Raw genomic sequence first — 144,179 nt, forward strand, 5'->3', positions numbered from 1 at the left:
TAGATTGATAAAATGGGATTATTATGAACAGAGCTATTATGTAGAACACTGCAGTCTATTGAGTAAATAGCTTGCTTGTTTGACCAAGGGGTTGTTTTTAACTACAGGAAAAACTCAAGGGAACAGCCAGTTGGCATTCAATTTTTTTTCGCTAAAAAGGGGGACAGCATTCACTGGCTAAAATTAGCATAATAAAGACAGTATGTCGATATTGTGTTCATATGATATGATAGTACTCAGCTCTAACATTGTTTTAATGGAGGTGGTGTGTCATGGAGAATATAAAGGATGTGAGAGCAAATACCCTACAACATGCTAAGTATGGCTCATTGTCACTAGCATTATCATGACCAACCTTGATTGTTGCTATGGGAACCTCTGCTTCAAGGTCACGCCCGTTCTTTAACTTTTAGAAAGAGAATGCCAGTGACCAAGGAGAGGTTCCATAGCACTGACGGAGGCTGCTGAATCACAGGGGCTTTGGCTGAATGTATCATTAATTTATATTTATATATATATATGAGTTACATATGCATTGTTGTTATTGGAACTTAAAATAATGCACTGTCATATATGTTGTGATGATGGATTGATGTATATTCATTTGCATATACATCTGGAAATATTATTCATACATATCAAAAAAACTAATAACTGTGAGACAGCAAATGTTATTGAGAGACGTCAACTGTTCAAATTGTTCATCATAACATCTTGAAATAGTTTTGAAACAGGACCAAAATGTAAAAGAGAGAGGGAGAAAGACAGCACAAGTGTAATCTAGGGACTTTCAATCTTTATTACATGTTACACATGTGTACGCTTTACATATAAAATAATGACTAAATCCTGCAGCGGCAAAAAAAAAAAACTACATAAAAATGATATTCTGTGCCTTGGAGTTCTTCCGATATTACCTCACGTGCATGTTTTCATGCTATAAATAGAGCGTGCTGTAATATTATTATTATGTGATTGCTGGACTGTTATCTATTTCAGTCTGGGTCTCTTGTTAACTAAACTATGAATATCTAGTTTGTCGAGATTGTATAAAATTGCATACGTTGTCTTTTAGAAACATAAGTAATATAGGACAGTCAACCCCAGCCTCTTTGCACGGGGGCAATATGTCACAAGTACAGGGCTACATTCTATTACGCAGTGAATTTTAGTATGACCATTTCACTTGCATTTTCTCCCAACTTTGATAAAAAGAGATAGCACTAGCTTTGAGCTTAACAAGTAGTGCTTCAAACAAATATTCACCAAACAGGAATACAAGTCCTGCATTATCTAGCATGCATTATCTAGCATGATATCTCCCGGTCCTTCCAGTCTCCTCGTATCTCTGAAACCCAAGTGAAGGAAAAGATTTACAATTCTCTGGCCCCTTTTATGTGATTATGCATGAGCCCTTGTTAAACGATTGCAGCTGACTCTATTGCCTGCAGCTGCTAACTCGTTTACCTTCCAGGTCAATACGTTCCTGCACCGGAGTCTTGCCTTTTTCCAGGCTGATTGACTTCCCGACCCAGGGAATGAACTGTCAGGACAACCTGTCCAAAGCCTTTCCCTTTCGCTACTTAGTGCCCTCACAGGTCGAGAGGGAGCTTTACAATCAGAACTCATTATATTTCCATCACAGTCATCCACATGATCTTGGGGGGAAAATTGTTGAAAACAATGAAAATTAGGTATTTTTTATTCACTGGTACCGTGAGTGTTCGTGTTGTTTATCTGTCTATTAACTATTGTGTTTGTCATTGTTAGATGGCTAAACTATCCGGGAGCTGTCACTACAAAGCCAGCATCAAAGCACGGACTACACTGCACTACTGTTGTCACCATTATTGTGTCAAATCACCACTTGCACTAGGAGCACTCACTGTTGGACTGGTGATTGTGTGGGTGTATAAAGTGTGTGTTATTATTAATATTATTTCGGGACTAAACCCAGTGGGTTTTGACTGGGCATTACACATTACAAAGTATGTATTGCCAGTCTTATTTAAAGGACAAATAAAAGCCTCCTTTCACCATGGAACTGTGTTGGATCATTATTCTACTGCACTGCATTATCACTACACCTGCACACTGCAAACCACTTTGCCAGAGACACAGCACTTGTAAAGTCTTAAAGCTGTTGGGAGATGGCGTTCTTCCAGAAAACATTGAAAGCAATCTACAGTGACTCCCCTGTACTTCCATGTGGTCATCAATCAAGAGCTGACATTAAAATAATTCACAGCTGAATAATGAACCTTGCATTCAGAATGGAACAGGGTGAGTGATAACAGGAGAAAAGGAAAGACCACCAGAACTCATCTTTCATTGGATTATGGATTTTGACATTATACATTAACACAAGTCTACCTGTATATGCCATTCTATTGGAAAGGTAGCTCACGCTTTAAAAACAGTGACCTTCATGTGTTAGCCCGTTTTATAACTTTGATATCAAATGCCAGCAATGTCAGAGTATCATACACCAGCCAAAGATTCCTCCATATCTTAATATAGAAATTGCAGACTGTCGGTGCTTAGTCACTAATCTTGTATCACATCTATCAACATATTTAGGCCATGGCCTTTCCACAAGCATTGCATTTCTGACAAAGGCAGCAGGAGAATATGCTTTAAAGACCTTTCCACTGTGACTACTGTGACTTGCTCTCTGTCGGGTAGTGAAGAATGTCTAAGAAAAGCTTAGAAACTACAGTTATTTTTTTTTTCTCTGGAGAAAACTTAAAACAATGAAGCCTGTCTAATTATATGCTTTTATTACATTTGTGAAAAAAAACAAACCCTGTACTGTTTAATTCACTGACCCATACAACAAATGTCCATTCACCGTGTTGTAGAACTGATTTTGATTTTGATAGTTTATTGTAGTGCAGAGCAACCTGGCTGTTGTAAATGTGTCTGGGCTGACCCAATCTAGAAGCAATGTTTGAAAGAATGAGGTTGGGATTGGACATGTTATTTAATACAGTAGAATGAGGTAGGAGTTAAACTCCATTACTGCACGGGACGGGATTGTGGTTTTTGTTTCCTATTTAGTTATTTTCCTTCCTTACTTTTAGATATTAAGAATGCATTAACTACTTTCATGATTTGTTTTAGTCACTGCCTGATGTATACATTTAAAGAGCAAATAGCTAAGTCATAACTCCAAACCCTTAAAATGTAACACTGAATTCTTTGCCCCAAACTCTTTGGATCCTACCAACTCCCAATGGCAAACCCAGATTTCCTAGAATCAATCTGCATACAAATTGAATTCTCTGATATTGTGCTATCTCTCTTTGAAACTGATTTTGAATTTTATTTTAAACCAAAGGAACTGAACTGAGACTGTTTATAATGAACCCAATGTGAACACAACCTAAGTTTCAATGTTTTACATACACAATTCTACATCAAAATATATGCATTTATTGTATAAAAAGTGCAACCCTCTCCTCTCTTGACCTAATGCCAGAATTGCAATCGTTCTGAAATAGTACAGACTTGCAGGTTGCTGAGATACATCATGTGTTTCATAATACCTGGCTTGGGGATTTACAGGCTGGCAAGAAAAGTGAGCAAACATAAAGGCCTGATCCAAGACACGCATTATTCATCAGTTTTATGCTCTTGGATATTGAACATTTTGTCAGTTTGGTCAAATCAACAGGAATCATTTCACAGAATAATCTTATTAAATACTGAATCCTTGTGATAAAGAATTCTGTTTGTGCACTGTGCAGATTTCGCTCTTTTTGGAGTTCTTAGTCTTTTTTTTACTTCTCTATGATCAGAGCCACATATGTTGACGGTATTTTAGCTTACACAATATTATAAAAAGTTAAGGACACCAGCAGAGATAGAATACATATTTCAGTAGCTTGTGTTTCAATACTGATTATAGTTGATTAACAGCATGAAAGGGAAATAGGCTGTTGTCCTTGTGTGCCCCTTCAATGTGTGTCATGGACAAAGAGACAGTTAAGCAAACCACGAATGGATTCTGAGACAACCGAACAAGACACCATTCTCCTGATACCATAATTATAAATGCTGACTCACCAAAATGTCAGCATTCTGTACCCCTATCCCTTCCAGAATTCATCAGTTCACCATTAATCTTTTTTTTTCCTTACCGGTTCTTTAGAAATCATGTGATATAGTGACATTTTGACCTGACGTCACTTGCACCATGGCATAGAATAAAGCAAGATTGTAACTTGTAAGATTGAGAAAACAAAATCTTAATATTGGAGCAAAATAACCATTTAGAATAGTTACACACATCATTAAAAGCAGGTCTAAAAATGGCTATTATGCCCTCCATTTTGATTGAATATGTGAAACCTGTTCCTGCCACAATAAAATGTAAGTTTATATACGGATGACATTTTAGTTACGAGTAATAGTTCCAATGCAGTATTGTTTTCCAGAGAATAAGTTGCAATGGGTTTGCTACATTACTGTACTAGATTTCCTAACTACCACATCCAATGCAGATGCCAGTATTAGCATGCTGTATAACAGAGCAGAAGTTTCATCTGCTCATTTATTTATAACTGACAAACAGCAGTGGTGCCAAGTTCAGGATGAAATATCTCTGGCAGGAAAGACATGGATAAATATACGTTTGCAAAATCAAGTCTGAGATATTATAGTTATTGCACACTTTTAAAACCAAACAAACCAAAACGTACAGATCCAACTTTTTTTTTTTCTTTTCTTTTAGCAAGAGTGTCTAGTTTAGGCATGAAACTTTTATTTTTTTTTGTAAAAACTTTCAACCAGAATGTATTAGTATTTATGTCATTTTCTAAATAAATATAACACATTCTGATTCAAAATATGTGGTAAATCTTTTTAAAGGAACTGACAGGGTGATGTCATTATTACAAGTAGAGCTACTGTATACAGTAGAGTATATTTGTTTGTACCAGATAGAAACTCATACCTGTGAATGAGTGTGAGTGGTGTGGTAACAAAGACAATGTCCAGACAGTAGTTCTTCCAAAAATGTCTGTGTTTTTATTAAATAATAAAAAAAATGGCCATCCCTCTACCAGCGATGGTATTGAGGGGTACACGGCGAGCATTCAAGCTCAAAAACAAAAACAATAAACAACTGTAATCCTACGTCCCGTGCACGAAAGTGTGCTCTTCAAAGTCGGGTCTCTGGTGAGTGCTGGTGTTGTGCGGTGAGGGAAGTGCTCAGTGTGGTGTGGACTGGCTCCATGGCTGCAGCCCCTGGCTCTTAATCCTCCTCTGCAATAACAAAACAAACACGTAATAAAACAACAAACACCTCTCCGGCCGTCAGTTACATTTTCAGCGCAAGGGGGCCGTACTCACGCAACTGCATACCCTTTGTACCACCAAACTCCTCCCTGCAATCAGCCTGTTGCCATGATTTATCCAATCGCTGCCTTACCCGTATCTGATCGCAGTGGAGTTGTTTAAAGTACTTGCAGTTACGCACTTTCCCCAAGATGGCCGACTTCCAGTTTCCGCCCACCATCAAGTTGACCCGTCTATGGGGAAGTGTACTACCAACCTTACCCAGCGTCCTTTCTGATCGGGAGGGAGATTTACAGCATCGATTCTTTCTCTCTTTATCACAACACCCCATTCACAAGATCCCAACTATCTAAAATATAGTATAGTCTTTAAATTATCACAATAAATCACCACATTCAATTTGAAGTGTTTTATTTAAGCACAAAAATATCAACAAACACAGTAGCAGTTTCTTAACAAAAAACTTGCTGTCGCTTTCTTGAGGTGAACAGAGTAACTCTTGTGGTGCCCAAGACAGCCTGTTTATCAGCACATTCCAAGTCTGACCCAGTAAGCAAATTTAAATTGCTGTTTCATCTTAATTAGTTGCAGATGCATTACAAAATGTCCAGTAAATCAGGCCAGGTACCTTTACTGGTAGTTATGGTTCAAGGCCACCACAGGGGTTTACTATCAGTAGGTAGCTTTATGGCAGTTTTTGTGCAGTAGTATGACAAAATAGGAAAACAAAATGTCTTCTGTTTCATGATCCTATTTCATGTTGCTCACACAAGAACATGGCAATACATATTTACAGCTAAATTAAGACTTGAATACCAAAATATACAAAACAAGCTTACACACTAAATACTCAGACAAGACAGCAAACAATGTGCTCTCAATATGCTATTTATATAACCCATTTCAAAATCAACATTTGTTTCACGGGTGGGAGCAGGGCTGCGTGAAGAATATGGGTTAGTATTTAGAGCAGGGGTGTTCCTGGAGGGCCGCAGTGTCTTCTGGCTTTCGCTCCACCCAAGCTCTCAATTACTTAATTGGTCTAATTATTTGATTAACTGGACATTTAAATGTTATTGAGCGTTAATAAGTGGTTCAATAAATCACCCCTGAGTAAAACACCAGCAGAGAGAGAGTTAAATCTGCCTCTATTAAATCATTAAAAAAGACCCTCTTCAACAATATACCCCATATGGAGCATTACCAATATTGTCTTGTGAAAAATAACAATAACCCCAAAAACATTTTCAGATTTTTTACAAATATTTTAAAAAGCTTACAGTAGGGCTGTAATGAGAAGAATATCTTCTTTGCTTGGCAATTTGTGTCTTTGTATATACAAAAACGTATTTTACAGTTATTGTAACTTCATGCTATTTCATTACAAAGCAAAGTTGTGTGGTTTAATTCAATCTATCTATCAGTATATCCATCAGTGAAGACAGCAGAATACAAATAACAAGGCCAAACAAGCTATAATGTATCCAGCACTAAAACCAGTTTAGCTAAAAGCCACATCAAACTATTTTGAACTGGTTTTCTGCTATTTGGTTGGTTGAAGGAACTGATATTACATCTGGATAATGCAAGAAATGCAAAATGTAAAGTGAATCACCTGGCCTCCTGCCCATGCTAGTCTTCTGCTATAACTTTTTCACACAAATTTTCCTGTTGTCATTCTTACCCAAAAATGACTTGCATTGCTTAATGTTTGATATCTGCTAAAGCCATGCTATAACCCCTTATTAAAACAGAAAATATACAACACAATCGTACCACTAATCCTGAGAGGAGGCTGCCATTATAAACCTGCCTTTTTAAACAGTTTCCTTGATCAAAAGCCTTATTTTGGTCATCAAGGACCTTCGTGATGTTTTCATTACAACCCTATATTCATAAAGAGCATTTACAATACAAGTGGGTGACCCCGTAAAAACAAAGTAAATCAGTTTACATTTTAATATTTCATTTTGTGCCTCTACTCCATACCAAACCCTTCTGCATTTGAAATGGCAATAGTTAACTTTTGCTTAAGTTCTTTCTTGCTCTTGTACAGAGGTAGGCAAAGCTGGTTGAAACAGGTGTGGGATATTGGCAACCTGCAAAAAAGTAGAAAGAACGAGAGTTTATGCATTACAGTTTAAATCCATCACAATTATTATTATTATTTATTTCTTAGCAGACGTCCTTATCCAGGGGAACTTACAATTGTTACAAGATATCACATTATTTCACATACAATTACCCATTTTTATATTTGGGTTTTTAACTGGAGCAATCTAGGTAAAGTACCTTGCTCAAGGGTACAACAGCAGTGTCCTCCACCAGGGATTGAACCCACGACCCTCAGGTCAAGAGTCCGAAGCCCTAACCACTACTCCACACTGACGAGGCTAGAAGAGACACCTGCAATATGACAGTAGCACTGGGCAGCCCCTCAGATACAGATTCATTTGTGGAAATTGCAACTATGTAGTGTCCCAAACCCCTTAACTCCCCTGCAGTCTCCACTCAAGATGTCATGTATAAGCAAGTTATAGATGCTTGATAGATTATGTATTGATAAGGCATTTTATAACAAGTTATAAACCACAGATTTTCTTTTTACCTTTAAAGGTTCCCACTGTAATGAGTGATTCTATTATATATTTATACAATCAGCAGCTAATCAAATACAAGCTATCTAGTCGTTTCTAAATATAGTACTTTGTCAAGAACTGGGAACCAAGCAATATGTGCTTTATTGCGGTTTAAATATTACACACCAGATGAACATTAATGAGAGAAAATAACAATCATTTTTAAATACTGTATCCCAATTAAACGAAGTGACATCCCAAATAAACAACATAAATAGCATTGGGAAGAACCGTCACCCAGAGTTATATCCCATTTAAGCAGCAATCCCGATTATCAGTATCCCGATTAAGTGGCGGCAACTGTATTAAAGGATTACATTTACAAAAATACACTCAACTCATGTACAGTATGCAGACCCCGTCACAGATTACATTTCCTACATGTTTGTACGCTTTTACATATAACATTTGATGTCTGTATGCTTCTGTAGGAGTTTTTAAAATGATTGTAAGGGGCCTATTGTATAAAACAACATACCAATCAGTCGAGACGTCATGCTTTGCAATTTTAAAGTTCAGGTCTACCATTCCCCCAACTGGTACCCTGTCACTTCCTGTGGTAAAATGTAACAACTTCTTCTGAAGTTCTAGAGGGAATCCTAAAACCACATCCCAGAAATATCTGAAAGAAAATGAAAAATGTATATATTAGTTTTCCTCTATACATCTTAAATCTTTAGAATGACTATCTAACTGGAAATGACTAGCCATATATAACAAATAGAATCACCTGCCATAACACTGTCAATACTGTAGGGTGTAGTGCCACCATGGGAAGCTGGGATAGGCTAGATTCTAATTGATGAGAGGCTCCATCTGCAGCACTATACTCTTGTGTGCTTTTGGGGCTTGAATACAGTACATTTACTGACAGTTAACGAGAGCCTATTAGGCGGGAGTTGGGAGGTCAGGGGAGTACAGTACCAGCGAATCAGGAGTGTGTATTGGTTGCTATGGGGCGGGACAAGAAGAGGAGAGAGAATGGTAGTTGAGTGTGATGCAATTGTTTTTCTTAGTGAAAAATATTACCGCTGAATATCGGTTTGATTTCTGTTAAAACTGAAATATATCCTACTCGGTTATTTTTTTTTTCTCACTGTAATTTACCTGCTTGTTTGTCATTTCTCTGTAAGAGAAACCAAAACTAAATCTTCTCATAGATAGCAAGCAAGTTTGTTTTTTATATAATTGTACAGGACTGAGTAAAATTCCAATTGAATAAAAAACAAAACAACTAAACCCCCTAAGAAGGTATCTTCAGCCAGCTTTCGGATAGCGCTTAGAGTGACTGGCAAAGCTCTAAGTTCCTCTGAGTTTAAGTTTTCACCATCCGATCTGATGACAAGGTAAACAGACAGCCCTTGTTTTATCCTCTGCTGTATTGGCACTGAACTCTGCTGGAAAAAAAGGGACGTGAAGGACTGCTGTGCTGTAAGTAGTTCATATTGGGTTGTCTGTCGGAACTGTACTATAAATTAACATTTGCTTACTAAGGTGGGTGTACATTAGTTTGTATTACATGCTGGATTGAGGTTGCAGTCTCTTCGGGGGTGTCATGTACATAGGCAGAGTTGCACGTTTTTTTATTTATTTTTTGAGCAGGGGTAGAAAAAAAATACCTTTATGTTTCTTTTATTGAGAGCAGCGTTTATTCGAGGGTGGCGTTAATTCGATGTAATACAGTACTTGTCTTAACACCTGTTTTTTTATTGGTTATTACTGTTTTTTCCCACCGCATATTACAATCTTTTTAACCCAATGTGCTACCTAGTTCCCTTATATAAAGTACTACATACAGCATAAAGTTCAACCTGAATTAAACATTTGTGGCTACTTAAAAGAGGGGGTCTTGATTATTACACATTCTTTTTGTGGGTTTACTGGCTGGGGTTTTGGGCCCCTCCATGAATACTGATGAAAGCATGCTTACCGGATGGTTGGGTCTGTCTTGGTGTATCCTTCATACTGGGCTACTTTCTGTAAAGTATGCATGTCAAGTTCAGGACAGCCACACACCAGGATCTCAACCTCCTCTGGCCGGAGAAGCTGTGAGGAAAACGACAATGCTTTTGTACAAAATGAACACTATCAAGCTGTTAAGGGACAATTATCAGCAGTGAAAACACATTGGTTTTGGAACAATAATGAAAATGGCTTGGTAGAGATGTGTTTCCCATAACCCATGTAACCTGCATTTTGCCTTTATTGGGAAAATCTATAAATTCCCCTAATGTCCCCTTTTACTTTGGTAACATTTTACCTCTCTGAGTTATCTATACCTTTAAGAAATGTACCTCTGTGTTGCCACCTTTTTCCTTATGGAGTTATACCTCACACAGTGTACCGTTGTACAGTGCTTCCAGTAAACAATGGTACTGCAATGGTTTGTCATTGTGTAATACTACTAAATATTATTTAACTGCTGTCGTGCTATCACTGAATTGCAGTGCAGAAAGATCAATCGGTAAAGGGTGTGTTTGTCTGCCATTTTTTTGTTGTGTTGTCTGCTAAGTTTTAATAATCTTTAATTACCAGGTTGTATTTGTTTATCCCTCATCAAACAAATGCTATAATACAATTTAGACACTAGTAGCTGTAGGTTGCTGTTAAATATAAGAGATTCTCTCAAAATCACACAGCTGAAAACTATAAGTAGCATGCATTTACAATGAGGACTCTTCCTCAGTTCCCCATAAACAAAACAAACAAGAAACATTAAGTTGGTTCTTAATGAGCAATGCTTCTTTCCTGAAATACCAGATTCTGTATCTAACTCTTGCAGTATTTTATTTTCAGAAGACACAATTTCTCAAGCCTTAAATACATATTTACTGGGAACGTAATCCCTGTTAGTACATTTATCCCCAGCAGAATAGTTACAGCCTGTCAAAGTAGCATCCCATTTACCCAGAGTTTATCCTTCTAAAGCATGTGACTTGGGCCTTAAAAATCCCAGCCCACGTGAAGCAGTTCAATGAACACTAAGTTACTTCAATAAAGATGTGTTGCTATTTCAGAGACTCAGCTCCCCTCTGTTACTGTTGCCTGCCAAAACCCTGTAAAGACTGAACAAACAGTTCAACAGCTGCTGCCTTATGGTTTAACCATCCAAAATTCTTTTGGTTTGGACATGCAAACATCTTTTACAAACTTCTTAATGTCCATATATCTTTAGTCCTTTTTGATATTTTCCCGTGTTTCCAATCATTTAAATGAATTTTGAAAGAGAGACAAGATCTGAAGCGAGCCATTATACAGAATGCCTAAGTCATTGATTAACCCAGTTAAGTGTTCTGAAACCCATTAATGACCATATAAAAATGCCATTTGACACTGAGAGTAACTGCAATATGAAGCAAGCTTCCACAGTACAAATTAAAGCAGCAAATGTTTTCTTTTTAAATGCATATGTAAAAACAAATCTGCAATAAAATGTAGATACATTTAAAACAGAACAAAACACTACTGTAACTTGAAATCAGTATGTGTTAATGATCCGAGACTGCATCAGAGGCCTGATCCATAAGGGTTTTTTTTTTTGCCATGATCTGTTTCCATGGACAAAAAGCAGGCAACAGACCATGATTTGTTACGGCTAAAGAATGACTGAGAACTACCAAGTGACTGAGGAAGCAGAATTATCATTATTGAGCGAGGTAGAAAAAATGCTACAAAAACAAAGCAAAACAAAAAAAAAAAACAGTAATCTGGCAAATCCAATCACAAAATAGATCGATATGCACACTGAAATATTTTTGTGAAGGCTGCTTAAAGTTCAGGAGGGGTTCTGCCTAAGTATTTCCTTGGAATGAAGCCTACTATTTCTAGGAGTTTAAAACTAATTCAGGTCTCCAACCTAGATGTTTAGATGAAACATGGCCAAAAGCAAGCTGCAGTAAGCATACAAACCTGTACTGAAGTTAGGTGTACACAGAGAAACATCTCTTCAGTGCTCATAGTCACAGAGCTTCCAAACGTACAGCACAGAAACGTTTCTTCAGCCTCACTGTTTACTTTTCATACATACTTTAGATAGTCTCTCTACTGACTATTTGCCTTAACTATCTTGAACTTCCTGCAATCTAATCTGTAATTTTAACAGAGCAATTAACCCTTAGTGGCCTTTGCACACAATTTAATATATATATTTTCAGCAATTTCAATTTTATTTTAATTGAATTTGATTATCAAACTCTCCTTTCTGCCTTCCATTGGCCACTACAACATTAATTGAATGCAATCAAGTCATTTATCAGTGCTTTATATATTCTTATTTATATGTATGTCTTACTTACCTGAACTAGATAACTATACAGTATGTGCATTTTGTAACATCACTATACGTTGAAAAACTATTCAGATTTACTGAACAGGATTAAGGGATATTTAAGGATTTGTGTTATAACTGTGAGTGTTCAAAAGATGAAGCACAATTGTTTGCTTTTGTCGAGATGTACAGCAGCTAGTTAGGAGAGCACGTCTTTGAAAAGTGCAATGGGATCATTTAAGTCAACAAAGAGAACACACAGGATGCTGGTTTAATGTGTTACCCATTTTGATTAGAAAAACTGGATTAATGATATAATATCCCTGTTGCTTTCTGTTTAAAATGCTGACGATGCTTACCATCAGTGCGTTTGAGGCACAGACACTATGGAATCCATAATAGAAAGCTGCAAACTGTTTGTACATGGATTTGTTGAGAAGGAAGTCTACATAGAGTTGAACATATTCTGCAAAGAAAGATGAGACCATAACAATTCTTGTGCAGAAAATTACTAGTTTTTAAATAACATTTATTAAAACATATTTTAAGTTCAGAAACTTAACTCCTCTTTTGACTTGGAAGCATTATTATACTATAAAAGTAATAAATAAAAAACAAGAAAAAACAAACACTTTTATTACTATTATAAAAGGGTGTCAATCTGTTCCCTATTTGTCCTGCATAAACACCCATTGGTTCAAGACCAAGGATACTACTCTATCTGTAGTTCTGACTGAATCTTTCATTGAAGTGAAACTACAAGGGAAAAACAACCACACAACCAAACAAACTGGTATTCTAAAGGAACTATTCTACGTAAGAAGTATATCCATGATAAGAGCATTGAAGCAGCTCTTTGCCAAGCTGACTGGCTGCATTCGTACCAGCCGGTAACACACTTACCTTTTCTGTTCTGATTGGTAACAGGGATTCTGTCACCACCTGGTTTGAGGTTATAAGATTTTAGGATTCCAAATTCCTCCTGGAAAACCTGAAATGAGGACAGAATTGTAGGGGTTGCTTTGTGATTTTGAGATAAGTCAAGATGAAGTTAGGCACAGCTATAGGAGCCCCTGAATAGTTCAAAACTGTGACAGCATTCTGTCTGTGAACCATAGTGCTAAATATGGAATACAGGCTAACACAGGGTGCAGCCAAGTGAAAATGATGTCTGTGGCAATGTGCCCCGCCCCTGTGTGCTTATTATGTGTTGTATGTTGCGTGCGTGTGTTAATGTTGGTGTATAGATTGGTACACGGGATATAAACGGGTCTGTGTTTCACGTGTGATTTAAAAAGGTAGATTTGTATTTAGGCACGAGGAGGGCACAAATCACTTCACGTGCTGGTTAAATGTAATATGTGAGCACGGTGTTGCACAGAATTAATTCACGTGCTGGGATTCAAGTGAATAATTAATTAGTAATTGAATCCCAGCACAATAGTATATATAGACGCACATTTCTTTCAGTCGGGGTTGGGTGTTCGGTGAGTGGAGAACGGGAGAGAGAGAAGGAGTAAAGTAAATATAAAAGAACGTAAATATTGCCTCAAGTGCCGTGTGCTGTGTTTTGTTGTTTCAAACCTTTTATTTTCTGTTCTGTTATTAAATGCTGAGCGAAAGCATTCGCTCAGCTTCACCAAACCCCAAATCTCTGTCTGTTTATTTCCTGCATCTGGTCTGACGCCACCCACTCCGGCCGTCTTTGTGACATGTCCTAACTCCTTTTTCATATATATGACAATTAACACTGTGTGGCACTGGCCTGTTCAATAGTTTTTTTTAAATGGTTGGTGGAACATGCGAATCACAGTGATGAAGAATGAATTAATGGACATAAGTACAGAAGGTAGACTTCCAACAACACTGTTGTATCATTATTCAGTACCTCCCACATTACACACACACACTTTAATTCAACACCTGTTTACATTCAAAAACTTTCTTTTTTCATATTAAATAGTTGTTGCACATTTGTGATAGAGTCACGAAGATGGGAACAACGACTGCCTACAGTATGTCTGTTATTTTTATTTACATTTTGTAAAAATTAAAGTCTCCGATAATTATGCGTGTTGTTCAATAAAATGTTCTTTTTTTCTCACCTGAAAAGTTGAACAAAAGTCTTCTTCCACATTGCCTTCATAAGCTAAGAGTTCATTAAGCCCATGTGCCAGTTCCTGTAGATTCAAGAACACAACAGGTGGAACTTAAGAGCAGTTCAGGGGGGCTTTTTAGGAAAATGACTACAGTGTCAGTCACAGTACTGAAATGGGCACTGTGGTGTGGGCTCAAATTCCACATTTACATACATTTTACAACAACTGGTCTGCTATCCCATTATTTTCTATGGAGGTCAGCCATTATGTTATTACTCAATAATGGCATTGCTGTAGCTTGCTATGAGGTAATAATGGAACTCCCTTAATTAACTTGTGAGTTAACTTAAAGAATAGCAATATATTTTTTCTACACTTGAATTATCTGTCTGTAAATTCTCCCTTTCAGTCATTGAGATACTTTGATACTCAGCTAGAATATTTCCCTGACAGAAATAGCCTGAGTTCTCATATCTGCTCTGTAAAGAATGCACAGTATTTAACTACTGTATGAAGAGATGTTCTACTAAAATATGAGTTCTCATCATTCTTATGAATGGGCATGTGGTTTATAAACCGTTTTAAGCTTGATTCTAGATTTCAAGTTTGATAACCTACTTCTCAACCTTGGACACCTGCTGAAACAGCATTTACTAAAGAAATAACTTTGCAAAGAAATTGATTTTCTGAACATGAGTGTTTTATTGGGATACTGCAGACCATACTATAAGACTCAGCATAATTGCCATCTGAACATAATTGATTTATGACGCACTCATAATTTCTACAGATAACCTAATGGCTTTGAATGTAACTTTATAGCATGGTATTACCTGAAGTACTGTCTCAACTACAGTAATAGCTCTGTATGACGATGTTGGTGTCAAAATATAAGCAACATTTCACAATTTTCTTGTATAGTTGCAAATACGGATGCCAAAATAATAACTGCAAGTTAATAGTGTCCATGAGTAGGCAGCTTTGCCAACATCCGCTGTCCCACCACAATCTGATTTCTTTTCACTAAAATACAGTATGCCTGCCAAGAAAAAGAGTAAACCAGGTAGACCCCTGGTGGTTCAATATGATACTGCTTTAAATGACTAAGCAACAAATTAGATTTATATTAAATGTGTGAAGATGTATGTAAAAGACACATTTTACTAGAAGTGGCTGCATTTTGAAATACAATTATTCTAATGGGATGTCAGTATAAAATATGGTGTTTAATATCTGTTAACTTTCAGGAAAAAAAGCATTGAAACAAATACAGTAAAGAGCATCATACGTCTAAAGGCTAACGTTGCATTGTGATTGGTTGACTCCTGCATTGACAAAGACTTCCGATATGATGGGAAAAGGTTGGTATACAGAGTGTGTGGTGAAAGGCTTGAGTTTTTGTTTCTGTACTTACAGGCATGACTAGCTGCAAGTCATCCAGGCTGACAGCTGCGCTTCCCACAGGAGTGTTCTGGTCACATGGAACTATGGGAGGACTCAACAGCTTCTTATAGCAGCAAGGTGGAAACCGAATGTCCAGAGTGATGCCATTATACACAGCCAGGCCCATCAGCTACAGTTAGTTAAGTACAGTGCAAGGTGAAGATTGGCATAACCCTTTTAATGTTAAATGTGGTATACCATGGTAAACAAGCATAGCAGAGTGTAGTAAGAACATGTGGAATCATGGTAAGCACATGAAAGCAGCACACGAATGCGAAACAATTACTGGGGAAATGTACTGTGGTAAACTTTTATAAGAGTAACTTCAGCAGCATGCAGTTCATTGTTAAGCAATCAATAATTGGCAACCCTACTTCTTATACACAACTCACCATCCTGGTAAAATAAACAGAGGTTACATTTCTCATACGAAAACAAATATAAGAGTAAGACAAAATCTCCCTTCCTGTGTCTAGCAGATTTGAGCTGCAGTGCTGCATGGGAGTAGCCTCATTGTGCAGTGTTGTTGCCTTCACATTGCAAACATACATCATATTGCATTCTCAGCATTATTAACCAACAGATGTGGCATGAGGCTCAGCCAATGAATGTGCTTGGTTTGTCCAGGGTATTTTATAAATAAAGTCTATGGATGTATCTACATATTAAAGGGCAACTTGGAATAGTAAGGAAAATATCTAATTTATTTTAAGTAATGTATTGTTGTTTAGATTCACATTGTATCATTTTTTGTTTCACTCATAACATCCTGGGGAACTTTTAAAAGCAAGACATACCACATTTACACTAGAACTAAGACAACCCAAGTCAAGCAAATGTGGTATTTCTTACATCCACTAGGGGCAGCATGTTGAAGGGGGACAGGTTAATGGTTACACTCTGGTGTGTCCGATATACTTAGTGTTTGGACATGATTCTGAGAACTCTATTGATGCAATAAGGGTGCTTTAAACATCTTTTTAAAAGGTTACCTGGATGTGATGACTAAAACTGAAAATTATACCAAGTGAATCTTAAACAATAAGAAAAGTTGAAATAACTCTGATGTTCCCTACTGTATACAAACCTTTGAGACATTTGCTTTAGATTAGGTTACACAAAGCAATGTATTTTGTTTAATAAACACTGCCGTGGTGACAGTATTAATCTTATTTCTTATTGGGCTTGATCTGGATTATAAAAATGAAAAGGCACCTTGCACGCAGCAGGTGTAGAGTTATTATGCTTGGTAACACAACTACTTACATTCTTCCCCTCCTGATGTGGACCCTCTGTAAATGCAAACAGCCGCTGTGACCGACATACAGTTCCATATGGAACAATTCATAATCTAATAGGCTAATGCTTCAGGTGTGCAGCTACTTCAACTGTTTATTAGAGCCCTTTTTTAAAACAGTGGGGTACTGTGATGGTGCACTCAGTGGGGACAACAGGAGCAAGTATAAAGAGAAAGACCTACTAATAACACATGGCAATAATCATTTTTAAAAAATCTGTCGGAATTTGCTAAGTAAGAAGTCGTTAACAGCAGTGTGTCTTTGATATTATGTGACACCTAATAGACAGACTGTCAGATTTATTTTTTAAGTGGCTCTCGTGATTTGACTGGAGGGTGAAATAAACTGCAGTGACTTGCAAAGCAATTACTATGGGGCATTGAAGGACACTCATTGACATCCTGCCCAAAATGATGCATTGCTGTCTCATCACTCACCACAATGTACAGTATGTCAGTAACATACCCTGCCATGGCTTTAAAATGAGAGGTAAAAAATTGAAAGCAGCTTCCTTAAACAACTGTCATGAAAAGGGTTAATTTTTCTTACACACAGCCATACTTGACTGAGAAAACCACAGAACACAGTTGTGTACTGAGTATGATGTCAATGTGCCCTGTTTACAAAATGTAGAGGCTGTTTTAAGAAATGTTTTGCTAAGGACTGGTTTTTTTAAGCTTATTTTGATTAATTAAATCAAGTTCGTAGTTCAATAATCCTTTTGTATACGGTTTTGGAGAAGCTTAGCCTTTAGGGTTATAAATAGTTTGAAATATTACAAATTGTGGAATTGCAAATTCATACAGGCTCCCCTCATTAAGTTGCTGCTTTTGTTAGTCATGGTCTATTTAGTTGTGTCAAGCCCTGTTTATGCACTCTGTAGGACTGGCAGTGTATTGGAAAGTGTAGTCAAAACTGTTCCACATTTCTCCCTGTTGCCAAGCTTAATTTGCGCTGACTTGCCTTATTTGACTCCTGTTCAAATCATCTTTGCCTTTGGCATTGTGTATATCTGTTCCCCTGAAGAAGTTTAGAGAGTGAATGTGCATTGCTTCACACTGTCGCAGTTCTGTCTCTCATTCTCTGCCATCATTATAACAAAGATTTAACAAATGTTATTATTATTATTATTATTATTATTATTATTATTATTATTATTATTATAGTTGTTATTTTCAAGAGTTGGCAAACATGCCTGAATAACAGATTTACAAAATGACTACTAAGTGTGTGAGTCTGACAATGCTCATAACACTGTGCTTTTATAATAGAATATACAAGAGAAAGATAATTTACTTTATACCAAAAAAGCTGCATTTTGTGGAAGCGGCCGTAGAGTTCTTGTCATCAAAGACCCACCCACATAACTTCAGCCAGCCAATGAAAACAATTGTCAGCTACTCTCTTTTTTTTCAAGTTCAACAACATCAAGCCACTGATTTTGTATTAAAAAGGATACAGTTCCAACCAATCGAAATTCAGAGTAATTGTCACATTTCAAGCTACTAAACCAATGGCAATGTGAATCCATCTGATATGCAAACATACCTGCAAAGTGACAAATTAGGAAACAAACATTTATTTCTACAGTGAGAAACAAACTTAAACTTAAATAATAATAACACAGAAATGGCTGGTGAAAAAGATACCAAAAGAGAAAAGTAGGTATACTCATTCATTAATGTTTCTCTATTATGAAGTTTTATTCGTGTGTTCTTTGTGCTGATAGCACTGGAGACTGCAGTGCAATGGATCTGGTGTTCCAGCTGTCAGACCAATGTACTTTGTTCCAATAATGTACTATATGGATCAATTCAACTGATCTGAATGGCAGTGGATCTAAATAGTGTTGTTGTTTAAATCATGGGTTAATAACTATTTACTCAGATGCCTCACCGTAGTCAGCGTGAAAAATCTGTCGAATCAGGAGTAGAAACCACTCCTTTGTCAGGCCGCCCATGTCTAACCCTGCTTCCCCAACAAAGGTGACCTTCAGTTTCTTCTTTAGATCTGCTCTCTTTCTTGTCAGCTGCAAATGGACAATGCAGAATTGTAATAGCATCAGTGAGATAGCTGTTCTGTTTACTATAACAGCATCAGTGTGGCTCCCCCTGCTGTATGATGTGAGACCACACTCTGATTTTAGTACTAACAGCACAGACACACGGGCCCAGAATATCAAGTGTCTTCCGACAGTCCGAAACTCGCTGTCTCCGTCTGTTTTAACCTGACTCTTATCCTGAACGTTGTTTCCATCATAAAATGAAACACTTTTCTGCTGTTTTCCGACAGGTGGAATGACTGCAACCTACAAAAAGGTGGTGGAATAACTATTCAGGGTTTAAATGAGAAACCTATATGCTAATGATGCAAACGACAGTTTTCACATAATTTCAGGATTTCAATCAATGGACAGCTGGGATTGAAAGGTAGTAAAGGTGGAGAAAAAGGTGTTTCAGGAGATATGGAGAAAGAAGAGAAGATACAATAGAACATATAAAGTAAGTACATAAGGACAAAGAGAAAGGAAGAAAAAAACTAAAGTTAGAGAGATACATTTTAATGTTATTTTTTAAATGTATGTTCTGTATTAATTAAATGATAGTTTCATGAACCTGTTTGCACTTTATGAAAATGAATAACACTTGAGTGTATGATAGGATATCATATAAACAACCGGTGGCAAAGAATTTCAAGGCTGTGTTACTGGCAATACATGACCTAAACCCTCCTTAAGTTTGTCACATAAATAAAATAACATAGCCTTATGCGTTCAATATCTTTGTAGCACTTGCTCTTCAGTAAGGTCCAAACCCACAGGGTATGTAGCTAAATTATCCCTTTCATCCTCTAAAACCACAGCAATCTCTGGCAGCACATTGGGCTTCATCACCAGTCAAAGTCACTGCACCAACATCATCAGTTCCCCTTTTTTTTTTTTTTTTTTTAGCACAGAGCCTCTTTGAAATAGGATCCCATCTCCATTAGGACTCTTCGAAACAGGTGATACAATTTTAGACAGAAAATACTAAATCCGACCACATCAACTCTTTTGATTGTTGCACGGGAGGTATGTTAATTAGGTACCCACTTAATTTGTATAACATTCCTCACACTGTCAGAACTGAGGTTTTGCAACTATTCTCATCCTTCCTGGCCATTTTTTGATGTTTGCTCGGAACATGAAAAACAGTCCGAAAATGAAAACCCTGCCACAAAAGCCCTCCCCAACGGTCGGAAAAGCTTTGATATTCAGGGCCACTGTTCAAAACCAGAAGTTACCTCATCCAGAGAGTCGCTAACAAGATGCATCCTTCTTACTTTAATGTTGAGGAACAGCAGGGTCATGTCCGGCCTCTGTCTGCGAGACACTTTGTCCACAAGGCTTTGCTAAAATAGAGTGAAAATGTCTTAATAGCATGTTTATGTTGTTTATTCATTTAATAGTGTATGCAGCAGCAATCTAAGACTTTTTTTTTACCTCATAGTACCTGGGTTCCAATTCTTTACTCTTAATGAGCCACTTACTGTAGCAGAATCTGTAGGACATGCATATTATATATACAAGGAGCTCTTACTGTTCAGTTCATTACCACCAGCTCAAAGCATTCGTAATTCTTAGCCCTTTCATGCATGAAATATTAAAAAAACCTGGGGGAAAAAAGCAGTTTTGGACAGATAATAAATATATTTTTCAATGGATTTTTTTTTTTCCATTGCTTTATATGGGGAAAAAATAGCATCCCCATATGAGGTCGTCATGCAGACTAGAAGAGAGTTTTTTTTTTTTTTTTTAAATCTGTTCCCATATGAGGTCACCATGCATAAAAGAGTTCATCTTTTTGTTGCCAGGCAAAATTACAGTTCTGTAAAAATGGCAATAGTACATTGTTCTATTCAAATCTTTGTTTAAGCATTCAAGACCAACAAGATGAACAAGATCAAAATGTGACCCCACGTGACCATAAGAGCCAGTGTTTTTAGGGAGACAACACTGTTATATCTTGCCATTGACACATGAAGAGAGCACACTCACTCTGGCAATACTGATCATCTGCTGCTCAGAGTCTCTTTGGGTTATGGTTTTCTTTGCTGCAATTGAAAGAATAAAAGGGAACTGGCAGAAAGAGAACCTGAAAACAATAAGAGAAAGTCATTAGCTAAAACTAGGCGACAAACATATTTAAAAAAAAAAATCTTAAATTGCCTGAGTTTGAGAATCAACAACACAGAGCTATCTTATTACATTGCACTTCACTAGAAAGCCAAACATTGTGGTTTCATGAAGTGTTTTGAACATAAATACCTCATTACATGGTGCAGGCAAACTTCATGAATTGTATCCATTTCAATTTAGAACAACAACACTATTCACAAATAGTCAAACAAGGCTTAATATTATTGTTCTGTGTCCACAGCGATTCATTTCTTTTCTTATATTGTATCGCCCTCTTGGGGTCATTTGAGGGATCAGCGTAAATTGTATCTGTTTCTACAGCTTTTGACTAGGAGTTGGGCAGTCATGTGACTATCAAAGAGGAGAGTTCAATAGTCAATTCTCCACTGCTGTAATAAGAAGGAACTCACAGTTACGTTCTTAAATCATTCCGTTTCTATCTGCTCACGTTGTAGCCCTAGAATGCAATATCTGTAAGTACGATTAATGTGATTACTGTAGACTGCATAGACATAATTATTAACACTGTAAGCTTGTATATTACGGCAGTATTGTAAATATTTATTGTGAACGTGTGCTAGTCACTGTAACTTTATCTTAACACCACTCGATATCACTGTAATACAGTTTTTTAAAGCCAGCAACGTTTCCACAATGAAAAACATCAGGTGTAAGCAGCATGAACCCCAGAGCTAATGCACATGCAGTAGGAGGAGAATCCCATAATACAATTTAATAAACCTGATGGAACACAAGCTACTTGTTTCTCTTGGTTTTGAAGTGGTAATTAACTACTGAAAATGGTCTGTTTCCAGCTAACTAACTAACTGGCATAATTATCTACATACCACGGTTCTCATCCGGTTCCTCAAAATACTTTCAAACGTGTCTGTTTAAATATAGAACAAACTCAGAAAAAACACTTGTCATTAATGTTATAACCCTGCCATGGAATTAATACCATACCATGCCTACTACATGCATGAACACACACACAGTGCACCAATGAAGCGCTATATCGACTGAGAATAAAACCCACCCCAGTGTCAATCTTTCTGTTGCACCAATTAGAAAAAGCTACTTGGAGGCAATTGCCAAACCCCTTCCTTTTTATAATATTTGCCCTTACTGTGGCACAGTCGGATACGCGACGGACTACTGATGATAAATTACTGAAATTAATGCATATGCGTTTAGTGACATCTCTCACGCGACCGGTTATACGTATATATTATTAAGCGTTTAACCACTTCTTTAGAGTTTATACATTTAAAAGTCCCATCCCTAGTATTAAGTAAAACAGAAAGGAAAGCTGTTTATTGACAGAGTGTACATTACCGACTGGGGAAGGACTGCAGTTTTGTAATTACTTGGGCAGCAGTGTGGAGTAGTGGTTAGGGCTCTGGACTCTTGACCGGAGGGTCGTAGGTTCAATCCCCGGTGTGGACACTGCTGCTGTACCCTTGAGCAAGGTACTTTACCTAGATTGCTCCAGTAAAAACCCAACTGTATAAATGGGTAACTGTATGTAAAAATAATGTGATATCTTGTAACAATTGTTAGTCGCCCTGGATAAGGGCGTCAGCTAAGAAATAAATAATAATAAATACTTAAAAGTACAAATAAATAACAAACTCACAAAACTTAATGCAAAACAACAACTTCAGTAAATTCATCTTTTCTTTTTAGGATGAGAGTCTGTGATACACCTGCTCTCTGTCCCTTACCTGTGTGAATTCCCATAGGAATGCCAGGTGTTATACTCTTCCATGATGTCAATGTGATCCAGTGTTAAGTTATAGAAATCCGTGAAAGGGATAATTGGAGGATTTGAAATGCTATTGGCTGCATCTGCAAAAAAAAACAAAAAAACAAAAAAACAATTGACAATTGAGGTGTGCCTGTTATCCAGATTTAGTGTTTTGGGGCTTCTAATAAAAACAAATTTTAAAAACTGTTAATTTGCTGATTTCATTACACACAATTTTTTTTTTTTTTAATGTAATCTGTGTTACTCTATGCACTTCTGGCAGAGTGGTTTGTAATAAAATCCATTGGTACCTATGTTGTGTTTCTGAAAGGAGGATCCTCCCTCCATTCATACGTAATCAAACTGTTACTATAGATAGCCTTTCGCCTATGCCTCCTTCTTTGTTTGGTCCTCATCCACCCCTGCCTCCACCTTGCAGAGTGCCTTGTCCAGGAGGAAGGTGGCCCAGAGTGCCACTTGTCCAGCCTGCTGGCTATAACTGTTATCAATCAATGGTCATTGATTAAAGTTCAGCCAGGTCATGGGGAGGAGGAACATGGCCAAGAGTGCCACTTGTCCTGCCCGCTGACTATAGTTGTCATCAATCAATTTTCATTGCATCACAGTTCATCCAGCACATGGAGTGGCTATAGAGCTCCAATGGACAAGGCCATGGGCCAAAATATATATTACATTCCTTTATGTGCATGGATCTGTCAAACACAATTAAGAATTGTCAATTCAAATCATTGGTGGATATCTCCTAACTGAATTACTTGTCAAGTACTTTATCTGTGTGATTAATTATATCACCTTTCTTTCAGAATCTCAGCATAATATTCTGTATTCCGTACGATACAGAAGAAATGCATAATGTTTAGTAAGGAAATGTATGGTGAGTTAAATCTCTATTAAAAGAATAAGATGAAGGCTCCAAAACTGTTTGCAGATGTCTTAAATGCGTTACCCGTCATCGTATTGATCAGCTGTAAGGCGTTCACATTTCCAGTTCTCTTCCCAATACTGATATACAGAAAGGTGTTAGAGTGCCATTTTTACTGAGAACAGCAGGCGCACAAATGTTTTTTTTTGCACGGCAGTCACAATGTTAAGGGCCATATTCACAAAGCATTTATCAATGTGATAACCTACTACCATTTCTTTGTGAAAAGAACATGCTGATGTTTTTTTATTTAACAAAAAAGGGATGCTGCAGTAAAAGAGTTCCACATTTGTCGGAGCTGATAGGTGAAACATAGGTGCGAACACTTGGGACTGTAAATGACTAAATACTTTATAAATATGGCCCTAAATGTTACTTACAGCTAAATGTAAACTGTAAAAGACATCTGTAAATGAATGTGGTTACTTTCTAAATTGAAAATGCAATAAAAACCATTTCAAAGTATTAATAAGGTAAACACTCACTGAGTAAAGCAAGGACTTTGGTTGCTGAAGGATTCCACCAGGTGCATTTCCCCATTGGTGGAAGCTCCTCAGATTTTGCTGGAAAGAGTCGCAGGGATATGAACTGAAGCAATCTGTCAACCAGCTGTTTGAACCTCCGCTGAGAAAGCCTAGGAAACAAAGCAGTCAACAATGCAATTACTCAGTCCATCTGGCAAACAGGCAAGATATGCTGTATTATAAATGTTCTCCTTTCTTTTTTTATATACAAAAGACATTTTGAGCACCAGTGGAAACAAACCATTACTGTGCACAAAAAAAAACATATCAGAATGTTGAGGAATGAATAAAACATCAATTTCCTGGTGCCTAGCTAGCAGGACTGCGAAAAAAAAGAAACCAAATGCAAAAGAAATTGTTACATATATTACTAAAAAGTATGGGAATACTGGTATATTTTAATTAACATTGGAGGCGTTTACATGCACAAGTCACGACAGTTTTCCTCACGACGTGTTTGACGTACTTTTCAGGAAATGCGTTGCTATGCAGTTCTGATTTAGGAAAAAAAAATCGGTCGTACCAATGCAGATTACTCAATTCATAGTCATTTAGGGGAGGGGATATTTAAATGTCCGTGTCTGCTTACTACGTAGGAAATTAACGAATCTAAATATCGTGAGGGGAGCTTCATGCGTTGCCATGAAGACAAAAACTTAACAAGAGAAATGAATTCCCGTGTTGTTCCGCACATTCTGAATTACTACTTGTTTGTCTGGTTACCTTTCCAACACACAAAACAATGTGTATGTGTATGTTTTGTACAGCCTTTCTGCTGGAGATTATGTGAGATAAAGTCAGAAGAACTGGATCTTGACTGCTGAAATCTCGTGAGCCACAAGCACGACTCCTGCTCCGGTTTACATGGGTTTTTACAGCTATTTATACCGTGAGAAAGTGATTGACCCTGCCCTTAAAGTCACGCTGCCAAAAGGACATCCTTTTGCTGTTTCACGATGTATTCGCGTGACAACGTCACACAGTCATGACTGTAGAGTCAATTTTCACGTGCATGTTAACCCAGCCATTGTCAAGCGCATATAAGTTTAGGTATTCATGATCTAAGACAAAACAGTATTCATAAAAACATTCTCTTGCGTTAAGCAGTGCTTTGAATAAAATGAGAATACAATTCAGACCCTCTGTAAAACAACTGAAAGAGGTTTTATGAACTGCAAACTTGACTGAATGAATTGAACTGGGCTTTAAAAAGTCATTGAACATTTTTTGTGAACTGGTTCATATCATGAGATGATAGGGCCCTATTCAAAAAACATAAGGAATGTTTTTTTTTTAGGTTTGTTTTTTAGTAAACAGTGCATTGAAAAATTGACAATAAACCGATTATTCCTCTCTGTTAAAGGTGAAAGGGGTTTTGTGTACTACAAACATTGGGACCTATTCAAAAGAGGGTTTCAGAGAGGATTGTTTTAATTTTGAAGCACTTCAACATAGGATGTTTATAAACAATCTTCAAAAAACATTCTTAAACAAGCAGTCCTTCGAAGTTTTTTTTTTTTTAATAGGGCCATTAGTTTAGTTTGACAATGAGTATGATACAGACATTACTGTAGTACTGGAGATGCGAACAGTGTAAAAACAACTTACTTTGTAAACCAGTGAACTAAAAAATGGTGGTCAGCTTCAGCCAAGGTAGCTATTTGTCTCAGCAAGTGTGCGAAGATGACATACGTTGGCGTGCTTGTGTACTGAGGATTCTACAAAGTGAATGCACAGCGTTTAGTTAAAAAACTCAGTCTGGACAGTCCCAAGTGAAACGTGAAGCAATGTCAAGCACAGTCCAGACATACAGATGTATTTAAAACTGCTTGTCTCGAGCATTTTATTTCACTTATACAATTTGTATTTGTTTCATTTCTTGGAAAATGCCCTCTATATACTGTATATGCTAAAGCTCTTTTTTTTCACAGAATGATTGCCTGTTGTTTACTGTTAATGACTGTTTGTGTGTAATTCACAACATGTTATATGGAAAGTATTTTTTTTTTTTTTTTGTAAAGCAACCAAAACTACACATGTCCTTTTATTACACTACTTCCTGCTTTTGAAGCTGATAAAAACCATTTGTTTTTACAGTACTGCATTTGTGTCTGAGACAATAACATTGAAACCACCAGGTGGGATTATAAACCCCTGGACCTTTTGGATAGGACTATAATAAATCACTATGCTGTTCTACTAAATTATTGTCACTTGTAATAACAACCCTGGAGGTTTTTAAACTAGAAACTCACATACATAATTTCCTTAAATTAAGGCTTTACATTAGTCTATATTTACTTTAGTTTATATAATCATATGACTACTGCTGAAAGTTATCACATATTAGATACAGATTTATGCTTTGTGAACTTTAAATGCCTTGTGTATACAGATATGCGTAGCGCTATGCTAACAGGGTCAGCCTATAATTCCATACTAGGCACTTGATGAATTGATTTAACCTAATACAGAAGAACTGAGTTACCAAGCTGACGCAGAAAATAATCAGCAGAGCTTGGCTAGTTAAGAATTGCTACAAAAATTCCACTGCTGTCATCATTCACCAGGGATTAAAAAACATCAGTATGCTGTTTGATCCTGTTTTAATTTTAATATCTTTGGATGTTTTTTAAAAATAGAATGTATGTATTACCACAAAAGATACATCATAACAATAACAACAACAACAATAATAATAATAATAATAATAATAATAATAATAATAATAATAATAATAATAATAATAAATCTAGTATTTTTTTTAATATGAAATATATTTTGCTCACATTGGAGCTGTCTGACATGTGTCTTCTGGTTATTAGAGGCTTATAGAAGTAGAATGTATCTCTTTTTAGCAACGGTACACAGAAATAACATTCCAATGTTAATTACTTAGCATTAAAGCTGTGATTTGAAAAGCAAGGTTTTCTGGCTGACATGACTTTAAAGTAAGAGGCAGTCAGCCAACTGGCATCCATTTTACCAGCCACCGCCAACGTACCTCAGGTACTATCTCCACATAACATTTTATTTTTAAGCTGTTACTCATTACCTGTACCAGTGTAAAGTAAGCTCTAAGGTCATCTTTAGTCCGAGCCCTGAAAAAAATACATTGTGGTAAAATTAGACAACAAACGATGACCTAAAATCAATGTGGACCTCCCCTAATGAAAGCTTAGCTTTGTAGTTTTCTTTGATCCCCATTTTATTCCGTGCAGTGGGCATGGTTTAACTGGATTCACCGTGTCTGTTACAATGCTTGTAATACACAGGGAAGACACCAGTGGGATTCTGCATGTATAGAGTTAAAGACTGGCAGTATTACTGTTTATATTATCAAACCAGGGTCTGACATCATTCCTCCAACCTTGTGCCAAGCTGTTAAGCTGTATAGGCCTTTTAAATCCTCAATATGGTGGTTAATAAGTAAGGAATTCTTTACACTTTCCAAAACACATACATTTAAATAAAATATGAAGGTCACTGAGAACCCTTGATCTTTTAAAGTGACAACATGCATTTGAAAAGAAAAACAATAAAGATTATAATTGAGTTAAATTAAATGGCACGTTTGCTCTGTGATTATGCAGAGCTCTCCCCAGCTACTGTAATATAACTTGTTGCCAGATTTGAACCCATGTTTCTAGTGGCATAAAATCAGCTGAATTTACCCATTACAGCACCTAGCTTCTGTCACAGCTATTCCTTTTTTGACTTCCCTCCTGTCTGCTCTGACAGACTGGAAACAGGGAAGGTTACTCATTAAAGGACCGTCAGGGCTGAGTCATGCCCCTCAGACATTACTTATTTGCTATTTTAGTCTCAGTAAACCACAAAAGCCTGAGTGTCAAGCTTTTGCTTTTTATTACATGCTGGGTCTTAGATATATTGTACACACAGTGCCTGTACGGGGACACATCCACAGAAAACATCAAGACAATTGTATTTCAATAACTTATAGCTTAAAAACAGAATACAGAACATCACAATGCTTGTCTAATTTATTTATCGCACACAACATAATGCTATATTTTGAAAGGCTTAAGCATGAGCCAGACTTATTCGGTTCCCTTTCCTGTACAGTGTAGTTGAATATAAGAAAATGGTTGGTGCTGTTATTGTTGCTGAATCTTTCCTATTTTCTATTTTATACCTGAGCACTAACTTAACAACAGCAGGTACAGATTCAAAAGGTTTAACACATACCCTTTCCATTCTCTTAACAAACTGTTAATGATGCCCTTCAGCACAGCTTTTTGTGTGTCCGGTGGCTACAAATGAAAAAAAAAAAAAAAAGTATACATCATTTTAAACTAAGAGATTCATATTTCAAAGGACAGCAATGTAAGGGCAACATTTCTGAGAGGAATAAAACCAAGAAAGTGTTTAGTTGCAGGTGGCTAAATTATTTTATTCTCTTGCTAGTTTTATGTTATTTTATAAAATAATTGTATTCCTCTATGGAATTTCACCTTTGCATGTAGTGTTAATTACATTGTTTGGTATAGCTTCATAAAATATACTATTTAAATACATATGACTGTTTCCCTGTTCCATTACACATTTATTTAAATACACATGGAAATATCTCCCAATTTACTTTAGTTACCGATTTTAAATACCTTCCTGTAAAGAGAAAACCTCATTAATACATTATAATTAAAAATACAACCCATACAACAATAATGAAGCAATACAATATCACTCTCTACATACAAACATAGCACATTGCCGTAAGTTTGCATGAAATATATGGCATACATTGATTTTTTATCTTTACTTACGGTACTGAGTAAGGAATCATAAACAGCATTTAGATATTTGATATTAATCCCTGAATCTTCAATGGTGTTAAATGGAGCATTTGCATCTTTCTGAAAGAAAAACAAGTTTTTTTTATTTTTAATACATGTTGTGATGAATGACAAAAGCAATTTTCTCTAGGCTTACTTTCGACCTATTTGATTTTTTTTAAACTGGAGCAGACTGTGGAATTAACAGTAAATCATTGCCAGTGATTAGGTCATATTCTGTGGGCAGCTATTCAGCCTCTAGATTTAGCTGCTTATATGGCTTTGTTTAGATTTTAAAGCAAGTTGGCTTTAAATATGCCTGACATTGGTTTTAAATGGAATGTAGTACACATCATATCTAACCCACGAAAGCTCAGAGTAGCTCAAATGTGTAATTATTTGTAAATTATCAGCTGATCAAATGTAACTATTCAATCAAGAAGAAGACCACAATAAAGACTAGAAAACAAAAAATCAGTTGGATGCTGAAAACACCTACTGTAACTCTGATTCTCCATACCTTAAAAGCTGCGTTCAATTCCAGAAAAGAGTTGAATGTAGTGAGGTAGAAATCATGTACAGATGTCCAGTCCCCTGATGTCTTTGCTTTTTCCATATCCTCCCTGGAACATAGAATATATTGAATTGAATATTTAGATTATTATAGCTTAAAAAACAAGCCTTGTTTTTAGTTTACAATTACACTACTTAAGTCTATCACATCTGTTGTGGTGACATCATCATCATCACTATTCACAGAAGCAAATTACTTCAAAGGATTTGTTGTTATACAACTACAGTGAATCTAGTGCCCCCCAAACAAAATAGCATTTTTTTTTTAATATATTGTCTGTTTAGTATATATAAAAAAATAACAAAAATGCTACTTCCTGTCTGTTCAGCAGTTACGCCATTATAATTACATTGTACTAAAACTCTTCAGGGAATTCTCCTAAACAAAATGTGACATGCAGATGGTAGAAAGTGTTAGATAGCAGTAAGTGTTGGGAAACTTGTTTTTATCAGTGACTGATGTTAGGACCTAAGTTAAAAAAATGATGTTGTCTAAGAAGTTAATATTACAACAAACCCAGTTCAGACTTATATACCAACTTTCATGCAAAAGAAGCTCTGCACACACAATCTCAACACTGTTAGTCACAGGTATGAATAAATAGGTTTTAAGATAAAAACGTAAACAACAAAAGTAAGTAAGTGTTTCTTATGTCTTTGGGTAGTATGTTTCAAAGCCTGGGCATAGCTGTTTGTGTTCGGAGATTGCGCTTCAGTGCAGAGAGTCCAGCGGTGACCAGTGTGTCAAGATGGTGCTTGTCAAAGAATGTGAGAGGCAGTAAAATAAACAGCACACCATGTCAGAGATTACAAAATCTATGGTAATAATTTTAAAAAAAAGTAATATTAGAAAATCCAGGCTACTAGAATTAACAATATACTGTAAACTGACACTTATGATAAGAGTTATTGCTTCAAGTTGCATGACTCTAAGTTGTACAATTGTACACAACCTGCAATACTTTATTAGTGAAAGAGGTATTGAGCATAGCTGGGCTTACTGAAACTCTTTGGCTGTCTTTGTGCAGATTGGAATGACTCTGGAGGGCTCTGGGGGGAAAGGAGCCTTCATCTCTGGGGGGATAGGAGCCTTCATCTCTGGGGGGATAGGAGCCTTCATCTCTGGGGGGATAGGCGCCTTCATCTCTGGGGGGATGGGAGCCTTCATCTCTGGGGGGATAGGCGCCTTCATCTCTGGGGGGATAGGAGCCTTCATCTCTGGGGGGATAGGAGCCTTCATCTCTGGGTGGAGAGTCTCGATGGAGAGGCGTTGTTTTTGTCGGACACCAGGACAGATGGGAGGCAGCTCTCTCACTGGCACAAGAAAAAATAAAACAAAAAGCACAACATGAAAAATAATCTGCTATATCACCAGAAGTCTACAATAAGCATCATATATATTTTTTTAAAATATATTTTTAAAATATATTTCTTTGTTAGGGATGTCTTTGCCAGATTATATTTAATAATAAAGCAGTGTTTGTATTTTGCCATACAAATGTATGGCAAAAACAAATACAAACATATGACATGCTTTTCAAATTACAGTTCCTATAAGAATGACATACATACGTTGCCATGGAAACTCCAGCTCTTCAGTGCAGTCTGGAACATCTGCGTCCAACATAAACTAAACCACCTGATTAAAACCCTTCAGAAAACAATCCTTTAAATACACTTAGCAAATATCGCAGAACAATTAAGACTAGCTTGAAAGAACCCCAGTGACCTCTCAGTACTATACAAGTTGATACTAGTAATGCATAACGCACTGGGGGTTTTAAAATGAGTAAATACTAAAGATCCGAGGGGTCCTTTGAAAAGGTTTGAAGCCTGTGACCCAAACAACCTTATGCCAGTTTTATTAAAGTATGTACATGATAGGTGTTTCCTTTTGTCTGCAGAGAAAAGCAAAACACGTTGGTGCACAAAGGGAGCCTAATGAATTCAAAGAAGCTGAATGGTGAAATTCAAATAAGTTGCTAAAAAGTCTTGCTTTGAAGTTCTTGAAAGGGAAGTCTTTTTTTAAGAGCTGAGCATTTACATTTTTTTTACTGCTTCATATAATTCTGTATACTAGTGGCTTTTGTACATGTGTGGGCAGGCTGTTTTTCAATGTTTAAAACATTTCTGTGATGTCACCCTGTGATCTTTTTATTGATGAAATCTATGAATCTTCTAACTAAAAGTGGCTGTGTGGCATTGAAGAGAAGTGGAGTGCGGGGCAGATATACTGTTGATTAATAAATCCACAGTTTGTGCCACAAATTCACAGTCAGATAAATTCAACAGAAAAGTGAATACCATTTTTGCTATGCAACAATCGTTTCAACAATTATAGTATTACACATTTCAAATGTAACACCTAGTAAAGGGCTTGCGATTTCAGTTCAGCACTTCATATTGTTTGCTAAAAGTAATACAATTATACATTAACATAATGTTAAAAAAAATGTCATAATTACAAATTAATTTTCACATAAACACATTTTTATTTCACATATCTTCTGGACAAGTTCAAGAACAGTAATTTCATTATTTCTTAGTAAATCTCCATCAATTACATGGACGTTAGATTTAAACCAAGCTTTTGCATTTCTTTCGTTCATCCACTGTTCAAACAAGCTTACAGCCCACTTACATTTTGCCTGTGTACTTCTTGAAAACCAATCACTGGCAATGATATTTAGGTCTTCATCTGTTTTAGGTTTGCCAAAATGATCAATAACTTTACTCTCCGTTCCTGGTTCACATTCCTTTGTTTTTTTGCATTTTTATTTTTCTAATGCCACTTTCATGTTCTTCATCTAAAACATAGTACTCAGAGGAATTCATGACAATGTTCTCTCAATATGAGAGACAAACATTGTAACAAAAGAGCAAAAAACAAATCCAATTACCAAATTAAGAATTCATTCAATCTCATTATCGAACAAGTATCAATTAGGAAGAAATGTTTTAAGTGGCACAAATAACAAGTGTTGAATCGGTAAGAAAATAATCCAGTTTCTCAGGCCCTCATGGCAAGTGGCAAGCTCACTACTTTCCTTACATGTGTCTCAAAAGAGAAGAGCCTTTCCCAACAGAAACCTTTAAGGTAAAGAAACACACATAAAGAGCTTGTTACAGCCTCCTCACAAAACAACCAGACAATCTGGCACAACTACTGTAGCAATGCGGACCATGGCAATCTAAAATGATGGACCCTAGTTTAGGCATGGAGACTGAACGGCTCTTTCACCCTCAAGAAGGGGGTGACCTCCAGCTTAATTATGCTAACGACATCAGCTGAAATGTTTGTTATAAGTTTTATGTTAAACAGACTTCAGTTTCCAGTGTTGCCAATCCAACACAATAAGATTAACAAACACACTGTATACAAAGCATCAGTAGTTGACCCTGGTTTCATCGGAATAAGAATCAGCACCCATCCAATAAATGTAAAACAATAAGGTATATTTTCTTACCACTTTTGCCATTTTGTTTGACAAGCTGTGCTGCCAGATTCCGCCTGCTAGCTGCTTCTTTCTTCTGGTTGATGGTTGAGATGAAACTACTGAAGGTGAAGTGGCTTTTTGTCGCTCTGTCTGTACCCTGCCGTGCAAAGATAATTTTATTTCAAACATGCACATTTTATTGTTTTTGTAAATGCAGTAGGGAATAGCTTTATCCAACACAAAAAAAGATTACCTAAAAACCCCTTTGAACAAACATTCTTTGATCACACGCATCAGATATTGCAGGATATTGAGGTTGGCTTTTAATTAAAAAAATACAAAAAAACTGTTCAACTCTGGTCATGCAGTGTATAATATGTGATGATTAAATGTTAGCATTTCACCTAGTTAAATATTACTGTTAATGCACCTTGTGCATTTGGATAGCTTTTTTCATGAGTGAAAAATACTACTTAAACTGTATATTAAATATAGTTTATATTTATGCTACTTTTCTCTACACACAGAAGTCATTAACCTCAAGTGCTCTTCCCCAGGCTCTTTCTTAACAAATACAATCACCAGGTCACTGGGGTCCACAACAATAAAACCAATTTAAGCTTCTATCATTGTTCCAGAGTGTTAATGATGTATTAGTCTATAACAAAAGTATCTGGCTACTTCAGTCTTCTCTGGGTACACAAATATGAATTACAATTTTGTTTCTAGTGTATTTGCTCAGATATTTTCGCCTGAGAAAGCCTGTGTTAAAAACCATCAGCAGTCTATTGTCAATAAAGATCATCCTACTAAAGTTTACATTTCAGGTTATTAGATATTTCATATTGTTCTTCTAATACGCACCTACATCAGAAACATGTCATGTGAATTAAGTAAATATATACATTATATTCTAGTACACCCAGTGTAGCTACAGTAAACAGCTATGTCATTGTTTTGTTGTGATAGTTGTTATACAGCACAGTAATGATGCAGAAAGCTTCCATGGCAGGTAAGGTACACATTGGAATATCTCTGATTCACTTTAGTAATGTTTGATCAACAATGCCATAGGGCAGTGATTCTCAAACTTTTTTTGTTTGCAGACCACCTGAATTTTTTTTTTTTCTCGACGGACCACACAATAAACAGTATAATAGCTTTCTGAAAAATAAGCACATAAAAAAATCACTATAATATTAAGAATAAACTTTCTTTGGTTTAATGCGATGAGTGGGCCTGTTTATGTGAGCAAAGTTATTTTAAACTTGGAGTTTTAAGAGTGATTCTTTTCATAACACGAATTTACCGAGACGAAAAAAAAAATGGTTTCTATGCTTCAGTGCGTAATTCGGTTGGTCAAGACTTGGCTAGTCATTTATGTTAGCCTCTATGCTGGTCTCAATCGCTAAACAGTGGGGACATAAACTGCAATGATAGTCTTTTAGTCCAAGTATTTAAAAATGCCAATAATGTATTTTTGTAATGTGTGGATAGTGAACTTTGTCTTGGCCTCCTTTTCTGTATCTTTTCATTATCACAAAAATACATGATTGGCATTTTTAAATGCTTGGTCATTAACAAGACAAACATTGCGGGTTATGTCAGCTCTGTTTATGGAGTGATTGAGAGCAGCACGGAGGCTTCATTCATTGTAATTAATTACAATAAATGGAAATGTTGAACACCTCCAGTTTAATCTTTACAACAAATAGAACCTTGTTTGAGGGACTACTTTTTTGAAGAATATATAAAAAAAATGTGTTTTAATTGTATCCATTTTGTATCCACTTTGTTCGTTGAAGGCACTCAGCAAACTACAGCCGTATGTTAATGCAACACAACGCATGCCCTGTCGTGTTTTACTTTACAAGCTGCCGTGTTGAGTGTACGTGAGCGCAACACACAAAAACTCCCTAGTAACGAATACATTTTAGACTCCAAAACTATACATGACGGAGAGTTTAGACCTTTTTTTAACTTGGAGATATTCTCCATGAATGCATTTTTTTCCTGCTTCTTAGCTGAGTTTTTAAGGTCTCAAATTTTGGGTTTGCAATGGGATCTATAAACTATGTAACCTTTCCATGGACCACCTGAAGGGAGCCGGCGGACCACCAGTGGTCCGTGGACCACAGATTGAGAACCACTGCCATAGGGTTTAAAGCTATAGTGGTACTTAATTTGGGGTGTCCCAGACTCAGTTATTAATATTACTCAACTATTATAGCCAATGATTTTATAGTGATACAAGTAAGTTTACCACAGCATATGTACAGTACTTGCTTGACCAAGTAACTCCTTGCTTGCCTATACTTGACCACACTTTTACTATATTTTGCTGTAAGCCTTCAACCTAGTATTGCACAGTCTTTTAAGAGTCAGAATGTGCCAAATGTTTTTTTTTTATTATTATTATTTATTTACAGCCTATAAATCCTTCAATTTCCAACCCTGCAATTTTCCAAAATTGCTCTCAAAGATTACTTTCTTTGATGGCTTCTTGGTGCAGTAATTCATTATTCAAGATCTATAAAACTGCTAAATAATAGTATTTTACAATACAGTACAATATATATGAAGGCTAAGATACGTCAGCACAAAGGGCTTAAAAGTGTGAGTGACAGGTTACTGGGATATAGGACATTGGCCAATTACAAGAATGCCAAACAAAGAACTGCATCTTGAAGGCTTTCCGATATTGCCGTGGTGTGCATTCGATGAAAACAATGTAATTTTTTTTCAAATATCATCAACCTGCAGGCAAACAGAACAGACAAGCATAGATTGTTAATTTACAGAATGTAAGGTATATTCTAAAATAATAGGCAATAATATTTTACATTGCCTAGAGGTTTTCAAAGAAATTCAGCCTCATCTGCCACAAGTCAGTTATCAGCCTTTACAAAGTAAACAACATTCCATTAAGAGTCAGAAAAGGCTTAAATATTTAGAGTGTTAATATTTATAGCCGAATGATTAGCAGCTGATAACTGTTATTACTGTACTATAAGCAAAGGATTTGTTTAGAGATAACAGCAAACTGGAAATTAGTGATGCTTTTATCCTTGGGTTTTCATTTTAATTAGATGGTAAATTAAAGTACAAAACAAAGATAATTAGTTCATAAAAGGCATAAACCAGTTTTTTTTTTAAAAAAACTCTTTCATCATTGAAAGAGGTTTGAGAAAAAAAGCTTCACTCAACACAACAGATCAGTGAATCAGTCCAGTTCAAGGGTATGTTTTTTTAAAACAATACACTGAAACGATAAACTGGTTACTTCAGCAGGTCTATCGAATAATGGTGACCAACCCATGTACAAAGAAGCTGAGAAACTGGAGGTGTCTACCACCTTATATTTTTCACATAACATGTACTTGAAACAAAATAAATAGGAACAACATGATAGCAAAAAAAAAAACTTTAAGTAATGCAATTTGTTTCTAAACATGTTTTTATTATTATTATTATTATTATTATTATTATTATTTATTTCTTAGCAGACGCCCTTATCCAGGGTGACTTACAATCGCAAGCAAATACAAATACGTTCAAGTGTTACAATACAAGTCATACAATAAGAGCAAGAAATACAATAATTTTTTTTTTTTTTCAAGTGTGACAAACCACAATTCAATAATACAGCAGATAATAGTGAAAGTTACATCAGGATATGATTAAATAGTGATAGTTACATCAGGATATGATTAAGTACAAAATACTACAGGTTAAACACTTGGCAGATTACAATATTCTGAAGTACAGGATTAAATGCAGTAAAATAGGGGGCAGATAAGAGCAAAATAAAGCATATTTAAATGAAGGGTGATAGTGTCCCAGGATACAACAGAGCAGTTCTACAGGTGCTGTTTGAAGAGGTGAGTCTTAAGGAGGCGCCGGAATGTGGTCAGGGACTGGGCAGTCCTGACATCTGTAGGAAGGTTGTTCCACCACTGCGGAGCAAGGGTGGAGAAGGAGCGGGCTCGGGAGGCAGGGGAGCGTAGCGGAGGTAGAGCCAGTCTTCTAGTGCAGGCGGAGCGGAGAGGTCGAGTGGGGGTGTAGGGAGATGAGGGTCTGGAGGTAGCTGGGTGCAGTCTGGTCAAGGCATCTGTAGGCTAGTACAAGAGTCTTGAACTGGATGCGAGCGGTGATCGGGAGCCAGTGGAGTGAGCGGAGTAGTGGAGTAGCGTGGGCGAAGCGAGGCAGAGAGAACACCAGGCGGGCAGCAGAGTTCTGGATGAGCTGGAGCGGACGGGTGGCAGACGCAGGGAGGCCAGCCAGGAGTGAGTTGCAGTAGTCTAGGCGGGAGAGTACCAGGGCCTGGACCAGGAGCTGGGGAGCATAGTTGGTGAGGAAGGGTCGGATTCTTCGGATGTTGCTCAGGAAGAAACGGCAAGTGCGTGCCAGAGTGGAGATGTGCTTTTATGCCCTTAGAAACCAAGGCAACCAAAGGGGAGGCTCCGAAGAAAAAACATATGTTTGCAACTGAATTATCTTTGCAGGCTTCTGTGAAAACCTTTGAGAATCTGAATTGCATAATACAGACAGTATTGGTAAAAATGCAAGAAACCTGGACATTGCAGCTAGCTACACATAATGGTTCATATGTAGTAAACAGGTTGCTGTCTGGGCTAAAATTGTTTTAAATATCCTTTGCACATTCAACATCTGACAAAGAAGAATGCTATAAATATTGAACCATTATTGGTTTGTAGAAATCTTAAAAAGGCTTTTAAATACAAAAAAGTTAGACATCCCTACTGTGTTTGTTTTTATTTAACCTCATACTTCGGGGGCAGAGTCTGTTTTCAGATCCCCCTGGTTCAGACACTCCTGCCAGTGATACATCTGTTTTTTTAAGCGTGCGTGCGGGTGTGAGCGCACAGAACTTGCCCAATTCAAACTGATTTTCTCAGCTGAAGCAGTGGCAGTTCTTTGTGTGATGTGATAAACTGCTGTAGGACAAAATGGGGCTGGTGGAAAAGGGGCTTTCTGACAATGGTGAACGTGAAAAACAATTCATGCTGTAAATAGATCTAAAGAAAAGATCTGGTGGTTCAATAAAATGTTTCCAAGTGTCCGCTTTCAGTTCAGAATTTGAAAAGCATACTGAATATACGCATGGCATTGGCAGTGACATTCTTCACAGTTCGAAACAACTACTTTGCAATTTGTACATTTTACATCCTGTTTGTCCCCTCCAGACAACGGCATGATATATTAACATTTCCCCCCTGTTAATCACCTTTTAAATAAATAAATAAATAAATGTTTACAAATAGCAAAGTATAATATTATGAAATTACTTAACTACAATTTGCTAATCTGCAAACAAACAAAAACACACAAAAAGCTCTATGATTCTTCTTTTTTAATTCCTCATAAATTAACATGGGTTGTACGCTGTACCCTTCCAAATATTACACAAACGTAACTTACATTTAATACATTGTTAAGTTACTTAAACTAGTAGGAAAAAAAACAAAAACAATACAGAAATACGTTTTTTTTTTTTCACTTACCCCAGATGCAGAAGAAGTCAATATTGGAGGAAGTTTTTCTCTTTCTTTCACTTCTTGAGGATGGTAAGAAAAATTGTCTTCATTCATTTTGGAACTTATTTCTCAATAATAAATTAGATATCTTGCTTTATGTGTCCCCGAGGACATGCGTTATTTGAAACTATGCCTAATGGTAATGCACATTTTGTTCTCCATAGCATTTGTTGTATCTGGAGTTCTTTTCCTCTCTAGACATCAAGTTGTTATCTCTTTTCCCTAGAGTCACTTCAGACAGCTCTATCATCAGAATAACTTCCTCGTCATAACAGGTGAGCAGCCTACACACAACCTGTCATCGCAAGTCTGGTAACACTAAAGATTTGACTGCACCACCGCGGTACACATTCTGCTTGCAGAAAAATGCTGTGCAGAATGCCCGGTTATCTCTTGCAGTCTGAAAAAGTAAATAAATAAATAAATAATAATAAAGAAAATATTACTCTGCTTTATATTTTTCTAGTCTCTATCCCCCTACAGCTGCAAACCGTAGCGCCATGTTGTTTAGAAGAGGTAGAAACGATCTAAGTTGCATACGGCAAGATGTTTGTGCGCATAGGGTAACTGGGTTGTTTCTGTGGAGTGAATTTTAACCACTTTGCCTACCAGTGTTTCGTGAATATCAGTAGACATCGTTGCGCCACCAGTGAGGATGAGATTTATTATTAGAGTACACTGGACTTCTTTGGCACATGCATTACGTTTGCAGCAGTGTTTGCTTTGTTGTTGCCGTTGCTTTCATGTCTTTGTTCATGAGAAGAGAACATCATTTATATCTGAATAGTTTTCACCAACATTACAAACATGAAACAAATGATATATATATGCCTAACGAACAAAACTAAAATATAATGCTCTCTCTGTGCCGTTTTGTATAGGCTTTATACATATGCTTCGTTTAGCTTTAGTATTAAAACGTCCAAAATAAAAGAAGCTTGAAAAAAATACGTAAAAAAAAAGGTACAGTTGGCTCGCTACTGAGAACCGAACACTCAGTACATAGAAACAGGCCCGGCGGCAGCCATGAACGCTGTCGGGGGGCATCCACTTATTTCGGGCGGGATCATTTTTTAAAAGACAAATCAATTTGCTCGTGTTCTCTACTTCACTGTGAAGACAATAAACAAATAAATAAATACATCACATGCCAGCACAATATTATGAACTGTCCAGACAGCACGAATTACCACAGCTCTTTCCGGAAGAGGTTTTTTTTTTTTTTTTTAATTATTATTACCGCATTAGCAACAACGTGGTGTCTATAATAGTACTTGAAACGAATACAGTCATACAGTAGCAGACCCAGGGCTGCCAACACACACGCACTGGCCGTGAGACTCACACATTTGAGCATATTCTCACGCTCACACGCATTGGTAAAAAAGTGTCACGCAATTTTTGGGGTCAGTTTCTAACACTCTTCTTGGAAGACACTGTAACTGAATGGCTGCACGTGTAATGTTTTTATTTATTACTGCTGAAAAGTCAGAGTGTCGTACTTCATCTGCCGGAATGAACCACCTTGCTAACCAGTCAGGGGTTCGCGGGAAGAATTGTAACAGTCCATCACAAGTCCTCCGCGAGCTTAAGCAGCGGCGAGCGGGAAATGCGACAGAGACAGCAGTGAGAGGTGCAGATACAAACCCCGGTACAGCTTGAGAGGTAGGAAAACGGTTACACACAATTTTTTTTTTAATCTTCTTAAGATTTGTGCTTATCTGATCATCCGTGATTATTTATGATGCTAATAATTATGCGTTGCTTTGAAGTTCATAGATATAGCTAGTATCCTTCGCTGCTATTATAAAATCAGATTAATGACATCAATTGTAATTTTAACAAAAAACTTTATTATAGTTTATTTATATTATTCGTGGTTAAGTTCAAATTGCTTTGATGATGGTTTGTCTGCTTTGAGTTCTTTTTGACAGATAAACTGTTATATATAAATATATATGTAAAAGCATTCTAGAGCTCGATGTTGAATGATTTATAAATATGCAAATATCCGTTACTGAAATTATAGACCAGGAGTATTATTATTAATACGATTGTTGTTGTTATTATTTATTAATTTGTCAGACACCATTTTCAAATAGAAACTAAATAACTGTCTAAATAAAAACTGTCTAAATGAATAACTTTGAACTGTCTAAATAACGAATTGCCACACTCCAGTGTTTGATCTCTTAACTGAGCACTAGACACCGATACAAAAAAAGTGTTTATTTTTTTTATTTTTTTTTTACAGATGAGTAAATCAAACAAGCCAAACCATGCAAAGGGCTCTAGAAGACAGCAACAACCCAAAGTGTGTCTACCAGGATCAAAGCGAAAAGTACCAGAGAGCCAAAAACTGACAGCCTTCTTTGGCCTAGGAAGGCTTGACACACCACTGTCACCAGAACCTGGTCATGCTGATGTACCTGCTGAAAAGGCAGCCAGGATAGAGTGTGTAGGGGAAGATTCAGCTGATGGGACAGAACCAGATGACTCTACAAAAAAGTCTGTGCCAGCCAAGAAGTCAAATTCTTCTGGAAAATCAAGAACCAAATGTGGGGCAGCCACTTATAAATCCAAATTCCAGCCCGGGTGGACAACAGAATGGCCCTTTATTAAGAAGGGACTCACGCAGCATCATTTTTGGTGCGAGATTTGCAGAACTGAGAATGCTTGTTACCATATGGGCCATGCAGATGTGGAGCGTCACATAGAGAGCGAGTCACACCAGAGGAAGGTCAAGGCAGTGGAGCAATCGCAGCAAATTACCAAATTTACAGTGAACACAGCTCCAAAGGTGGATAACATGACACAACTTGAGGCGAAGGTATGAATGAATAACTTCTTTAACATTTTGTTTTTTCCAAAATTATTTTCTTCTTGTACAGAAGATATTGGCAAACGCATTTGACTGGTACTTTTCCCATTTGTTACACTGGAAGACTAACCACAGAAACAGCTTTTTGTTCTGACTGTAAAAGTATTCTTTTTTTATACTTTGTTTTCAGGCACGACGAGCTGAGATCAAAGTTGCTGTGACGATGGTAAATCACAATGTCCCCCTTGCAGTTGCTGACCACTTCAGCCCACTGATGAAAGAGTGTTTTAAGGATTCAGATGTGGCACAAAGATATGGTGCTGCAAGGACCAAGACTACTTGTATTATCAACAGGGCGATAGCACCATACCTTCATGATGAGCTGGTCAAAAAGATGAGAAACAGGCCATACACCTTGTCAACTGATGGATCAAATGATACAGGTACATCTCATTTTAGAGAAAAGAAGGACTTTTAATGATTTTCATTAATCCTAGTTTTTGATTAAATGAAGCACAATAACTGTGATGTTTGTATTTATCCACAGTTTATTTTTTTTATCAATTCATTTTTTTTAGGAAGGGAAAAGATGAACCCATTGACTGTGAAGCTGTTTGATGTAGACAGGGTGGAACACATGTTCCTAGATATGTGCATCACAACTGGCACTAATGCTGCCACAGCAGAGACCATTTTTGAAAAAATGGACAGTATCCTCAAGAAGGATAACATCCCATGGCAAAACTGTGTAGGTCTGTCAGTGGACAATGCCAATGTGAACATGGGTGTCTGTAACTCTATCAAATCAAGGATATTAAGCATAAATCCGACTGTTTATGTCCATGGTTGTCCTTGCCACATAGTTCACAACAATGCCAGTGCTGCTGGGACTCATTATATTGAGGTTTGTACCGACACTTTATACTGATGATATGCATTAAGTTTCAATTCCTTCAAGTTTCACTGTATCATTTAGAGGATTCAAATTAGTGTAAACAATCTAGTTAGAACCTGATAATTATAGAGTGATAATTTTCTGATAAAACAAAAATAATTATGCACAAGAAAAAACAATAATTTAAAAAGATATGTAGATAGAAAACTTTGGCTTAAATTATAAATGTTGAAATTAAATTTCCTATTTCAGTTGTCAGACTTTGATGTGGAGGATGTGGTTGTAGATATTGGATACTGGTTCAAAGCAAGCACAAAGAGAAAATGTAGACTGGATGGTAAGAGTTTTTCATAATATAATAAGCCTTTTTGAAATGATAACAATAAATCATGAAAAGCCAGTCTTTACCAGCACACAGTTTCAGGCAATAGAAAAAAGTTTTTTCCTAGTTGTATAAAATGCCACTATCACAGCATTTTAAATTTTTTTTTTTTTTTCAGAATTCTGTGTGTTTTGTGATACTGAGTACATGGCTGTCATAGACCATGTTTCCACACGGTGGCTGAGTCTGGAGACGGCAGTAGTCCGCATTCTACAGCTGTATCGAGCACTTGTCAGCTACTTCAAGTCTAACAGTGAGTACTAATTAGGCTTGCCACCCGTTCTGGTTTTGCCTGGATTGTTCTCTTTTTAAGGCTGCTGTCCCGGGAAATCTCTGACTTCCCGGGACATTAAATATTAAATATACTTAAAAGTATACTTTTTTTTTTGTACAAAATGACTCTGGTGGCAGGTGACAACCCTAGCTCATCCACCTAGATATTTAAAATGCCAGTTGCATCTTGCTATAATGCTTGATATATCTTTGTCTCTGTCATTTACAGTTGAGAAACAAGCCCGCTTTAAGAGGCTTAGGAAGCATTTTGAGGATCCAATGACAGAGGTACACCTCTTATTCTACCAGGCCACACTGCCTGTCTTCACAGAGTTTAATTTACTCTTTCAGCGCCAAGAGCCATCTGTGTATCTTCTCCATGGACAGGTAAATATATAATATTCTTCACTTCTTTCCACAACATTATAATTAAAGTTGTATAATTAAATAATGATTTGTTTTGAACATTTTACCATTGTATTATTATTAATATAATTTGTGATTTTTTTTTTTCAGATGAGGTCTTATGTTAAGAAACTCATGTCCAAGTTTGTTACCACAACTGCAATAAAAAATGCTGATGTGTGTGAAGTTGAGTATAAGGACAAACAGAACCAGGTGGCAGGTATGTGCTAAAAATAGAAATCTATGTAAAAATAATTTTAAAGATGTGGAATTCAAAGGCAGGTATTAAAAATATTTGAAAAGATTAATTTCTAGGAATGTTTACTGTTGATGTTAATTACTCTTTTGGGTAATCTTAAACTTTGTAAAACAATGTCAAACTGAATCTGACTAACAAAATAAAAACTTGCATAAAGCAATAAACACTAAAGGGAACAATATATTTATTCTAAGTTTTGTTATTAACTAGATCACAAGCTTAATGTTGGCTGGACAACAAGAACAACCCTCAACCGTCTGCATGAAGCTGGTGAGATCAGTCAGTACCAGGTAGACAACTTCCACAAGGCTGTGAGGGCATTCTTTGTTGCAGCTGTTGACTATGCCTTTAAGAAGCTGCCCTTCAAGGAGCCAGTCCTTGAACATTCACAATTCATTGACTTTCAACAGAAGATGGACTGTGATGTGAATGATGCCCTATACTTTGTGTACAGGTATGCTTCTTAGATTCATGGTAATGTATTTACTAAAGATAGCAACACAGGAAACAGATACAATGTTTTAAAAAAATGATAAAACATGTGAAAGAAACAGAAAAGTAAAGGGTTTTTAATTATATAATGTCTTTCAATCTAAATATTTCAGGTTTAGTCATCTGCTTCCATATGGAGATCCCAAAGAACAGGACAAGTTGAGTGAGGAGTTCCTGGACTATCAACTTATGGAGGAAAAGGACATTCCCAGAAGCATTTGGGAGCAGGCGGTGAGCAGAGTCAGTGAGCAGGAGGTGTACCACAGGATGGATAAAGTGTGGGCACACATGGCCACAATCAAGAGTCCAGTAACAGGAATGCCTAAGCTACCCATGCTGAGCAAGGTGGCACAACTAATTCTAACCCTGCCACACTCTAATGCTGATGCAGAAAGAGTTTTTTCAATGATTGGACTAAACAAGACTGACACACGGAATGCTCTGGCCTTGGAAGGCACACTGTCTTCTATAATGACAATAAAGATGTCCGGTATGGAGCCCAACTGCTTCAAGTATGAGCCCCCAGCAGAAGTAATCAAGGCCTCCAAGTCAGCTGCTTCCAGTTACAACCGTGAACATGCAGCAGCTTCAAATGCTGGCTCAGAATGCACCTAAGGTAATGATTTTCCATCTTTTAAAAAAAAATGTCTATTTGTTTTGCAACTAAGTCACTCACAGCACTTCACCGCGCGCTAAAATTGTACTTGTTCAAAAGTCTCACTCAAACAGTTTCCTAAAAGTTGGCAGCCCTGCAGACCCACTACAAAGATTGCATTAAACAGATTCCCACAAGCACGCCAAATTACTGTAAAGTAACAAATGTACATATAATGCTTACTTTCAACCGACTATTCTAGCATAGCCTACATTCTCGTAAACAATCAAGGCGACCCTACGAAGGGGTTTCCAAACACTAGAATCAACTAGACATTTTTAAATAATTATTATTATTATTATTATTATTATTATTATTATTATTATTATTATTATTATTATTATTGTGCTTTAATTTGATTTGATTAATGATTTCTCATAGATCAATTTAGAATCTGAAACTGGGGGGGCACTGGATACAGAGCTGGGCCTGGAACTGTACCATTACATACAGCAGCATATACGTATCATTCCATTTAAACTGACATATTTTACCTAAAAAAACGAAACCACATTTTTCTCTTAAATACATCTTTGTAACAAATACACAACAATCTTCCTCAATGTCTTTAAAAATGTTTAATCACAATTTGATAAGCGATTCTCCAGATACATATAAAAATGTGTAACAGACAGACAGACAGACATCTCTATATACCTGAATCTGAAGCTCTCAGTAACTTAACCTAAGTTTCATGACAATTGGGTAAGCTGTTCTCCAGATATACGCACAGCTGTGTGAAGTGTGACATGCGTACATTATAATAAGAGCAGGTGTACATGTATACCAATTGTTCTACACAAGCTAATGAGTGAACAATACATATGTTTTTCAATGTTATATAAATACTTTTTTTTTATTTTTTTTTTGTACTAACAAGTCTTTGGCATAATAAAGAACTCTGTTCAAGCCCCAACATACCAGACACTACACCCATCCGCTGTAGACCTCATAACTGCCTGGCTTAAAACCTGCAGCCACAAATGATGTGCTTTGTGGTTGAGATTGGGAAAGACATAGGGCCAAGAAAAATGTTAATAATTTTGTCATCTGTAGGCTAAATTAATTTCAATACCAGTTGAATATGAGTTCAACACAAAAATGCTTCACAGCATTCGCAAAGAGGACTTCAAATAGAAAAACCTTTTTACTCAAGTGTCATTTTTACAAGAAGCAGAAAATCACCCTTTAACTAGAACATTACCCAGTTGTTTATTTCAAGTTTTGTAACTTCAGTGGGTGCTCAGGACACTTTGAAGGAAATGGCTCTGTGAATCTCCCCCAGTGTGTATTAATGGCACACACCACATATGGCTTTTGCAGATTAAAGTGATGAATATGTGTTGTTTTACAATGTGTATGACACAGGCTATAGCTCAGGGGAGCTACACCTGCCTTTAGGGAGAACCACTGTGTTTAATAATCATTTTTTTAATACACATGATTCCTAAAATTGACTTAAAGTCCTAGGCCCATCATTGTGTTCAGTTTTACACAAAATATGTGATTAATTGGGATCTATTAACAATAGTTTGTTTAACCTCGTTTCACTGCTCTACTTTAATTCTAGCCAGGGCACTAACAACTGTGTGGTGTTAAAAGGCACAATTACTGCTTTTAGCGCTAGGAGGTTTAGATGGAGCCTGGAGTCAGATAATAATTATTATTAATTTCTTAGCAGACACCCTTATCCAGGGCGACTTACAATTGTTACAAGATATCACATTATACACATTATTTATTTATTTAATGTTTTTTACATGCAATTACCCATTTATACAGTTGGGTTTTTACAGGAGCAATCTAGATAAAGTACCTTGCTCAAGGGTACAGCAGCAGTGTCCCCCACCTGGGATTGAACCCATGACCCTCCGGTCAAGAGTCCAGAGCCCTAACCACTACTCCACACTGCTGCCATGTTTTTTACCTGTGAATTCATAGGATAACAGCCTGCTATTACACACAGCTTTGAAACAGAGTTTAAAGTTATAAGTGTAAAAAGTCAGATGTTAATAATGAAAATAAAAATTACAGGTAAGTTATTTCAACAATTGTACTAGCAGCACTGTAGTAGTTGTAGTATAACGCTATCTGTTTCTGAACCCCACTACTTACTCTTTAAGAGTTCAATAGGGTTGACACCTGTTGCATATTTAACTGTTCCTTATTTGATAGCAAAATGCAACGTTCTGTTTCCAGGTAATATAGAATCTTGCTTGGCTGTATTGCTGTTTTTAATTGAACCTTTAGTCCTGTGCTGTCGCACCAGCCTGAGCAGGGCTGTCACACCCAGTCCAGACTCCATTTCACTCTTCTGAGAGAAGGCAGTTTTCCGATTTTCAGATTCAGTGTTTTTGATTAATTAAAAATAGATAAAATGCCTCTACGTCTACTCCTAGAAAAGAGGAGATGTATGCAAGAACATCTTGAACAATGCTGTTCCTTATTTTAAAGTTCTTCACATGGCATGCAGTTAAACTCATTGTATGGTCCTTTCTCTAGAACCTAGAGTCCAAACAGCGGCAGCGTGGACAGGCAGCATGGGAGAAGTGCTTCGTGGAAAAGTGCAGAGCAGTTTAGAAGCAGTTTGAAAGCAGGCTGACAGCTGCAGAAAATAAACTTAAACTTAAAAATTAACGTGGCCATCAAGCCAGTAATCTGTGACACCTGTATGATGTGGGAAATCCGAGAAAACCCAGTGTAAAGTGCTGCAAGATCCAGGACTTACTTCAACGAGTAAGTATGCTAGAAATGGAGCTGCACAAAATGACAGAGCAACAAGAGTTTAAGGAGCTGGCACACCCGGAATTCTTGGAAGTTTGCACCCCTAACAGACAGAAAGACACCAGGGAAATAGAAGAAAAAAAGAAACGTAGTCAAACACAACCACCAGAAATCAAAATGTCAAAAAAATTTGACCCACTTCAAAATTTAGATGATCAAAACCAGCATCAAGAGAACAAAAGGAACAACGGTGCTGGCCAGACAGCAAAAAAAAGGTAGGTCATGATTGTTGAGGACTCCATATTGAGAAACACAGCAAGTTCACTGCGCAGTCTGGAACCCCTTACAACAACAGTGTGCTGCCGTCCAGGAGCCTTTGTCACGCAGACCACTGAGAACATAGAAAGGCCTAGAACGACCTGGTATTATTATTATTATTTTGTTTATTTAGCAGACGCCTTTATCCAAGGCGACTTACAGAGACTAGGGTGTGTGAACTATACATCAGCTACAGAGTCACTTACAATTACGTCTCACCCGAAAGACGGAGCACAAGGAGCTTAAGTGCCTTGCTCAGGGTCACACAATGAGTCAATGGCTGAGGTGGGATTTGAACCAGGGACCTCCTCGTTACAAGCACTTTTCTTTAACCACTGGATCATACAGCCTCCTATTCATTCACATCGACACAAACAACATTGGAAGAGACAGACCAAGATCTCTGCAAAACAAATTCAGAAAGCTAGGAAGAAAATTAAAAGACAAGACCAGAACTGTTGTATTTTCTGGGATACTGCTGGCAGTACCATACAGACAGCTGGAAATAAATAATCTAAATGCATGGCTGAAATTGTGGTGCACACAGGAAGGCTTCACCTTCCTTGAACATTGGACCACATTCTACAACAAGAACTATCTATATAGGCGGGACGGACTGCACTTAAATAAAAAGGGAACCAATCTACTCAGAGAAAGGATCCTCGAGGAGGTTCAGAAACATTTAAACTAGAAAGGAAGACTACATCAAAACAAGGGCAACAACTCAGGTGAGATAGCCATTAAGTGTATTTATCCAAATGCTAGAAGTCTCAAAAACTAAATGTTAGAACTTGAAGCTACTCACCCGATACGCATGCCAGCGTCAGTGACACACTGTCCCTGGAGGTGAAAAGCGGCTTGATGAGATTCTGGAATCAATAAGCTACAAACAACCAAACAAGCAAGATGGGCCGAGTGGCCTCCTCTCGTTTGTAACCTTTCTTATGTTCCTTGCAAATAGTTCTAGGGATGTGTTCTGTACTGTAATGTATGTCCTTATCTTGCTTTGCCCCCTCTGCAATTGCAGGCTGCTGCTTTAATTATTATTATTATTATTATTTGTTTATTTAGCAGACACCTTTATCCAAGGCGTCTTACAGAGACTAGGGTGTGTGAACGATGCATCAGCTGCAGAGTCACTTACAATTACGTCTCACCCGAAAGACGGAGCACAAGGAGGTTAAGTGACTTGCTCAGGGTCACACAATGAGTCAGTGGCTGAGGCGGGATTTGAACCGGGGACCTCCTGGTTACAAGCCCTTCTCTTTAACCACTGGACCACACAGCCTCCTAATTAAGAGACAGTTAAAGTACAGTATGTGAAAGTGGTGGTTCAGTGCATCTCCCAATACTGCACCCACGGTTTTAGCCTCTATGGGAAAAGTATTTTTGTGTGGGTACACCAAATTTCCATCTTCATAAGTGCATGACCTGAAACATTTGTCTATTTACCTCAAAACATATTTACCCCTATTTGTACTCATTAAAAAAAATGTCTGTGTTTACATCAACCTTTTCCATAGCCATTTCTACTTCCTTTCCTTTATTGCTCTCTACCATGACTAATTTTAATATCCCCATAATCCTCTCCTCTCGTTCCTGTCCACTGGCATCTCCCTGCCTCTCCCCCTTTCCTCTGCTCATCTACCACCGCCCCCCCCCCCCCCCCCCGCATTCGCTGTCTCTGGCGCCCTCTGGAACTGTCGCTCGGCTTCCAATGAAGTTGACTTCTTCTCTGCCTTCGCCTCTCACCTCTCGCTTGACTTCCTAATTCTCACTGAAACCCGGATTTCCCCTGATACCACTACCATTCTGGCTGCCCTTCTTCTCCTCCAAAATCAGACATCCACAAACTCTTCACTACCTTGCCTCCTTCCCCATCCACCACCTGTCCTCTGCTCACCCACTCCCCATCACCCTCTGCAACCCCTACTATTCTGCCCAGTCGACCACTCTATTCTCCTGTCCTCTCTGGCTGACCTGGGACTCTCCAGCACTGCTCTTGCCTGGTTCTCCTCCTACCTCACTGATCGCACGTACCGGGTGTCTTGGCATGGCTCAACCTCAACCTCTTGCTATCTTTCGACAGGTATCCCCCAAGGGTCAGTCCTGGGACCCCTCCTGTTTTCTCTCTATACCCGCTTCCTGGGTCCCCTCATCTCCTCCCATGGCTTTGTGTATCATCTCTATGCTATTGATGCCCAGATCTTTTCCTTTTCACCTCTGACCCCGACGTTTCCTCCCGTATCTCGACCTGCCTCTCGGCCATCTCCTGCTGGATGCACCAGCATCATCTCAAACTCAACCTCTCCAAGTCTGACCTCCTTTTCATTTTATGCAGAATTCTCCTCCTCCTCACTTACTACTCCACGCAGCTCCTAGTTCAGGCCCTGGTACTGTCCCTCCTTCACTACTGCAACTCCCTCCTGAACGGCCTCCTTGCCTTTGCCATCCATCCGCTCCAGCTCATCCAAAACTCTGCTGCTCGCCTTGTCTTTTCCCTTCCTCATTTCGCTCATGCTACACCGCTGCTCCACTCTTTGCACTGGCTCCCTATCACTGCTTGCATCCAATTCAAAACTCTTGTACTTGCCTATCGCTGTCTTGACCAGACTCTTGCCCCCTCTGCTCCTCCACCACCGGCAGATTAGCTGTACCTCCCCTCCGCTCCCCCACTTCCAGAGCAGCTTCTTCTCCACCCTTGCCCCTCAGTGGTAGAACAACCTACCCATGGATATCAGGACTGCTCAGTCGCTGACCACCTTCTGGTATCTCCTTAAGACACACATGTTCAGACAGCATCTGTAAACCTCAAAACTTCCTACTATACTGGACTATATGGCATCCAGTTGTACCAGTTCTTGCATCAGCTTGTACTTAGACTGAACTGCTCCATACCTTGCCGCATTCTACTACATTCTACTACTGCTCTTAATTATAACGACTTCCTGTATCTTGTATTTGAGTTTACTCTTATAGGTATCCGTATTCACGTTTTTTGTATTTGAAATCATTCTCATTCATTCATCGTACTTACGTGCTCACACTGGACTTTACTTGTATAAGCAAATAGTTTTAATATAAGTTAACTGCTCTTCGTTTAACCCGCTCTTACATGTCATTATTTACTGTATTCTCTATTTTTGACTCTTATTTGAAGTTTATGTTTTGCTACTGATTTTATTATACTTTAGAACTGCTTTTATCTGTAATGTGTTATTCTGAAATGTAATAGTTTATACTGTGATATTTTGTAATGTGATATTTTGTAACAATTATAAGTCACCCTGGATAAGGGCATCTGCTAATAAATAAATAAATGATAACGCTTTAGCACCACATCCTCCACCATCCCAAACAAAGTGACCCTGGGATTGAATATGTACAGTCTTTGTCTTGCCCTTCTCCTCTGAACGTATTCCTGCCTCTCCTCAACAAGAGCCATGTGTTGCCGCATCAGGTAGAGTACCATAGCAGCCACCCTGAAGCCAATGACAGGTCTCTGCAGGTGTGTGTGCTTTTATACAGCTCTTAGTTACTCACTTCTACAATGGTTTGCACCTTGTAAGAAAAGGTGTAAAGTTTTTGGAGAGTCAGCAATTGCCTAAGTCCAAGGCAAAATCCTTACATCACATTATAATGTTTGCGCCCGCTTAGTATATATAATTTTAATGGATTAATGAAGGCAAAGTGCAAATCTGATAGCGGGTGTAGAACGCCAGGTGAACAGCATTCTTTACAAACGCCACATTTTTAGCGGCCACTAAAATCTGACTTTATGGCTGCTAAACACGATTTACAAACGCATTATGGGGGTTTTGCACTTGCAAATTACTTTGCGCACATCTTACATCATTGTAGGACTTACTATATGTTCCCCCTTTGACTCAAACCATTAACTTTTCCAAAGCAATTAATTTCAATAAACTGCCAACAGATGGCGATATTGGCCAGCACATGAGTAGAAGCACCCTAACTATGGTTAAAAATAAAATAAAAAACACAAGTGTCTGGTTTCAGCAAAGGTCCTAGACCCTACAGTAAACTGTATAGGTGTCAACTGGACTTGGTAAACTATGAAAATGGAAATAATCTATAATACCCTGTGGCAAAGTGGTTAACAGTGTACAGGTGCAGAAGTGATGCAGTGCTTAATCAGGAGACAAGACAGTGATAATCCAATTAGAAATGATTTAATGGTGTAATCCAGGTCTGGTGACCTCTACTAATAACAACAAGTAACAATTAGAGAGTAGACAAAACAAACAAAACACTCACATACAATATTTTTAACACAGGTCCTTCCGGGTCGTTTCCTTAACCATAAATGAAGGAACAGATCACCTTGCTCCGTCCCCTATTTGTACCGTCACTCATGACCTCTTGGTAAACGATTGCAGCCACTCCTCCAATCCGCGGCTGCCATATCGTTTCCCTTCCAGGTAGATGAGTTAGTGCACAGGAGCTCCGCCCCCTTTCTAGATGACCGACTTCCTTTTAACCCTGGGAATGAATTGTCAGGCCATCCGGTCCAGGGTACTCTGTTCCCTGTACTTAGCGCCCTCACAGGTCGGGAGTGAGATTTACCACCAAGAATCATTCTATTTCTGTCACATACCCCTGTCTAAGATTTCCATAAAATATTACTTCAATTTTAAATATAATTCATGTTTATACAAACATTTCACACACACACACCTTTTAATAAAATTTGTTTGCATACAATTGCAATATGTTCTGTGTACTAACTTTGGATAGTAAAAAGGGGTAATATCAGGATGTGCCCTATAGTCTGGACGTCGCGAGTTCGAGTCCAGGCTATTCCTTTGCCGACCGAGGACGGGAGCTTCCAGGGGGCGGCACTCAATTGGCCGAGCACCGCCCGGGGGGAGGGAGGGCTAGGTCGGCCAGGGTGTCCTCGGCTCACCGTGAACCAGTGACCCCTGTAGTCTGGCCGGGCGCCTGCGGGCTTGCCTGTAAGATACCCAGGACTGCGTTGTCCTCCGAACCCTGTAGCTCTGGGTGGCTGCATGGTGAGTCTGCAGTGTGTAAAAAAGCGGTTGGCTGATGGCACACGCTTTGGAGGACAGCTCCCGAGTCAGCGCAGGGGTGGTAGCGGTGGGCTGAGCCTAAAAAAAATAATTGGACATTACTAAATTGTGGAGAAAACAATAAAAATAATTGGCGACCACTAAATTAAAAAAATAAATAAAATGGGGTAATACGATTTCAAAAATAAAACATCAACATACAAAGGATTACCAGCAATGCTATAGAGTGTAGAGCCATCATTGGCAGCCAGGACTATACTGTTTTGGCCTAACAAGTCTCCAAGGGGTTTAAATTGGTCTACAGTGATAATATCATTCCTCAGTAATTACTTTAATGGAAGTTTGAGGTGGATAATAAAGTCTGTTCTACACAATTTCACAGATAGGCGGCTCCCCTGTGAAACATCCATAGTAATTGTATACCTCCATAAGCCTACTTATCAGCCGTCATATCTGCTGTCTAATCACTGCAACTGACTTCCAACCTGGACCTTTTATATACTGCAAAATAGATGTCTACCTGGCTAGGAAGCAAGTTGTTTTAAAAGACCAATAGCTGCAAAGGCCATTTCATTGTTTTACCCCTCCCTTAACTTTTATGTTTGCAATAACTCTCAGCTCTGTTCTACTGACTCAACGTGATGCTGTGCTTTACCCTGCAGCAGATGGCGTCAACAGTTTTTAAAGGTCATGATCTCTCAAGAGTCAGGAACAAGAGGTAATGGAAAAACCTCACAGGCCTGCAAGCAAGATGGTAGCCAGTTAAAAATATCAATAGATACAAATTATTATTTAAAAAACCCTTCAATATTAGAGAAAAAGAAAAACAAAAAAATGTAAAGGGAGTTAAAAAAAACAACTGTTTATGTAACAGTTGTAGCTATATATGCTGTAAAGGACAGCCCAACTATACAAAAAGTGTGTGTTACAAAATGCAGGTGTTTTTTTTATTTTATTTTTGTATTTGTCCAACCTTAGTAATGCATCATTCAATTAATATATTGCAACAAAGAGTTACACCCCATACTGATGGCTTTCGTGAAGCCATGACTTCAAGTTAGCATTGAAAAGGTAACAGCCATTTATGGTATTAAAACCTATCCACAGAGGTTGGTGGGTTAACGATGGGCTATATAATAACCTCAGCAAGAAGTTACCCAATGCTGGGTCTAGTGTCTCGAGCTCGTGTCTAAATACATAAATACATTTCACCACCTGACACACAGTTAAAAATAATGATGATGTCACAAGAACATATCTGAGCGACAATAAGCATGATTCACAGTGTTTCTGTTGCATGTGACTTCATGTTCCGAATCCTGACATGATGATTGATTACTTCGAGGACAGGCTTGACAGGGCACTGGGTGCATTGTGAACGCTTGCTTTTACCATATCAGGTCTCTTCAGGGAATACAGTAAGTCGCAGAAAGATTCCTGACAGTAACGGAAGCATTAGTCTGTAGGCAAAGGCTCCAGCTCAGCAGATGTCTCAGATGGTAATGGCACCTTCCAACTCAGGATATGATCCACTGTGAAATTGCTCATGCTGTCAACATTAAATTAAGCCTAGCTGTAGATGGTTTCTTGGAAATTTACAACCAGGTTTTATTTATTGCATTGGATTATCACGTTGTGGTGGTTTTCTTTTTGAGTCATCCTGCAGGAAATACAATGTTATTCAGCAGAGCTTGATTAGAATCATGGTCTTCCATTTTGCTCTTACAGTAGTTACACATTTTCTGACAGAAACAGGTATTGAGCACAAAGTTGGTTAATTGAAAAGTAAGTAATTAATACAACTGTTTGTTGGGTGTTTTCACAGGTCAGCTGGGTATTTTGTGCCCTCAATAATATTTGTCATTCCAAATGATCCTCACTGTCTTGCTGTTGAGATTCTAAGTGGTCTGTAAAATTGAAAATGCATTCGGCCTGTAGTCAAAATTGCAATCTGGGAGGCCTAAGATGACCGCAAATGTGGAGGCCTGAGCATCTAGGGAGAGTTTAGGGTGAACCAAATTAAAATATAGGGAAAACATGATCAGTAAAAGAATGAGAGGGAATGGTGGGAATAAAGCAATAGAATTCTTACTTTTGTCACATAAAGCTGTATTTCTTACAGTGAGTCACAATTGTATTATTACATTGCTCAAATTTACTTTTTTTTTCCTTTACCACATTTACCTTTAGTTTTAGTTTTTTGGTGTTCCTTCTTTGTCTGCATACTTCTAAATAAGCAAACATTTTAAACAACTACATTCCAAAGGAAAATCAATCTTATTCGACAGCAATTTGTTGACACTTCTTTTCGCATTGGCTCTAAAATCTGTTGCTTTGGTTACTATAATAAATAGTTATTATCAGTAACAAATATGAATTTGGATGGGGGGGGGGGGGGGGGGGGAACAGAAAGGATCTTGGTAAGTTTTGTCATCTGATGAGTATCTCAAGATGACAAAAATACATGGCAATAACCAACAGGTGGTGCTATCTCACATGTTCTTGGAATGTACTCTGCCATCAAATTACCGTATTACTTCAAATTAACGCCACCCTCAAATTAAGGCCGCCCTCGAATTAACGCCACACTCAGATATCAGCTTTTTAATACAGTAATAAACGCCGCTCTCAATAAAGGAAAGCAAAGGTATTTTTTTTCTACCCCTGCTCAAAAAATAAAGAAACACGCAACTCTGCCTCAATCCAGCATGTAATACAAACTAATGTACACACACCTTAGGAAGTTAATTTTATTATAAACAGTCCCGAAAGTCAACCCAAGATGAACTACTTACAGAACAGCAGTCCCCTTTTTTTAACAGCAGAGTTCAGTGCCAACACAGCAGGGGATTAAACAAGGGCCGTCTGTTTACCTCATCCTCAGCTTGGATGCAGAAAACTTAAACTCAGAGGAACTTTGCCGGTCACTCTAAGCGCTATCCGAATGCTGGCTGAAGATATCTTCTTGTAGGGGGTTTCGTTGTTTTGTTGTTTTATTCAATTGGAATTTTAATCCTGTACAATTATATATATATATATATACAGACGTGCTCAAATTTGTTGGTACCCCTCCACAAAAAACGAAGAATGCACAATTTTCTCTGAAATAACTTGAAACTGACAAAAGTAATTGGCATCCACCATTGTTTATTCCATATTTAATCGAAATCAGACTTTGCTTTTGATTTTTTTATTCAAGATAATATTGTAAATAATAAAACAAATGAAAATGGCATGGACAAAAATGATGGGACCGCTAACCTAATATTTTGTTGCACAACCTTTAGAGGCAATCACTGCAATCAAATGTTTTCTGTAGCTCTCAATGAGACTTCTGCACCTGTTAACAGGTAGTTTGGCCCACTCTTCCTGAGCAAACTACTCCAGCTGTCTCAGGTTTGATGGGTGCCTTCTCCAGACTGCAAGTTTCAGCTCTTTCCATAGATGTTCGATAGGATTCAGATCAGGACTCATAGAAGGCCACTTCAGAATAGTCCAATGTTTTGTTCTTATCCATTCTTGGGTGCTTTTAGCTGTGTGTTTTGGGTCATTATCCTGTTGGAGGACCCATGACCTGCGACTGAGACAGAGCTTTCTGACACTGGGCAGTACGTTTCGCTCCAGAATGCCTTGATAGTCTTGAGATTTCATTGTGCCCTGCACAGATTCAAGGCACCCTGTGCCAGGCACAGCAAAGAAGCCCCAAAACATAACCGAGCCTCCTCCATGTTTCACTGTAGGTATGGAGTTCTTTTCTTTGAAAGTTTCATTTTTTCGTCTGTGAACATAGAGCTGATGAGACTTGCCAAAAAGCTCCAGTTTTGACTCATCTGTCCAAAGGACATTCTCCCAGAAGGATTGTGGCTTGTCAATATGCATTTTAGCAAATTCCAGTCTGGCTTCTTTATGTTTTTCTGTCAAAAGTGGAGTCCTCCTGGGTCTTCTTCCATGGAGCCCACTTTCGCTCAAAAAGCGACGGATGGTGCGATCAGAAACTGACGTACCTTCACCTTGGAGTTCAGCTTGTATCTCTTTGGCAGTTATCCTTGGTTCTTTTTCTACCATTCGCACTATCCTTCTGTTCAATCTGGGGTCGATTTTCCTCTTGCGGCCCCGCCCAGGGAGGTTGGCTACAGTTCCATGGACCTTAAACTTCTTAATATTTGCAACTGTTGTCACAGGAACATCAAGCTGCTTGGAGATGGTCTTGTAGCCTTTACCTTTACCATGCTTGTCTATTATTTTCTTTCTGATCTCCTCAGACAACTCTCTCCTTTGCTTTCTCTGGTCCATGTTCAGTGTGGTGCACACAATGATACCAAACCGCAGTGTGACTACTTTTCTCCATTTAAATAGGCTGAATGACTGATTACAAGATTGGAGACATGTGTGATACTACTTAAAGAAACGAATTAGTTTGAAATATCACTATAATCCAATTATTTATTATCTTTTCTAAGGGGTACCAACAAATGTGTCCAGGCCATTTTAGAATATCTTTGTAGAATAAGCAATAATTCATCTCTTTTCACAGCTTCTTTGCATTATTCTATGACATACCAAAGGCATGCAAGTATACATGATAAAATAGCTTTTAATTTCATCACTTTTCAGGAGGAATGAAGCATTATTTCAATGAGCTGTAAGGGTACCAACAAATTTGAGCACGTCTGTATATATATATATATATATATATATATATATATATATATATATATATATATATATATATATAAACTTGCTTACTATCTATGGGAAGATTTACGGTTTCTCTACAGATAAATTACAAACAAGCAGGTAAATTACAGTGAGAAAAAAATAACAACCGAGTAGGATATATTTTAGTTTTAACAGAAATCAAATTCATATTCAGAGGTAATATTTTTCGTTATGAAAAACAACTGCATCACTCACTACAGTTCTCTCTCCTCTTCTTGTCCAGCCCCATAGCAACAAATACACACTCCTGATTCGCTAGTACAGTACTCCCCTGACCTCCCAACTCCCACCTAATAGGCTCTCGTTAACTGTCAGTAAATGTACTGTATGCATTGCAAGCACACAAGAGTATAGTGCTGCAGATGGAGCCTCTCACGACGCCGCTTCTAAAATGCCTTAAATCATGTAATAAAATATTGCAGCGTTTGTAAAGCATAGTATTATTAATAAAGGCCGCCCTCATATAATCGCCGCCCTCGTTTAAGGGCTGCAGTCATTTTGATCAATTTAAAATAAACGCTGCAGCGCCAAATTGAAGTAATACAGTATTTTTAAATGTGTTAATTTATACACACACACACACACACACACACACACACACACACTACAATATTCATTCCCACTGGGAACAGGTCTGAACATAAGTATGTATTCAGTGAATAGAAGACCCAATATATGGGATAGTGGGTTTATACTGAGGTCAGGGATATTTTTCACAGATACAGTTTGAAATGTTTACAGATAGAAAGACATACGATTGCTGGTAGCCATTCTGCTTTGATAATTTATGCTTTACTGCTGATGTTATTTCAAAAGGCTAAATTCAAAGCTTCATGAGATAAATGTATCTGTTCTATGGTGCTTGAATTTATTTAGTACATTTTAAACACTCATTCTTATCTAAAAACTGATTAGAAAAGTACAATTTAAAGAAAGCTGTCATGAAAGCTACATAAATCACTCTTAACTGTTACTGTTTTTAAGATGCTTAGAATTTTCTCAATTCCATAATACAAAAAAGAAGCATTTGCTCATTTAGTGTTTTCATGAGAATTACCTGTTAAATCGTAGTAAAATACTTGAGTACACTGCACACATGCGAATGTCCTCCTAAACTTTTCATGATGTTTGCAATTATTACAAATGTTTCTAATTGCCCAAATATTTATTTATTTATTTTTATTTTTGATAAATCTGAGTTGAATAACTTCCACCTAGTTCAGGAGCTTCTCTTCAGTTCTATTTGTCTGCCACTGATACGGTAACACCTAAAAATAAGTGACTGTTCATGATTATTTCATGTGTATTAAGGGACATGTTATGAAGTCATGAAAAGTATGTCATGAACTCATGCTTGTGACTTTTGAATTCAATAGGAATTTCATTTGAAATCAGTAGGAAATCATGTGTTAGTTACATTGGAATTACCCATGTAACCTAGGCTAGATTAGCTGCCTTTATAGAAGTAAGAGTGAGCACCACTTTTGAAACAAGTTTCTTTTAATTTAGGTACTGATGCTTGCTTACTAGTAGAAAGAAACTTGCATTCATCTAACCTACATTACTGTACATTTGTCTATGGTAGGCAATGGGAACTGAAGAGCTGCTCCAGAACTCATAGTCAAAGCACCTTAACACAGACTTATGAAATTAAAAATAAGAACTTATGTATTTTAAAGCCTCTTACTCTTTAACTAATGCATTCTTACGCTCTAGTGTAACAGTGTACAAAGTGGTTCTAAGCAGGGAAAAATAATTAGTAATTATTACAACTGGGGAATTTGTTATACAGAATAAAATAATAAAATGTATTTATATTTCTAATCATTATTTGGTTATTACAGGGGACTTGTGTAACTGTCCCTCACAAGTCTAATTATTTTATATGCAGAGCCTTCCCTGCATGATATAATATTTAAAAGCTACATTTCCCTGTTGCACATCAGTTCACAATGGGAAACACATCAGTCCTGACTGATTGTGAAAGTGAGTTAATAGCGGGTAAGACAGTGAATGTTTTTTTTTTGTTGTTTTTTTTTATTATCTGGAGCGCTTGTTTCCTACTGTCTTTCAATTTGGCATCCTGTAAACCCATTTTGGCAGTTGAGCACCTATTAACGTCTCAGCATAGCAGCTACATTTGTTTATTGTAGATCTGGTTCAGGGGCACACGAAAGACTCCCAGTTGTAAACAACCCCATCTCATATGGCACAGGCAATCTGTTGTTTTACATCAGACACTTTTAGTTTCACATTTCAAGCTACTTGTTCTCTCTTACAGTTCCAAATGCAGATGATCAATAGACGGACACAATGTGGTATATATCTAAAGTTGTATTAAATACTGTGCATTTATCCAGTTATATTTCAGTTGTATGATGTTCTGTGCTAATTATAATATATCTGCTGTCAAATGTAATTGTGGAAAGTATTATTTGAAGAAAGCTATACTGAATATGTCATGATTGTATGTTTAAAATAGTGGATACAAAGCACAACTCAGAAAGACTGAGCTAATGAGAATGGCCAGTTCCACTGTGAGACCAATCACTGACAGTCAGAGGAGGAATTTCAATAAACTAGTAGGATCTGAACAGAAGCCTCCCTACTATACATCGAGCCTGAGCCAGTGGTTATAGAGGATTTTTGACATACTGTAAATGTCAGTATTTCCCCTTCCAAAGTACCAACTGAAAAAGGCAAAGGCAATTATTAAGTAAAAATGTAACAGTGTTTAAAATGAAAGCTGTAAATGTTATTAACTGGAATACCTAACTAGCAAGGAATATGCATTGCTTTTATAACCTTTAAGCCTGACTTTAACTGGATTCATGTCATTTTTCCTGAATGTACTGTAGCACAACTAGCTTCCCAGAATAATGTACTGTCTGCCAGGTTGCTCCACATCAAGAAGCAGCCAGGCTTCCGGCTTGGGCTGAATTTCTAGCCTTTAGACTTTTCCCAGAAGACAGCTCATATACCTGTTTCCAAGACATGGTTATTACAGTAAGCCCATAAACATTGCCATGCTCACCTTTCAATATTATTCTTCTGAGTGGCACACACTCAGTTTGATACATTTTTTGTGGGTGGAAAGAGTTTCGAGTGGAAGGGGTTGGTGAAAAAAAGACAAGTATTGAGCAGCTGTTCCCTCATATATTATGTACTTATACTGATTCCTGTTTTAATGTGTCATAGTTTGTAAAATGTGTTAATTAAACAGTGGCTATCCACCACCACATTGTTTTCATTTCCAGGTTTTAACCCCTTCAGTGAAAATGTCCTCATAAAGTGCTAGGGGGCGTACGGTGTACGTCCTCAAATAAATCTCACTGTAGCGCCGGCTGTGAGCATCCGATCATTTCAGTTTTCATATCATTTCATATTCTCAAAATATGTGAATGGTGTATCGGTCACGTCATTTAAAAAGTGCATGAATGAAGTGTAAACTGCCCTGTATACGATTTCTCTGTGTTATTCAATGTCAGATGCGGAAGTCAAACAAGCAAACAAAAAGGTCTGTATTATATTTTTTATAGTGCTTTGATTGGCGCAACTTTTGATGGATACAACATTTAGGGGATCTAAGGACCTATTTTTTAGCAAACTTTATCTTACTTTCAATAGTTATTTTCAGAACTGATCGATCGCTATTGATTACTGTATGCTGTCTCTGTTGTACCGTGGCTTGTGCGGTAGTCTCTCAAAATGTGTGAATGGTAGACCTCTAGGGCAGCTGGGATATCAAAATCAGCACTTGTAGTATAGATTCAGGATTTAGTTGCATTTCAATCATGGGGTTTCCATGCAAGTTTTTTTTTTTTTTACATGAGAAAAATGTCTTGTGTAAAATGCTTTTTTGGGTTTCCATTTGCTCAGTTTATTTTACTCGAGTAAACCGGGCTTTTCACCCAACGTCATGCAAATGAATGGGAAAGGTGGGGGTTGCAATATTTATAGTTAAGGATAAACACGCTCATTAACATTTACACGTGAAATGCGGGTTTCCATGCGAAACTGGCCGTGGTTTTCCCGTGTGTTTCATTTACACGAGTAAATGAGGTTTACCCAATCCCTCTCTGGCAGTTTTTTTCGGCCACAAACCTGATTTACCAGAGTAATTCTCCCAAACGTGTAAATGGGATGGAAACCCCATGAATGTCATTGGAGGAGACAATGCTTGGCTGGTTTAATGTTAATTCTTCCCGTCTGAGCCCCCCATTCCCTTGCCTGGAACATCCTCTTCACAATTTCTGAATTTATTCAAATTGCTGTTATCTATACAAACAGCTTGATTCGAATCTGATTTTACAGAACTTGTAGCAAAATATTCTGTTTTCACTCACCGCAGCTTTGTGAGAATTTGATAACTGACTCTACAGTCAGAACATACTTCTTCCACTGTTTGAACAAATGCCACCTTTCAGAACACTGTGTGTGGTGCCAGATTATGAATGTTTCTGAAGTTTTTTCTTCAGATTTTTCCAGTCCTTCACTCCATTTTCAGTGAAAGCGGGGTCTTTTGAACTTATGAAAGAGTGTCTGAAAGGAAAGCAGAAAACCTCATCTGCCTGCTTACTGTACTCTAAATATGAAAACGGATTTTAATATTCTGATGAAAATGAATGGTTTTGCTTACCAAAGACAGTTTTTGGATACACAGGTAAACAAGGCCACCAAGGTCCAAAATACAGGATTTAGTTGCATTTCAATTGCATGTCATTCGAGGAGACAATGCATGGCTGGTTTAACGTCCATTCTTCCTGCCGATCTGAGCCCCATATTCGAAAGTTTACGATCAGAGTGGAATAATTATTTTTGCAAATATATACAGTACCTTATGAAATACGTTGAATGCCCCTTGATTGTAAGTACAATAGTAAGTGCGTGTTTAGAAGCTTAACCCTAATAGTCATTATTAATAATTGATTTAAATTGGTGTGAAGTGATGGAAAGTACAAGCGAGTGCTATGTTAAACTTCATTTATTTGGCTGCCTTATGTTGAAAAAAAAAAACAATGTCAACTATATATGTAGCATCCCTGAGTGGTTTCGGGATCTGTTTTGTGCTATACATTATTACACAGTACAAGTTCTCAAAAAGATGCAGGAGAATGAATCCGGTTTACAGCTTTTATTTGTGTCTGTCAGTCCGACTATTTTTCAAACTCAACACAATGAATGAAACTTAGTATTCAGACTCACTAGTAACAGAGTAATAAAAAATAAAATAATGCAAGTCTAAATTGTGTATATATATATATATATATATATATATATATATATATATATATATATATATATATATATATATATATATTTATATATATACAGTATATATATAATATGTGTTTGTGTATCTTACTGTACATCGTTCGGTTTAATAAATGCAGGGGGGAAAGTGTGGAATAGCCTCCCCAAACGAAAGATATGTGTATAGATTATATAGTGACCCGACAATGTTCTCTTTTAAATGTTTATTATTATTATTTGTTAATACAAATGTTGACTGAGCGATGACAGAAACATAGTAACTCCTATTTTTTTTCTCCATAGATGGTTAACATATTAGCAATGCAAGACACATGCAATTTGTCTAATTACCATGTTAGGAAATTACTTTTTTAGTGGCACAGAAATTGTAATTTTTCATTTGTTTCCCCATTTAAGAATGGTTAATTTAAAGCAATACATTCACAAGGGAGTTCAACTTTAATTAAGTGGCCGGATTTACTGTAATTTACTAGTAACAGTACATTCATACCTTCAATCTGCATTTACATGTTCTACTTGCTATGAAATTCTTAGGAAAGCAACTGGTTTAAAGTGGTACTGAACAGCCTGTAGGATTTAAAACCAAGGCATTGCTTTTCCTAGTTTCCGCTTAATTGTTTGTATTCCTGCAATATCTTTTTCAACATAATTGTGATTGTTTTCACATTTTTACCAGTTAGGTTCATTTCACATCGTTAAACAGGTTTATGGGAACAGGTTTATGAATATGCACGACAACCCCCATATATAATCACTACATCCATTTTACAGACCCCCGCCCGGTTATCTGAGATACCGAGGCGCTATTGATAGAACAAGGCTGCAGGTCTCAGCAATGACAGAGCTACAAACTATTTAGAACTGATTTCAACAGCTTGACGCTTAATAAAGAGTAAAGTTCAATCTGCTACCCTGTCCTTCTATTACCCTGTCAGCACTTCTTAGCTACTCAGGGTTAATATGTCAATAGTGTTAGATAACTAAACTGTGAGCCAATGTGATACTCTTGTACCATTAGAAACAGTAAGCTCAGAGTGTTAACCTTAATGGGATATTTTATATCATCAATTTCTTAAATTTGCAATGTCTTACCCTGTTATGTGTGTTCAGTGTGATTCTCCAGTGTTGTTTCTGGTTAGATCCTTATTTGCTATGCTTACTGACTTCCAGGAAACATTGCTGTACTCTGTACTATTTAAAATAATGCTCAAGGCTAATTGTGAGTTTGCATCACCTTAAATACTATTGTCACAGAGTAAAACTGACTCCAATTTCATTAAAGAAAGCAAAAAAATGCATTTTAAAAAACAGCATGCAAGGGTACATTCACAGGAAGAGACTCACAATACAAACGGTTTTCCAGTTTCCCAAGCAGAAAAAAAAAATTGAACTCTTTCCAAAAAAACGCCTACAGAGTATCCCTTAACACTGTTTTTCTAAGTCTTAGAATGACTCAATGGCTACTTTACCATTTAAAGTTTTGATTCAGGGTCTGTTCTGAAGCCAATATGACTGGCTTTTCCACTACAGCCATCAGAAGGGAATAGGAAGAATAGTGTATTGTCCAATTTTTTTTTTTAATCGATGAACTAAAACCCTAATCTTTATTGTTAATCTCTCTTACATCACTATCCTCCAACACACAATGATGGTTTTAAATGTTGGATTTATTTTTCTAATTGATCCCACTCATTGCAGAAATGGAAAAGCAATTATGATTGAGAAATACTGTAAAATAATTATCTTGGAAAAAGTTCTGGAGAAACATAGGAAAGTTTAATTGGCACTGTTACTGCCGCTTGTCCATTTCATGCAAATAGCACACACATGGCCATAAAACATTACCCATCCAGTGCACAGAGATGCCAGGGCTGTGCGCCAAAGAGCAGTAACACTTGGCAGGTAGCAGCAGTAGACCACTGGGAAGAGGGGGGCATGGTTGGCACTGGATACAGAACTGTGATACTGGACTTATATTTTTAGTGACAGTTGTAAGTAATGATTTTTATGGCCGATATTCTGAAAGGAGCCATTTCATGGCAGTGTGTCTTGTTTACTATTATATATTTAACTTACAATTTTGTATTGATTATCTATGTACTTAATCATAATTTGTTTCTTTACATTCATGCACTAAGTGAATAGTTTACTAGATAATTTTAATTAAAGTGGTTTCTTAGAATTCAAATTGGTGTATTCTCCATTCAGAATAAAAAAATAAATAAAAAAAGCATTGACCATCCTATCTAGTTTGGAACAAGGAGTATACAAGGTTTTCTAAAGGGATTGTGGGTAAAGAAGGCTACTTCTGAGAACTGGAATTTGAAATGAAGTTTGGGGACGAATAAGGCCTGGGAGGGAGAATAGGAAGCATGGTCTCCAAAAGAAAGAAATCTTTTGTAATATCTAAAATATTGTAGTTGGCATGGTTGTGTTTTATATGGCTGTCCCTAAAGGTTATGCAAGTCTGTCTTACTTTCTCCACAGCAGTGCTTTATCACAGTCCTCCATTGTGTGTTTTTTTTTTTAAGCTACCTGATATGTGCTCATTTTGGTCAGCTGTGTAGGTGACAAAACACCTCAGAACTGTCAACAAGATAAATGAGGTCAGTCTGAAGGATACACCAGAGAAGAGGCAGAGGCTACCACTAAAAAGCTTTGTGGCTGTCACCCAACTTCACATTCAAGCTGTGGCTGTGAACAGGACTTGGCATTGTACCAAGGCTGTGGAAGCAGCTTTGAGTTGCAGGTCGAGCAGCAACTAGAAAGAAACTACAATGGAAATAACTTTGACACGACCAGCAGACCATGTTTATAAGAGGACACTTTGATCTGCTGAGCTGTATTCAGTTTATCCAAAAAGTTACTCAGCTAAAAGTAACACTCTGAGTAGGCATACTGATATTATAACTCAGGGCAGAATTACACTGATTGCGAAAGCATAGATCTTAGGTTTTTCTGGTTTAGTAATAGCAAAAGCAGACACAATTTGTTGTCAGTTGGATGTACAGTACCTAAACTGTCAGAAATGATGCCTCAGCTTATTCATTCAGTTTATTTAATTGCGTTGTTGTGTTCCCCATTGTTTGCACTGTGTGTCGGATAGCTAAGATGCAGCTTGTGTGGATATACCCCCAAGTGACCTCTATCTTGTATATCATTTACAAATACTTAATTATATATATATATATATATATATATATATATATATATATATATATATATATATATACACAGTACTGTGCAAAAGTTTTAGGCAGGTGTGAAAAAATGCTGTAAAGTAAGAATGCTTTCAAAAATAGACATGTTAATAGATTATATTTATCAATTAACTAAATGCAAAGTGAGTGAACAGAAGAAAAATCTAAATCAAATCCATATTTGGTGTGACCACCCTTTGCCTTCAAAACAGCATCAATTCTTCTAGGTACACTTGCACAAAGTCAGGGAATTTGTAGGCATATAGTCAGGTGTATGATTAAACAATTATACCAAACAGGTGCTAATGATCATCAATTCAATATGTAGGTTGAAACACAATCATTAACTGAAACAGAAACAGCTGTGTAGGAGGAATAAAACTGGGTGAGGAACAGCCAAACTCAGCTAACAAGGTGAAGTTGCTGAAGACAGTTTACTGTCAAAAGTCATACACCATAGCAAGACTGAGCACAGCAACAAGACACAAGGTATGTATACTGCATCAGCAAGGTCTCTCCCAGGCAGAAATTTCAAGGCAGACAGGGGTTTCCAGAGCTGTCCAAGCACTTTTGAAGAAGCACAAAGAAATGGGCAACGTTGAGGACCGTAGACGCAGTGGTCGGCCAAGGAAACTTACTGCAGCAGATGAAAGACACATCATGCTTACTCCCCTTCGCAATCGGAAGATGTCCAGCAGTGCCATCAGCTCAGAAGTGACCTTCATGGAAGACTTGCGGACAAAAAGCCATACCTCCGACGTGGAAACAAGGCCAAGCGACTCAACTATGCACGAAAACACAGGAACTGGGGTGCTGAAAAATGGTAGCAGGTGCTCTGGACTGATGAGTCAAAATTTGAAATATTTGGCTGTAGCAGAAGGCAGTTTGTTCGCCGAAGGGCTGGAGAGCGGTACACGAATGAGTGTCTGCAGGCAACAGTGAAGCATGGTGGAGGTTCCTTGCAAGTTTGGGGCTGCATTTCTGCAAATGGAGTTGGGGATTTGGTCAGAATTAATGGTCTCCTCAATGCTGAGAAGTACAGGCAGATACTTATCCATCATGCAATACCATCAGGGAGGCATCTGATTGGCCCCAAATTTATTCTGTAGCATGACAACGACCCCAAACATACAGCGAAAGTCATTAAGAACTATCTTCAGCGTAAAGAAGAACAAGGAGTCCTGGAAGTGATGGTATGGCCCCCACAGAGCCCTGATCTCAACATCATCGAGTCTGTCTGGGATTACATGAAGAGAGAGAAGCAACTGAGGCTGCCTAAATCCACAGAAGAACTGTGGTTAGTTCTCCAAGATGTTTGGGCCAACCTACCTGCTGAGTTCCTTCAAAAACTGTGTGCAAGTGTACCTAGAAGAATTGATGCTGTTTTGAAGGCAAAGGGTGGTCACACCAAATATTGATTTGATGTAGATTTTTCTTCTGTTCACTCACTTTGCATTTAGTTAATTGATAAGTATAAACTATTAACATGTCTATTTTTGAAAGCATTCTTACTTTACAGCATTTTTTCACACCTGCCTAAAACTTTTGCACAGTACTGTATATATATATATATATATATATATATATATATATATATATATATATATATATATATATATATATATGTATATGTGTGTGTGTGTGTGTGTGTATATATATATATATATATATATATATATATATATATATATAAAACTCCATAGTTTGATTATATTTCTACAGCTGATTCATATTTCCATCACTACAATACTCAATATTACTAAATTTTGAAATGATAAAAGAAACCAAACAAAATAGAATCCTAAAAGACTTCTAGTCGCAGCGTATCTTAGTTTCCTTTATTATTAGGGTGTTTTGCTCTAGATGTTTTTAGTCTTGTTTGTATTATATTTTTGTCTAGGTATTTTGCTTCAGGTGGTGCTGAATTTACTACCGCTGCCAGCAACCAGTTCTCGCTCTGGTAATATATATATATATATATATATATAGAGTCATTTAAACAATGAAATGTCATCCCTACTACTGTTTCAGCAGATACTGTAGATACGCGCTGTGATGACATACCACTATTGTGGCTTTTAGTGGCTGCATCTGTATGAATATTACATATACTGTAATGTTTTGAATATATGTGTATAATGGGCATGACTGAGCAACCTATAGTTTAATACGTCCCTTATATAATGTGCACTTCTTGTAAAGTAAATTACCTTACACAAATAGTCATAGTATATAGAATACTATAACCTGCATGTACTTTGTACATACCTCAAAGTGCAAAATGTATTCAGAGAATTCTGTTAATATTATGGATACAATGAGAATTCCATAGCAATTCCGTTTCATTGTTTTCCTTTTTTTTCTATTTGTAGGTTACGTGGGAGATATATAAATGGTGTGCCTATGGACCCAATACCAGCCCCTGACTGCCTGTAAGTCAGTGAAAGTAATACGACAAGGGCAAGTAACCTACTAAAGTCCTGTACATGCAGACCCCAGTTTAGAATGCAGGGTGAGTTCCTGTCTATCAACTCGCTGTGCTACTTAATACTGCAAGAGTCACTAAATGCATGCCATGCTCTATTGCAGATATAAACAATAGCGCAGGGGCATGAAAAAACATTAGCTAAAGCGATTATCTACTCAAAGTCTTACCTCTAAATGTATCAATAAGTGCTTGAAGTTATGAATAAAATAAGTCATTTATCAACAGGATATATTAGGTAATTGAAGACTTATTACCCTCTAACGTGTTTAGTAGTTAGGGAGATAGCAGGAAACATTCCCTTCCCACTAATGCAATTTTATTACACAAGAAATGTATAAATCCATTTCTTATCTGGGTGACATACAATATGAATCCAACCCAGATATAATAAACAATGGTGGGTATCATAAGATCAATACAAACCTGCACACGTTATTATAAATCATATCAATAAGTACTCCTGTTACCGAATATCCATAATAAACAGTACATTTAAAAAAAAAAACAAAAAAAACAGTACATTAAAAAAAAAAAAAAGTGTGAAGTCTGGTAAATTGTGATAAATGGAACCTGTTTCTGTACAGTGATCCGATTTTACAGGTATGGTATGATAATACTGGACCATCAATGTAACTTATTTTAACATTTATAAGCCTTTCTTTAAATTCTGAGAACTAACAAACAGCACTGTATTGTTAGTTTGCTTATTTTCTATTAGAGGTCATTGGTTATGCAGTGACAGCTACTCAGAGACCTGCAAGTTCAGCTGTCTCAGCTGCTCCTTTGTGACATCACCAACTTGTGCACCACTGCTTACATTATAACTTATGTATATAAACTGCCCCACAGTTTGGTCCAATATGTATGACTCAATAATTTAATACCCATAAACTTTTATCAATTCAAGAATACAGATTTAATTAAACATTAGCCTTGCATTTTCACTCCAGTAATAGAAAGGTTAAATGGAGACTAATCTAAAAACAATTAACTGACTAGAAATACTCAAAAAGGTAATTACATGGGAATGGATTTTTGAATAACACAGCATTTGTTTTTCCTATAGAACCTCAAGATTTCTATTTTACAACTGGCTTTATATTTAATAAACAGGTAAACAAGTTTTTTTTTTGTGTACAAGTTACTGTATACACACTACATTCCAATGTAGCACTGGTAATTTAAATAACAGGTGTTGTTTTTTGTTTTTTTTTGCATAAAGAAATGTAAAAATTATATTTAGTTTGCATCATAAAGAGCAGTGGACTTTTTCCCCCAATGTATAACAAAAACATATTTAAAACAGCAAGCAGCCTGTCAATTTAATTCAAGCAGCATGATGAAACCTTGTTACACGTATATAACAGCTGCCCATGACAGATAGTCTTAGAAACAGTACAAGTTCCCTCCCCCTGTCAGTTCCTGTCACCAGCTATTTAAAGAGATGCACCTGCTCCTGATGCAAAACCTGTATCTGTGTCACGTGGTCTTTATAGTACAATAAAACCTTTGTAGTTCTGAAAGAAAGTAGAACCTGTATGTCATTAAAAAAGGGTGTGATGTCACTACCTACTTTACTGTGAGGATTACTCAGGGTACAATAAGCTTCAAAACATTTCAAAATATTAAACACAATACTGAAAACCACTTGTACCTCACGTTGTCAGACATTTTTGCATCTCTAGGCTCTAAATGTTTAAAGTCATTTCATTTGGAGAGAATCCATATTTCTGGCACTAGTTCTCATGTGACTGTTTCTGTACTGATGAGGGTAAAAGCTGCTGTTTTATATTGCAGCGTCTAAGAAGTTATAAGGCTCATAGTTATAAGGCTCAAATGACATTGGTTGCAATAATGAAATATTTTCTCCATTTATGTTTGAACCTGAAAACCACGAACATATACAAAACCTAATGTATTACATTATACTAGAGCTACTGAAAATGCTAAAGTTATCACAGGACACAGCAAAATCATTAGGATTGCAATGCTGCCTTGAGTCTAAAGGTGTCTACATATTAAACATGATAACTGAAATATACAAGTTTATGCTGGTTTCATTATTATGGGGTACAAGCAGGACAGCACACTGTGTATAGTGGTATAAGATTTCAATTGACTGCTTAGTCAGAGGTTAGCAACCAATCAGAAGATCATTTTCCAGCATCTGACACGTGCGGCAACACAGCCAGAGATCTTGCAAGGATTTCCGCTGGCTGTAGAACCTGCACAGTTTTACTTGTTTTTAAAATCCCCTAGTTAGCTTGAAGGGCTCTGAAGTTTAATTGTGGGAAGTTATTCTTACCCACAGGCTATAGGTAGAGCCTGATTTTACTTTTGTTTTCCCTCATTTGATAGACATTTCGAGACCCAGCAGCACTATAAACATCTCTCGTTACTCAACCCATTTCACTGCTCATTTTAGTTACACTAAAGTTGGCACTGCTCTTTAGACTTTGAATTAGAGGATCCTGCAACAGGAGGGAAGAACCACCCCAGCATTGTGATCATGCTGTGGAAATACTGATGCATTAGTCACTGACCTCAATTTAGACATAGAGGATTTATACTACATATTATACATTTATGGTGTTCACACTTCAAATAAAGTTTTTTTTTTAAAAAAGATGTGCCCTACAAAATACAGGGTATTTTTAGCTTACAGATTCTTTGAAGAATCCTGTTGTTCAACATTCTTAGAGGATGTCATGCTACTAAAATAACATTTACCATCTTTTATAATAAGGATGGAATACTTAATAATAATAATAATAATAATAATAATAATAATAATACTAACTTGAATTTATTATAGCGCCTTTCACATCAAGGTGTCTCAAAGCACTGTACAAAACAATCAACAACAATTAATTAAAAAAAATATATATAAATACACAAATAAATTAAATGCAATAACATAGATAAATATCAAAATAAAATCAAACATAAAGTACAATATATTATATATATAAAAAAAAAACATTGCAGACTGCAGTAAAGAAATAGTTTAAGAAAAAGCAGTGGAAAATCTTGAGGGATTTTTAAAATGTGGCTACTGTTGTGGATTCTCTGATGAAAGTTAGTAGTGAGTTCCAAAGAAAAGGAGCAACACAGCTAAAACTACGCCCTCCAAGCGTAACACGTTTTGGAACCATGCATTTTAACAGTCCAGAGTTAGATGATCTAAGCTGCCTCCCAGGGATGTAAGGGCTAAGAAGGTCCAGTATATAACTAGGACCCTGACCGTATAAAGCCTTGTAGGTCAACAGCAATATGTTAAAGGAAACATGGGACTGGATAGTAATATATTCTGTCCGCTTGGTACCGGTAAAAACCCTTGCTGCTGCATTTTGCACCATCTGCAATCGATGCAAAGAGCGAGCAGGAAGATTAATAAAAAGAGCATTGCAATAATCCAAACGAGATGTAACACATGCATGAACGAGGATCTCAGCATCCCTAGGGGGCAGAAAACGACACACTCTGGTAATTTTCTTTAAGTTATAAAACCCTGTCTTTACCACAGAAGAAGTATGTTCTTCAAATAAAAGCTTTGAGTCAAGTTGAACACCTAAGCTGCGGACTAGAGTTCAGTTTTACTAGCATTCAATTTCAAAAAATGATTTGACATCCAGGTTTGAATATCTGCCAAACAAGCAGATAGGACTGTATCAGTGTTCAAATTTATTTTTAAATAGATCTGTGTATCATCTGCATAAGAATGGAACTGAACCCCATGCTTTTGAATAATATAACCCAGTGGCAGCATATAAATGTTAAAAAGAAGACAACCAAGGACCCTGTGCGACTCCATGAACAAGGCGAGTATGTGTAGAATTATGACCAGCATAGGACACATATTGATAAATATGAACAGAACCAATCAAGATCCATCCCTCTTACATTCACCAAATTTTCGAGATGCTTCAGCACAATCCGGTGATAAATAATATCAAAGTTAATGAGGTCTTTTTTTTTTAGCATTGTTTTGATGGCCAGAACAGAAAAATGTACCTATACACTTTAAAATAAAGTGTAAAACCACAGCTTTTAAAACACTTGCATAGCAACCTTCTGTTAAGTGCCGTATTGTTTTTCTTGTAGATTTTGACTCGGTCTAATTTTCTAGCTACAACACAGTAAGTTGTATTTTTGTTCCACAGTTACAAACAGTAGCATATAGTTTTATATACAACGTAAAACCCCAGTGTAAGACTCATTCAGGCCTAGTCCCTGTATTATTATTATTATTATTTATTTCTTAGCAGACGCCCTTATCCAGGGCGACTTACAATTGTTACAAGATATCACATTATTTTTACATACAATTACCCATTTATACAGTTGGGTTTTTACTGGAGCAATTTAGGTAAAGTACCTTGCTCAAGGGTACAGCAGCAGTGTCCCATACCAGGGATTGAACCCACAACCCTCCGGTCAAGAGTCCAGAGCCCTAACCACTACGCCACACTGCTGCCCTATAACACACGAGTAAACGTTGTGATAGGAATTATAGACGTTGTTAGAGTTAAAGATAAGTCTTGAAGACCAAAAAACCCACTGGAAACAATATGGGACTCGGGAAAATGTTTTTATGCTAATAAGAAGTAAAGCATGGTTAAGGGTTTATATGGATAGGACAACTGTTGTATGGAATAGTATAAAATACAGTACAATAAGCAGCCATTGATTTTGTCGATTTAAAGCTAACTGCTAAAATTAATGGTACTTTTTTCTTAGTGACAATTCAAATGGGTAAGGGTTACTGCTCCTTTCCAGGTTGAATGCTACACGTGCCACGTATGTGATACAATACGAACCGCGAGCTAGCCGGTGACACTCGATAGCATGAAAGCCTTGCATCTTTCCATCAATAATAACGTGTGAAGGTCTTTGTGGGACGCTGCCTGCTGAGCTGTCATAAACATCTTGTTGACCTTGTTGTGGAGATGTTTTTGCTGACCTAGAGAGCTACTTTTAACACATACAGTACATATTTTCATGTTTCAAAAGCAGCAATACAGATGATCTCATTGCCAAGTCTAGACCGTTATAACCTTTTTATAGATTTGGAAAGACATGGTGAATAATATGGACCCTTTTGTGACTGATTTAAAGTCAGTGAGCTGTTCCTGTCTTTGATTTTACATATGTGTAGTCTACTTGAGAACAGTTATTAGGTATATTGAGATTGATATTGAAATTATTTTGAGATGCAAACGGTCTCATATCTAAAACAAACATGTTTCATAGCAAGATTACATATACATGTGAAAATAAAATATCTTAGCATTGTGTTGCACTTTAGTTTAAGGATCCATCTGTAAATGTATTATCAAAGGCTTTGATGGAATTTATTACAGTATCATCTGAATAATAATTAAGACTGTAAAGCTTAATGTTTTGTTAATTAATTATAAGGTTTCTTATAAATTCCTGAGTTGCACAGTTCTTATAACATTGTATTGCTGCAGCCTTTTATTATTATTAATTACGGTTACTGTAAAATCCTTCATAACACATTTCTGTATGCATTATTGTATGTTTAGAATAGATAACAGCTACATATCTTAAAGTCATTTATAAAAAATGATGGCTATCAAAATAATGAATTGGGAAAATGGGGGTTGCAAATTGAAAAATGAACATATTTTATAAAATATCAGATATAAATAGTTTGCAATGAAAATTAAAATGTAACAGGAGATAATTACAGTACAATGTATGTTCTAGTCAAAGAGCATTGTTGTGGTGACCACATAGCAAGTTTTGTCATACAAGGAGGACTGTATTCCAAAAAATCCAAGATAGACAGACCAAACTTGACTAAAGTGATGGGGTCCAGAGGTCAAGTACAAATGACTCTTATTGTTGGCTGTGTTGCTCAAGGAACAGCTGAAGTAACTGCAAAGTGGGTCTGGCTTATATACAAAAATAAAATGGTTTGTGATTGTGTTTATATTGAGAAATGCCAGAAATGGGTTGTATAAAAAATATATAAGTTCTGTGAATGTTTTGGGAGCTTTAAACCTCTGACAGCTGTCAGTAGAGCTTAGAAACAGCACTTACAATGCTTGATAAAGAATCAGTTAAGTTGGTTAGTTTGCAAGTTGCAAATGTACAGCTTCTACTAGATCTAGTTTCTTAGCTGAATAACAGAATACATTATTGAAAATATACAGGGGTTGGACCAAAAAAATTGAGACATAACATTGCCAATAAGTTATATGGTAACCATGATCAACTAGAACAGAAATGGTATTAAAATTATTCTTGGGGAATATACACACAATGTAAAGTACCCCTTTAATTTCATAAGATTACTTTAGTAAAGAAGATTTAAATTAAATTATTAAGATTGGATGAATACCAACCTATCAATATTATAAAGACTTCATAAAGACAGACCTTTGGTCTTCTACACTGGTGAACCTTTATCTACATAATCCTTCTAAAAAGTGAACTAAGGTGAAAGCTAAGTACTGTATTTCTAACTTTGTACAAAAGTATTCATTTATAACATCTACATGTAAAAAAGATATTTCCCTTTGCAAACAAGTGCTTCTAACAAGTAACAGACAATATGATGGCAGACGGGCCATTTGTGAATACAAATAAAGCCATACCATGCAATCCTGCCTCTGCAGCAAGCATGCCTAGATTGTAGTGATATATTAAAGCACAGACTGGCTGGCTCTCTTGGTGCTGATGATGCTCAAAGAGCTGTGACAGTTTTGCAAAAGGAGATTATAGGAAACAAGCAAAATAATGACATCACTAAAGCCTTTACCGTGTTTATGTTGAGTTCAGGACACACGTTTATTCAATGTAGCAGCACCTACTGTACCACACTGTAATTAGACAAGTGTTTAATGATCTGTTTGTAGTAATTGACAGTATAACAGCTGTGTAAGTTATTTGTGTTTCAGTTCTGAACTACAGACAATAGGAGTCTGCCCATAGGAATAGTTTGTTACCCTTTTGACTACAATTAGCAGCCACAGAAATGTTACCAAAACCCATTCATAGGGCTAGAGTAGAATCTTGTAAAGGTCATGGTACAAACAAGAGCTATGAAACTTGCTTTATAAAGAAAACTATTCTGGTAAACATTAAATATAGATTTGGAGTTGTTGTTGTTGGCAACCAATTCATCCATTTATTATCTGGTGGACTGGAAAGCTAGTCTTACACAATACAATATAGTATATCAGGAATATAAATACGAGTGTTATCTCTGGGTAATGATTATACTGACTCATTTGTACAAAAAACATATAATGTATGTGAACTATAGGTTGTTGGGCAATACTTTCCATATGCAAACATACTACGTATCTATTAATATCTACCCTATGACTAGTCTATTCAGAATATTGTTAAGCCAAAGTACATTACCCTGTGTTGTCATGTAATTGGAGCAATGCATACAGATTTGTTGACTGTTAAATGCATATGTTCATTTTGTGTTGTACCAAATGAGACCTAACAAATGTTTGTAAAAAGCAAGCACTTCACAATATAGCAACTTCATAGTTATGCATTAAAATAGGCTACATGAGGGTTCTATATGGGAAATGGAAAAAAAAACAAATGAGTGACGACATAACCCAGCCATCCCTCAGTGCTTTTTACTCATAAATTAATGATTATTGTTGACTTTCTGTTTATCCTACTTCAAAATGAATAAATATATTTTTATGCTTAAATCTCAGTGGTTACAGCATAGGTAGTAACTAACACACTACAATGTTTTGATTTAAAGCTGGTATAACTCTAGACTGGCAAGTGTTTGTGGCAAAGAACAAATTAAGGATGCAGGTATAAAACAGTGTCAGTTGTGTTTGAGCAAGAAAAGCCAGATTTTTTTCCAGAAAGAAAGAAATAACAGACACACTGCAATAGGCCACCATCAAACCTTAAATTAAATGAAAGTAGGGACCTTACGCAATTATTCAGGTCAGGTCAGGAGATACCAAATCTGTCTTCAGCAGATATGTTACAACATGCACAGGGTACAAATCAGAATGATGGTGGCGCCTAACTATACCCAAATTAAAGGGTACATAAGGATCTTTTTATTTTATTGAGTTACATGTTCCCATGTGTTGCTACAACTGTTTACGTAAGGTGTGTGTATGGCTTCCCATGTACCCGCATGGACCTCTCAGAACTACATTTGCCATCATCCTCCTACTCACATATGTAACTGAGATGGATTTACCAGTGAGCAGGAGGATGATGGGAAATGTATTTCTGAGAGGTCCATGTGGGTACTTGGGAAGTCATCTTGAGGTAGAGAATGCAATTTAAAAGTTTTAAAAAAGTGGTCAAAATGTAAAAAAAAATAATTAAAACAATACACACACCTTACGTAAACAGTTGTAGCAACACATGGGAACATGTAACACAATAAAATAAAAAGGTACCCTTTAAGCTATCGCAGCTCTGTAGCCTTTGATTTAATGGCACCTATGTTCCTTATAAACACTCCACATTGGCAAATTAAATATGTAAATTAGTTGTTATGAACAAAATCATGTTATTATTACAGCGAGGGGTATCTGTGATTACCAGAATATCTATATCATAAACAGTTATTTAGGCTGTGCAAGTGTCAGCTAAAGCGGATTCTGAATGACATCATGGTCTCAGGCGAAACCATTTTAACCATAGCCAGTAGTCAGCTGGTGACAGAAATGCATTGCTACAGCACAGATCGTTAGTTCTTACATTCTTTTTGGTTCCCTCCTGCCAAAGCGAGTTAAAAGTATTTCAACCTCTAAACAGTTTTAGCATCTTAGAAACCTTATCCTCTGTGGTTTAATCAGCAGTGAAATCATCAAGAAAATATGAGGAGCAGTTACAGACCCCTGCCTTCCCAAGCGAGATACTGTAGCTGTGTCACATCTCGAGTGTGTGCCTAAAGAGGCAGCGATTTGTTTTGTTGACCTGAAACAAATTACCCTGGAGGTACAGTTATCTTGAAAGGCCTTTGAATCAGATTTTGTAAAGGAGGAAGAGTTCATTATGTATACAAGTCACATTTCCAAAAACTTTCAGGATACATAAAACAAACAATACAGTAAAAACTTAAGGGGACAGCAACCTAAAAGAAAAATATATATTTTCCCTGTATTGAAAAGAGCACTTCCCATTAAGCAAAATAAGCATATGGAGTGCACACTCAAATACTAACCAACAGAGGATTCTAAAGGAAGTCTGTAATAACTAAGAACACCTGTTTTTAGGATATTAAGCACAAATTTAGAGAAAAAAAACCTTCTATGTGTTAACTTTATCATTCAAAACTCTATTGTTAACCAGTACAGATCTATAGATTTGTGTTCCTTTTAAATATCCAAATTCTTGTCATGTAAAGAAACTACAAAATGATATTGCAAAAGTCTACCAGAAGCCATAATAGTAGTCCAGTATTTCATGTTAGATTTCAATTTTTGTCAGTTTTTAATTAAGTATATGGAAAACTACAAAGTGGTGTGTAATACAATGATAACTTAACATTATTCAGCAGGTTCAATTCGACTTTATGAAGCAAAATTGGTTAATTCTAGAGGGTGATGCAAACCTTTTGGCCATAGATGTATGTTAGGGAGGTTTCTGACATCAGGATAAATCATGGTACAGTGCAGAATTATGAAGTACAATAGCCATGGTACACATTGTGAGGCACTGCTGCTTGGCTTATCTTTTTATTGTCTATTTTCAATACTGAGAGACAATACATTAAGAGTTTCTAACTACAATGTAATTACGGTGCATAGTTACATTTGTAATGACATTGTTACAGTTTACATACAAAAGGAGCTAACAACTGCCAACAATGTTCATTTTGTAATTAAGCATGTTGTTGTATTTATCAGCACAACAGTGTGTTTGTAGTTAATTGATTTTTACACTTAATTACAATGTAGTTAGGGATACTTAATGTGTCACCTGTTAAGAAATGATAAATCAAGTTTTTGGTACACTGTCACACAGGTCAGAAACCCAACACATAGCATAATATCACAGAATATCTTGTTTAGCCTCACAGCAGCTTTGACAATCGATCCAGCCACATTCACATTCCCCATCTGAAGTGAAAGCAGTAGGACTGGATATTTTATCCACAGTGGAATTTGACGTCTGTCTTAAGTCATAACTTGAGGATATTCATTTGAATACTAATTAAAACCACATGAAGGATTAAGAAGCTTCTGGACATCTTAAAATGCACATAAAGTTAGATCCCTAATCAAGCTAGTGGCAGACATGCCACACTGAGCTGCCTCAGTACAGGTGATCTAAAGACCAGCTGTACTTAGTTTCACTGTTTAATGACTCTGGAAGCTCAATTAACATTACTTACCTCTCAAGCAAGATCTTTTGGGGTTCAGTGTGATCCATTATTTTATGAGACAATAACTGGGACTTAAACCTGCTCTGTTCTGTAGCTATGAAAACATATGCAGAATGAATTGGGGCATATGCAATAATAAAGTGGTTGTACTCTTGAATAAAGTCTGCTACAGTATTCATTGCCATTGTGCTGATGAGTTAGAATCAGTATGTTGGAAATGTGACATGATAATACAGGGCTGGCCAGTGAGGTGCCAAAGAGAGTGACCAAACTAACACATTGCAAGATCACAGAGAGGAATAAACACATGTGTTTCTGCCAATATTTCCCAAGATGTGTCTTCCAAAGACAGAATGCATGCCAGTTCTTTCTTTTTATTATACAAACTGCCAGACTGGGAAACAACATATTCAACAAATTGCCAAGAGAAACTAATACATAAATAAAAGTACATCCATCCATAAGTTCTGCCAGGTGGCACAGGCTAGTCGGTTATATTGAAACTGCAAACTGGAGCAGCAAGGTGGCTTGATAATAAAATGAAGAAAGTGTCAGAGACTGGCTGTGCAGGAACCTTGCTGTGCTTCAACAGAAGTGTGGCACAGGTAATAGGAACAATGACTGCTGCTCTAACTAGGTGGATTTCCGTCCATCTACTCAAAACAGCAATACAGTTAGCAGCTTGATATTTACACTGTACACATTTATTTTGCGTTTTTACCTTAACATCTATGATTGGGACAGTATTTGGGCATTTTATAAGAGAGGGAACTTACAGCAAGTACTACACATGTGGACGTGAAGAATGTATGAAGATAGGGAATATTGAAGATCAAGGCCAATCCTGTTCAAATGACTTCACCTAATTAGGGTGTTAAAATACCAAGAGCATCTTGTGCTATAATTGGTCAAGTAACCTAGTATGGTAACAACAATTCCACAGTAGTACTGATACGATACTATGGTATTGCAATAATATTGGTTTGTGTGTTGGTTTGCAAAACCGTTGGCATGATAATAATGAATATTGTACTTTGTGATAACCATTCTACCATTGATTTTGCCATTTTGGTACCATTCTCCCTGTAATAAACCATTACATTGCTTATTTTAGAGCTGTTTTGTTGCCATTTAAGATAATTTAGTATTATTGTGAGCTTTTTATGAAAACATGTCTGTTCCTGTAACTACCAATCAATTACCTAATTATTATCCTACTTATAGACATGTTAAAGATGTTACAAGACATTGGTATGAACTCCCAGGCAATCCCTTTAATACTGTATAATATAGAAAAAGACACAATGATGGAAGGCATCAGGTCCTAATTCACAAAGCTTCAACTCAGAGTTATTGAAAGAATTATTTTTATGACTAATAAACTAAAATGCTGTGTCATTTAGATAAAAAAAAGATAGAACATTTTAAAAACAAACACTTTTTACTTCAGTAACCGCGCTTTGTTAACTGCTCATCCCAATGCTGTCTAGGCATAAACAAACACGCAGAATGGATAAATGGTGAGAACAAAAACTGAAGAACAGTAAAAAAAAGTTATGCTGTACTCACTTTTTCTTGAATTACTGAGGTTCTGCACACATTTTCGGTTCTGGGGAGTCTTATATCAGTAATTTAAAACAGGTGACACGTTTAAAGTATTTGCAAGGGTTTCAAGGTTCTTCTAGAGATTAGCACTGGCAACTGATTGGAATAACTATGTAATAACTGTACTCCAAACTTCATCTTGCAAACCCTAAACAGTTTTAGTTTTTTGTTTTGACCAGCTCTTCAGCTATTTTTTAAATGAATTAGTATCTGTTTTGGGAAGCAATTGTTTTTGGAAGAACAGCAGAAAGGGTACATGGCAGGTATGGCTGGGCGGTGACGTCACGGCAGAAGCAGGAACTAAAACGCTGACGCCAGGCACTGCAGTTTCAAAAGAAAGACGTGGCTGGCCTCTGTTTTATTTAAATACAAAAATAAATTTTAAGGTTTAAACAAAAAGAAACTGTGCTCACAGAGCAAAATAAAAGGTGTAAACAAAACAAATCTCAAACACAAAATCCACACAGGTCAGGCTGGGCAATAGCCTTCACTGTTCCTGTTCCTTTTTCTTTTTCTTTTTCATTTTAAGTTTTTCTCTCCCCTCGCTCTCTACGCTCCTCTCGTACACCCACCCCGAGTGCAGCGAGCTGCAGGCTTTTATATCGTGGCCTCGGCCACAATCTGCACGAGTTTATTAATTACTGTGTGGATGGGGCTTCCCATCCACGCTACTAAATAATAACAAACAATGCGGCAACGCCGTCATTTAAATACATTTCTAAATAAATACAAATAAACACACAGTGCCTCGCCGTCATAAATACAAATAAATCATAAAACAAACAAACACAAAACAATAACCTGCACAGGGGCGAAGGGGGAAACCCCGTTCTAAAAATAAAAAGTAAAAACTTAGTCCAGGGGTGACACTGTAGAACCCTAAGGGCAACTCTTTCATAGCATCCAGCCAAGTGTGGTTAATGTGTTTCAGCATATTGAGCTGGCTGTGTAAAATGCTCTCTGCCCTTATTTGATCTCCTATTATATAAAGAGCAATCAGGATTGAGGTATGGGGCTAAGGACCAAAAAAATCATCAAAGTACATTGCATTGATGACATTACATCCAGTAATCAGTATATTGAATATGGAGATGTATTAAGATGAGTCTGCATTATTTTGATTTGCATCATCATATTGTATGTTTCTCTTTCAACACCAAAATAATTAATGTGATTGTTAAGCTGGATAAATAAATATGGATAAAGAGGTTTAAATAATTCAAGGAGCCATTCATATTATTCTGTTGGGTAATTTCCCCCAAATCAGCATTCAGTTCTACTGATCCTTGAAAGCCAACAAAGACAAGTCTGATCTTTTTATTGCACATAAAAATAAATTACAAAGAAAATTAAAAGCATCCAAATAGACTGAAGGTTTACAACACCTGTAAAGTGTATTGGTTTTCCTGTAAGCCAAATAGCACATTGGAGTCTGGAAGTATTAGGCTTTCACTGTTCAACTAGAATGGATACGACAGATCAGATTCGACAATAATCTTTCATTTTCGTTGATGGGACGGTGGTCTGTGCTGTAGCAACATGTGAGATTTTCCCTGGAGAATACCAGTCACCCTGGCTGTTGTTCATGGAGCTGAGCAAACAGCAGCAGCAGCACCCGGAAAATGTTTACTTGGGAGGCATCCATGGCAAAACATTAAACACTGCTGAATTATGCACAGCGAAGACATTCCTTACTGATCATCACAGTTTGAATGAACTTCATTAACCTTGCTAGCGAATGCTCACTGTAAAGCCATTCAATCTATTTGCTATTTAATGTATGAGAACCCCACTATACAGTGACACCAAACATTAATAACACTATATAACAATGAGGGGGATGGGGTTGAGCTCAGCAGATTAAAAAAATATGTAAGCAATCGCAGTAGTCTATGTAAAGTTGTATAATATGGCCCATGGAGTCAACCATAGAAAGGGTATTTTCCTAACTGCTGTTTTACAGCAATGAGATTATTTGCATGTGTATGTATAATAGTAAAATGCCTCCAGTCACACAATGTGAATTATTATTTTTTTAATAATGTCAGGAAATTTCCATCACAAATAGAACTATTTTGCATATATATATATATATATATATATATATATATATATATATATACACACACACACAGAGAGATCGCTAAACTCTATAGGAATGCATTTCAGGCACATTTACATTGAAAAATAAAATAGATTATTCTAAGCAGCATTTTTTTTTTGTTTGTTTGGAAAACATACCACATACATTTCCTTTTAAAGATAAAATATCTACAAGTGCTTCTTACAAAAATACAGAATATTCTTCATAGCAGGTTAGCACAAGAACATGTCAAAGGTTATTCAGTCTAAACAATGTATTAACTAACAGTTAAACCACTATTAGTTTGTATGTTTTTATTTATTTATAACTTTTTAATATTTTTACAAAACATTTTTGAAGATGGATAAAAACACAAAGTGATTACAGAGTAGTTTTTTTTTAAAAAGAAGCTTGTCACAAGTTGTTGGTAATAAGCATACTTATAAATTAGGATGCTGTTAATAAAAGCCCACCACAATTTGCCCACTTCACTGCTAGAGATGTGTACATAAAGCAGCTATACAAGATATCTGACTTTTGCGGGCCACCAGAAAGCTCCTTAATACAGCAAGCATTATTGTTTTAACACTGTATGTATTATACCCATATTCTAGCAGTATGGCATGGCACTACAGTAAATTGAGTACATTTGTAACAAGGCAGTCTTAGATGCAAGCCTCACTGGTCAACATGTATCGTTTAGACTTTAGTTACAAACATGCAGAAGCTAGAAAAATAAATAAAAATAGACTTCCATTTTAATCAGTAAGAGATGAAAGGCTTTTTTCTTGAGTTTTCAAAATGACAGACAGCAAAATTTGATAGCTTTTAATTAAAAAAAAAAAAAAAAAACTAAAAATGAATAGCAACAGTTGTAAAGCATATATGAAATTAACAGCACAACTAAATGTTAGGCAAGGGAACAATAGAACTGTTTATCTAATTTAACACATTTTTTATTTAATTATATATATATATATATATATATATATATTTTCATGAGCACTGCCAAATAAAGCCATTACCAGTTCATAAAATTGGCACAAAAACAGGCCTGGGTAATCACATTTTAGTCAGGCCATGGAAAAGAACTGAAAGCTTCTATGAATACTTTTCAGCTCATATTTTCTTGCCAGATAATAATTTGAGTTTTGGACATACTTTCGAAAATGTCTCCCTAATCACTGAGCCTCAGTAATGCAACAATGGGTGTGCTCTCACAGTACTCCATTTGAGTCCTGTGCTGAAACTAAAAAGCTGTGGATTTCATCCTGTATGTACAGTACACAAATGGTACAGCATTAGAGATCCCGCTGCAGCAGGTCCAGAAATGTCAGCAACTGTGAATCAGATTGTCCTGTAGCCGATAAGCCCTTGCCCCCTTGTGACTCTGTTCGTCTGTTCAGCTGGCTGTGATCAGAATATGATCTCTTGTAAGTAGCCAGAATAAACTCTGTAAAAGACTATTCATCTCATAGAGCCACATTTCATTTCTATATAAGTTCAATCATGTCCTCTCTGGCTTGTTTCAACCTCTTGCCATCTAGCTGTTTGCCCAAAAATGTATAGAATGTAAGTAAAATTCAAAACCCCCTACAATGTATGAAAATGTATGTGGTCATATGACGTGTCATGTGATCCACTAGCCCTATATAAGTTGTGCGAAACCTTTAGAATCCTTAACTCTGGACACCTGTTTCCATTTGAATAATGCGTTGGGAGCTACAGTATGTGGTCCAACTCACAGCTGAAGCCATTATTGACTTCTTATGCCTAATCAGTGTGCATTACTTTATGGTTTATCCAAGGCATTTGTAAATTATATTTTAATTGGCGCCACTCTATACACAGTGACTGCAGTTAAGAATGCATAGGGAATTAAAGGAAGGAATGATAAAAGATGTACAAATCTCTTGCAGTATGACATTTACAATGGAAAATACAACCAATTACTCTATGAATAAATACAACTGTCTGACATTCTGACATTAATAACTAAGAAAGTGGCCATGACCCTTAAAAATAGGGCATATATAATCTGTCTACAATAATCAAAAATCTGTTGGGTGGATGAAATTAGCTTATTAGGAATCTTCAGATCATCTGCTTGGTATTCAAAATTCGAAATAGTTCTTCTCTAATCATCACCACCACCAACATATATACTGAAACGGTTTTAAGATTGTTTTTAGATTGTTTACAAGACTTCAGCTACATACTTGACTTAACAAAATATCTACTTCTAACCAAAAACACATTTATAAACCTTTGGGGTTGTAAAATACAGATTAACAGCCTGCTTTAACTATTACATATCTCAAGACTTCCCATAAACACCTCTCAATGAGTTAAATTCACTTGCTATTTTCATAACCAATGTATTTTGACCAATATATTGATACCTTATAACTTATAAGCGTATCCAAGCCAGAAAGCATTCTGTCGAACAACCTGAAGGTATCAGTTCAATTTGGATTTTACTCCAGTGGGTCCAACATACTCATTCAACAGCAAACTGAATCATTACTTTCACAAATCTGTACACTGTGTCATTGCAGTGCAACAGATAAGCTTGTTGTATTCAAATTAAAAGCAGTGAAACAGTTCTGTTGTTACATTTGTTTCTGGACTACGAAAAACCCATGCCAAGTGCTACAATTATTCTAGGTAGGACGTTGAAGGACCAAGATTGGCACACATTAATTTGTTGTCAAATTAAAACATAAAACTGACTTAAAGAAACCAAAATCTAACAGCATAGACATCTATCTGCATGCAGCAAAGAAACAGAAGCATCTGTGTCCCTGATCCAGGCACATCCATTCATTGTGCAGTCTGTCGATGGGTTTACTTTAGTGCAGGTTCAATCTGTTTCCCTCTGGTCTAACCAAAGTCAATCCGCGGCCGATACTGTAGTACCATTGGGTAAGACTGATGGGTGGAAAAAAAACAAAACACACACACACATTAGTTTGTCTCAATAAAATAACATTGCTATACATAAAGTGCAGCCCAACTGTAATACGTCATTCAATAACAATGCACTGATACATTTGTACTTTGTACTGACTTTTTATATTTATGGTTTATTTAAAGAATAAAAACAATGTAATATAAATTTAAAAAAACACCCACGCGACAGCAACAATTTAAACTACTTTTTTATTGGACAATACCAATGACAAAAAGTGAATACAAGAATCACACAACACCACACAACACCAAATTTCAATATTGTTGACACAAAGCTTTAGATCACTGGTTTTAAAGGGTGTTTTATTTATGAAAAAAACAGTTCTTGGTCGTTATTGGTTTCTATAACAAAAGCCTAGAAGAGTTTTATGAATATTTTTTTTATGAAAAATGTAAATATAGAGGGGAAAAACAAGTATAAAATAAATGTCCCTGCAAAAATGCAGGTTTTACTGGATGAGTTCCATTATTAACTTTCACAGAAAGAATGTAACAAATATTAATCAGAAATGGCTTCTGAGAATAGCTGGAGATTACAACAAAAGAGATGCCAAATTTACAAAAAAACATTGAAGTGCCCCTTAAAGAGACGCTTTTTCTTACATGTTGTACTAAACAACTACACAAAAGCAAAGAGCAGTACGAAATGACCCTTGGTGGATTCCTTGCTAATCTGAGGTTGAAATGTGACCACTTTGATGCCATTTCCTGATGTTGGATGAACTTCTGTAATGTTACTCGAGAGCCAGGCATTTGTTTGGCTTGTCACAACTGACAATAGTAGTGGCTCACACGAATGGTACAGGTACATAGATCTGTACAGAGGACTTTTAAACTGACCTATCAGGGATGCATTCAGTGCCAAAGTAAGGTGGCTAAATAATTGGTCTCATACTGTTTCCCCAACAGCACAGCCGTGAAGTCAAACAGTTATGTTAGCAGGTCCTGGCTTATAAAATGAATATGATCATTTGACTTTTGATTCTCTCCACAGGTGCTTCTCAAGTCAAAATGCAACTTCACTTTTTTTTTTGTATTAATACATTTCCCCCTCCCATTTACAATAAGCTGTATCCTTATTATCCAGTCTTTACTAACTGGACTAAATCATTATGATGGATTGCTGTTTTGTACTGCTCAATGAGTATTTTTAATATCATGTACAGTTGCATTTTATTACAATTTATTCTTTGCTCATATTTTCCTATTCGATTTTTTTTGAAAGGCACAGTACATTATAACATAAAGCTCTGTACAAATGTTAACAGCTCCTTGAATTCACACTTGGTGCCAACACCACATTCTTCCAACAAAATAGGCCTTTCTTTTTCCTCTAAGAATACAAAGTAAACTGCATACTGCAACTAAGGCAGTATTAACCTGGAATTCTGCCAGCCAAGCGCCTCTGTATGGTGACTTCACACATTCAACTAGCTGCTCCACTAAGGACTACAGAGTATTTGATTACTGCGCTGACACATTCCACGACCCAACTGCCGACAGTGAGACTAGATCTTTTTAACAGTCAATCAATCCTGCTTGTGTCAGAATTCCTCCCAGTATGGATAGATACTGGGTTGAGTTGAAGGATGTTACTGGGCCAAAGGTGATGAATGAAGGTGAAAAGCATTCCAAGAAATGAACTACAGGTATTCTGAGGGTACTTTGCTTCAGGGGTAAACAACAACAGCAAAAAAGAATTACTGGAACCACATGTTAGTAATTATACTTTGTGTTATCTATTAAAAAGCGGCCGAGTGTTCTTTAATGAACAGATACCTCACTCTCTTTTTAAAGTTATACACAGACTTTGTGTATTTTTCTGTGTGCATGACTGAGTTCCCTACAGCTTGTTTTGTGCCAGTACCAAAGCTGAGCACTCTACATCGGCTAGATAAGCCACAGCATGTGTGGCTATACCCCAAGCCAAGGGACCTAAGACCAGCCCTGCATTACAGAATAAGTATCAATGCTGCATTTTGCAGAACCAATTAATATAATGTTAGCGACAGCCATTTGGTTTTCATTTCCAACCCCTGTACTTTCCCATATTTTACAAAAGGCCGCATTCAAATGTATTACAGAGTTACTTGTGGGTTTTTCTACACTGTCTAACTTAATATAATGTCATATCGATGAGGCATCCATTTAGTGTGGATTAACAGTGTTTCATCTGGGTTAGGATCCCATTTTCCACATTCCACAGACATTCATTTTTTTTTTTTTTAGGTCTAATGGGACTTAATCCTAGTCAGCTCTGAAACCTTGCCCTGTCAACCCAATTCCTCACAGATTTCCTAAAAAAATTGCAAGAGAATAGCCAGGCAGCTCATACAATTTTCTCCGTTTTCCGAATGGCATACAATTTCACAGCTGAGAGAGCAAAAGCACAGGTAGGTGGAGGTGCTGTGACCAGGGCTGAAAGCATGCCAGGGGCTAAGTTGGCTCCGGAAACCAAGATCTTTAGCGTCTCAGTTCTTAAATCCAATTACCAGGCCCTGCACCTCCAGGCCAACTTTGAGGTTAGGACAGGTCCTCCTTCTGGGCTACAGCAAGTAGCAGATCAACACAGGTCAGCTGATTTCATGCTAAATGATACTGGAAAGCACTGTATTTCATACTTCCATTTGAAATGTTAAGACATTTCAAAGACAATGTTATAGAAGTCAAAGTTGCTGGTGCTTTTTGGTACAACATTACTTTAGGGTTGTAGCTCAATTTTACTCAGATGGTCAAGGAGGAGATTAGATACCAGGAAGAACCGTGTTGTAATTTGTATATCTGAATAAAAGTAAAGACTTTAACCCTTGTTTAGTTCTTTATCAAGTACAAAATCTAACCACTACCTCATGGGTATTAATCCTCTGATACCGTCTATTATTAATATTATTATTATTATTATTATTAATTTCTTAGCAGACGCCCTTATCCAGGGTGACTTACAAGATATCACATTATTTTTTACATACAATTTCCCATTTATACAGTTGGGTTTCTACTGGAGCAATTTAGGTAAAGTACCTTGCTCAAGGGTACAGCAGCAGTGTCCCCCATCTGGGTTTGAACCCACGACCCTCCGGTCAAGAGTCCCGAGCCCTAACCACTACTCCACACTGCTGCCCATCTAACCTGAATAGATATTCCAAAGCTGCACACAGTGCCAGTGACGCAGTCGCACCCACCTCCGAGACTATAAAAAGATTGCTGACACTGATATCATCATCATCATCATTTTTCCTTTCACCGACCTGACGAGAGAGATCTACAATCTTTTTGCTTGTGTATCACACGATTAATGCGATTCATAACGTGTTTTAGATAAATTCTTTCAAATATTGTGCACTCAGCTGTAGTTTTTTGGAAGTCCCGCAACGGCCTTGTGCTCTGCGCGAAGCCAGCAGCTCTGCTGTCCCTTCCCTGGGATCGAACACCTTAAGTCGGCTACTTGTGCTCTCTCTAAGCTGCGAGCTTTGGTCGGAGCGTAAAAATAAAAAATGTGTTTTTTGTTATAAAAACTATATTAAAATAACGGTAATTGTTGTTTACTGTATTGTGTGAGACAAAAATATTTCCCACAGAAACACTGACGCGGCTGCTGGGCTCAGCTGTCCTGCGTTAGACCGAGACGCGCTGGGTCAGGCTGCTTGCAGTTTTTCTCAGTGTCTCGTTGCCACATTAAGATCTGCTTGCAGAATGAGTGTGAAGACTGTTAGCTAACAGTAGGCTTACCTCGGTTTTCGAACTATTGGTCAGCCAAGAGCATTATAGGTAAGCATCCCTATATCGCTCCTGGGGTAACTGTAGGTAACTGGGGTAACTCAGACCTGCTCATGTTCATGCCGGTACTTTGTACAACGAGTGAGGTTACCTTTGCTGATTCACTAGCGGTTGCTGGGCTCAGCTCTGCTTCGGGTCTGACTGCCTGCAGTTTTTTTCTGAAGTCTCGTTGCCACACTGGTTTCTGCTTGCAGGACCATTGCAAAGGCTGTCAGTGTCAGCAGACTTCCTCCAGTCTTAGGGCTGTGTTGCGTTAAACCAGACGCTATACAGGTGGGCATCCCTGTACTTTGCTTCTTCGGTAACTGTAGGTCACTGATCTACCACTGCTCTTAGTGAACAAGGTTTCCGTAATTGTAGTGTACTGCGCTGTGCACCGTACCATTTCCACCGTACCGTGTGTATACAGTTCTGTACTTGTGCTTAGACAGGTACTTAAGAACAGCGAATCTGGCTTGAGTTTGAGTCACACTGCCTGTCTAGTATCAAGCAGGCTTTGTTGATGGTCCAGTTGCTGTTTTTTAAGCAAGCTGACGCAGCAACTGTACATTCTTATGGTACATTGCTTGCTATTTGCATAATGACCGGGTTTATCCATGTGACATATGCAAGGCCAGTCTGCCTGTGGACAAGCAGATGCTCTTCCTGCCTGAGGCAACAGCACGCAAAGGAGGCACTGGTAAACCGCATTTCTGCAAGTTTTGTGTGCATTCTCCAAGCGTACGTTGGATAAATGTTTCTCCTGCAGCTCTATAGAGCGCTCTGCGTCCCTCACCTGTACAGCGTTCTTCCCCATCACTCTCAGAGAGGTGGCTGCGTCCTCAACCCCCTCACCTCATGCCGCTGTGGTGTCTCAGGAGGTAGCAGCTCTGCTGCAAAAACAGGCCGTTCATATGGTACACCCATTCCAATTGGAGGACGGGTTCTACTCCATGCCCAAGCAGGATGGTGGCCTCAGACCAATCCTCAACCTCAGGTAGGTCAACAATGTTCTGAGCCAAAGGAGGTTCAAATGTGATGATGCAACAGCTAGTTGCAGTCAGTCATTAAGGCCAGGCAATTGGTTCACCAAGGTGGACCTCAAAGACACCTATTTTCATATTCCCATAAAAACCGTCACACTCAAGTACCTGCAGTTCGCTTTTAGGGAACAGTGTACAAGTTCAAGTTTTGCCGTTTGGACTCTCTCTAGCTCCCCATGTCTTTTGCGAGGTGCAGGGAAGCTATGCCAGCCCCATTGAGACTCAAAGGTATCCGAGTACTCTATTATTGGATGACTGGTTCGTCTTGCCCAGTCTCCAGCTCAGACATATGCTCACACGTAACTGTTCATCAGCCTACGGTACTTTCTACGGTTCGGGTTTACAGTGAATCTGCAAAGAGCCAGCTCACACCTTCTCAGACACCCTCCTCTAGGAGTGTGCTTGGACTCCGAGTCCATGCTGTCCACTGTTGTCAGATGGCAGAGTGCAGAGAATAGCCGCCTGCTACAGTGATTCAGCTCAACAGAGCACTCATGGTAATGACCTTCCAGAACTTTTGGGCTTGAGGGCAGCAGCTTTGGGCAGTGTCACCAAAAAGGGAGGCCATCACCATGAATGCGTCCAGCCTAGGCTGTAGAATTGCACTCCACATAATGGTTTGGAACTGCAGGCAGTTTAACTAGCCTTGTAGCATTGTTGCAGAGGGTTCACAGGAAGCACGTGCTTGTCCGTGCAGACAATACAAAAGTGGTGGTTACGTCAACCACCAGGGCAGCCTCAGGTTCCTCAGTCTCCATCGAGTAGCCCACAAGTTGTTGCTCTGGGTGCACGATCACCTCCTCTCCCTGCGAGCAGTACACCTGCCTGGAGTGATAAGCTAAGCGGTGGACCTCTTCTCAAGGGGAGTTCCCAGTGCCTCAGAATGGAGGTTTCACCCAAAGGTGGTGAGCCTCGTTTAGCAATGGTCCAGGAGAGTAGTGATAGACTTACCTCCCAGGAATCGACCCATTGACCCCGCTGGTTCTCCATAACAGGAGACGGGGACCCACTGGCGACAGATGCCTTGGAACACCAGTGGCCGACGCAGCTGCTGTATGTCTTCCCACCGCTCGTCATGCTCCCACTGTGTCTGGAGACGTTGTCCCTCGCTGGAGGCTTAACGTGGTGCTTGAAGCACTTATGAAGCCTCCCTCTGAGCCCTTGCATTCAGCTGAGCTGAAATATTTATCTTTTTAAGCAGCTTCCTTGCTTGCAATCACATCCGCTAAGCGGGTGGGTGAGATGCAAGCATTTTCAATTGCGTAAGCCTGTTTAATTTTTGCACAAGCCAGGACAAAGGTTGCTCTTCATACTAATCCTGCTATCTTGGCATTCCATGTCAACCAGTCCAGATTTGGAGGCTTCTTCCACCTCCTTCCAGTCTGACAGGGAGCTGCAGCTCCATACGCTCTGCCCAGTGCGGGCCTTGCCGTGCTACATTGACAGGATGAAAAGTTGGAGGGAGTGTGCATGATGTGTTATCTGTTCTTGAACAAAGTTCTATGATCAAGCCCTGCCTAGGCAGAGGCTGTCCAAATGGATCACAGACACATTCAAGAATGCCTATGAGCTGGCCAACTTGCCCGCTCCAGAAAAGCTCACTGCTCATTCCTATGGCAAATTTGTGGGTTTTATTCCAGGGTGCATCTCTCATTGACATTTACAATGCAGTGGTGTGGGCTACTACCATACCTTACTAGGTTAAATCGAATGAATGTCGTGCATCCACAAAACCCTGGTTTTGGAACAAGAGTGTTAAGGGCGGCCTTGAGCTCGACCCTTAAATTGTGAGTTCTCCCTCAATTTTTTAGCCCTAGCTACTTGGACTGGGGTTCCTCATGGTAACGCGCAAGGTGGTCAATAATGTTCGTCGTTTAGCTTCATGGCTCCGACTCTCTGGAACTCTCTCCCAGCTTTGGTGCGTGATGCTCCCACCGTCACTCGCTTTAGATCAACTCTCAAGACCCACCTGTTCTCTCTTGCTTTCCATGCTCTTTAAGCCTGATATCTGCTACTACTATTTCATGTATTATGCTACTATCACGTACTATGCACTTTCCACTGTTCTTAATGCACTATGCATTTTTCACTGTATTGTTTTATGCAATTTTTTTTTTTTTTTTTTTTTTACTGTATATCATGTATATGCATTTCTCTGTATTTAAAGTATTATGGATTTTCTTCTTGTTACTGCATCTTGTAAAGCACTTTGTGATGGTGGTCCACTATGAAAGGCGCTATATAAAATAAAGATTGATTGATTGATTGATTGATTGTAGCATTCCTGTTGGTCTGCAATATTGCCTTGCGACAGCTTTGGTATTCATACCCATGAGGTAATGGTTACATTATGTACTTGATAGGGAACGTTAGGTTATTATCATAACCCTGGTTCCTTGAAATCGAAATGTAACCATTAACCTTCAAGGTTGCTGTGTTCATTATTGCAGAAAGTCTTGAATGAAAAATGATGATGATATCAGTGTCAGCAGTCTTTTTATACCCTCGGGGGTGGGCACAGCTGTATTACTGGCACTGCGTGCAGCTTTGGAATATCTATTCAGGTTAGACAGTATCAAAGGATTAATACCCGTGAGGTAATGGTTACATTTCTATTTCAGGGAACCACGGTTATGATAATAATATGACATTCTCTTATATGTGTACAGACAATCAATCAAATGTTTGGCATTACATGGATATGAATTCACCGCGTAACAAATTTTAAAACATTTTTTGGTTCCTGGGTAGTAAGTGTTATTTCCTAATTGCTTATGCCTCAAAAGTATAGAAAATGGCTATTATTCCCCACAAACTTTGCTTTTGTGACCAGACAGTGATATTTTGAAATTTACCTATTTTCCAGAACATTCCAGATGCTGAGTAAACTTGGAGTAACTTCTAGAACTTTCCAGTAATATAAATAGTAGTATAAATACAGGGGCCTTAAGCCCACCAGTTCAGTTTAGTTCCAGCTGCCTAAGTGGATACATATCTGCATTTTTCTGAGATGGCATCAAGAGGCTGCAAGCATCCGGCAGACGTATTTTGAGACTTCAAAATGGTGGCATTCCTGATGGGTCTCCAAGGCGGTTTTACCAAGCTTCCCTGCTATCTTTGCCTTTGGGACATCAGGGAGGTGCTGATGCCACAACTGCACATCAAATTGGGCCTTATGAAACAATTTGTCAGAGCTCTAGATAAGGAGTCGGCAGCCTTCAAGTACCTTCAAGACTTCTTCCCTAAGCTGTCTGAGGCAAAGGTCAAAGCCGGTGTCTTCGTCGGACCACAGATAAAGAAGATCCTGGAGTGCAATGAATTCCCCAAGAAGCTCACTAGTAAGGAGAAAGCGGCTTGGAACAGCTTTGTCGCAGTGGTTCGGGGCTTCCTGGGCAATCACAAGGCCAAAAACTATGTGGAGCTGGTTGAGACTCTGGTGAAGAACTACGGCACAATGGGCTGTAGGATGTCCCTCAAAGTCCATATCCTTGATGCTCATCTTGAAAAATTCAAGGAGAACATGGGAGCGTACTCGGAGGAGCAAGGCGAGCGCTTCCACCAGGATATACTGGACTTTGAACGCCGCTACCAAGGACAGTATAATGAGAACATGATGGGAGACTACATTTGGGGGCTGATTCGTGACAGTGATTTACAGTATAATCGTAAATCTCGAAAAACTACTCACTTCTAAATCTTTTGTAGTCATTTTTGTATTACTTTAGTATAAATACATGTTAATTTGGATTCATAGGTTGTTTTATGTGAACGAAAAGACACAAATTCGCCCGTTTTCTCATTGGAAATAGGTAAATTTCAAAATATCACTGTCCTGGTCACAAAAGCAAAGTTTGTGGGGAATAATAGACATTTTCTATACTTTTGAGGCATAAGCAATTAGGAAATAACACTTACTACCCAGGAACAAAAATTGTGTTACATAGTGTTATAAATAGAAGGGCCAATTTATTAACAACAAATTAAGAGGTTTGATCCAACTAATGGCAAACCCTTACTCTGGCAGTGTAACTACTAGACAGATTTTCTTCAGGAAAGACAAAGAGTAATGCAATGGAATACGCAGAGAAATGAATCAGTACTTACACTTTCACCCCGAAGTCTCCATCTTGTCATATAGATAAATTCCATAGTATGATCTTTCCCCATGATCTCACCGTTGCATAGTACATCCAGCTGTGACCAAAAGAAGACATGACATTATAGTTACAGATAATACTGCCACAGGTAACAAAATATTGTTAACAAAATATCTGTTTCTAAAGTGGTGAGCAATGAATCTGTTGTCAGTACAAGAAAGCAACTCACAAGTATACCATAAGGAATCACAGAACAATGCAAAACAAAACATATATAAAAAAGATCCCAAGATGCATTGCAAGATCCCAATATGCATTGCAGATCCCAAGATGCATTGCAAGAGGTGTTGAATTGGGGTAGACGAACATATGACATGTATCAAAAGGGGGGGGGGGGTAGCATACTTCTAGACAACTGGACAGACTCTATGTTTAACTGTTTCGTTTTCTGTATATTCTATATTAAAAGCTTTCATACTCTACTTTCACATTTCATTTAAAAAAACGATCGGACTGACACTTCTGTTCCGCATTGACTCTGGTAGATTTATGCTACACATAATCTAAAGCTTTATCAGAATGTGTTGTTATGGTTGCTACAGTACTATAGATGTGTATGCCAATCAAAGTGGAAGCAGAAATGGATTTACTCCCAAACAAAATTTTATTCACAGCACAGACATCACAAAAGGTAAGTAAACTTTGGTGATCGTATCCAAGATGCATGAGGTTTACAGGACATAGCTTACCTCATAAGAAGTTGGAAGCTTTAACTTCAGACTAAGAAACTTCTTTATTGTTCCAACTGTCACTCGAGTTGAGCAGCGTATAAATTTCTTCATTAAGCCCTGGAGCGGGAATTGAAACAAGATCGTTTTCTCAAGGTTGGGTAGAAACTCAGACTGTTAGACAAGACAGGAATTAAAAAAAAAAAAATATTTCCATTATGGTTCAAAAACATAAAAGAATATTGGAAATAATTCCAAAAACAATCCTCAGTAAACCATACAAAATCCTAACCCTGATCTTATTCAAACCCTAACTCGTGTATATAGATGTTGAATTTACAATGTCTCCCTCAGAATGCTTGGAAAACTTTATAATGTTTATTTCTCCCATTAACATTAAAGTCTAGACATACACTTGCAATCCTGCTGACTCCACCCAAATAGTGTACTCTTATATGCTGTAGTTCAGCTAACCTTCACTATGTTTTCTGCCGACTGACTGCTGTTTCTTAAGCAGTCAAGGCAGATAGCTATCTGGGGGTCACTTCTGTGGTGATCGTGGTCTCCATCTTCCTCATCTTCATCATCCATTCGGGCTCTCTTGGCTCTTGGACTGTCATCTGTGGTAAACAATCAAGATGTTAAGAAAGCTGCAAACTCATTCAAGATAGTACAACCAAGGGTGCCAATGGTGAAGTAAACACACTTTAATGTGCCTATTCCATTTGCCTGCACCTTAAAAACTGTGTGCTTGTTTATATTTGTTACGGTGTGTGTAGAAAAACATATTTAGAAAAAGGGGATCCAGAGAATCCTTGCATAAAGTTACATAGTTACAGTAACACACCACTGCAATAGCAAAAGTGTAAACAACAACAACAAAAAACTCGCATTAACCTATTAAAAGCCTTGTATTTTGTTTTAGCATGCTTTGACTATGCTTTATTACACTTTACTATGGTAATCTTTTAAAATGGAAGTAACTGTGTTGTATTATGAATCAATGCCAGTGTCTTGTTAGGTCTGACGCTTTAGAAACTATTGAAAATCTCATGTAGTATATAATTAGTGAGTAAGTGAGAAATGTTTGTGTTTGTATTGAAGTGTCATTTCACTGTGTCAAATAACTTTTAATATGGAAATAAGATATTCCTTTAGGACAGACAACCCCCATCTCTGACTGTAAAAAAAGCAGATTTATGGAAATGAATGTGCTTTATTTGTCACCAAGTGCAATAGATGGCAGTCAATAGTCTATGTGTGTAGTGTTAAAAAAGTAAACAATAAGCAGTAGCCAACGTGTAAGAAAATAAACCGCCTTTTAAAATCTGTCTATGAACTGGTTTAGCTCTTCAGCTTTAACAAACCAAGTGTAAATGTCTCTGTATAGTTTACCACTAATATCATTTAGAAACCCCCCCAAACTATGATCTCTCCTCAGCTGACAAGTCTGAATAATTAAGCAACCCTGCCTAGTTTAACCACAATGACTGCCTGCACTAGTCATTTTTTTCCATATTAGCTGTGCAATTATCTGTTAACAATTAATTACTATCATCACAATGCACCAAGCTCCAGACACTCCCTGCCAAATGAATACTCTGACAGACAAAAATTAAAGCTTATTAATGATCAAACATTGTAAATTAATATGGGTCTCGCTTAGTAATACTGGAGGCTGAATATCACCAAAAAGGCGTTTATCTTGTCTAACTCACCTCTTACCTTTTTAGTCCCTATATGCATCTCTTCAGTTCTGTGTAAAGTTTATCTCCCTATCTTGTTCTGTCTATGAACCTATCTCAGTCTGAAAGAATGAAACTGTAAAAACAAAGCAAACTGTACTCTTTTTTTATCTTCACTTAATTTTATAAAACAATGTTAACCCTCTCTCTCTCACAGATGTTTTGAAACCATGCACCTGATCATCTTGTAGCAAAGAGGAACTGTTTTATTGACGTAATACTGTAGAACTTTACATTTCTAAGGAAGGACTAGAGTGCAGATGAACGCTTTTTAAAATTTACCAGTTCAGTTCTGTCTAGCAGGTGCCAGAGATATTTAATCTTCTTCTACCCTTTGTCTGATCTATATTGCTGTGATTCATCACCGCCTACAGGATCGCCTACATTTCTTTTTAGTCAAACTGCTTTTCTCAACAAATTCTCTTTGAGCTATTTGTCCCTTTCCGGGACTTTTAAACCTTAAAAAAGAAAAGGCTTCTTGGTTGTCCAGTGTGTTCCCATTGCCTAAAGGTAGTTTCAATTGCAGGCACATAAGCAGCTGGAACCCTTCCTACCACTACCTGCAGAAGGCAGATATGGATGTCATGAATACCTTTTTTCCACATGGTGTTTTTGATACCATTTTACAGAAAACAACTATAATACTGCCATTTCCAATGCTGTTTAATAGGGTAATAACCTTCTTCTGTTTTTAAAACTGCACGAGGCAATACACCTTTAGATCGCTTACAAAAGATAGGCGTTCAAAATATCTTCTCCCATCTGCATAGCAAGCAATTGCATTTTTTAAGCATTCTTTTCTTTTCAGTTCAACAGACGAATGCAATCCTTTGCACTCTGAGATTTTTTTTAACCCATCCTCTGCACAGTAGAGATCCGTCTCCTTTGAGCACTGCAGGTTGTTACCTCTTTCGTTACTTTGCCAGGGACAGGACTAGGTACTGCAAGATAGGTATTAAATAGTACAATGTAGGTGGTACATTTTGTTTGGTTGATGTACAGGAGCTAACTGACAGTACTAAGAAGCTTAGCTAGCAAGCACGACGAATTGATAAAAGTACCTTCAGGATCCACTAACTTAGAGAAGGCCATAGTGCCGTATCATGTTCAGTGTTCTGCTCATGTTGCAGCTGTCTTTCTGGTCAACTAACAGTACTGGTCTTAATAAGGGTTTCATGTTTGTGTAAGGAACTGCTGGCAAGGTATGACGGATGGACAGATTCTTTTATATATCCCCAGATTCTGACACCCTCTATAATTTGGGGTAAAAGTTGTTTTCAATGACAGCGTGGAAACCCCCAAAGATGATGATACTATTACGATAAGATAAGCAGATGCTAAATGCATGTGCAACTCCACCTTATCCCCCTCACCGAGGAAATGCATCCCCAGCTGGAAATCATTGACAATATCTATTTTCCATATAAGCTGCAGTCCTATATGTTGAGAAGGAAACAATGTATATTTATGAGCCAGATCTAATGGTAGCCACCCAAGTCTTTCATATAGCAGTAGTGTGTGAAGAAATGTTAATTACCTGTGCAATGACGTACATGGGACTACAAAGGGAAACAATTTGAGGTCATTCAAGATATTACCAGTATGATATCCCCAATTCACAATGGTATAGGTAACCTGGATGAAACAGCTGCACTGTCCTGTCCTTGACTGTGTTATTGTGCTAGTCTGCTTAATTTGGTTGTATTCTGTGAAAGGGGAGGGGGGTCTTTGTTATTTGAATGGGACTGAATGGGACTATACAAGATATGGGTGCCATTCATATTTACCTCCTCCATTTTCTCTTGATTTGGTCTTCCTCCAGAATTCTATTTCCTGTTGTTGCTCCTCTAGCCAAGAAACAAAGCACAATAATAATAATAACAAAAAGATTAATACTGTTCCTTTAACACAGTTTTAGTATGTGCAAACATCATTTGTGAAATGTAACTTATAAATATGTAAAATAAGCAGCACACACCAGAATCTCATGATTCATTGGCTATGTGCTGTATAACAGGGCAGATGTATTTGTATCCAATGGTCATGCACCGCTCCAGAACAATTTAAACACTGATAATTACAATGTTATTACAATGTGATTACATGCCTCCAAAGGGCAGTACCAAATTCCTGTCATAGCTCTAATTTTAACTGTCAGTGCATGGAATCTGAAACTACAAAAACAATTATTTATAAACTGCCAACCACCTCCCCCCCTCCCCCCCACTGAGTTCTAAATAAAAGTGCTCTGTAGATATTCACAACATATCAGGTTTTTTTTTCTTTCAGTGAGTGTTAGCCACTTTCTATTTTTAGCACAACTGATCTTACACATTACTAGAGAGTGTCTTGTGCTTTCTCTTCACAACTGAAACAACCTAAATCTAAATAAATGGCACAAGTATCGTTCAGTAAGATGATGATCAGTGTCAGTTAGATAGAAAAATATAATCAATAAACATATCATCTCAGAATTACCTATCCAGCCTTTTCAACACAGCCTAGCTCTTTTCAGATTAAAATGAACTGAAGTCTAAATCCATCCTTTTAATAAATCATAGTACTTTGTACACCACATGTGTCAGAAGGATCTACAGAAGCTATTCCCAAATACTTTAAGCTTCCTACACTGCTACTGACACAGAGTCCTTAATGTAGGCCACTTGTCACTCTCCTCTGTGGCCAGCACATTTGTTAATTTTGTGAGGAAAAAGAAACAACAATGTCTGCTTTAAGATCCTTAACAATTAAATGTAATGAGCTGAGGGAACTAATGTTAGCATTCTATATCTTTTACATAGACATTCAAGGCCAACAAACTGAGCCTGACAGAACCCAACAGGAGCGGACAGGTCTGGGTCGGCTTGCAATTTCATATTAGAAGGTTGGGTTTGGGTCAGGCAGAGGCCTACTTTTTTTGTTTCAGCAGGTACATGGTACCGGTATGCAGCTAATTTGCTAAACTGCAATGGCACACTGCACTGTAAATGGTACATGTTTGGAAGTTAACAGCGCAGCTCAGAGTAATCAAACTCTCATGTACCAGTTGCCAAAAATCTAAATAAGACACAATTGTCCCTTATACAAGTTTAAAACAGTACATTTGCACCGTATTTTGCAGTTACCATGGTTTGCCATGTTTTTTTAATATGCTGTGCCATACCTCTGGGCTTCACAATGCTTATTATCATTGTCCATGCTTTCACTGTGTTTTATTACACTTTACTATAAACCTTTATTAGAGGTATTACTGTTGGTATGAAGATTGTATGGAATCACGTTACACATTATTATTATTATTATTATTTAATTCTTAGCAGACGCCCTTATCCAGGGCGACTTACAATTGTTACAAGATATCACATTATACATTATGACAGTTATAGATTTTTGCTATTTTTATGTAATACATTGATAAAGAAAAGACTGAATGATCCTCTTCCCTTTTTGTAGTGTGCTATCCTAGTTCTACTGTATTTGAAGCAAATACAGTGGAAGACAATTGTACTTTGAATCTGAAATGCTTCATTTTATTTAGTTGCAGATTGATAATGATGTATATATACACTGAGGATATTCACTCAAGTGTTTCATATTTTCTGCAAAATTTGTACACGGGTATTGGGCCTGGTACATGGTATTTAGTACAAGTGAAGGCAGGATCTGATGTGTGAATTTTCATTTATAATTAAGAAGCAGATATTATTGTGTATCAACTGCGTCCAGTGGTAAGTAGATATTAGAAAGTATTAATATCATGTTCCAATGACTACTGTTTACATTTTATTCCTCATTTTGGTAACTCCTTGCATTTTTGGTTGTGTGCAAATATGTACAGCACCTGAAAGGGATACTTTATATCATGTTCATTTTCATAACATTTGTTTCCCCCAAGATCGAAAGACCGGCATCTCCCACCTGTTGGCACTGCGAGTTAAGCTAGTGCCATGGTCTCTCCACATTTAATGAGCATTAAATTCAACTAGTTTGTACAAAGACAACCATGGATCTTCTAGAAATCTACAATATCAGCCCTCTTAGAAAAACGTTTAGTATTAAGTGGTTTAACTCACATATCTGATTCTATCACAGAAACACACAAAAAGCAATTTAGCAAACTTACTTTCTCTGAGTCCAGGCACAAGTTTAAAGATGATCTCTTCCAAGGTGTTGTCCAGCCTTTCCAAGTAAAAGAAAACACAACGGTTAAGAGAGTTCTGTGAAAATGGTGTAGGCGATTACAATAAGCCAAATATAGATCATAAAGATGTTTGTTAGCGAAAAGTCATTCTGAAACTGACAAGTTCCTGTCTAACGACAAGAATAAAGTATGTGTGGGATGCCTGAAAACAGACTGTGGTATAGGTACTGCATTCTATCAAAATAATAAAAAAAGAAGCAAGCACACGATACCGAATGTTCAGGCTATCTGCAAAAAAAAAAAGGCATTGGGCAAAGTCCAGAGTATGTTATATATGAAAGATTAAGTAGCTTTGATGATGTTAGCAATAATCCCTTTTATAATAATTCTTATTGCATATACTCAAATACTGTGTTCACTTTGATATAATCTTTGTTAAGGTGCTTTGACCTGAGTTAAGGATCCACTCTTGAGTTCTAGTAAGACAGATCATCTTTCACCAGAGACACAATACAGGCTAGATCAACAAAGTACCTTTGGAATTGTAAGAGCATGTTGGCAAACACTATAAAATGTGAACACAAAAAGTGAAAATACTCGGTGTCATATTGTTTTACATGAGTCCATAGTTCTGACCAAACAGTGACCAGCAAATTGCTGTACTTAGTTGGGAGTATATATTTTAACTGTCGTTTAGTCCTCAGCATTCCATTATTCCATCATCTAACACAAAACACAAAATCTGCAATCTGTGTTATTGCATTTCTGCAGATTTACAGTTCTTCTATAGCTATTGCACCTGTGTAATTCTATGTTGCACTGAGCACCCTACAGAACTGGGTAACTTAGACATGTTTTGGAGAAGAGCTGACTGAGGCACGCAGGCCAGCTGCTGCCTGGTGGCTTGCTATGGTAAAGATCAAATTCACTGTACAAATGATTACAAACCAGGGAAACATGTTCAGATATTAAAATCTGCCTCATTGCAAATTGTTCTTAATGCTCAGATGATCTCTTGGTCAGCAGACACCCCCCACAGGACAGGTGTGCAAGTCCATATATGCAAACATGTGCATTACTGTATTTGGTGCTATATTAATCAAACAGGCATATACGATATGTTTATGGTAGTAACAAAAAACACACAAAAAAATTATATAGTTAGAGACAGATCTTGCTTTAAGCTTTTAGCATGTGCAAAAACAGTCTGGAAAGTGGGAAAACTTGAGAAAAACATGTGTGCAATGTCCCAATCCCTTTGGCTTGGTCAACTGACTCTCATTTCATAATGTTCCTCAACTGTGTGTTGAGAGTCATATACTACTTCAGTAAGCCCTTTGAGGAACTGAAAAGCAGCTGTGTGCAAACCCGCACATGCAGTCATGTATGAGGTAATGCTGTTTAATGTACAGACAGCATCAGCAAACAAGGGTCCCAAAAACTTACAAAACATTACTCATCCATTATGTAACTATTTTGAATTGTTTTACACTCAAATTAGTTTCTCGTAACTTTTTCAATTATCTGGGCTTAAACAATTACAAAAAATTAACAGAAGTTATGAGCCAAATGAACATTGGGCTGATTTCCAATTGAACCCCTGGGAATCACTTACAGTATTTACCAGGTAATGCATGACCTATCACTGTAGTATACAGACAAAGAAAGGCTGAAGCAGAAATGTATCCCTCCCTATAAAAACATATCAAATGTATTTTTTGAGAGAGAAAAAAATGCATGTTAGCCCTTTTTTTGAAGGTAATTATGCAGGCAATGAGACTCAGGGTCCAGGCACTTTTTTTGTTCATGGAGGGTTCAATTTAGAATGCCATTATATGTCTAGAAAACACAGTCCAGACAGAGTGCCTTTCCATCTCAATCTTCCTTGTCAGATTAGAGCTGTGCTGAATCTGCAATCTGGCATTCAGCTTGGTTGTACAATGTCTGTGAAGCAGCAAATTCATGCAGTGGGCTTCACTTCTGGAGTGAAAAATGAATGACCTAACATGTTCTAATCTGGCTAAGGGCAAATGTGAATTGATTTTGGATGACAGAAAAGATCATCAGAGAGGCACCACATAATACAACAAAAAACAATAAAAAGGAGGTGAATACAAATATGATTGAACTTATTATCTCTCTGTTATTGAAGCAGTAAACAGGAAGGACACCCAAGTGCAAAAGAACATTTTCAGACAGCAGTAAAATTATTTTAACAGCATAAAACTTGCAAGAAACTTCTCACAACAATTGAACTGTTTATTCTTGCAACCAAGCTGAAAATATCATCTTCAACGTAGTTTAAATGATTAATTAAAATATATAAGGTGATCAACAAGTCCCAGGACAAAGCAGATGACAAAACAAGATGTTCAAAGTGGTGCTAGCACAGGGGCAACAGCTCCACCATTTCCTCTGTTGAGGACTTGAACTACTGTAACCTCAATGATTAATTTCACACATCAGTTTTCAACTAAATATGTAAGAGCAAGTAGACAAATGTTTCTACCAATGCGGTGATATACAGGTGATAACCTTCTGGAAGACTGACCCAAAGCTATGTCAAGCTCAAGTTCCCAGGAACCTCAGAAAAACATATTTTAAGTCTGTTTGGGTCCTGTTTCCAGTACCCTTGCTTACAATACTTTCATTCCAAGTCCTTTGTGGGGGAGAGGAAAGCTGTGGAACTAAAGAAGAAACAAGTTTTGATTTCAGCAATGCACATACCCTTCTGTTTTTTGTTTTTTTTTAATTACTACTTATAACCAATATTTAAAAATCTATGCATAAAACATACCGGAAGTTTGGGGCTAAGATGAGTGACTCGTAGAGAAGGCCCTATGCAGGTGACAAATAACGAATATTGAATGAATGAAATAATGAATCAGGTACAGAAGCAGAGTGAGGCAGGGGAAGGGCTGAGGCATCTGAATTTATAACACAATCGACTCATCACCGTGAGAACTCAAACATTTTAATAGGGCAGGATTATGAAATACAAAGGGTGGGGGACACAAATAAAATTGTAAACATGAAGTAAAATGGTTAGGAGAAAAACATGTTTATCATATTTCCAGAGGTTGAAGCAATGTGGCAGTGAAATTGTTTCTACTGCACACTACTACCTGTAATGGAACTTTATTATGTACCAACTATGCAGACACTATATCAAAGCATGCAGTCTGTATCATTGATATTGCCATAGGTCAGGTTAAAACAATAAGGCAGTGAAGTGGTTAATCTTTACTCGTCCACAATGAATAACACCTGAAGAAAGAGTAGCCCACTGTTCAAAAATGATTTCAATGCAATGCGACCCCCAAATGTTATCCATTTGCTACCAATGCAGAATGACTGGATGCTATACCAGTCTTGGCAGTTACCATGGCAGAATCTCATTTTGGGAGTTAAAATGAAAAAAAAAAAAAAAATCCAGTCATTTGCAAATGGTAGTAAATGGATAACATTTTATTAAAAGATTTTACCTATTTTTGAAGAGGGGATGATAATTTATTCAGTGAAACCAAGATATTTAGTAAGAGAGCAATCTGAGTGGGGTAAAAAAGGGAACACATTTCTTACCCAAGTACCACATATACCAACATATAAAAGAAAGTTTTATGTATATTTTGTGGCACGCCTATAAAACTCATGCCAAAATTTAGCCTTCTGTTTTTGGTGAGCATAGGCATCTACCTTTGGTGCAGTTGATTCTTGTACATTCCATTAGCTTTACATGTCTTCTTTTGCAATACATTTCCATCTCTTACCTTAGCATTTCTAATGGATTTGTTTCATGAACTTGGATGCCGCATTTGGGACAGTCATTGCTGTCTTCAAAGTGTTGGACGATGCAGCGTTTGCAAACTGGAATAAAAAAGGTTCATAACATTGTTTAAAACTGCTAACATTTTGAATAACAAGTTTTTTTTTTTTCTATTTGGCTTGTGGAAACATAATTCTGAAACACCTTCTCTTGGGATGATGTAACTTGGAATAAACCTAATATATTGTCACCCTAAGGGGTGATCATCTTATACCCTGCTGGGATAACCAGGTGGTTGATGCAATCCAGGGGAATTCCCAAGTTCTGTAAAATGTTTCATTAATATCCAGCTGTGGCTTATCCAATGGTATACAGGTTGATTAAACTGACCCAGAGACAGGTGTTTCAGCTTGTGCCTCACCAGTGTACTTTATTGATTTTTTTAAAGTTGTGGATAATATAAAACTACACAGACCACAATCAGACAACCACAGAAACAGTAATCAAAGACCACCAGGTGACCAGTTATGTTATTTATTTGTTCCCTTTAGCCCTCATTCACTTTAGCCCTCATTCACTTATGACTTCCCTGTTCCCTTTAGCCCTCATTCACTTATGACTTTTTGAATAATATATATATATATATATAGATATAGATATAGATATAGATATAGATATAGATATAGATATATCAGGAATTTACGTGTATATGACATTTAGCTTATTTTGGATCCAAATATTTTATGAAAGTGGAAGACTGTGGTATTCTTGAATAGAACAAACACAATCAGCTAGAAACACACTGTTGTAGATGGGTTTTTGCCTAAACCAGCAAATACGCCAATATGCTCATAGGTCTAGCAAGTGGGTAGATGTTTTCAATGTTTTCAGGATCGCTGTGTTACAATTTGCAATCGTTTTATTCATTCACCATTATGAAGGCACATGCAAGCCTTCAAATCAACCCAACAAGTTATGAGTCACGATTTGTATACCTTCATTTAGAGGTTTTCTAGTTAGTGAATAGAAGAGCATCTACTGATTACAGTCTTCCCTACAGAAATGTGACATTCTAATTTGTAAATTACCTTAAGATGAAAATGTAGGACTCGCTACCACCACTAAGATGCACATGACACACTCACAAACACTCATTTCATACCCCAACACACACATGCAAGTTATTCCACACCACCACACTGCTCATCGCCCTTAAAAACTTTATTAATGAGATCATTTTTTTAGGTCCAATTATAAGAGCCCAGGGTAGTGGCATTCCTCCATCTGTTTTACTCCTTGTCAATCTACAGTAAATTAAACAACATAGAAACAAAGACAAAGTTACAGTACATTTTCATGCTTTGACTTTGCCATAATTAACTCTGTACCCCACGGGATTGACGGAAAAACCCAGTTAGGATGCTACATGTACCAGTACATGCTTTAGCTGAGTGTACTATTACTACTAAATCTGCTACTCTCTAAATGTTTAAACTAAACTCAAAGACATAATCTACTAAGGATCATATTCTCAAAGCCTTTACCTGTGATGGGATAACATTGGTTTTTCCTTTAAAAAAATAAAACAAATGTAATACACCATGTTACATTATCAGTTTATCTCTCGTTTTACAAAAAATACCTTGATATCCCTGAATAAATCATCACCCCTCTTTGTTACACCTCAGGTAAATGCAACCCTAATAAATACTCGGCAGCTTTCACGTAAACTACATATACCACAAGTTGGCTAAATAACACTAGGTTTTACACATTTTAGTAGATACATTCCAGTTATGTATGAACTACTTCACTTCAATATCTTCGATAATCCTGACACTCTGTCACATATTGGATTTGAATTGCAACACACAGCGGACAAAGTAAACACTAAAAAAAAATGAGTTTGCTGGGAAGCCGTCCCCCAGTGCAGCTTGTGAAGTGTAATGACAGCTCAAGTTTATTTGGATTGTGAAGCTACGTGAAGCAGTGTGGGCAGGGTGACATCAGCACCTTATTCCAGGAAGTCTGCTGATCATTTACCTTCAAGAGTTACATGTAGCACACCATCCTCCACAGCAATGTCACACACATGCCCTCATGTGTATAAAGAGGAGGGGGCCGAGTGATAATGCCCAAGAGATGATGTGAATTGTTTTGTCAGGTGATGCAAAAAAAGGCTTAATGAGAATCGGGGCTGCTTGACCTGACTTGTTTCCTGTCTTACCACTGCCTGCATTCTCAGCTTCCCTATTTAGCATTTTATTTTATTAAAGACATGATTAGGGAGAGAAAGGGGGGAGAGGGTGCTTCTGTGCCAAAATCTTTAGACTCTGCATCCTTTCGCTGATTCAATGTGCCTCTGGGATGTTTGTAGCGTGAGGTTCTACTTTCTTATGTAAATGACTGCTGCTAATTCTCTTGGGGGGAAAAAAAAATCCCTGCTTGAAAATCAAAAGCGAAAATAAAACGAACTTCAGAGTCCTTGTTACAGCACCAGACCTTTTTAAAATATATTTATTACAAGTTTATAGTAATAAATGTATCTACAATTCATTTTTTAATGCCCTCCCTGCCTCCATGCACAAACTATCACTATCACACACTGTTTTTGTAGAAATTACACAAGGTTTTGGACACACCCAACTGAGGCAATTAAAATGTATTGCTCTGCAACATGGATGTAGTGGATGGCTGAATGAAGACAATACCTGTGCTTGTCTGAGTTTGATAAAACTTTGTCTGGACATTTGTTATAAGACCTTACTGTATTCAGTCTGTTAATGTTTTTTAAATGTACTCACTGAAAACTGATTGGCTAAGCTTTTGAAAGCTTTAGTTTGGAAACCACTACCGGTTGACAACATTTTACAGAGATTTATACAAAAAGCTATTCCACACATTGAATTTCAAAGATATATATCATTAACTGGCTTTTATCTTGATTGTAGGCCTGTTTTGCCAAGTCATGTGATATTGTGACCATTCAACTTGACTTCACTTCTATACTATACTATGAAGCAGGTAATGTTCACAATATCATGAGACCAACTTCAAACTATTCTGAATGATTGCAAACATGATAACAATATAAGGGAGAGGTATGGACACAAAGGAGAATTTGTTACTCACATAAAGTATTGTACAAGTCTGAAGTTGAATTATACTACTGTACAACGCCCCTCCCCCCCCCCCCCCCCCTCCAAAAAAAAAACAACTTTGTTTTGTACAGAAATTAGAAATCATACTACACAGCTTCTCCTTTAGTTGCTCGCTTTTCTAACAGAGACCATATTTAAAGAAGTGGTCCCAGATGGTGTGTCAAACAAAAGGCTTCATCTCACTAACACATCACTCTGTTGAGAAACCAGAACATTGGGTAGAACAGATCCCTCTTCTACAAGGGGAAAGCTTTAGGCACTGGCAAGTAAAGTGTTCCTGTCTCAAAAACCTGACAGCCTTAATTAGGTTTGGCAAGGTTTCAAAATCTCCTTTTTATTATTGTGTGCACTTCCATTCACACCGTGCATTATAGGCAGTGTTTCAAAGTTGACAGCTGAGGACTGGCAAAGAAATTTAGGACTACATTATGGTTCTCAACAATGTAACTTTGGCTTATTCATTTATATGCTTCAAACACATATGTACTTTTTTAATACCATATACAGTGCCTATAGTAAGTATTCACCCCCCCTTGGAAGTTTTCAATTTGTTGTGTTACAACCTGAAATCTTGATGCATTTAAATTGGATTTTTATTCCCTTTGACTTATACATTTGAAGAGGCAAGAGAATTTTTTTTGTGAAACAACAGTTAATGGAAAACAAAAAAACTGAAATGTCTTGGTTAGATAAGTATTCACCCCCCTGAGTCAATACTTGGTAGAACCACCTTTGGCAGCAATTACAGCTGTGAGTCTTTTGGGATAAGTCTCTACCAGGTTTGCACATCTGGATCGTGCAATATTAGCCCATTCTTCTTGGCAAAATTGTTCAAGCTCTGTCAAGTTGGATGGGGATCGTTGTTGGACAGCAATCTCTAGTACATTCACTTTCTTTTTTTTTAAGCCACTCCAGTGTCGCTTTGGCTGTGTGCTTGGGGTCATTGTCCTGCTGAAAGGTGAATCTCCGTCCCAGTCTTAGGTCTTTTGCAGACTGAAGCAGGTTTTCCTCAAGGATTTGCCTGTATTTAGCTCCATCCATTTTGCCCTTACCCTGACAAGCTTCCCAGTGCCTGCTGATGAAAAGCATCCCCATAGCATGATGCTGCCACCACCATGCTTCACAGTAGGGATGGTGTTACCTGGGTGATGTACTGTGTTGGGTTTGCGCCAGACATAACACTTTGCATTTAGGCCAAATAGTTCCATTTTTGTTTATCGGACCACAGTATCGTTTGCCACATCTTTTCAGCGTCTCCCACAAGCCTTTTTGCCAATTCCAAGCAGGATTTTACATTGGCTTTTTTCAGAAATGGCTTCCTTCTTCCATACAGGCCAGATTTGTGGAGTAACTGAGCTATTGTTGGAACATGGACAGTTTCTTCCATCTCAGCCATGGAACGCTGTAGGTCTTTCAGAGCTGTCATTGGCCTCTTGCTGGCTTCTCTGACCAATGCCCTTCTTACCCGGCTGATCAGTTTGGGAGGACGGCCTGCTCTAAGCAGATTCTGGGTGATGCCGTATATACCTTCTACTGATCGACTTGACTGTGCTCCAGGGGATATTCAATGCCTTTGAAATCTTTTTATACCCCTCCCCTGATCTGTGCCTTTCCACAACAAAAGCTCCTTGGTCTTCATGGTAGTATCTTTGCTTTGAATGCACTACCCAACTGTGGGACTTTACAGAGACAGGTGTATTTCATCTGAAATCATGTGAACCACTTATATTGCACACATACGGACTCCATTTAACTTACTGTGTGAATTCTGAAGGCAATTGGTTGCACCTGAGCTTATTTAGGAGTGTCATAGCAAAGGGGGTGAATACTTATCTAATGAAGACTTTTCAGGTTTTTATTTTTAAATGATTTGTTTTTTCAACCCCCCCCCCATTTTTTCACACATTGAAAGTGTTGAGTAGGTTGTGTAAATCAAAGGAAAGAAAATCCCATTTAAATGCATCAAGATTTCAGGTTGTAACACAACAAACTGTAAAAACATCCAAGGGGGGTGAATACTTACTATAGGCACTGTATTTCTTAGCAAATTGCACCCTGCATTCAGTGTTGACTAAGCATCTTCCAATTTCCATTTCCTGGATCTCCCAGTGTGTGGAATTCTCTGCTAGGAGAGCTCAGGCCCAATGGTTTTTTAGTTTGGCATTTTCCTACAGTGATATTTAAAATTTAAAATCCACATAGCTAACGGAATTGTTCTTTAACCTTATCTTTAGTGTAATGCCATCAAAATATTTGGTTACAAACATCATGCAAGCAGATACACAATCACAGTAGTCTTAAATTATTTCCTGCAGTTTCAAACAGGCCACGCAGTTCACAGTGTCAATGGACCTCAGCTATTCATAAATGGGATATAAGGAGGAAAGACTAGGGGAAAAAAACTATACTGTACATCAGTAAATTAAGTCCTCAAACTTTAGAATCAACTATAGGGTTTTAACCAAGAACACACTGACGATGCAGTTTAATGACTCCATAATTCACATAACTCAAAATAAACCCTCTCCAAATATTTTTTTTTAAACTGTAGTCAAACTTGACTCAGTTGTATGTGAATAAATACATTATTTGTAGTTATACACAGTACAGCATACAGCAGCATATGTTTTTATAAAAGGCATTTCAAAGTACTGCACTTGACTCTTTGTATAAAACATTTCTGATTTTAATTTACTAAAGAAAATCCCAGTCATTTTCAGCAGAAGACTGTTTTACAGCACCAGGTGAGCAAAAACCCTTGTTTCTTTTTCTGGACAGATTTTGACTAATACTTTGTGAGCGGCGTTGACAATTCTCATATTTAATACATATAATTATTCTCAATTATTTCACCACATTACTGTAGTTCCTGCTATTGTGCATTATTTAAATGGGTAGAGATTAGGAGTGGCGATTGGGAAAGACTCCAAAGAAGACTTCTCACTCAGCTGAGAGTTACTGTTCTTTATTCCTTATTGGAGAGTGCAATGGTATGGCCAGGTTATGGACAGTTAGCCGATTTAACCGCTTCCAACAAATGGAAGATAAAAAAGGAAAGTAACCTGAAGAGAATTCTACAGCATTCATCTGAATGGGATGAAAATGTACAGGACTACCTTTTATGATTAGTTTCATTTGGACCACTTACTTCCCTGGTTTGTATGTGCTTCCTCTATCTTCCCACAGTATTGTTAGCATTTCTGGTATTCCAGTTGAACTACAATCACTCTCAATCATACTTCCCTCAGCAGTGCTTAGCAGGTACGTTTCACATTGCCTAAAAGCATGTGCCCTATTGTCTTCAAGGTAGGCGTACACTGTTGTTCCTCCGCTGGCATTTCTTTATTTTGGGCTAGAAATTGCATTCTCTGGTCAGCTTAATCAAATGACCCTGGTCACAAATATATGAAATTCTCCAAGAAAAGGGGAGCAGAATTTTTTTTATTTCCTTTGACAGAAGTGAGTTATGTTGCCATGGCAACCCAAAATAACAATAAGTATGTTACTGTGTTCAACCTGATATACAATATTAAGAAAATGTGGCTTCTGACCAGCTTGATTGACTACAAACATCTGCTGCAAATTAACTCATTCATATATTATGCCAGCGCTAACATGCTACAAAAATTAGTCGCAAATGTCAGCAAAAGGTCCAATTCACAAGCTGATAATATAGGCCCAGTGAAATCTAAGCTTTGCTTTGTTTTTATTTTTTTTACCAACAGGGAAATCAGGAAGATTCGATCATTGCTCCAGTGCTCCAAAGCATGAAGCTCACAGCTTAATGAATGTAGGTGACCAAGCTCCAGGGAAAGTCAGCCAAAAAAAAAAAAGAAGAAAGCCATAGGCCTAGCCCAAAACTTACAAGTTTCCCCTCTGGAAATGTACTTACACATTGGACTAAAAACCACTGAAAATGTTTTTTTCTGTAATTAGACAGTAATAATAGTGCAACACTTTATTGCTATCTCTAACATTTTTGGGGGCTTTATATGGTCCACAGTGCAGTGAAGTGTTTTCTATTTAAGTAAAGGTGGCTGATTTTAGCATATACATAGTCAATTGATACTTATATCCCCTACAACCTAAAAACACAGAATTCAGCAACCACATACATTAAACACTGAATGGTGCATGGAGGGGTCCTACTCTGCTTTGAACCCTTATAAACCATTCTTCACTTATTACAATTAACCCCATCAATGGCTTAATTCACATTCTTTGATGTGTGCTTTCAGGGCTTACATTACTGCCATGGTTTCAATACTTACAAGTGTGGAGGCACTCGGTCACTGTGGTGGGCTTGATTAAGTATCCTTTACAAACATAGCAGGTGATGTAGTGGTTAAAATCTCTGACCAGATGCTTCCTCTGAGCAGCCATTTCTAGGACAGGCGAGGCTGGCAGGACCGTGGAGACAGGAGGAGAGGTGATGGGGCCAGTCGGTGCTCACAGGAGCTGCTGTGCTACAATGCACAGCTGGGATGCTCCCCGCATCGGTCTAATTTCAAGCGAATCTTCACCTTGTGAAAAATACATTCTCCCGAATGGAAGCTCAAGGGTGCTTCATTGTAACCTTCCCCTGGTTCTGTAGGACTTCTGCACCTGCAAGTTGGAAGGTTTACATTACAAAAGCAATCTATTTCAAAATGTGGGTGGGAAGCCACAAAAGTACAGGACTGGTTATTCAATACCATTGGGATGCTTTAAAAGTTAAAGCTACAGTATCCCAGTATACGAAAATATGAATCTGAGTTGCCTGTATACTTTCTGTGCACTCTATGTCATGACAAACCCAATCTTGTTGACTTTTCTGTTTGTTTAACTGCATTCACACAAGCTTCCAATCTCAATGAAGCTTCCATTCTGTAAACCTAACATGGCTTGTTCATGCTACTTCCTTCTGCAGAATGTACTGACTGTTTGAAAGCTATTCTGCAGCTGTAAAATGCAAAATGAAAACATAAACAAAGGCAAAATAGTGGATACCCTTTATTTTTCCCCCAAAAAGTGTTTTTGTCTAGCACTTCACAGGAAACACTCTTGACATGATCTCGTAAGTATAAGGTTACAATATTGTTGAACATGTAAAACTGTATGTGCTTACATGTTTAAGTTAAATAGAATTAATGGAATCCCTTTAGAGCCTGAACACGAGGGATATTAGACATTGAAGATTGAGAAGTCTACTAACACAGGGGTGCTGCAGAAAGGGTTCTAGTGTTGTACATCTGCTGAAGTATGTTAGGAAAACATATTGAAAAAAATAAATTAGAAGAGCATAACAATAAAACAACAAAAGTCATTTATTGAGTCAAATATTGGCATAGAACCATCTCTAAATTAGCATAGAGACACAGTCAAACTGAAGACCACCTGTAGTATGATCATCTTACAACAGTAACCTGCCTACCAAGAACTCCTTTTGAAGCTTGAGTATATTAATGTGACTGTTTGCCGTTTTTTCTATGCCCCTAATCATAATAAGCTACAGTCACAGTGTGCAGCAAGGAAAATTAGGCTCACACAAATGTGGTTCTCACCAGCAAGTAATTGAGAAAGACCATTTTAATAATGTCATTGACTCCAAGAAAGGGGGAGTCAGCACTAAAGAGCATGCACACACACCCACATTATATATATATATATATATATATATATATATATATATATATATATAATTTTTGTGAAAACCATTGGACAGGTAAGAATATGCACTTGCCACTTTTACACCAAAACTAAGTTATAAAAGTTTTGGTTACTGTACGTGCCTGGCAGGCATATGTTTCATGGTGTTAAATTGTTGGTTTTGCAAATAATATGCAGATTCCAAACAGACACAAATAGAAACAATTTAAATTTCGACTCTCGACTGAGCGTCATTGTCCTAAAGCTAGTTTCTGTAGGTTACTATAAGATGTCCTACGTCATTCTACATATCTAAGTACAGGTGTTGGTGCCGGTACAAAAAACATTCCAGTTGTCAGTAGCTACCCACCGCCGCTTGATATTTTTCATTAGGAAACTGCTAACAATAATTTAAGTATTGGTAGATAAACGTTTTTTTTTCACCAGTAATTCAATTTAGAATTGTGTAAAATAACATACATAATGGTTACATAGTACAGAAACAGATGCTCTGTAATAGAGAACGTCGCATCTGAGTACAGCTGGTCAAGTAAGATTGCTAGAAAAATCTTCAGTACGCAGCAAAGAAATCCAAAGCTTGCTTGCTTTTTACAGTTGTAACAGTGAACACGCTGTGTTATCTATCCTTCATCACCAGGAAGCCACAAACGTCACAATTTGCGTCAGCTTACTTAAAACGGGGTTACTAGACTCTAAACGCCTCGTTGATATTAGTTACCTAGTCGTCCAAAGTGAAGGTTATCCAAAATCGATTTCAAAGTAGTAACACTTTTTGTAAACACACGTAGCAGCAGCTTTCTCTGCCACGCTATATCCACAAAACAAGGTCGAAGCAACTTGATATAATAAATAAATATATCCTGACACATGATCACATCCCATCCCACCCCAAAAACTTCACTACCTTGTGAAAATGATACGCAATAGCGTCGCATGTTTCTCTTGATTTTCTCTCTTTTTTCAGTACACCGCATCGCTTACCTTTTTATTTTATTTTCAAGAGGCCATGGTCATGAGGATCTGATGTAAATCTCACGGTGTATAAATCTCACGGTGGGTTATGAGAGTGAATGGTGTTGTAATAATAAAGTAGTAGAACACGGAACTAGCTTCACTGAGCGAGACTGATAGAAAGGGGCGGAGGACTTTCCCGGAGATTGTTTACGCATTGCTGCCTTATTCATTCCACAGCATATACCCTCTGATTGGACACAAACTAGGGCGCAGCCTTCAATTACTAACTACTACATAACTGTGAACAGAGAATAGATCGGAATTTGTATTTATTCTACACAAATGAGTGATAGGACATCTAAAATCACAACGAATATGCACGTAATATGTAAATTAATAATATGACCATTTGATGTGTTGCAGGTTGTATAGCGTACATGTCTAGAAATAATATGATTCATTTCATTATTCGATGTTGTTGAGACTGCACGAGTGGCAGTTTTTGATGTCTCATGTCTTGTGAGTCCAATCCAAATACAGACAACTGTTCTTAAAGGACCCAACACTATTACTGTATTTATTTCGACGTTATATATGCATACACAAATTACATTTTAAATATATTCCTGTCTTGTATATATTTCACAGTACTGTAAAAAGCAAAAAAAAAAAAAAAAAAATGTTTGGAATCCAGTATTTTCTTAAATTGTAATTAAAAGTTCTCAGGTAGGAAATACTATTTATAAAACAAGTGCCTTTAAAACACAACACTTGTAATTTAAATGGAAGCCTCAGACCATACGGCTGCACCATTAGCACCTACTTCAGCCCCTTGTACTGTAAAACTAATATTTTAGCATCATGACATGGGGGGCATTACCAATATTATATTTTATTTCCAGATTTAAATGTCCAGATATGAAAACTAGTGAACTGTGCCACAAAGTTTCTGAAAATACTGCTCCAATAATAAAGATGACACTGTTTTTCAAGGGTATAGCTAATGCACCAATAATATTATTGTAATATTAGATTCTCACTGCAGCACTCCTAACCCATATTATAATAATAAGTTCCGTATGTAATAGATGTGCTTTTGTCAACAATATGGTTGAGTTAACCTGGTTTTAGCAAATGCAGTATCAGCACAATTGGCATTAGTTAGAGGAACAGCAAATATGTTGTCTGGCTACGTTATTTTCCAGCTGCACTAACTGGAGAGTTTTCTCTTGGGACAGTTCTTCTGTGGAGGTGTGTAATATGGCAAAAAGAAAAAAAAAAGTATGCATGAATGTTAATTCCTTTTTTTATATACGTATATACTTGAACCCTGTGTATCAATCAATCAATCAGTCTTTATTTTATATAGGGCTTTCACAGTGGACCACCATCACAAAGTGCTTTACAAGATGCAGTAACAACAAGAACATCCATAATACTTTAAATACAGAGAAATGCATAATACATGATATACAGTAAAAACAAACAAATAAAAAAAAAAGTATAATACATTAAATACAGTGGGAAGTGCATAATACTTGATGGTAACCAAATATGTGCAATAATAGCAGCAAAACAGCAGCTAATAGCAGATATCAGGCTTAAAGAGCACGGAAAGCAAAAGAGAACAGGTGGGTCTTGAGGCAAATGTCCAACACTGCCAATATTAGAGAAGGAACCACATCCTTGATTTGACAATATGTAACATTCTGTTTAAAATCAATTTTGCTTCAGTCTTTAAGTCACAGGTAACATAGTTTGTTATTTGGTGTAGATATGATCTATTCAGCACTAACACATTGAATTTATTTTTAGTGTCGATAACCTCAAAAGTTAGACCTGAAACATAGCAACAATTGCCATTCTTTTATGCAAAATACATATTTTTAATTGGGATCAAGACAGCATTCAGAATGATCTTTAAAGGCATTATAGCATAAATCCATTCACCATGTAGATATTGTACACATGTGCAGTTTTGAAAGAAGCATGTGATACCAAACTTTTTTTTTTTTTTAATATAACTGGTTCCATATTAGGTTAAGGAAAGCTGTGTTTGTGTACCATGTCATGCACTCCCTTGATCTCAGGGACATTCTCCACAACCCTTCAACACCTTTATTCTTGTCATTAACCTACTAGTTGCTTCTCTTAAAGGCTGGCATACTTTGCAGCTAGAGGCATGCTTTGACCCCAAAATACATCCAAGTGTAACCATTAACCTGTACCCCTGCAATTGTCTGCCACTAGTGGATGCAAATAATACCACATTTGTTCTATTATTCTTACATGTCCAGTAAGTACATCTGATGCAGTGTGGCAGGCAGACAGGTTAATGGTTAAAGATACAAAGTGAATCTAAACACCAACAAGATTTTTTTTTTATTATTTATTTCTTAGCAGACGCCCTTATCCAGGGCGACTTACAATTGTTACAAGATATCACATTATTTTTACACACAATTACATTATTTTTTACACATTATTTTTACATGCAATTACCCATTTATACAGTTGGGTTTTTACTGGAGCAATCTAAGTAAAGTACCTTGCTCAAGGGTACAGCAGCAGTGTTGCCCACCAGGGATTGAACCCATGACCCTCTGGTCAAGAGTCCAGAGCCTTAACCACTACTCCACACTGCTGCACAACCAACAGGACAGCTAAGCCAAAAAAACAAAACAAAAAAACACTTTACAGATTCCAAAGTTGTAATTTGCACTTACATCTCTCTCTCTCTCTGCTCAGGTGGCCCGATCAAAGACTAGACTCCTGATGCCAGCTGACCCTAACATTAGCTCCATACTTTCTACTGGGTTTCTATAAGGAGGTGCCCTTTTAACCCTCGGCCTACCCCCTAAACCCAATGTCCCCTTTGTCCCTTTTTGGGGCTCCACTCCTGAGGATAGTCCTGGTAGTGGCAGTGCTGGCAGCAACTCAGGACACCCTGGCAGTAGCAGCGCTGACAGCTCCTGACGCATGGACACTGATTCCTCCAGCTCTCAAGACAACAGCAGTGGCTCCTTCTCTATCTGAAAATGGCTATGGCACCTCCCCCACTGTATCTGGAGACGGCAGCTGCTCCTTCTCTGACTCTTGGGACGGCAGCTCTTCTGATTCTTTCTTTCACACCTAGCTCCTCAGACAACTCAGTGCATCTGCATTAAAAGTGCTTTTTCCACATCAATGGCTTCATGTTTTTTTCTCACTGATTTTGTTCATATTCTTGAGATCCTTTATTCTTTGCTTGTGGCAGTCTACTCTGTCGTCATGCTGGGATACCAGCTGCTCTCGAAGCAGCCTTATCTCCTCTTTATGCTTGCTCAGCACCTCCTCTTTCTCTTGAGTAAGCTGCTTCACTCTGTTGGTGTACTTATTTTCAAGCACTTCCTTCTTTTTCTAGAGGGCATTGTACTTTATCTTGGCCTCGTACAGTTCTGCAATGCTGATTGCTTTGTGATGCTCTGGGACTACTTTCTCCTGGGTCAGTTTCTGATGCTGTAAGTTGCCATTTTCAGTTTCCACCATCAGCTGTTGCACTCAGGCCTCCAGCTCTTGGACGATCTGGCTCATAGCCTTAAACTGGGCTGAATATTCAGCCTCCAGCTTGGACAGTGGCGAGTTCGTGTCTTCAATATTTTTTTCTCCTGTTCCATTTTAGTCACAACATGGTGCAAACTTTCCTCCCACTTGGCTTTTAAAAAGCCAGCACTGTTGTTCAGCTCTGTGATCTGGTTCTTCTTACTCTCTCGGATAACCTGCGACTCCCGCACCATGCTTTAGATTTTCTTCTCCAGTTTCCTAACTGTCTCTTCCAATTCCTTCTACTTGGTCCTGTGAAAGTTTTGCACTTCTTTCTGTTTAACTATTTCTGTATGTCAGCATCATAATTCTCTACTACCCTGGGTTACTCTTCTTAACTCTTCAGAACTTCTATTTTCAACTTCTTCAAGCCCTCTTGTTTGAGTTCAGACTCCTGCTTCAAACTCTCAAAGTCTCCCTTTCCAGAGTCTGTAACAGAATCTGGTTTCTGCCTTCTTTTGACAGCTTGTTCTTCCACTGCTTTGCCTGGTCAAGGGCAGTTGCCTTCTCCTGGTTGAGAACCTCCATGCTTTTCTTTACCTCTTGCGCTTGGTTCATGAGCTTCTGGTGCTCCTCCTGTTGAGCTTTTAACAACTCCTTCCCCTCATCCTGGGTCTGTCTGTGTTGCTGCAGGGCCTCCTTTAACTTCCTCAGAAGCTCCTCCTGCGGCTGCTGTAGGTCACTTGTAGGTACTAGTCTCTCCCATATAAAACAGCAGGCTTTTGAAGTAGCTGCTCTTCCTGTTGCTGTAGGTCACACTGTAATTTCCTCAGCAGCACCTCCTGTGGCTACTGATGATCACTTGCAGTGTGCATGTCTCCCCCACAGAAAACATTAGGCTTTTGAAGTGGCTGCTCCTACTTTACTTCCCTCAGCAGTGGCTCCGGTGGCTGCTCATGGTCACGTATGGCTTATGCTTCTCTATCTTGCTCTTCTAGCCCATCCGGCATTTCAGGCTCCCCCAGTCCTGCTTCATTTCCCACTCATGCAATGGGTATTTTGCCTCCTCATGCCCGTACTCTAGGCACGAAAAGCACTTTTGGTGCACCCTCCCAGGCCAGCCTGGACTGCTCTGCCTCCCATTGCTCCTTTAGTATCCGCAGGACTCTGGCATTGCTTGTCCACCAGCTGTGCTTCTGGAGTCTTACAGAGAAAATCCAGGAGCTTCTTCTGGTGGTCTGTCCATAGGTGCTTTTTTCACTCTGTCTTCAGCCACAGGGGAGTCCTAGGGTCATATCCATTTTTTTTTTTTTTTTTTTTTTACTGCATCACTGGTTGAATATGCAAATTCATTCTTGCTTTCAGGACATTGGCAAGGTATGGATTCCTATGGATACAAATACTGATCAAATATCAGATTTGTTACTTGCAAAAAATCCATATTTTATTTCATATAAACAATGTGTATTTTTATTGATGCTGTGCATTACTACAACTGTCTCTTTAATGTTTTATTAAAGTAGTGTAAAGAAATATTTTATTTAACAATCTTTGTATACAAATGGTTTTCACAGAGTTTTACCATGTACTGTACATAACTATATGATTTATCCTGCTTGCAATTAAAGCTCAGCAGTAATAAATGTAGCAGGTTCTAAACAGGTAAGGGTGAGATTTTGTAACAGCAATGCATCACACAACACTACCCATTACACAAGGTTTACCTGGTTGTACAACTGGTAAAATGCTGTAGCTGTACCGCAATAGCCACTTGAAAAGATAGGTTGACAATTTAGAAATTGAAAAAATGGTGAGTTGTACAATCTGTCGTATACTTCTGATTCAAGACTGCTTCTCTGAATTACTCCATAGAATCTAGCAGCATGGTATGTGTGCTGTCTATTGCTCCAAATACTATTCCTGTTTTTGTTATCTTGTTTATTCAGTATCTTAGCTTGATTGGCTATAACATTTTACCCTTGCTGTTTCTTTATTACATTAATAATACATTAGAAGGCATTGAAGTAAACACAGGTCAACCCAGAGTCACATTGGAATGAGCCTGAGTGAGTATAATGCATACAAATTGCTCAAACATTCATTACTAACTTAACATTGCAGACTTTTAAGTTGGCAACACATTAGTCTTGGACTTCCATGTTTAACAATATTAGGGTCCCTTTTTGAGCCGATCGTTTCCGTCTGTCTGTGAGAAATGGTAAACACAATAACTGGCTTGAATTTTCACAAATCTTCTCCAAACATTTAGCATAGATGTCTTTTTGGAATTGTAGATTTTTATACAACTCTTGAGAATTAAGTAGTCTTAGATTATGAGGACCCTATGTTTGTGTGTGCCCTGTTATATTAGTCTTCAGAGTATGAGAAAATGCAACAGAAGGAAAGAGATAAGCAACAACAAGTTCTAGTCAGTTCAGTGGATCGGAACCTCAAATGAAAAATGGAAGAGAAGGACAGAAGCTAATGAACAGGTTTAAGAGATAATAGAAATACTGAAAAACCTCTATGCTGACCTCAGAACTGTTTTCCCTCAATGTTTAATATACCCAATGACTTTTCTTCACATACGTAAATACAGTCTGAAGAAAAAATAGAATTAGCACATATGTTCCATGATTACAGGGAAGCTAATTGTTATGACATTAATTCATGTTTTCAGGGACAGTGCAGTGTCAGTGTTTACTGGATTTGACGTGTCTTACTTAGATCATTGGATCGAATGGTAGTCATTATCATGTTGCACAGCAGTGAAGAATGACAGAGAAGGCTCTGATGCTTAATTGGTTTCATCCTCAAAAGGGGTTTATAGTTCTGTGACTTGCAATACTTTACCCTGCTGTACTAATGAACTCTAATGGGCTAATTCTTCTGGGGGCACTGGTTTCAATTCACATCATTAATGTAATGAGTTTGGTTGTGACAGTCCTTGAAGTCATTTTATGCATAAAAATACCACATTATTCCTCTTGCAGAAAAGCATGACGAGTACCATGGAGATACTATTTTAATATCATTCTATTACCTGGTTCTCTGTCAATGGCATTGAAAAAGAACACATTTTACTCAGCTTTTAGTACCACCATTAGCAGACCACAGCTTTACCTGCACTGGCAGCCCAACGTATATTGAACAAACATTGCAGTTCCCTTGATATGGGAGGGCACTGGTACTGATATTGTAACGTGGTACTCTGTTAGACTACCAGTATATATTGCTTACCATTGTAATATCATGGGCATATCAAAAACATCAAAATGTTACGCCTGTGTTTGTGGTATCATTCTATAAATGGCTTATGCCATTCTGTCTGCCCTTCAGAAATAATTGTTAATTTGAAAATGTACATTTTTCTTTATGAACTAATGAAATTCTTTTTGTAAAAATATACACACATTTTGGATTAAGCACTGTATTCTAAAAAAAGTATATGATGAAAAATTACAAGAACTGTATCAAAGCTTGCAGTCCAAAGCGCTTTTGTTATTTGAACATTTCTTGAACCAACAAAATGAAAGGCAGTTGTTCCATTGAATTGATTTATAAGAATATGGCGCTCTTATAAAATCTTGGTAACCTGGCAAATGGAGCAATCAAGCCTGTTTATGGACCAAGAACATCAAGCTTATAGTCCCTTCAGTTCACATGCCTTAATCATGCCCTATGGAATCAAATTCTGCAAGTGTTGATGACAGTCAAGCCTTCATGCTCGTTTAAGCAAATCTGTAAATCTCATTGTTATGGCTATGGGTTATGATGTGGGCAACAATCCATTAGGGTGTTTGTAGACACCACAAAACCCATCCACATGTGACTGTAGTCTTATTAAAAAAGTGTCTTTTTTTTAGTAGTACACTATATCTCCCAACAGATATTTTTAGAAACCAACATTTTCTTGCTGGGAAGCAACAATAGATTATCAGAGCACTCTGCATATTCGTTCAAAATGGTAAAATTAATTTAGCATCTCCACCAGACTTGTAGGTGTTTATGAATTCATTTTGATTAGATTTCTTCTTCAAACACCTCAGAAAATCTACATATCAGAGGAAGCAGCTTTCAGTCAACAATAAATGGAGTAGTTGCATTGCATGGCCAAAGAACTGTCTCTATTCAGAATGGAGAAGCATGTTTTTTTGTATAATTTGGTAATGGCAAGCAGGTGACCTTGCTTTAAAATCAGTCAGAGGAAGGCATTTACCTTGGAAAGGGTTTGTTCAGTTCTGTTAAATGAAATGACAGGTGGCAAGAAAATTTAAAATTAATATAATTGGCCGGGTGTCTATGGTAGTCAGGAGGCAGAAAGGAGACTCAGAACTGAAGAGTTGCAAGTTTATTTTCTTAAATCAAAAAGTAACAACAAAACCACAGCTCACCAAGCCAAAATAAAAAGGTTAAACAAAATGAAAAAGAAAATCCCTCACCCAAGTCTTTCACTATCACGGTGAGGTTTTAAATAAAAAAGTCTCTCTCTCTCTCTCTCTCTCTCTCTCTCTCTCTCTCTCTCTCTCTCTCTCTCTTTGCATGCTGGGAGTGTGTGTGGTGAGTTGGTGGAGTTCGAGTGTGAGTGCTTGAGCAGGTTTCTATCCTTTTACTATAAAATAATAATAATAATTTGGAGAAATTACTTATTGGTTGGGTGGGGAAGGGTTTTCTAAACTGTTAGGCATTTCCAACTCAAAATGTAATTTTGAAAAATTGGCAAGAAGGCATGGGCTAAAATTTGTAACACAGGAGGTTGTATCTGTTGAGTGTTTTTTAAATAGAAAAACTTGGATGTGATAATATAATATCAGCCTTTCGACTGATTAAAGGGATTGTTGTGTTTTTAAGTAAGGAGGACTTGGTTAATGAGGTGGTTGTACAGGGGTTATCTATTAACAATACCTTCGTAAGTGTTTTGCCTTTAGCGACTTCTGCATTGAAGGTGGTTCTTTCGAATGTGTCTTTTATTAAAAACGATTTACTAGAAGCCGAGTTAGCTCGGCATGGGTGGCTTGTATCCCAGATTATGAGGATTCCGCTCGGTTGTAAATCACCACAGTTGAAGCATGTCATGTCTTTCAGATGGCAATTATATATGATTCTGAATAGTTCTGAGGATTTAAATATTGCATTAAAATTTCGGTCAACGTCTGAGACAATGAAATGTTTCAACTGCGGTGATAAAGGGCACACTCAAGGGTTTTGTCCCCGGGGAGGAGTTAGCAAAGTTCTGGGGACTGATTCTGAATCTCAGCAGGATGGTGCTGTACCCTCCACCTCTGGAGAGGGAGAGCGGAGGCTGCTAGTGCCACTGGTGTGGAGGTAAGTGCTGGAGCTGCTAGCACTGTTGGTGTGGAGGTAAATGCTGGGGCTGCCGGTACCTCTGGTGGGGGTGATGCTGGGGTTATTGAAACAGCGATCTCGGTAGAGAAAGGAAGTGATTCGACTGTTCCTGCTCTGATGCTGGAGGAGCGCAAGGCAGGGTTTAGCCGGCTCTGAATTAATGGAGAATTATAGTCGTAAGGAAGAGGAGGATGTTTTTAAGGTACCAAAAGGGAAAAAGAGAGTGCGAAAGGGTTCAGTGGACTGTTTAACAGTTATGAAGAGCTTGTTGTCCTCTGGGGAGGGGAACAATGATGGAAGCTTTCAGCCGAGTCCCGCTGTGGAGATAGAGCAGAGCTCAGGTGCGTCTCAAGGGGAGGAGAGCAATCTGGCCTCTGGGAGGGAATTCGATGGTGGGGGATAGTTCGGGTTTAGATACTGATAAAGAAAGCAAGCTTTACTGATGACTTTCAATCTTTGGATAATGACAATAAAGGTTATTCGGGTCAAAATACAAAAGGGTTTTTGGTTACAACGAAGAATAAAAGAGGTGTAAAAGTCGAAGAATATTTTCCTGATCTTCTTCGGTTCATTAAAATAGGTCAGACTATATTACAAAAGGTTTCAGCGGCTGAGTTTGATTTTCCTGATTGATACAGACTTTGCGTAGTAAAGTAAAAAGAAATATGAATGTTGAGGTGTATGAGAGAGAATTACATAAATGTATGTGTGCTTTTGATTAGTTTATTCACATCCATTTCCTCACTTTTTTTTCCAATACAAAAAATCAAGCTAGGATGTTTAAATGTCAATGGGTGTCGGGATGTGGTTAAAAGGGCAAGCGTTTTTCAGTTTTTGAGTCAGAGGAGGTATGGGGTAATTTTCTTACAGGAGACTCATACTGACTCAGGGATTGAAACTGAGTGGAAGAAAGAGTGGAAAGGGGATTTACTTTTAAGTCATGAAACGAATATTACAGCAGGGGTGGCAATTTTATTTTCTGACTTTTTTAAACCAGATTCTTTCAGTGTAAAGGAAGTGATAGCAGGAAGGTTATTAATGGTGCGTGCAAAAGTGGGGCAGATTTGTTTCTGCTTCATGAATGTTTACTTGCCCACGAAAGGGAAAGAAAAGGTTTATTTTATTCATATTTAAAGGGTTTTTTAAAAAAATTGATTCGGAAATAGTGTTGGTTTTGGGGGGATTGGAATTGTACTGTTCAATGTGAAATTGACAGGCATCATGTAGAGTCAGCGAGGGAACTGTATGCAGCTCTCAGTAAATTTGGTCTGGTTGATATGTGGAGGAATTGCAATCCTAAAGAAAAGCAGTACACACATGGACATGCGTCACATCCGATTATTCCATTGGAATTTTCTTTTTTTTTTTAATAAATTTGGAATCAGCAATTATTTAATTTACTTTCTCCCCAATTTAGTAAGTCTAATTATTGTTTATTTCAACCCGGCCCACCGCTTCGTGAGAAGGGAGTACAGCAAAAAACTATTTACAATTTGCGTACACCGGATGGTGTGGAACTGACAGAACTGGGGGAGCTCAGGGGTTAAGCTGTGTCTTTTTATAATAATCTGTTTGCAGCAGACCCTGGGAGTGCTTCAGAGACACAGCAGCCCCTAGGAGTGATTCAGAGACACAGCAGCCCCTGGGAGTGATTCAGAGACACAGCAGCCCCAGTGAGTGATTCAGAGACACAGCAGCCCCTGGGAGTGATTCAGAGACACAGCAGACCCTGGGAGTGATTCAGAGACACAGCAGACCCTGGGAGTGATTCAGAGACACATAAGTTCTTGCAGGAGCTGCCTTCCCTCAAGGAGTGGGGGCAGCAGCGCTGGATAAAGCACAGACTTTAGTTTAACTGTTTAATGCTTTGCAGGAATTAAATAAAGGGAAAACCCCTGGAATCGATGGGCTCTCTATGGAGTTTTACCCTCAGTTCTGGACTGTGTTGGGTAAAGATTTGCACAGTGCTGTGCTCTTGCACATCTGCACCGTGCTGTGCTAACCCTGTTGCCAAAGACCCGGGACAACATATAAAAAGAACTGGTGGCCTGTCAGCCTGCTATGCACTACAAGATGCAAGAGTACAAGATTCAAGAGTACAAGATCCTTGCCAAGGCCCTCGCAAGCCATTTAAACAAAGTAATGTAAAAATTGGTAGGTTTAGATTAATCTTTTTGCATCCAGAGCAGGTCAGTTTTTGATAATATATTTTTAATTAGAGATGTTCTGGATGCTGCAAAATTGTTTAAATTTAAGGCAGGGGTGTTTTCTCTAGATCAGGAGAAGGCTTTTAATCGGGTTGACCATAAATAATTAGTGGAGGTTTTAAAGGCTTTTTGTGTGGGCCAGGTTTTTATTTCTTATTTTTGCTTAATCTATTGTAACATTTTTAGTGTGATAAAAATCAATGGGATTTTAAGTTCTCCATTCTATGTAGAGAGGGGTATCTGTCAGGACTGCCTCTCTCTGGATTGTTGTATTCCTTATCTATTGAGCCCCTGTTATACAGGTTGAGAGTTTTATTTACTGGGATTGTAATACCTGTTCGTCCTTCTCTGTCTGTCAAGGTCTCTGCTTATGCAGATGATATATTATTATTTTATTATTATTTATTTCTTAGCAGACGCCCTTACCCAGGGTGACTTACAGTTGTATACAAAATAAAATACATATAAAGAATTACAGTACAATTAAGAGCAAGATACAAAATACAATGACTTCAGTCCTAATAAGAGCAAATACAAAACACAGTATGATTTGATATCGGGGCAATTCAAGAGCAGATAACAGTGTTGATTACGTTATGTCAGAGATAGATACGATTGCAAGTGAAATACAAAATACTACATATTGGATTAAGTGCAGGATTAAATACAGTAAAATAGGGAGCAGATAAGTGCAAGTTAAAGTGCATTAAAGGCAGAGTGCTATATTGTCCAGAAAGGAAGAGTTGAGTTTTACAGGTGTTGAAGAGTGTGTCTTGAGAAGGCGCTAGAAGGTGGTCAGGGACTGGACAGTCCTGACATCCATAGGAAGGTCATTCCACCACTGCGGGGCGAGGGTGGAGAAGGAACAGGCTCTGGAGGCAGGGGAGCGTAGAGGAGGTACAGCCGTCTTCTAGTGCAGATGGAGAGGAGAGTTCGGATGGGGGTGCAGTCTGGTCAAGGCATCTGTAGGCGAGTACAAGAGTCTTGAACTGGATACAAGCGGTGATCTATGAATACTCAAGATGTGGATATAACTGTCGATTGCCAATAAGCTTTTCAACGAGTGTCTTCTGTAAAGATAAATTGGACAAAGAGTTAGGCCTTATTAATAGGAGTCTGGGGGAATGTTAAGCCTCACTGTATTACCAGTTACCATTAAGCTGGAGTAGGGGAGGGGTTGAGGTTTGAGTACTGTTTTTTTGGGATGGGCTACATTGGGTACGGCAGGGGGTGCTGTATCTGCCGTTTTTCGGCTGCAGTCTCGGCAGAGAATACTGAACTCTGATCAGCCAGCACCCTGGATATGTTTAGCATTGGCTTTTTTAGTAAGGTTACTAGGTTGCAGTATGATAAACATTTGCTTTTACTGAATAGTGAGCACTTGGATCTGTCATGTTTGCCTGCTATTTTTAAGGTATGGAAAATGGTTAAAGTGGAGCACGGAGATGAGTATTTTAATTAGTATTGGTATTTAGAGGAACCCTTGATTTTTAATAAGGTGTTGGGTTTGAAACTTTTAATGACAGAGAGTTTTACATCGGTATTGCTCACTGCCAGGGTTACTAAAGTCAGGGATCTCATTGACTGGTGGAAATGTTGCTGGAGAACTCCAGTGCCTCTAGCATGGGTGCTGGGGGTGAGGTCAGTGAGGGTGGTAGGATATTTCTTGAAGAAAATATGTAAAAATGTACCTGAGGAAAGTTTGAGGTGTCTGGCTGGAATAGAGCAGTGCACCACACAGGTTGACTCTTCCTTTGTTAATTTGGTTGTTTCCCCTTCCCTGACTGAGCAGGGCAGCAGGCCAGGAATGCTGCTGTCCAGTGACAGTCTGGGGGGAGTCTTTCTGTCCTCAGTGGGCTGAAAGGCTCTGTATCATATGTCTATTGTGATGTATCATTCGCCGCAGCTACAGGGTCTCCCAGATACACCCTGGAGGGAGCATTTGGGAGTGGAGGAAACAGTTAGGCCCAACTGGAAGGCCCTATATAAGCCCCCTCTCCCTAAACGTTCGGGGGACCTGCAGTGGAGAGTACTCCATACAGCTTTGGGGGTAAACTCTTTTGTTAGTATTCTAAATCCCAAAGTGACCGACCGGCTTTTTGTCAACAACAGGAAAGAGGGTTTCACTGTTATTTATACTGCCTCAGGTTGAGTCCACTCTTTATAAGGTTAAAGTGTTTTTTTCTGAAAAGATGGGATTGGTTTTCTCTAATGTAACTATTATCTTTGGGGGTAAAATCATAAAGAATCAAAAAAATAAATGTCAATTAGCACATTTCTTGGTTGGCCAAGTTAAGTTAGCTGTTCTGATGAGCAGAAAGAATAAATTGGAAGACTGTGTTATCCAGGATGTATGTGCTGTTTTTAATTGGTTGGTGTTAAGCAGAGTTAAGTTTGGGTTTTATTCAATGATGAATAATGTGGAAATGTTTGTATCGGTGTGGTGTGTTAATGTTATTTGTCGGATTATTGATGGGATTCTGGAGTAAACAATAGCGTGTATTGCTTATTTAAAATCTGAGGGTTTGCCCCGAAATAATAGCAGTCCAGTTTTTGGTTCACCCACACGTAACACATACACAAACACAAACACCAGTCCACAGTGAGTGCTCTAGTGCTCGTGGTGACAACAAAAGTGCAGTGTTGTTGATCCGCGTTTAGTGCTGGCCTTTGACGTCAGCTCTGGATCGTGTTAGTATCACATCGTATTACAAACAGTATTATTAACGACAAACAAAAACAAACAAAACACTCACGTTTCACAACACAGGTTCTCCTTCTGGTCGTTTAACATAACCATTCACAAAGGAACAGATCACATCACTGCGTCCCCTTTTTATAACACCACCCATGACCCCTTGGTCAACGAGCGCATCCGCTCCTCCAAACCGCGGATGCCACGCTGTTTCCCGTCCGGGTCATTGAGTTTGTATACCGTAGCTTTGCCCCCTTCCTAGATGGCCGACTTCCACCTAACCCTGGGAATAAACTGTCATGCCATTTAGTCCAGTGTATTTTGTTCCCGTTATGCAGCTGCCTCGCAGGTTGGGAGGGAGATCTAACACCAAGAATCATTCGATCTGTCACAAAGTCTCTCTCTCTCTCTCTCTCTCTCTCTCTCTCTCTCTCTCTCTCTCTCTCTCTCTCTCTCTCTCTCTCTCTCTCTCTCTCTCTCTCTATATATATATATATATATATATATATATATATATATACCTTATTTTAATAAGTAATAAGGACTCTGTGGTATGATGGTATGAGTAATATGTTATTAGTTTGAAGACTACCTCATATATTTTAAAGATTAGGAAGGTAGAGGACATGAGATCATATACAATTAATTTTAAAGGCGTTACCAGGACTTTTTAAATATATTATTCACTTAAAGATGAGTGCCAAAATGTTTAGATTTAATTAAGTCTTCTGACGCAAAGCAGAAGAAAAGTTCTATGATTTCCATTACATGAGAGTAGATGTTAAAACTTCATGCTGATTTGAATTCGGCTCTCGCCAAGATAAGCATCAACTAAGATGTAGCTTTACAATAAACTAATGTGATCCATCTGCATCTCCATCCATTTGCGTTTCCTTCCATCTGATGATGTAGATATCCTTCTTCCTGGTGTTGATGACTGAAGTGTAATGCTGGCTCCAGGGATCAGCTTATTTTGCCTCCCCAGCGCATCAGCACACACAACGGCTGCGATGCTGGCTCCAGGGATCGACCATAGTGCGGTCTCCACAGCTCATCAGCATGACAACCGTCTGGATTGAGATAAAAGTCAAGGCAAAACTACAGTCAGACATCATTCAACTTGCTAGCACAAGCTGTTTGGCCTATTCTCTGAAGATCTCTGAAAAAGCTGGTTGCTGTTTGGTAGTATTCAGAAGCCTCTGCTCTCGTCTTTATATTATATTCTACACTACACTTCTATATATTGGGAATGTATATCTCACTTATATTGAAGCATTGCTATGGGGTTAGGAATTATATTTTAGCTTTAGAGAGTGACATATTGGATGCTTTAAGATTTAGCGTTGGGCGCTTCAGCGTTTTGCATGTTTGGCCTAAAGGCGAAACTTGTGATAATTATATTGAAATGTTAATGCTGTTAAACCTGTAAAGGCACTGGATTGCCCAGATTGCCTATTAGCTGGGATCTGACATGGTCTGTAACCGCTCAATCCATTTTTAAGCATTTAATAAACCGAAGGAGTACAAATACTGCTCTGATTTGTTAAAACTTCAAACCTGAATGGGTCTGTGTGATTTTCTTGATTACTTAAAAGTCGTCTAGATATATTGTAAGCCAGTGCACAAACAATCCACTTACAGGAGTCCAAAACATCTCTGTGTCCTCCTTAAACGTCTCCCCTGAGTTTAAGAGTGTGCGCAGAGCATACATATATAATTCCAACCTGGAATTAAAATTAATTTAATTGGGATTTTTACCATTTGATTTACACAACATACTTAACACTTTGAAGGTGCAAAATATTTTTTTATTGTGACACAAAAGTTAATTAAACAAAAAAAAAAGGCATTTGTTGGTTGCATAAGTATTCACCCCCCTGAGTCAATACATGGTAGAAGCACCTTTGGCAGCAATTATAGCTGTGAGTCTTTTTGGGTAAGTCTCTACCAGCTTTGCACATGTGGATCCTGCAATTTTTGCCTATTCTTGGCAAAATTGCTCAAGCACTGTCAAGTTGGATGGGGACCGTTGGTGAACACCAATTTTCAAGTCTTGCCACAGATTCTCAGTCAGATTGAGGTCTGGGCTTTGACTGGGCCATTCTAAGACATTCAGGTTCTTGTTTTTAAACCACTCCAGTGTAGCTTTGGCTGTGTTTTTAGGGTCATTGTCCTGCTGGAAGATGAACCTCCGCACCAGTCCCAGGTCTTTTGCAGATTGAAACAGGTTTTCCTCTAGAATTTCCCTGTATTAGGCTCCATCCATCTTGCCCTCAATCCTGACCAGTTTCCCAGTCCCTGCCGATGAAAAGCATCCCCATAACATGATGCTGCCACCACCATGCTTCATCGTGGGGATGGTGTTCTCAGGGTGATGAGCAGTGTTGGCTTTGCGCCACACATAGCGTTTTGCGCTAAGGCCATAAAGTTCAATTTTGGTTTCATCAGACCAGAGAACCTTTTACCACATGTTTGCTGTGTCTCCCACATGCCTTTTGGCAAAATCCAAACGGGATTTGATATGGGTTTTTTTCAGCAATGGCTTTCTTCTCGCCTCTCTTCCATAAAGCCCAGCTTTGTGGAGCGTCCGGGTTATAATTGTCCCATGGACGGTTTCTCCCATCTCAGCTGTGGATCTCCCCAGCTCCTTCAGAGTTACCATTTTGGTTGCTTCTCTGACTAATGCCCTCCTTACCTGGTCACTGAGTTTTGGTGGTCGCGGTTGTGCCATATTCTTTCCATTTTTTAATAATGGATTTAACGGTGCTCCGGGGGGATGTTCAAAGTTTGGGATATTTTTTTATAACCCAACCCTGATTGGTGATGCTCCAGAACTTTATCTCTGACTTGTTTTGATAGCTCCTTGGTCTTCATGATGCTGTTTGTTTAGATATGCTCTCTAACAAACTCTGGGGCCTTCCAGAAACAGGTGTATTTCATCTGAGATCATGTGACACCTTAATTGCACACAGGTGGACTCCATTTAACTAATTATGTGACTTCTGAAGGCAATTGGTTGCACCAGAGCTTATTTAGGGGTGTCACAGCAAAGGGGGTGAACACTTATGCAATCAAGACTTTTCAGTTTTTTATTTGTAAATAATTTTGAAAAATATGTAGATTTTTTCCCCCACTTCGACATTATGGACTATTTTGTGTAGATCAGTGTGGCAATGTGCTCCGCCCATGTGTGCATTTATATGTTATATGTTACGTGTTGTGTGTAAATGTTGGTGTATAGAGATGGCTGCACGGGATATAAATGGGTGTGTGCAGCACGAGTTATTTAAGATGTAATTGTATTTAGGCACGGGATTGCACATCACTGCACGTGCATTTAAAGTAAGTAATATGCACGCACGAGGTTGCACATAATTAATTCACGTGCTGGGATTCAAGTGAATAATTAATTAGTAATTGAATCCCAGCACAACAGTATAAATAGATGCACGTTTCATTCACTCGGGGTTGGGTGTTCGTGAGTGGAGAACGGGTGTAGAGAGGAGGAGAACTGAAGAGAAATAGAGTTTAGATAACAACTGCTACAGCGTGCTGGAAGTGCCAGCACGGTACTTGTTAACGTTCGTCCACTTGTTTTGTGTGTTAGTTCGTTTTGTTTTCCTGTTTATTTTGGCCGCAAGTGCCGTGTCCAGTTTTCTGTTTGTTCAACCTTTGTATTTATTGGTTATTAAACGCTGAGTGCCACCACTGCACTCAGCATTACTCATCACCACCGTCTGTCTGTGTGTTTCTTCCGGGTCTGACGTGTCACCACTACCAGCCCACCTTGTGACAATCAGTGATAAAAAATCCCAATTAAATCCATTTTAATTCCAGGTTGTAATACTACAAAATGTGGAAAAGTCCAAGGGGGGTGAATACTTATGCAAGGCACTGTATATATATATATATATATATATATATATATATATATATATATATATATATATATATATATATATATATATATATATATACAGGGCTCTTGTACTGCCACAATAATTTTTATTCATTATCAATTTTTGCCAATTTTTTTTTTTGCCCATTAATCCTACTTAGACCCCTTATGCTGATCCCTGGAGCCAGCATTACACTTCAGCCATCAACACCAGACAGAAGGATATCTACATCATCATATGGAAGGAAGCGCAAATGGATGGAGACACCTATAGATCACATTAGTTTACTGTAAAGCTACGTCTTAGTTGGTGCTTATCTTGGCGAGAGCCGAGTTCAAATCAGCATGAAGTTTTAACATCTACTCTCGTGTAATGGAAATCTTGATTGCTAAAGGTTTTAGTATGCATGCATAGATAACTGTCCCCTCTTCAAAAATAGGTAAAAGATTCTTATAAGCAAGACACTGCACAAATGTAGACTACCGGTGTAACCTCCCATATTATACCGCCATGAGATTATACATTCTGGGGCTTGCCAGACTCTACCCCAGGGTAGTTTCTGGAATATACCCTGGGTTAGATTCTGATGTCTTCCAGTATCTACTCCCTCCTCCCAGAATATACCCCACCTATAAGGAGGAAATATCATTAAACAATAACACATGTCAAACATGAAACCTTTGCTAAATTGATATTGCTGTATGAATTACTGTGAGATGGCATAATAATATAACAGTGTGTTTTGAAATTCCATAAATAAAATGCATCTGGATTTTATTTTCATGATATATTTTATTTATTTATTTATTCATTTTACATTTTCTGCTCATCTTCTGTTAATTAATTGGTTAATTGGGGGATTAAATATTGTTAGACGTTTTCCACAAGTTTAAATACAACATTTTTGGGGTTCAGTGCCCACATTAGAATTACTCTATATTTTATCTATATGTACTGTACATGTATGTATGTGTATATATCAAACATGCCCTGTAAATTGTTAGATATACTGCCTTCAGTTTTATTTTTAATATATTTACATATATTAAGTACATTTTCCCCACTAATTTTTTTAATATATTTTACAGTATATTTACAATATATTTTAGGTATTTTTTAAATATATACAATGCAACACATTTTAACAAAATGTTAAATACATTTATGAATACATTTTCTCTGCTATGGGGTAGGTTCTATTCAGTTACTACAACCTTCAAGACATAATACTGGTTGGGTAGATTCTGGGAGGAGGGGGTAAATACTGGAAGATTTACCATTGCAGCAACCTTTTTTTGGTGGGTAAAAGGAAAGAAAAAACAAATATCAAACCCGTAATTTTGCATTGGTAGTAAACAGATAACCTTTTGAAGAAGGAATTATCTATTCAGGGATATTTAGTAAATTACCTACATTGCGCATAAAAGTCTGCAACAGGTAAGATTATGTTTTGATTTGTTGTTTTAGCTCTCTGGTAGAAATGACTAGCATTGGCTATAGTTTACACACTTTTGAATGTCATTCTCTGTTGTGCTTCTATTGCCATTTACGTAGACCTCATTTATTAAGAAAGAAAGACTTTATCCAGAGCTAATTAATGGGAAAAAATAACAGCCTAAGCATCACATTCCATTTCTGATATTTCTTTCTATAATAATGAGCAGTTTATTAGATGCTGGTAAGATTGTCTAATATTAGTGCTAATAAGGGTCTGTGAAAGCAGCTGTAAATATATTATAGGGGTATAATAATAATAGTATGTAACCAAAAGCAACTCTTCTTAATAACTTAACTCAAACCTGTATGATAATAGTAGTCAATATTGAGCAAAATAATATATTATGTCACTATTATATCAAGTAAAACAGGAAACAGGAAATTAAAATGTGAAAAGTAATGTTATTTCAGCTAAAAAGTGTCTGAGAAATGTAATTTGTTTTAACCAAACGATTTCTGTCTGTATGTCTCAGAATAGTATGGTTGCTGTCACTCTTTCAAAGGCCTGTCTCCTGTGCTCCATGTTGGAAGTTTTGAGATTGTGCTGCACATCAATTGTAGCCACCGGTGCTCTGTGACAACTATCTTTCTCAACTATTACTGATCATTTATAATTCATACAGCACTTTACTACACAGATGCTTACCTTTGTGGTCATTCATCAAAAAAAAAGCTAAAAGTAAGATTGGCTTTTAAGAAAGCCACTAAATTCCAAATACTAAACTCAAAAAAAGTCTTTAAGAAGTTTTCAACATATGGTTACAAATCTGTTTTGATTAGAAGTACTGTCAAAACTGCTCATAACAACTGCTCAAGAAACCATCTGTGTACCAAAAAAACAACCAAGTATACTGTTCCGGTAATTGAACATGTTATACACTATAGAAGCGCAATGCATGTGTTAAATGATCAAAGAGCTAATTGATACTGTAAATATGGTAAAGTCGCACTTTTTGGTTTAAAGCATGAAAAGCAATATAGTTTGTGTGCTTTAAACACAAATTGTGTTTTTTTTTGTTTAGTTTTTTTTTTTTTTTTGGGGGGGGGGGGGGGGCGTTGTTCTAAAAGTCAATGGAAATCTAAGCTGCAAGCAAAATAAATATATGAGCATATAGAAAACTGAAATTACCAAACATGAAGTACCAAACTTGGAGTGAATGTAAACGGATTAGCTACCGTACCAGGAAAAAAGGGCAATATTTAATTTAATCAATTACATTGTATTTGAAAGAGCTGCATATCCAGAATTAAAGGATACAAAATATCAAAACAAAGTGGGGTGGTGGTGGTATAGTGCTAATGGCTAAGAGTCACCTTCATGTTATATGCAATATAAAAAAGGTTATCACGAGTAGGTGTAATTATAGAATGTGTGATATAAATATGGCCTAATTAAATAAAATAGGTAATTAAGTTTTTAAGTGGAAAACAGTGCCCAATATTGCTAGTGTAAATAAGAAAATGGATTTTGAATCTTACATTAAATCAATGAAAGTTTTCATTCACGGCTGCCTTTTTCTACTAAACCATTTTTCTTTTTCTTTTTGTCAAAGAAATCCTGCAAGCTTATCATTGAAGGCAATGACAGAGCTTAAGAAGCAGAATAATGCTTTTCTCCCTCATTAAAATGCTGTACATTATTCTCATACTTGTGGTGCTAGGCCTCTGCTTCAGATAAGGCCAGTAAGTCATTTAAATACTGACAAAAGAAAACTATTTCACTGGCAAATATGAGAGCTGTCAGTCACAATGACTGATATGTTTACTTCTTTCCAAGAAAAACAAATCTCATCTTGATGAAAGATAAATTCTGAAGTATTTCAACAAAATTATAACCCATTTTACAGTAAAGTTCTCATGTGTATTATAAGAATTAAGTAGCGTAAATATACTCACTTATTTTCCCACCTGAGATTGCCACCACTAACCTTCGATCTGATATTGTCTTGTGGTCTGGATTAGCACGCCTTGTTCACCTGGTAGAGTTAACAGTGCCATGGGAGGATGCTGTGGATAAGGCGTATGAAAGGAAGAAACTTTGGTATGCTCAATTAGCTACTGAAGCGGAACAGCGAGGATGGAGAGTCCAGGTTTACCCAGTGGAGGTGTGTTGTCGAGGATTTGTGGCACACTCCACAATCCGGTTTCTCAGAGACGTCAGATTCAGTGGTCAAGAGTTGCGACGCATAGTGAAGAACTTATCTGAAGCAGCAGAGAGGAGCAGCAACTGGCTCTGGTTGAGATGAAAAGATTCTGGTTGGTGACCTCATGCACGGTAGAAAGAAAGCAATGTCGATGTAAAGGAAGGTAAGTAAGCTGGGCTTAGCTGAGTGGGGGACGGAGGGGGTGATGCTGGGATGCCAGAATCACTGTCGAGCCCTCTTAAGGTGTCGTGGGCTAGTAGATGAAACACCAAGGATGGAAGGTGCCCACTTGAAGACCCCAGAGAAGTACCCTACTCAGCTCAGTCCAGGTTGTCATGCTGATGCGCTAGGGAGGTTGCACTGTGGTTGATCCCTGGAGCTAGCATTGCAGCCATTGTGTGTGCTGATGTGCCAGGGAGGCAAAATAGGCTGATCCCTGGAGCCAGCATTACATTTCAGCCATCAACACCAGGCAAAAAGATATCTACATCATCAGATGGAAGGAAACACAGATGGATCACATTAGTTTACAGTAAAATAAGCTATGTCTTAGTTGGTACTTATCTTGGCGAGAGCTGAGTTCAATCTCAGCATGAAGTTTTCACACCTACTCTTACGTAATGGAAATCTTCTTTCCGAGAAAAACAAATCTCATCCTGATGAAAGATAAATTCTGAAGTATTTCAACAAAATTATAACCAATTTTACAGTAAAGTTCTCATGTGTATTATAAAAATTCAGTAATGTAAATATACTCACAATTGCTGTAAAAACAAAAATTAGAGTTGTCTGTATGACACAATATAGATCACAATTACCTGTTACTAAAGTATGTACAGAATAGCATGTCATTAGAAATGCCCAAATGAAGTGATTACCAAGATAAATCTTTTGCTAGGTGAGCTAAAAAGGCATGAATGTACACTGTCTGGCCACTTCATTAAGATAGTACCTAATATTGGGTTGGACCCATGTTTACCCTGATCGCAGCCTTGACACGACATCCTTACTCTCATGAAGTCTGTCGCTGCTTCACTTCCTAAGTCCTTTCACCTCAGTGGTGTCTTCTGTCAAAGAACATAAGAAAATAAGAAATTCTAGAATAAGAAAAGGCCACTCGGCCCACCTATGCTTGCTCACTTAGCACTCAGGAGAGGAAAAACAAAAAAATCCTAACCAAATTAGTAGGGGAAATTAAACCTCTGGGAATCCATGGCTACATGGACTGCCCTTCCTCCAGGTGGCTAGCTAAAGGGTCATTCACACCGGATGCAGCGGGCAAAAGCAATTGTTTTCAATGCAGGCGGTCACACGCAGCGGCAGAGGGAAGTGGCACCGCAGAGCGTGACGTAAACAATCAGCAGCCAATCAGGGGAAAGTAGGAGGCTCCTTTGCGAGGAAGAAATACAAAAAAAATTTAAAAAATTTAATGGAGGAAAATCTTGTGGTTCTCACTTCAGATTTTCCAGAGTTGTATAATACAACATTAAGTAGGTTTGAAATCTGCCTTCATCAAACCAGAGCTCCTGTATCAGCCGATGATATTCGCCATACCTTTTGCTTTTCTTGATTATGTCAAGGACCCACAGCGATCTTACATTAAAACCCTTAAACACAAAATAACACCAATGAAATAGCCTCCGGTTCATAAGTAGGAGTCAGCCTAGTTTCATGTACATGTGACAATGATGTGTCAAAGAGGAACACTCTAAAACAAATCTGCAAACATGAATTATACACTACATCTAATTTATATACATTATATAGACTGCTTACAAGCCAACTGGTAAGGCTAAATATAATCTCCATAATCTAAAACAAGGAGAATAGTAGCAGTCAATAACCTTTAACCTGCTAAATAAGGAAAAAGTCTTCTTGTTCCTAAAAAGAAAACCTAATAATTTAGGTCGTAATTTCAAAAACAATTTATCAATATGGTAATTAAAAGTAATATGCTACTCAATCCATCTACCTAGATATTTATTAAAAAAAATAAACTTTCTCTAGCAGCTCTTCATGGAATGTAACAAACCAAAGTTAAATTTATAATCTTCCTCCCATTAGAACAGAACAGCATTGTTTTTGTCTTGGATACATTAAGTAATAATCTGTCTTGAAGTCTGTGCTGTACAATATAAAATGCAGTCTGCAAATCCCTCTGTACTGCCTGTATGGAGCATCCTGCCATATATATAATGGTATCATCAGCATATAAATGTTTATTAGTATTACTAATATCAGATCCGAGGTCATTTATATAAGGTAAAGAGGATTGGTCCAAGTACTGAACCCTGAGGTGCCCCCTTCTTACATAGAGGCTCAAAGACCCTGAGTTAACCCCTTACACAGAGGCTCAAAGACCCTGAGTTAACCCCTTACATAGAGGCTCAAAGACCCTGAGTTAACACCTTACATAGAGGCCCAAATATCCTGAGTTAACCCCTTACATAGAGGTTCAAAGACCCTAAGTTGACCCCTTACATAGAAGATCAAAGACCCTGAGTTAACCCCTTACATAGAGACTCAAAGACCCTGAGTTAACCCCTTACATAGAGGCTCAAAGACCCTGAGCTGACCCCTTGCATAGAGGCTCAAAGACCCTGAGTTAACACCTTACATAGAGGCTCAAAGACCCTGAGTTAACCCCTTACATAGAGACTCAAAGACCCTGAGTTAACCCCTTACATAGAGGCTCAAAGACCCTGAGTTAACCCCTTACATAGAGGCTTAAAGACCCTGAGTTAACACCTTACATAGAGGCTCAAAGACCCTGAGTTAACACCTTACATAGAGGCTCAAAGACCCTGAGTTAACCCCTTACATAGAGGCTCAAAGACCCTGAGTTAACACCTTACATAGAGGCTCAAAGACCCTGAGTTAACCCCTTACATAGAGGCTCAAAGACCCTGAGTTAACCCCTTACATAGAGGCTTAAAGACCCTGAGTTAACCCCTTACATAGAGGCTCAAAGACCCTGAGTTAACACCTTACATAGAGGCTCAAAGACCCTGAGTTAACCCCTTACATAGAGGCTCAAAGACCCTGAGTTAACACCTTACATAGAGGCTCAAAGACCCTGAGTTAACACCTTACATAGAGATTCAAAGACCCTGAGTTAACCACTTACATAGAGGCTCAAAGGTGGAAATAATCCCATCAGATATTTTAGGTAATCCTTGAACCAATCCACAGCCCCCTCACTAAATCCGAAACAAAACAAAACAAAAGATTCTGCAGAATCTAAGTCTTTAGTTAAATCCAGTAATAAAGCACCACGAAATTTACCGGTATCCAAAGCAAGCACTGTATCACTAATCACCTCAAGGACTACAGTTTGTGTACCATATATCGAACAAAATACAGACTGATGATCTGCTAGGATATTCTTCTGTTCTAAGAAACTCTGTAGTTGTTCATTTACTAAACTCTCAGATACTTTGGCAATAACTGGAAATACAGATATAGGGCTGTAGTTGTTTAGGTTTGAATGGTCACCTTTAAAAATAGGGACAACATATGCAGCTTTCCAAATTGATGGAACTGCAATAAGAGATAGATTAAATAGATTGGCTAAAGGTTGAGAAATAATCTGTGCTGCTACCATTCAAAAATATGGCTCCAATCCATCTGGGCCAGCTGATTTTTTATGATCAAGACACAATAATAGCTTAAGTACCATGTGTGCTTTAATAGCACAGAAATACAATTTAGCTGTAGAAGTTTGCTGTCAAAACTGCATCTTTGAGACTGCAGTAGGGAATGGAAATGCACAGGTATTTAATAGATCTTAAATGAGGATTTATATTTGGTGCTTGTTTCTGGACCTTAATTAAAACACATTGAACCAACAGTAACAGATTTCTACATACTGTGATGTGGTACATCTGCCCATTTTTAATGCCTGCAAGTGTTTAGGCAGTCACGTGCAACTGAAAAAACAGCTGGAAGGAAGATATAATTACGCTGTGACAGCTGGTTGAAGATCAGATTGTCACATTAATAAGACCTGCCATTTCTGTTGAAAAAAACAAAATGTTATAGATTAAAGTGTTAGAAAAGCACTGCATTCGGAACGAATAAATAGTAGTTGTCTATATAATGTTGATAAAACAGTTTCATCTACCATAAATGCCTCTCACCCTGTCCTCCATACGTAGCATGCAGAAAGGTAGAACTAATCCAGGGTGAAATATAAAAAATTTAGCCCACACTTTTGTGAATATCGCTTGACCATGATATAGCTGTTTAATGTACAGTGTATTTCTCAGTTTAGTTATTGCTCATAAGATGACAGTGCCAAGTGTTAACATCTGACTGTTCAGACAAATTCCAGTGGCACTTGTAAAGAAAAATGTCCTTACACTTGCACTATAGACCAGGGAGGGCCAGGATGAACTTGACACCAGGACTTGAAATATGACCCCTAAAGTGGTATTAATCTCTTTGAAGAATATTTTTCAGGGAAATTAAACTCGAGCTGTGTTTTGTCCAGCAGTACAACTACTATTACTGACTGAAGCACTTTGGTATATAACCCACCCCCCCGGAACAGATATCAATTCTAACAGCAAATTGACAACAAGAGCGTAAGTAAGTCTATAAATTACCATATTAGCATGGATGTGTTATAGATTCCTAGAATTTAATTTTAATTTTATATTCTTAAAGACAATAGGATATATTATTATTGAAAAGGGACAAAACTGTTTCTGTTAGTTTTTGTGCGGTAAGGAGGGGCACTTACATTACACAATGTTCCCCTCTTGTTCATAATAATAAAAAAAACTAAGTATTGGAAATGCATGCAATGAATCTGTTATTATATTTGGCTCTTTATCTGCAGATATTGCTAACTGCATAATGGTCTGTTAACCCTGCAGATACACTTTAAAACAAGACCTGTATTAAATTAACCATGCTTTTTCAAGAGTCAGAATACAGTCATAAAGCACTTTACCTGAGCCTCCTTGACATCCCATATCTGTCTCATTAGAGATTCTCGTTTTATCTGCACACCTTTCCTCAGATTAACAAGTTTCTCTAAATATCTGCACTCAGAACAGCACTGGAATGTTAACCCTTGAGGAGACCCCAGTCGGACCTATTATTTTGTTTTGTATTTATCTTTTAGTGACTGACTTGGCTGCCTAATCTTATATTATTTTTTGAAATGGACCTGGTAATTGATGAAGAAGGTGGAATTGATTGTATCATGGTAAGTTCACTTCAGCTTGCTATGGCATATGTCAGTGAGCAGTTCTGTACTCCAAGATAGAACCAGATGGTTTTATGCTCTGAAGTCTGAAGAAATTTATTTGTTTGTTTGTTTGTTTGTTTGTTTCTGGGGGGTTTTCTGTTATTATAATAATTGCTGGGATAGCTTTCAAACAAACAATTTCAGGTTTCTGTAACAATATAACTATAACTTTATATAACAGCAAAAAATAGCGGCTTAATGGTAACATTTATTACTACTGTGTTATAATAATTGTTTTGATACTCTTTCGTAACAAATTAGTCATACAATAAAATGAATATTGTGTAACAGAATCAGTAGTTGTGCGCACCCTTACTATGGTAAACAACAGTAAATTCATAGTATAAAACAAATGTATGGTAAGCACAGGACAGTTGGTAAAAAAGATACAAATTATTAATCGTAGTGAAGAGCAATGACTAGATAGCATGAGCATGTGAAAAGTGCATTAGACAGTAAAATGACAAACATACTGTATATTTAGAAAGGAGCATTCAAACAGTCTTTTAGCATATTAAACCTGTACAGAATTGTAAAGTGGTTATACAGCTATGGCCAAACATTTTGCATCACCTAGAATTTTAGGATTGAGACAGAATAAAAAATTTTAAAAAACTATATGAACATAATTTAACATCATGTAGAAACTACAAAATTATTTTGCAAAAGATTACCAGGAGCCATAATAGTATTACAGTATTTCATGTTAGATTTTGAAGTCACATTTTTCCATTTTTTTTCAGTTTTTCGGTAAGTATATGGAAAACTCCAAAGCGGTATGTGATTCAATATGTTAACTTAACATTATTCAGCTACTCCCCCATACCAGTGCAATCAGTGCAGTCATAAATTGCATAAGAAAGCAGAGGAAGTGCAGGTTGTTTGACTTTCAGTGAAATAGATACAGGCAGACCGCTGGTTATTTGTCTCTTTCCTTGAGAGAATTGCAACTCATTGAACACTATGTTAACAATAAACACTTTTCATGTTTTCCTCTTACAGTATCTATCACTTAGCCACTCGCAGGTATCTTCCTTAGTGAATTCAGGCTATTATATCCTATGTGTATTAGCACGGGAAATGCAAGTCCCAGTCCCTAAAGGAGGTGTTTCTGAAAACCTCCTAATTAGAAAGATTTCAATAGAACTGTGTGAAAAGGCTGAAGAAAACAGATCCTAAAGTTCATACACAAGAAGTTCCCTAGGAATGTGCTTATACGTGAGATGAGCTTGGGCTTGAATGGGGGACTCTTTCTGAAAAGAGTTGATAAGAAAGCAAAAAGTGAAAATCTATATGGAATCCAATTACAAGGCTTACCATGCTGGTGTGAATCAGTGCACATTGTAAAACATTCCAGCCCCCACGCCTTGCAATTACACTCATCTTCAGCTGTTGTGGTGCACTCTGAGACAGGCACATGGGCTTATGCTGTATGTGAAACCAAAATAGGACCTGCATTTTCTCAGAAAACTGTATGTGCCTATTCACATTATTATAAGGTACAACTAGGAGCTGTAGAAAAAAAACAATTACATAGTCTATTTTGTATAGAGTACCGTTTTTTTTTTTGTTATCAGGCCACCTCATTGGTCTTAAATGAGACAGTAGAACATTTGAACCTAAACCTTACTGTGCTCAACCCTTATAGGTTTTTTCCATTTTCCTCTAGACTTGGCATCGCTGATCTTTGCTAGTGATTTTATAGGGCCCCTGCTCACCTGTGGGTTGCATCTTCTTACAGTGTTATAGCGTCTCTAGTGGCCAGACACCTGCAGGTCTGACCTTTGAGCTCCAGGGGCCTGGAGACGATTGGTTTGTCTGTCGGGTTGGAGGATTCAATAATTGAACACTCTAAATAAAATAATTATTGGGCACTCTAGATAAAAATATATACATTCATTAATTGATTTCAATATATACAGTTGCCTGTGATATATACTGTATATATAGTTACAGTATATAATATCTTACAGCTGGCTTAACAGACCCAGATTCACACTAGTCGTGAATTTATAAAATAATTCAAGATTAGAGGGTTTATTAAACTAGCCATTAAAAAATATAAAATTAAATTCCATTAGAGAAATTTGGAAACCCCAGATCTATATTTTTGTGTCCATTGATCTTGGAATGCACCACACTTGGAGCCCACAATCTTGAGGGGTGGGTCTGTGATTCTGAATTGCCCCAGGAGATATCAGAGCTCAATTTACCCTCTAACATGTAAATATATGTCTCCTGAGAGAGACATTAACTACCATGCTGTCAAAGGAGCTTCATTTGTTTATGTTATCACTCATTTTGGATACAAGTTTCTAAAGGGCTTGTCACAAATTATTAGTGACATACTTGGTCACCCATATCTAAAGGTTGTTTTTTTATGCCCTCTAATGTCACATATCGGCAGTATGCATTAATAGATTAAAGCATGTGCCACAAAGTGTCCAATTACAATGCTGAAAGTGAGCATTTGGTGATGAGAGAGCTAAGACCTGTGATTGATGTATACAGATAACACATGTAATGTAAATTTGCTAATCTGGAGAACTCACCAGTGCTCCCTGGAGACACAAAAGCTGATATACTGATCAGCCTGTATTTTAATGATAGGATGCTTGTTACTGATGCCGTGCAGCTGGAGCGGTGAATGGTTTTAAATGAGCGGCACATGCATTCTCTGTGTATATAGATTACAGAAGGAGCAGCTGCTTTTCAGGTCACTGCACCAACAAACTTCAAGTGACATAGCTTTTTTTTTTGGTTCTCTGGTTAACAGCTCAGACTCGT

General features: G+C 37.7%; 3 protein-coding genes across 11 annotated transcripts; 1 reads left to right on the forward strand and 2 right to left on the reverse strand.

Annotated features, from left to right (window-relative positions):
- Positions 1-5,008: 5,008 nt before the first annotated feature.
- LOC117415999 (probable E3 ubiquitin-protein ligase HECTD2) lies at positions 5,009-39,410 on the reverse strand. 4 transcript variants are annotated; one of them, XM_059026422.1, is made up of 22 exons: positions 38,773-39,406; positions 33,278-33,404; positions 30,812-31,124; positions 29,758-29,860; positions 29,229-29,318; positions 28,651-28,715; positions 27,497-27,542; positions 26,050-26,159; positions 24,403-24,551; positions 22,952-23,075; positions 21,084-21,180; positions 20,330-20,437; positions 18,944-19,076; positions 18,507-18,595; positions 15,721-15,879; positions 14,313-14,387; positions 13,111-13,198; positions 12,567-12,673; positions 9,871-9,986; positions 8,419-8,562; positions 7,256-7,400; positions 5,009-5,268 (listed from the first exon to the last, which is right to left on the reverse strand). In XM_059026422.1, the coding sequence occupies exons 1-21, from the start codon at positions 38,857-38,859 to the stop codon at positions 7,280-7,282; spliced, it is 2,451 nt and encodes an 816-aa protein (XP_058882405.1). In that variant the 5' UTR covers positions 38,860-39,406; the 3' UTR covers positions 5,009-5,268; positions 7,256-7,279. The 4 variants fall into 4 exon arrangements, with proteins under 4 accessions (XP_058882405.1, XP_058882407.1, XP_058882406.1 ...); XM_059026424.1 differs by lacking the exon at positions 7,256-7,400 and having other exon boundaries at positions 38,773-39,410; XM_059026423.1 differs by having other exon boundaries at positions 5,009-7,400; positions 20,369-20,437.
- Positions 39,411-40,117: 707 nt separating this feature from the next.
- LOC117972348 (uncharacterized) lies at positions 40,118-45,068 on the forward strand. 2 transcript variants are annotated; one of them, XM_059026426.1, is made up of 10 exons: positions 40,118-40,470; positions 41,060-41,635; positions 41,817-42,069; positions 42,205-42,530; positions 42,774-42,858; positions 43,022-43,156; positions 43,406-43,563; positions 43,693-43,801; positions 44,051-44,294; positions 44,446-45,068. In XM_059026426.1, exons 2-10 carry the CDS (start codon positions 41,060-41,062, stop codon positions 44,945-44,947), a joined length of 2,388 nt encoding a protein of 795 aa, XP_058882409.1. In that variant the 5' UTR covers positions 40,118-40,470; the 3' UTR covers positions 44,948-45,068. The 2 variants fall into 2 exon arrangements, with proteins under 2 accessions (XP_058882409.1, XP_058882410.1); XM_059026427.1 differs by lacking the exon at positions 42,205-42,530 and having other exon boundaries at positions 41,817-41,852.
- A 7,138-nt stretch (positions 45,069-52,206) lies between these two features.
- Positions 52,207-115,018, reverse strand: LOC117415311 (polycomb group RING finger protein 5-B). 5 transcript variants are annotated; one of them, XM_059026429.1, is made up of 9 exons: positions 114,853-115,018; positions 112,494-112,827; positions 105,066-105,162; positions 101,278-101,333; positions 98,942-99,001; positions 95,884-96,029; positions 95,431-95,529; positions 94,689-94,778; positions 52,207-53,158 (listed from the first exon to the last, which is right to left on the reverse strand). In XM_059026429.1, exons 2-9 carry the CDS (start codon positions 112,603-112,605, stop codon positions 52,928-52,930), a joined length of 891 nt encoding a protein of 296 aa, XP_058882412.1. In that variant the 5' UTR covers positions 112,606-112,827; positions 114,853-115,018; the 3' UTR covers positions 52,207-52,927. The 5 variants fall into 5 exon arrangements, with proteins under 5 accessions (XP_058882412.1, XP_058882411.1, XP_058882413.1 ...); XM_059026428.1 differs by having other exon boundaries at positions 95,431-95,583; XM_034025468.3 differs by lacking the exon at positions 52,207-53,158 and adding an exon at positions 82,031-85,743.
- Between the last annotated feature and the right edge of the window lie 29,161 nt (positions 115,019-144,179).

Source organism: Acipenser ruthenus, chromosome 7, assembly GCF_902713425.1.
Source record: "Acipenser ruthenus chromosome 7, fAciRut3.2 maternal haplotype, whole genome shotgun sequence".
Taxonomy (NCBI): Eukaryota; Metazoa; Chordata; class Actinopteri; order Acipenseriformes; family Acipenseridae; genus Acipenser; species Acipenser ruthenus.

Bases quoted from the DNA above. Each gene is read 5' to 3' on its own strand.
- LOC117415999 (XM_059026422.1), bottom strand. From the start codon at position 38,859: ATGAATGAAGACAATTTTTCTTACCATCCTCAAGAAGTGAAAGAAAGA. The intron at 29,319-29,757 runs GTATGGAGAATC...TTTTTCTTTCAG, and splicing joins AATTGAACGCAGCTTTTAAG to AAAGATGCAAATGCTCCATT. The intron at 15,880-18,506 runs GTATCCTTTTTA...AACTAACTGTAG, and splicing joins AATTTCGATTGGTTGGAACT to CTGATGGGCCTGGCTGTGTA.
- LOC117972348 (XM_059026426.1), top strand. From the start codon at position 41,060: ATGAGTAAATCAAACAAGCCAAACCATGCAAAGGGCTCTAGAAGACAG. The intron at 42,070-42,204 runs GTACATCTCATT...CATTTTTTTTAG, and splicing joins TGATGGATCAAATGATACAG to GAAGGGAAAAGATGAACCCA. The intron at 44,295-44,445 runs GTATGCTTCTTA...TAAATATTTCAG, and splicing joins GCCCTATACTTTGTGTACAG to GTTTAGTCATCTGCTTCCAT.
- LOC117415311 (XM_059026428.1), bottom strand. From the start codon at position 112,605: ATGGCTGCTCAGAGGAAGCATCTGGTCAGAGATTTTAACCACTACATC. The intron at 95,584-95,883 runs GTTAGCTGAACT...CTTGTCTAACAG, and splicing joins CGGCAGAAAACATAGTGAAG to TCTGAGTTTCTACCCAACCT. The intron at 53,159-94,688 runs GTAAGTACTGAT...TATTTTTTTTAG, and splicing joins GGAGACTTCGGGGTGAAAGT to GCTCAGCCCACCGCTACCAC.